Below are 143,082 nucleotides of genomic sequence, written 5' to 3' on the forward strand. Positions count from 1 at the left end.
CTTCTTTTATAGATGTTGAAGTCGACCGTTTTCTTCCGAAATTTTATTGCTCCATGATCTCCTAAATTCATTCTTGTAAGATCGTGTGAGTCATGCCCTAAATTTGTTGCTCAAGTCGCACGAGTACAACAACGGTAAAATCGCAACTCCCACTATCCGTTAATGGAGAGAAATTCTTGTAGATAGTTGCTTGTGTTTAGCCGGTTGTTACTAGGTTAGAGATCTTCAAGGAAGTGGTTTGTCCTTTTGCGCGTCACTTTCGCCAACTAACTTGTCGAGTTCCATTTTACTCCAATGCAAATTTCAACTGTATTTCAACAATAACAACTATATCTAATAACTAAGAATCTTTAATAAAAAGATTCTAGGTTAATAGATCATTAAATATACCTTATAATTCCAAGTGAATAAAAGTAATATCTTGACTTAGATTATAAAATCTTTCTCTTCAAGATATATAAATAAACACGATAATATTTTTGGTGTTTTATTATTTTCTAAAATAACATAATAATTTTACCTAAGTATTTGGCATCATCAAAACATGGAATACAATATTATCTTACTAATTGTTTCCTTACTAGTCAATAAGCAATACGTCAATTATATCATATATGCAAATTATTTTCTTGATTAACAGAAGCTACATAAGCAAGTTATGATATTTTTTTTGCATAATTTGGAACTTGGCTTTGCTCAATAAACAAAGTTCAATCTATATGATGATACATCCTTCCCTGGCTTTGCTCATTATATCATATAGATTGAACTTGGTATATACATCCTCCCAGAGTTGAATTCTCCCATTAAGTAGTAAATTTTGATTTTCGAACATTATAGTATAATTTATTATTGACCAATATGCTATGTCCCAATCATCATATAAATTATAACATAATTTTGGATAATATAAAATCCTTGGTACTAAAAAGGCAAGATCATGTGCACAATAATATAATTAAAATTATTATTTTTGTTAGATTTAGTTTATAATCACATAAGTAGGAAGCTATATGCTTTCCTAATGCCTCATATGGATAAAGGCTGATTTATCATCAATTTTGCTCCTAATTTTAAGATAGGAAAAATTGACAATAGAGGTCTGAACTTTGGGTGATAATTTTTAAAAGGTCTAAACTATTGATTAACCTGTGTAGGTCCCAACTTTAGGGGGTCTTAACTTTTAGAGGGCCTTAGTGACTCAAAACTGACTTAATAGGTCATCACTTGTAAAACTTGGGTCACATCAAAAGGGTTAATTGAGGGAGGGATGTAGGAACTAGGTGAGATTTTTTTAAAAAAATCTCCAGTTTTAAGTCGTCGAGACCCGCTAAAAGTTAAGAACCCCTAAAGTTGGGACCTACACAGGTTAATCAATAGTTCAGACCTTTAAAAAATTATCACCCAAAGTTCAGACCTCTATTGTCAGTTTTTCCTTTAAGATATTATTATACTTTATCTATGAAAAAACGATAAATATCATAGAATATCGTTTAGAATGTACCGATTAAATTATACTCGATTATTTTTACATTCTATCATGACTTCAAAATAATTATTTTGAATTCATATGTATTATAAATAATTTACCCAAATGATCTCCTTATGTCTCTCCTACTTTATCTACAATTTTTGTCAATCTTTATAATTATACGAAACATATAGAATATCTATAGGAAAACTGACATATATGTGGTAAATTGTTCCTTCCTTGCTAGCTATCAAAGGAATCTGAAAATCTTTCACATTATTTTGTCAATATAAGCTTTCTTTTTTCCTAGTATGACGTTGAGATATTTATTTTGACAATAGCTTATTAAGTTTTCCACATAATGCTATAAGAAGAGAAAAGTTTATGGTTAATATGTCGAACCATTTATTAGATTCTCTAACACTATAGTTCAACCTATCTATTGAAAATATATTGGCTTAACCCATTGCTTCATTAAGGTTGCGGTTCAGATAAAATGACAATTTGCACTATTACTTGAACTCATTAATGCAACCATTACTACTCCCGAATTCCGTAGTCTTGTTCAACCCTCTCTTTTGTGATATAGTATCAATTAACCCATATAATGTCTGTGTACACTTCGTTGACTGAACATCGCGCATGTTATCTAAAATAAAAGATATTCGTGACAATTAATTGTTGTTGAACTAGCACTTATAGCTTTTGCAATCCTTGTTGTATTATAAATTTATAAATCTAAATATTATATGTGAACTTATATGAATTTGACTGAATTTATTAATTTTTTTGTTTAATAAGGAATAAAAAAAATAAACAGAATTCTACCAAATCGTATTGTGTACCACTTTGGTTGTTCTTTTATTTAAGTTTGTCGAACCATTTATTAGATTCTCTAACACTCTAATTCAACCTATCTAATGAAAAATATTCGCTTAACCCATTACTTCATTAAGAGGTTCAGATAAAATGACAATTTGCACTATTAGTAGCAGTCGTTAATGCAGCCATTACCGTTCCCGAGTTCCATAGTCTTGCTCAAACACTCTCTTTTGTGATATAGTATTAATTAACCCATCTGATGTTGGTGTACACATCATTGACTGAACATCACGCATGTTATCTAAAATAAAAGATATTTGTGATAATCAATTGTTGTTGAACTAACACTTATTGCTTTTGTAATCCTTGAGACACTTACTTATTACATATTTCAATGATGTTAGTCTCTTTTTACTTGATACATTTCTTTATTAAGTAATCATGACCCACCAAAAATTACTAATACTACCTCTTATTTTTTCATATATCTTCTTACCTATAACTCCCAAATATCTATTACTTTCCCAAATATCTATTATTATTATTATTATTATTCTACTCTCATAAATACTTGTACCCACAACAAACTAGTAGATAATTAAAGATGAGACAAATAGTTTTTAGACCCGTACATAATGCATAATCATTTTTTAAAATATAAAATATGAAATTATATTTTTATAATATACTACTTTGGTAAAATATCTCAAAAATTCTCCTTTATAGATTGACATTTTGGTCCATAATAATATGGTATAGATATTTTATGTTATGTATCCTAATACCATTTTTTTAAAATTTTGAGTCATCTATTATATTAATTATATGAAAGAGATTATTGTTTCACTTATTCAGATCGAAGAAGTATATGTCTTTTTGATATGATATAATATCGTCATGTTAAGAATCTATCTTTTCAACTTTATTTTGCTTAACTAAACTTATTTGTACTGAATTTAACTTATTTTTATTGAGCTTAACTTATTTTTGTTGAGGTTATTCTTTTTATTGGATTTATTTTTGCTGAATTTGACTTATTTTTGCTAAATTAATTTAGACTAAACTTTACTTATTTTTGTTGCACTTATTATTATTGCTGAACTTAACGTATTTTTTGCTGAACTTAACTTATTTTTACTAAAATTATTTTAATACGTTGATGAGAACATAGCCTAATTAGCTAAATATTTGCAATTTAATTTATTTACCTTTTATTCAAAAAGGTTAGTATAGTTTTTTTTTTTTGTTTGACATGTGGAAGTTGACAATAAAAAAATGTATGTTATTAAGATAAACATTAAGAAAAAGACCTTACCCATAAAACTAACCAAAAGAAACAGAGTAAAATTTATTATAACATAATTGCAGTTCTTTTACCCAATACTTCCCTCTATTTCTTTAATCAACCTTACTTCCTAATTTCTAAATCATGAAAAACATCAAAATCTTATTGCAGAAGCAAACCTAATCTATTTTCATTTTATTTTATGAAAAAATTTCTCTGTACTACAACACTCAACACCATTTGTCATTATATCCTTTGCATAATCATGAAGCAAACCCATTTAATTTTTTTTGGGCTAGTCGATCTTCTAAAAGACATCCAATTCTTGATGGTGGAAGGATTCATACACTCCAACAAAGAAAAACCCATAATTCGAAGAAATAAAGAGCATAATTAGGTAAGTTTCTATGCTATATCTTTTACTGCTAAATATGGCTTTGTGAAGAACTTTTTTTCGATCTAATATTTACCCATTATTATATAATAAAGAACAATTAACATTGCAATCGGGTTAAGAAAATACATATTATGAAGTGATCTTTTAAAAAAAAAAAAACTTGACTATCATCATTCTATTATATACTTAAAAAGAACAATAATCCTATTTTTTTTAATTAGTATAACATGATTTAAAACGTGGATGTCATTTTTTTTTCTTGTAGCACATTAGCTGGCTAGAATTCAATTGAAAAGAAAAACAAACAAAAATCAATTTCTTATGTTTGGATAGTTGTAATATGACTATCATATGTATGCTTGAAAACAAAAACAAACAAAAACAAAAATTTATATATATATAATTATATATATATATATATATATATAATATATATATATAATTTATATTATATATATATATATATATATATATATATATATATATGAAATTACCAAATTACAATACTAATAGAACGATTTTATTTTTTTCCCATAAGATAATCATGAACTATATAATTCTTGTAAAAAAATGATGAACTACATCATTAGAAATGCTTGGGTAATTTTCTGTAAATGATAATTGTAGAATGATATACTTCCTCCGTTTTTTTTAGATGTTACACTTTCTAATTTAGGAAGTTTTAAATTAGATGTTACACTTTTATTTGGGTAATAACTTCTCTCTATCTCTCTCCTATCACATGTTCACATACATGAGACCCTTTTGTTTTTCATTCTCTCTATCTCTCTCCTCTACAAAAATTACCTAGGAGTCCGTTATTTGAAAATTGTAACATCTAATAAAAAACGGAGGAAGTATTACATTTACATTGACATAGTATATAGTAGTATAATACAACTACTGCTATCTAGGATAGAATATAGTACAAGCTACCGTTATCTAGGATAGTTACAGATGATAGAGATAATTAAAAAAGATAAAGTAGGAATCTACAATCATATCTAGGTTAGAATATAGTAGAAGACTAAGTAAAGATTTCATGTACAACAACAACATCTCTACACTTGGGATTTCTACTTTGAGACGCAAGCCATACATTTGAGTGCAATGCTTCCTTCTAAATATTAACATTATTATTTGGCAATTGATTTTCAACGACACTCACTTTGCTAAACCATTATAGTAGAAAGACTAAGTAAAGATAGTTGCATAAGAGTAGCAGTAGGCTACATTAAAGGAAGAGTATGCAATTAGTTTGGGTTTGGCCATGATAATTTCTCTATCTAGCCAAGGTAACTTCCAAAGGAAAATCTTCAACATAACGAGGCAGATTGCAAGGTGATGAAACAAATGTATGGAGGAGAAAAATGATGAATTTGGTGGAGGATAACACCATATAAAACGTGTATTTATACTTAATATTCAGCGGTCCTTTTGATTTTGAAATAGATTACTTACTTGAATTACTTCCATAATTTATGCAAATTTGTTTTATATGATATTAGTCACGTGATTATTGTCCTAGATTGATTATGTAATTATAAACAAATATCATTAATTGATAATTTCCATATTAAATCTTGATTGAATCAATCCCTAAAATCATGTAATTCAATTTAGGAATGCTTTTTATTTAGGTGATCAACTTGTACAAGATTTAGGTGAATGTTAAGAATTTCTGATACTATCAATTTAAATTAAGTGATTGATTGGCAATTACCATTACATTGGCAATAATTAAGATTGATTAATAATTTAAATTCATTGCCATTTTTATTTGGGAATTTAAAATTTTGAAACATAACCAATATGGGAATTAAGAATTTTGGCCAAAAGTATATGAATTTGGGATTTTAATTGCGTAATTTTAACCATAATTAACGTCAATCACATATAATATATAAATGAGATATGATTGATTTCTAATCTCATATGACTTCATGATATTAATTGCCTAAATTAAATACCCAATTAACATAAATGACGAATGAGTATTATTTTACAAATAATTTCTTGCCACAAAATATTGACATGCCATGTGGATACCGGAAATGAGAGTCTTTAGTTTGTGAAGCTCTAGAATTGCTTGCTAAACATGAACTTACCACGTAGGATTTAGGATTTTCCTTTAGATAATAGTATAGATGACACGTTTGGAGATAAATTTTAAATTTGATAATTATAGTTTGTAATAACATGTAATTGTAATATAATGATTTATGACATTTTCGTATGACCGAGAATGATGAGGACATTTTATTTAGGAAAATTTGTCAAAAAAAAACCTTCTAAACGTTCAATTTTACGAGAACAAATCTATTAAAGCATTATTTGCGAAAGAAACCACAAACTTAAATTTTCATGCAAGATGAAAACTATTCCCTTTTTCCGGTGTGGTTTTTGAGATACATAGGAGTGGTGCTACAATTAATGAAAATAGAGGGTTAAAGAAAGATAGAAGGGTCAGCTCCGGAATTGAGAAAAAAACACATCGGAAAATAGGAATAGGTTTCTTCTTGCAAGAAAAATTAAGTTTGTGGTTTCTTTTAGCAAAGAATGCTTTTTAAGTTTTTTTTTTGGCAAAGTTGAACCTTTAAAAGGTTTTTTTTGGCAAATATTCCTATGATTTTGAGGACAATGTTATTATGGAAAAGACTTTCATGTATAGACTTTGGACTTATAACTCACGTCTCATTAAGCAACCTTAACTAAACAACTCATGTACGATTAACGATAATTAATTTAATAATAATAATTAGAAAATGTATTTAAAAAGTGGTTCCTGACAAATTCAGGGGTGTTTGTTGGGCCACGAGCAATTCCACATCGAAGAGAATAGAAGAAGTCAATGGTGAGATTATGGCAAAAGGTGGCTTGTGACTAAGGGTGTAAATGATTTGAGTTGAGCTCGAGTTTGGCTAAGCTCGACTCGAACTTGAAGTCAAGCTCAACTCAATTTGAAAACTCGCGAGTTTGAAAAAATCAAACTTGCTTGATTTGAACTCGAAATCCTAAACTCGAGCTCGAACTCAAACTCGAACAACTCGAACTCGAAACTCAAAACTCGAATCAACATCGAACTTGAATCAGAAGCTTGAACGTGAATCAGAAGCTCGAACTTAAATCAAGGCTCAACTCAAACTTGAGTCAATCTATATACCTTGCGTTAAGTACTTGGAGTAGCCTTTTATATAGAAAAAAAAGTTAGTGTATGAACAAACTTTGATAGAAAACAATAGTTTCCACCCAATGAAAAAATGCAACAAATAGTTTTTCTTCCATTTATAAAAGAACGCAAACTTTAAAAAAAAATCCCAACCAATATGAGACAACTTTATTTCAAACAATAAGTATAGTTACAGTAGTAATATTTAAAACAATAAGTATAGTTACAGTAGTAATATTTAAATAGAAAAAGTTATTGTTTACAATACAAACCAAATATTTATTACTTTACATAAAAGTTAATTTTTAAAAATTATTTTCAATTATTTTTTCAATTTGTTTATGAAATTTCGAGCCGAGCCGAACCAAGACTAAGGCTTGCTAAAATCTTGTGCTCAACTAGTTAACCATCATCTAAAGACAACCCATAATTAAAGTTCACCATGAAAAAAATCTCTATATTAGTATAAATTTTATTTCAGATACTAAATTCTTTGAAAAAGTTTAAAAATCATATATTTAAATTACAATTTACAAGTATTATGCATAATTTTTTTTCAAGTTTAGCTTTACTCATTAGTCATCGAGTTCAAAGTCTCTTATATATGTTGAGTGATTGTTTTTAAAATTCTTATTGCATGCTTCTTGTTTTTAAAAATTCTTAATGACATACTCCAAGGACTGATTATAATAAATAAAACGAAGCTACAAAAACTTCTTGCTTCTTTGATAACCGAAAATCAAGGGATAAATCTTCAAGTTATTGAAAGTTTCTAATGGATTTTATACAATTCCTCTAATCAGGGGATAAAAAAGGAAGAATTTTTATACAGTTGATTTGCTGCGCTAATTGATTAGCAAGGAAGAATACAAGAGAGTTATATGTGGCATTCAATTTACACACTTACACGTGGCATGCAGATCCATTATTCTCTCACCATTTTGTCATGTAATATGAGGCTTTAGTTTACTGGTGAATGTCACGTAGATAATTTCGGATACTATTGATTTAGAATAAGTGATTGATTGGCAATTACCATTCACATTGGCAATAATTAAGATTGATTGATAATTTAAATTCATTGTCATTTTTTTTTGGGATTTTAAAATTTCGAAACATAACCAATATGGGAATTACAAATTTCGGCCAAAAGTATTTGGATTTGGGATTTGAATTGCGTAATTTTGACCATAATTAATGTCAATCACATATAATATATAAATGGAATATGCTTGATTTTCGAAAATCTCATATGAGATCATGATATTAATTGCCTAATTTAAATACCCAATTAACATAAATCACGAATGAGTATCATTTTACATATAATTTTCGGCCACAAAAAATTGACATGCCACGTGGACACGGATTTGAGAGTCTTTAGTTTGTGAATCTCTAGAATTGCTTGGTGAACATGAGCTTGCCACGTAGGATTTAGGATTTTGCTTTAGATAATAGTAAAGATTAAACTGGAGCTAGCTCTACAAAATTGCAATTAATTACTATCACTGAACTTTTTTTTTATCATAATTACTGAATTAATAAAGCATTGTTCATATTTGACCTGATTTGCGAAGTATATAGGGTTTACGTAGTTTGTCTTCTTTGACTGCAAGGAAGATGATCAAGGTGTGATTGTTAAACCCTGACAACTTTTTTTGCTACAAATTAGACGATCCCTCTTTCCTATTTCACTTGTTTCTTGCATATATTTCTTACAATGCTTTAGAATGTGACGGAAGATATGTTACTGAAACTTGATCATTGGTGTCATTGATACACAACACAAGTGTAGACTATTTTATTAAGAGATCCATGTTTATTCGTCCACACATGAAATTACCAAATTAGAATACTAATAGAACGACTTGATTTTTTTCCCCATATGATAATCATGAACTATATAATTCTTGTTAAAAAAATGATAAATTATATCATTAATGCTTGGGTAATTTTCAGAAAATGATAATTGAAGAATGATATATTACATTGACATTGACATACTATATAGTAGTATAATACAACATACTGCTATCTAGGATTGAATATAGTAGAAGACTAAGTAAAGATAGTTGCATAAGAGTAGCAGTAGGCTACATCAAAGGAAGAGTATGCAATTAGTTTGGGTTTGGCCATGATAATTTCTCTATCTAGCCAAGGTAACTTGCAAAGGAAAATCTTCAACATAATGAGGCAGATAGCAAGGTGATGAAACAAATGTATGGAGGAGAAAAATGATGAATTTGGTGGAGGATAACACCATATAAAACGTGTTTTTATACTTAATATTCAGCGGTCCTTTTGATTTTGAAATAGAAAACTTACTTGAATTACTTCCCTAATTTATGCAAAGTTTGATATTTATATGATATTAGTCACGTGATTATTGTCCTAGATTGATTATGTAATTATAAACAAATATCATTAATTGATAATTTCCATATTAAAGCTTGATTGAATCAATCCCTAAAATCATGTAATTCAATTTAGGAATGCTTTTTATTTAGGTGATCAACTTGTACATGATTTAGGTGAATGTTAAGAATTTTGGATACTATCAATTTAAATTAAGTGATTGATTGCAATTGGCAATTACCATTACATTGGCAATAATTAAGATTGATTAATAATTTTAAATTCATTGCCATTTTTATTTGGGAATTTAAAATTTAGAAACATAACCAATATGGGAATTATAAATTTTGGCCAAAAGTATATGAATTTGGGATTTTAATTGCGTAATTTTAACCATAATTAACGTCAATCACATATAATATATAAATGAGATATGTTTGATTTCTGAAAAACTCATATGAGATCATGATATTAATTGCCTAAATTAAATACCCAATTAACATAAATGATGTGAGTTTTATTTTACAAATAAATTCTGGCCACAAAATATTGACATGCCATGTGGATACCGGATATGAGAGTCTTTAGTTTGTGAAGCTCTAGAATTGCTTGGTAAACATGAACTTACCACGTAGGATTTAGGATATAGGATTTTCCTTTAGATAATAGTATAGATGACACGTTTGGAGATAAATTTTAAATTTGATAATTATAGTTTGTAATAACATGTAATTGTAATATAATGATTTATGACATTTTCGTATGACCGAGAATGATGAGGACATTTTATTTACACTACTACATTTTTAATCAAAGACAATGGTTAAAATAAGTTAATGCAACGGTTGTTTTTTATACCGTTGCAGTAGGATCATCTATTGCAACAGCCCATTTTAATTTAGGTTTATGGATTAAGCTATTGCAACGACTTTATAGTTACCGTTGTATTAGATATATCTATTGCAACGGCTTGATGATGGTCGTTACATTTGAGGAAATAATATCAATAATGTAAAATATAGGTCGTTGCGTTAGCCCACAAAAAATTTCGCGCAACATATTATTTTAGTAAAATTTTAGTAAAATGTCATAGAAGTGTTAACATTACAAAATTTTCGTGAACATCTAAAATTTTAATTTTCGCTCCAAAAATTTCAAACACCAAATTGTTAAAAAAACCCATTGTACAGTTTCCTCTGCCTTCCCACTTTCACGGAAACACAAGCTATTTTCTCTTAAGTCCTTCCCGGCCCCTATTTGATTTCCCCCATCTGATTTCTCTCTCATCTCTCGTTCTCGACCTCCACATTCTACATCTCCCTTGGGAGTCTGTCAAATTCGCGATGCCTAGTTGAAGATTCTCGAGCGTCGCCGGCGATTCGAATCAAGGTAAAACTCGTTTCTTCCCCGATTTGGGGTTGAAAAGGGTAACCAAATTTCTTAAGAATCATGCAAAGGGTTTTTTTTAGATCTCCTGGGTCGACTTTCTTTAGAAATTCTGTGATTGATGGAAATTCGGGGCTTAGGGTTGATGAGAATTCAAGGTAAACTCATTTCTTCCCCGATTTGAAACCCTTCTATTTTCATTTTTCTTGTAATTAGGTTTTTGTGCACTATCTGATGTTTGGGTTTCTGTTATTTCAATTTGTTCATCTATGTTTTGATGTTTTATTTTCCTTGTGTTTGTTTGATGTCTATTTGGTTTTTTCAATTTTTTTATTTTTGGAATGAATGACTGGAATAAGAAAGTGATAACATTAGGAATTTCGTGATCAAACAGATGTATATGAGAGAAGGAAAGGAAGACGAAGAGAGCGAAAGTTCGACCTCGCACCTCTTTATTTCATTTGATTGAATATGAGAGAAGGTAAGTTTTGTGTGGGTTTATGGTATTTGTCATTCTGTATTTCATTTGATTGAATATGGTCTTTTCCACATTCCAAGTTATTGAATTGTGGTTTAGCATTAGACTTTTAGGGTTCTTTATGTCCATTTTTAGCATTTGATTCGAGTTTTCTTTTTATTATTTTGTTTTCTGTTTAGGATTGCGATTTTGATTTTCTAAAAATTCTAGTTTTTGGAAATGAGATTAGGATGCAGATTGACGAATGTATATGTAGTTTTGGGATGCTTGTGAGTAGTTCATATAATTTCCAATATAATTTCAATGTGTTCTATGTGCAATTCATAATTTTTGTTAATCTACAGTGGGTTTTGATAGGCACACCAAGTGTTTGTGGAAAGAGTCTTCGATGTGGAGTCCAAAAGAGTCTTCGATTTGTTTGTCGGTTTCTGTAGTTGCAGGACAGAAGCGTTGCTTTTGCAGCAACAAATTTCAGTGGAATTCAATCAATGGAACATGTGACAGTGAGTAATCTTTATTAACCTCTGTAGAACAAGAACAAAGATATAAACTTCAATTGTCTTTCATTTCATATATTTCAGTAAAAGAAAATTATACTAGTTGAGTTTAGAAATTATCCTCACAAGATCTAATTGTAGTACCACATTACAAATTTTACAAATTAAGGTGGAAATTCTACAGGAAACAATACCAAATTTAGTGACCCCGGAAACATTTGGAATATTAGAGATACAAAACAACACCTAGCATTGCATTCATCTTGCATCCTTTTAGTAAATATTTTAATCGAAAATGTAACTTGGTGAAAGAGAAGGAAACAACTATGACTAAATGAAATCAGCTATAGTCTAAATTTTGAAAACCTAATCATTAGCAACCTCTGCTGGTTCAAATATGTTAGTACATGTTATCTGAGCAGCTGAAATTGTTGTTTTTGTATACTGGGGTTTATAACAATGATTTATATACAATACATAATTGATTTCTATTAGCGAGTTAGTGAAATATGATCATCTGATAGCAACTCACATTGGTATTGCAGTTAAGAAGTGTAGCGAAAATAAGCACTGTTCTAATTTTCTAAATACAGAAATCATAAGAAGCTATATCAAGGTACTCTTAATTTCTAAAAACCACCCCCCTTGATTATAGGAGAATGTTTTGTTTCTTTTTTTTTTTTCCTGCCAGCAGTTCATAATTGAGAACAAATACTTGTCTTCAGGTTTGACATTCACAACGTCTGGAATCGTAATCATCATAATATTTTTTTTTCTCTGTTGTGCCACCCATTTTCCACCGAGATATAAAATCAAGTAACATATTACTAGATGAAAAAGCTTGATGCTAAAGTTTCTGATTTTAGCCTCTCAAGGCTTGTAGACACTGAGGCTACTCATATTTCCACTTGTGCTCAACTAGGATACCTTGATCCAGATTATCAGAATTACCAATTAACTGACCGAAGTGATGTTTACAGCTATGGTGTGGTTCTTTTAGAGCTTCTTACTTCCAAGAAAGCTATAGATTTTAATAGGGAAGATGACGTAAACCTTGCTGTTTATGTAAGAAAGTTGGCAGATGCAGAGAGATTGTTAGATGCGGTTGACCCAGAACTTACAATGCAGCCAATAGTACGATCATACAATTTGAGAAAGGTTCAACACCAAAATAACTTGGGTAATGAAACAAAAGGATCTTAAACAACAGCTCTATTAAAGAGTTTTATTATATGTATACAGTTTGTCATCTAGTTATGTTATGTATATATTGTCTCTCTCTAATCATGCTAAGTGTAATATCAATGACTCTAGTATAGAGTTAATGTTTGATCCAGTTATATTATGTATATAGTATCTTTCCTCTGATCATGCCAAGTGTAATAGAATGGCTCTAGTATAGAGATATTGTTTGATCTTGTTATTTTTGTTTGGTTTTGGAGTCAATTTTGGGAAAAGTAAAAAAGGGAGGAAGAATGAGATTTTGGACAAGAAGCAAGAGCTTGATGCCGAACAGAATAGTTAAGCGAAAAACAGGAAGCTAATCTTTAATAGATCTCTAATAATACTGTAAGGAATACGAAAATCAGGTTTGTCACACTAGTTCCGTCTCTACCTGTAGTTGGTCGTGATGTTTGGTTCCTAATGCAACTTGCTTATTGATTCCAGGAGAAAGTGACTATCTCTATGTGAAGAGAGGCTAAGTTGAAGGGTGGATTCTTTGTCGAGGCTGAAGCTAAGCTCCTCTTTATCATTCATAATAGAGGGTGAGTGATTTGTACCTATTATTGAACTCTAATTATTTGAACGTTTTCCTTGACATTTTATGTGATATTTGATTGTGTGTTTAGTATCAATGTCATGCACCCCAAGACAAGGTGGTCATGCATCTTCTCCGATTGATACATATCGTGTACAGAAACTAAAGCTCTTTATGCTGTATTTATTTGTCCATTTGAATTGTTTACTAATCTCTTTGTGGTACTGGTTCATTGATCCATGCTTTTATTTTTTTTTCCCTACCATAATGTAGCTGTTATTCATTTGATTCATTTATCTATACTTGTAAATCTACACAGTTGGTTATGTTTATGACATGTATAGTGTAAATCGTTTAGTTATTTATACTATTTTTTACCTTCGATCTTTCTATATTGATTGAAAACATGATATGAGCTTTTAACTCATGTAGCAGTCATGACATCAGCAACAATCACCTCAGAGGGGGGAGATGATGCCGAACTAGAAACCAAAAACATGGGACTCCTGTTTCGCCAACATGAAGGCATAGAAGATGACAGTTGTTACTCACAGAACACGGTGGTGCGACACGTGGTGCTATTAATCAACCAAGTTAACCATGGTTAATTAAGGGGTCAATTGGCAATTCCATGAGCCAAGCTACTGATGATATTAATTGATTATGAAATATTTGATAGCTTTTGATTTTTGTTTGAGTTGTTACTTACACGAACATAGTAGTAATTTATATATAATAAGTTTTCTGAGAAAAACCATGAATTTTGTTTTAGTTTATTGGTTAATAGCCTTGTAATATATTATGCCCATGGGCATGAATAATGTATAATAATTTTTCTTTTTGGCATAATATTTGAAATATATTTATTTAATTTTAAATATATTAATCTAGTACTATTACTAGACTACTATGGTAAAGGAATTGCATTACCTAACAAAGTGTTGCAAGATATGAAAATGAGGCATTATAGTAGTAATAGAGGCGTTGCATTAGCTATACGATATCACTGTAAGATGTATGGAAGCGTTGCAGTAGATGCAAAAATGGGACAAAATATCACAAATAGGGGCGTTGCAATAGTTACTGGATGGCGTTGCAGTAGATCTGGAGGCGTTGCAATAGACCCTATAGCTGATGCAATGGCTACTTACACCTATTGCAATGGCTATGCGATAGCCGTTGCCATAGGTCTAAAACGTCGTTGCATTATACCTATAGCAACGCCTTCAAATGCAACAGTTGGGGGTCGTTGCATTAGACCTATTGCAACGGAAATTGGCCCTAATGCAACGAATTTCAAGGGTTGCATTAGGCTGAAAATGTAGTAGTGTTAGGAAAATTTGTCAAAAAAAAAACCTTCTGAACGTTCAATTTTACGAGAACAAATCTATTAAAGCATTATTTGCGAAAAAAACCACAAACTTAAATTTTCATGCAAGATGAAAACTATTCCCTTTTTCCGGTGTGGTTTTTTAGATACATATGGGTGGTGCTACAATTAATGAAAATAGAGGGTTAAAGAAAGATAGAAGGGTCAGCTCCGGAATTGAGAAAAAAACACATCGGAAAATAGGAATAGGTTTTCTTCGCAAGAAATTAAGTTGTGGTTCTTTTAGCAAAGAATGCTTTTTAAGTTTCTTTTTGGCAAAGTTGAACCTTTAAAAGGTTTTTTTTGGAAATATTCCTATGATTTTGAGGACAATGTATTATGGAAAAAACTTTCATGTATAGACTTTGGACTTATAACTCACGTCTCCTTAAGCAACCTTAACTAAACAACTCATGTACGATTAACGATAATTAATTTAAGGAAAAAGCTGTATGCAGCCCTAAGGGCTGCATATAAGAATTTAAAAATGGAAAAAATAAACATTAATTGATCATTTATTACATAGATTAATGCAAACTTTTGTCATAAATTTACAACTAAATTCCATTTTAAGCAATGTATTTATGTCTTATATGCAGCCCTTAGGGCTGCATATAGCATAATCCTTAATTTAATAATAATAATTAGAAAATGTATTTAAAAGGTGGTTCCTGACAAATTCAGGGGTGTTTGTTGGGCCACGAGCAATTCCACATCGAAGAGAATAGAAGAAGTCAATGGTGAGATTATGGCAAAAGGTGGCTTGTGACTAGGTGTAAATGATTGAGTTGAGCTCGAGTTTGGCTAAGCTCAACTCGAACTTGAAGTCAAGCTCAACTCAATTTGAAAACTCGCGAGTTTGAAAAAATCAAACTATTGCTTGATTTGAACTCGAAATCCTAAACTCGAGTTCGAACTCAAACTCGAACAGCTCGAACTCGAAACTCAAAACTCGAATCAAGCTCGAACTTGAATCAGAAGTTTGAACTTGAATCAGAAGCTCGACCTTAAATCAAGGCTCAACTCAAACTTGAGTCAATCCATATACCTTGCGTTAAGTACTTGGAGTAGCCTTTTATAGAGAAAAAAAAGTCGGTGTATGAACAAACTTTGATAGAAAACAATAGTTTTCACCCAATGAAAAAATGCAACAAATAGTGTTTCTTCCATTTATAAAAGAACGCAAACTTTAAAAAAAATTCCCAACCAATATGAGACAACTTTATTTCAAACAATAAGTATAGTTACAGTAGTAATATTTAGATAGAAAAAAAGTTATTGTTTACAATACAAACCAAATATTTATTACTTCACATAAAAGTTAATTTTTAAAAATTATTTTCAATTATTATTTCAATTTGTTTATGAGATTACGAGCCGAGCTGAACCAAGACTAACGCTTGCTAAAATCTTGTGCTCGACTAGGCAACGACCATCATCTAAAGACAACCCATAATTAAAGTTCACCATGAAAAAAAATTCTATATTAGTATAAATTTTATTTCAGAGACTAAATTCTTTGAAAAAGTTTAAAAATCATATATTTAAATTACAATTACAAGTATTATGCATAATTGTTTTTCAAGTTTAGCTTTACTCATTAGTGACCGAGCTGATCTCGAGTAGCGCGTGAGTTGTCTGGTTTCATTTACACTCCCTACTTCTGAGTTGTGACAGCATAAATTTCGTAAAAGTAAGTATTGTGCCAAATATATTTTTATAGGTGCTTATTTGATAAAATTGATATGTAAAAGGTGATCTATGACAAATTTTTCTATCATATTTTTTGCTTACATACACTACTTATTCATATCAGGTTTTTACTTATCTACACAAAGGCCAAAGCATTTGATGGGGATTATAATTCACGCTCTCTCATGCCGACTTTTAAGCTATGTTCCATTCACCTCATTCCTCAATTTATTACTTGTTCTTGTCAGAATCATACTAGATCAAATCATATTAGAAACTACGCCTTCTTATTCTCATTTAGTTGATATCAAATATTTTACATTTTGTATTAGAAAAAAATCATAAAAATAAAAGAACATGATAAGAAAATTTCAACAAGATTTCATATGCAAATAATTTTTTTTTTGATAGCACTGTTCATTTGAAATAGTTGCCCAAACTAGATTAGAAAGATTTGGACCAAATTAGACCATATCTTAATGATTTAAGACTTGACTGCATTATTTCAAGAGATGAGAACATAGCCTTAATTCTATACTTCAAATATACTTCTCCTGTCTTTTTTTCTTTTAATTGGGACATCTTGTCATTTACGAGTGTTTTCTTAAATTGGGATATTTGATACTTTTTTCTTATATGGTTAGTCAAAGCCACCATCTTTCTCTTACTTTGGTATCCTTCTCTCTATATTCTTTTAATTTTTTTTTTTCCTATACCTTTTGTACTTTAACCTTTGGCCCATGAGCAAAATCAAATTTGTCAATTAGAAAAAAAAACAGAAGTAGTATTACATGAATTTTTGAAATATAAAATTGACAAGGTTGTGAGAAGCTTAAATAGTCATAAAAATGCAACAATTGTGTAAAAAATCTTTTATATTCAAATTCGAGAAGGCTTTTCTTTGTGTAACATGTTTAAGATCATGAGAGCAAATCTTCTCATACTATTATCAAATCGCACTCCCCTCACATCAAAATTAGACTTGACAAAGTTGATCCCAACTTGATTACCCGAATTATTTTACTCGAATTAGAGACTCAATTTAGACCCAAAATGAAGACCAAAACTAAACTTGAAATTAATCAAATCGAACCGAATCGAAACAATCCAAAATCAATTTGACCTGCCACTCGAAGTGAGTCGAACCAAAAGTAACCCGATACTTGAAGTGACCCATATCGAAATAACCGAACTTAATTGACCTAAATTATTTCATAAAAAAATAATTGTCGAAAGTGTTCCAAAAATATTTGCAAAATAGTAATAACTCAAGTAACGAGAGGGAGAAAAAATCAATTGAAGTATACAATATCTAGTTTATACTGCAAAAATTATTAAAAAAGACGGTCTAATTTTAATATAAAAGTAGACCTAGTTACTAAATGAATTAAACTAGTCACCGAAAGAAATTAACCTAGTCACTATTGAATTAATCCTTTTTTTAATATTGGGTTTAATATTGCCTAATTTTAATTGAAAAGTAGGCGGTCTCTTACAAGACAAACTCTTTATACTGATATTGTGATATTAATACTTTTTCATTGTAGTAATGTACTAATGTTAGTACCTAATAGGCTAATATCGCTGTACTAATATAGACTATAGTAGAAACCAAGGATGTCTTGGCCTAGTGGTTAAGATTGAGGTGCTGTGAGCGATAGGTCACAGGTTCGAATCCCCCCTCCCCTTCTTTGTACTTTGTACCGCCTTCGTGGCTCATATGGATCAAAAAAAAAAATATAGACTATAGTAGTAGTAACTAACAATAATACTCATCTCAATGACCCGATGTAAACTCATCTCAATGTAAAGACGGGATCTAATATACATTTGATCCATTTTTTCACAATCTAATTATCACCCAATGTAAAATCGACATCAAGTCCCGACCCGAGCTACTAAATAACAAATCAAAAGCGAAACTCAAATTCATCTAAAGTTTCGAACTCACCCGAGATCATTCTGAAGGTAAAACAGTCCCAAAATGACCCAAAGATCTAATCACATGACGAACACATCGTCCAATTTAGAAATTTTCAAATTATAAGCCGAGCTAAATATCTTCCATCAACCAGCTTTTTAGTTAATTAAAGTGAAAAAGTGACAATCAAATTGTTTGGGCCCATTAAACCCTTCCAAGAATATCAGGCCACGTGGCACCGCCACCTAAGCTCCGTGGGTCCCACTAGAATCATCCTTTGAAAAGGTATCATCAATTCCCAAGTGAGCTGTCATGTCCAGCACACCACTTTCTAGAAATTCTAACCACTATATATACCTCTTGTCCCATCAATGCAAAGGTATTGAATACTCACCTAACTAACTTGGGTTTCTCACTCTAGACTCTCTCTCTCTACCTCAATCATCAACTGACTTGAGCGTCGGAGGGGCGATCCCGGAACAACCCCCGTGGTAGTTTTTCTGTGTTTTGCAGGTTTCCGGTGAATTGGCAACCAGCTGTGATCGGACCTAAGGACTTGCTCAGCACTGATCATTAACCTTAATTTCTAGACAGAAACAGTTTGGCGCCGTCTGTGGGGATAGTACAAAAAGTTACTTCGCCACCACTTCAAAAAGTTCACTTGCTGCTCAGCAGGACTTAACCACAGTGCTAGTCAGCCATGGCACCATCCAAGAACGCCCGTAACAAACAATCTACCCAACCCCATCGAACCGAGAGGGAACCTTCACCTCAGCAAAGGAGGTCAGCTCGGACTAGATCCCCTTCAGTTCATACACTGGACCCCAACCTGGAACGCTCCCATGAACTGCAGCCTTTCCCCTCTCGGGAAATACAGCATGTTGACCCCCAACCTTTGCTCACAGCTGACATAGCACTCATAGCAGCTCAGCTGCAACAAACCTTGCAACAAAGCATTATGCAAATGCTGACTACCCTCCAACAAGGACAAGGACATAATCAACTCAACCTCCAGCCACGTGAGGACAATGTCCCCAGGCAATCTCATAGGGAAGATCGTAACCCTCGCTCAATTCATGGCCCGCCTAGCCGACCGAGGTCAGTCGCTCGGGAGCCCGTTCGGTCACAAAGGCCCCCCTCTTGGCAAGATGAGCGCCCTCCGCAGGGTGAGAGGTTGGCACATCGGGAAACTGCCCTTCGGAGGGAAGAGACTCACGTCTCCAGATCGCCAAGGGGTAACCCTAGTCGCAAGCCCGAGGATGCTCGAAACATCGTCAACGAGAAGCGACGGAATTAGGCATATGATGCCCGTCAGTTCCTAGATCGCAAGGCAGCTCAGCGAGAAGGGCATGGCGACTCGGCTCAGTCCACACCTCTAAAGCTGGGTAACGGCAGCCTGAAATTCATGACTCCATTCAGCCGAGAGATCATTAACACCCAAACCCAAGGGAAAATCAAAACGCCACTGATTGAACCATTCGCGGGCCTAACCGACCCGGAGGATCATATGGCCACATACAAGGCTCGGATGAGCGTGCAGACCAGCTGCGAGGCCACCTGGTGTCGGTTCTTCCCCACCACACTGAAGGGGCTCGCGCTGAATTGGTTCCAATAGTTACCGGCGGGAATCATCACCGATTTCTCGATACTCGAAGACATATTTACTCACCAATTTGTGGTCGGAAAGAGGCAAAAGAAGACAAGCTTGCACCTCATGTGGGTCAAGCAAGAGAAAAATGAAAGTCTAGCTGACTACATAAAAAGATTCAATGAAGAGTCCCTAAAAGTATCCGACCTGCAGGATGTTGTGGCCTTCGCTGCTCTCATGTCCGGATTGCAGCCTGGCCGGCTAAGATGGACATTGGCAGAGAGTGAAGTCAAAACTTTTTCTGAGGCCATGGCTAAGGCCCAGAGATTCATCCAAGCGGCCGACATCTGCCGTCATTCGGAAGAGGGCAATAAGAAGAGAAAGGAAGAAGGTAGCCACAGAGATCAGCCCAAGCAACAAAAAACGGGCGGTAGGTCGGATAGATTTTTGGATCATGGAAACGATCCCCGCTTTAACAAGAACCGAAGAGAAATATACCTGGACATCAAGCACAAGTCCATGCTGCCTAATCCCCAACCCATCCGGACCTCAGCCTATCGAAGAGACAAAAGCCAGTGGTGCGAATACCACCGAGAATGTGGCCATACCACGAAAGATTGTAGAGAGCTGAAGAAGGGGTTGGACAACCTAGCTGAACCGCTACCTCAAGCACACAAGCGAAGAGAAGGGAAAGCAAAAGGTCGGTCAGTCCAACAGTGGGGATACGGAGGGCTACATTGGGGTCATCGCAGGTGGCTTCGCCTCGGGAGGCCTAACCGGCCGAGCCAGGAAAGCTCACCTTCAAAACCTCAAGCACCAGGTACTAGAGGTCAAGCCAAGCCGGTCGGATTGCCCCATAATGACATTCGGGGAATCCAGTCGGCCAGTCAGTGTACCCCACGATGACCCCCTGGTCATCGAGCTCAAAGTAGCCAACTCCCGAGTAAGGCGAGTTTTGGTCGATAGCGGGTCATCCGCTGACATCACAACTCTAGAATGCCTGAAAAAGCTGAAGTACAGCGAGGAGGATGTCATGTCACTCGACCAGCCACTCATAGGCTTCGGGGGTAACTCGGTACAGCCCGTCGGATCGATAAAGCTCCCCACTCGGATGGGTGAGAAAGGCAAGGGCAGAAGCCTACCGATCGACTTTCTAGTGGTCGACATCCCCCTCATACAACATAATAATGGGCGACCCACTCTGAACAAAACAAAAGCTGCTATCTCCACATACCAACTCCTCATGCAGTTCGAAACAGATGAGGGGAAGGTCGGAAAAATTCAGGGAGATCAGCAGGCGGACGAGAATGCTATGTTAATAGCTTAAAAGCAGCGAAATCGACGTCCAAGAGGACTCGAAGAAGAGAAAAAGAGAAAGTCACGCAAAAACTTGGGGTATACATCACGAAAACCCCAAGCAGTAGAACGACCTCAGCCGCTGAGGAAGATGAGAAGTAGAGATCGGAGAAGACCCGGTCGGACTGTGAGGTGGGCAAGGCCCTAAACCCAGAAACAAGAGCACAAAAGTGTGAAGTGCTCAGGGAATACCAAGACGTATTCGCCTATGAGGCCTCAGAGATGCCTGGACTTGACCCCAAAATCATGTGTCATGAGCTGAATATCAAGGAGGGGTACAAGCCAGTCAAGCAGAAGCTGAGACACCAAGGTCCAGAAAGGTGCAAAACTGCCGCAGTGGAGGTCAAGAAACTGCTCGAGGCAGGGTTTAGTGAGGAATGCCAGTACTCGGAATGGTTAGCTAACGTAGTACTGGTGAAAAAGCCGAGCGGGGCTTGGCGCATGTGCGTAGATTTCACAGACCTGAACAAGGCTTGTCCGAAAGACAACCACCCTCTGCCCAAAATCGACAAGTTGTCGATTCGACAGCTGGTCATGCCCTCTTAAGCTTCATGGATGCCAATGCAGGCTATCACCAGATTCCCATGGCGGAACATGATCGGGTTCATACCGCCTTCACCACTCCGCAGGGGGTCTATTGTTACAAAATGATGCCGTTCGGGCTAAAAAATGCCGGAGCCACCTATCAACGGACAGTTAACAAAATTTTCAGTGATCAGTTGGGTCGGAACATAGAAGTGTATGTTGACGACATGATCGTCAAAAGCAAGGCCCACTCTGATCATCCAGCCGACCTAAGGGAGACGCTGAGCACACTGAGGAAGTATCGTATGATGCTCAACCCCAAAAAATGCGTCTTGGGATAAAGGGGGTAAGTGCCTCGGATTTCTGTGACGAAAGGGGTATGAAGCAACCCCGACAAATAAAAGCAGTACTGGAAATGAAATCCCCTCGGAACGTCAGGGAAGTGCAACGCCTAACAGGATGTCTAGCTGCCCTCGGACAGTTCCTGTCACGGTCGGCTGATAAGAGCCTGTTCTTCTTCAAGGCTCTTAAAAGGAAAGAGTTCGCTTGGGACGAAGAGGCCGAGCAAGCCTTCACTTTGCTCAAACTTCATCTATCAACTCTCCCCAAGCTCATGTCCCCCTTACCGGGGGAAACATTGTTTGTGTACTTGGTCGTATCTGTATATGCCCTAAGTGCCGTTCTGGTAGCCGAAAGGGAAGGGACACAACACCCGGTCTATTTCATAAGCCATGCCTTTCGAGGGGCAGAAGCAAAATATAGCGAGGTGGAGAAGATGGTCTTCGCCCTCGTCATGGCAAGCAGAAAGCTGAAACCCTACTTTCAGGCCCATCAAATCAAAGTCCTTACCGGACAACCTCTCCGCAAGGTTATAGAGAACAGGAACCACTCCAGTCGGATGATGGATTAGGCTGACCAGTTGGCTGATTTCGGTTTAGAATATGAGCCCAGAAGGGCCATAAAAGCTCAAGCCTTGGCAGACTTTATAACTGAATGCACAACTCGGCCCCCGGTCGGCCAAAACGAAGAGTGGGAACTGTATGTGGATGGTTCTTCCACCAAGTCGGGATGTGGAGCGGGGCTAGTGCTCAAGCCCCCGGTCGGAGATAAAATGGAGTATGCAATCAAGTTTGAATTCCTGGGGTCGAACAACGAAGCAGAATATGAAGCTCTCATCCTCGGACTTCAGCTGTGCATTCTTGCGGGAGCTACAGCCATCGAGGCCCGATCGGACTCCCAGCTTATAGTGGGTCAGGTCTCGGGGGAGTACGAGGCCAAGGAGGATAATATAAGGATGTATCTGGCCAAAGCACAAGAGTTCATCAAAAAGCTCTCCCACTTCCATATCAGCCACATATCCAGGTCGGAAAACAACAAGTCGATGCCCTAGCTCGCATGGCTAGCTCAGCAGAGGGGTCGGCCCCTCAGACCATCATGTGGGAGGTACTTCACCAGCCCAGCATAAACGCGAAAGAACAGTTGATTCTAGACCGAACGTCCACTTGGATGGATGAGGTGGTCGGATATTAAGGGATGGAGTCCTCCCACAGATGCCAAAGAAGCCGAAAGGATCAAGCACCGAGCAGGTTGGTTCTTATGGCATGACGAGCAGCTCTACAAGAAGTCATACACGCACCACTGCTGAAGTGTGTAACCCCTGAAGAAGGAAATTACATCCTAAGGGAAATACACCAAGGGGCGTGTAGCAGTCATCAAGGGGGAGAACCATAGCGGGAAAAGCTCTAAGGCTGGGTACTACTGGCCACTCCCAAGGCAGATGCACAAGAGTGTGAAGAGATGCCCATCTTGCCAGATCCATTCGGACATCCCCCGAGCCCCAGCCACCCCCCTCAACTCTATTCAAGCAGTTCTGCCATTTGACAAATGGGGTATGGATCTGCTCGGCCCATTCCCACCAGCATCTGGTCAGCGGAAGTTCCTAATAGTTGCCATAGACTACTTCACTAAGTGGACTGAAGCTGAACCCCTTGCCTCCATCACTGACAAGCAAGTTCAAGCCTTCATTTGGAGGAACATAATTACAAGGTTCGGAGTACCCCGAGCCCTGGTCTCGGACAACGGTCGGCAATTCAACAGCGGACCAACTCGGGAGTATTGTGCTCGTTTTGGAATACAGACCAGGTTCTCCGCCGTTTCCCGACCACAAACCAACGGCCAAGCAGAGGCAGCCAACAAGATAGTGCTCAAAGGGATCAAAAAATCCCTCGACGCAGCAAAAGGGGCTTGGGTGGACGACCTGCCTGGAGTTTTGTTGTCCGCTCGGACGACTACAAAGGAAGCGACGGGATACTCCCCGTTCGGGTTAGTCTATGGTAGTGAAGCAGTACTACCAGTAGAGGTCGGCATCCCATCATCTCGGATCACCTTCTATGACTTCGAGCAAAATGAAGAAGAAAAGCCTGTCAACCTCGACCTGCTGCCAGAAACAAGGGGCAACGCCTTGCTAAGGTCGATCCGCTACAAACAGAGGGTAACTCGGCAATTCAACCGCCGAGTTAAGACGAGGCCAATCCAGCTCGGAGATTGGGTGGTCAGAAAGGTTGAAGCAACGGGGCTCTCGCACCTTAAGGGAAAACTGGGAGCTAACTGGGACGACCCTTACAAAGTCACCAAGGTAATCAAGCCTGGTACATTCCAGCTCGAGGACCCTGAGGGCATACCACTTGCTCGGCCATGGAACCTGGACAATCTCAAGAAATTCTATGTTTAATGTCTGCCAATTGCAATTGGGGGCATATAGCTGATGTAATGGCCAAGTATGGCATGTAGTCACTCGGACCAGTCCAGGTCGCAATTGTAAAAGACTTAACCAGTCAACTTTCAAGTTATAAAAAAGACTTAACCAGTCATTTGCAAGTTCCAATCAAACTTAACCAGTTTCATTTGAAAGTTGTTCGCATATTAATCCGACCAGCACTATCATTCAAAACTTAACCAGTTTTATTTGAAAGTTGTTCGCATATTAATCCGACCAACACTATCATTCAAAACTTAACCAGTTTCAATTGCAAGTTGTTCGAATTAAATCCGACCAACGCCATCAGGCTAAACTTAGCCAGTTCGAGAAAATACTTGGGCATTAAGCAAATTGCAATCGACAAACATAAAAAGTGCTCGGATAAAATAAAAGGAAGAATTTCATTGAAGTTAGAAAATATTACATCCTAAAAGCCTGGTACTACCAAGGCCAAGAAAACGAAAAGCAAAATATACATATAATGGGCCTAAGCTGCAGGGGGGTCGGTCTGGTCATTGGTACTCCCATGATGCTCCTCAGACCTGGCCACTCCTTGGTCCTGACCCTCAGCAACCTCCTCCACATCATCATCATCATCTGAAAGGGCGATGTGCAGCTCAGAGAGAATGGCCTGATCCTCCTCCTTTAGAAGGGCTTCATAGCTCCCCATGACCTCGGACCAAGGAAGAAATGGATGTGACCTCTCCAAGGCCGCCTTCATCCGCTTGAGGGCGTCGTCTACCCCCATTTTCTGGGCGGTCGCGCCGACCTCGTTGACACGCAATTCGCAGGCCTTGGTCTCCTTCCAGCCCACGAACCACTCGTCTTCGGACTTAGGAGCCTTCTCCAGCTCGGCAAGCTTGAATTGCAGATCAGTGATTTTGATCTGCGCCTCCACAACTTGGGCGTCAGTAGCCGCCTTGGCGATCACGGCCTCGTCCTTCTCCTTGATCAGCTTTTCCTTGGCGACAGCCCACTGAGCTCGCTCGGCCTTAAAATCATCCTGGTCCCGAGCGATGCAGCGTTTGGCGTTGGTAAGGTCGGCCTCGGCTATTCTCTGGCCCTCTTTGGCAGTACGAAGCGCGTCAAAATGCTTCTTACCTTGAGCCTCCAAGTCAGACACCTTGTCGGCCAGGTAGACCTTGTTCCTGGCCACATTGACCAACCGAGCGGAGAACTGGAACAAGCATATACGGTCAGTGTAAAACTTAGCAAAATCCACAAAGTTAAAACAGAGAAAAAAGCTCACCTCAACCCAGCTGCGGAACAGGTCGTTCGTCTCCTCCGGGCCACTGGTTTGCGCAATGTATTCCCGGTCGGTGGGGCTGTACAAGCACTCGACTGCATTGGTCCAACGAGTGTCGAGCCCGTGGACATCCAGTTCGGCAAAGGGCTTGGACAAGGTGAGGCTAAGCTCCTCGGGGTCGTCATGGGGGGCCACGAGGGGTGGCCGGCGTGTACTGAGGACTCTTCACAGGGCGGAAGTCGTCCGAATGAACAGAAATACGAGTCCCCTCGGACTTATCCGCCCGCTCATCTGGTCGGGGACTATTGACTTCAACAGATTTGGCCTTTTTAGCCTTTTCGTCATGGACCTTGGCCGGCGCCTTCTCGGTCTTGGCCACCTTTTGCGGATCCCGCTCTTTCCTTTTCTTAGAAGCCTTGGGCTTCGATGGATCCTGCAAAGCATCAAGGTCAGCTCCAAACTAGCAGAAAGGGGTATTCGGCCAGAAGCGAAGACATACGTTTGGAGACTTAGGAATGCCAATCTTCTTCGCCTTCAACTCCGCCTTGAGTTGGGCCGCCCTCATCGCCACATAGTTCAATTTCTCAGCCATGTCGGGATCAGATTCAAGGAGGCGCGTTAAAGAGCAAGTTGCAAAAAGACAAAACCAAGTCTGAGAAATTACAAACATAAACAAAAAGAAGCAAGTTGAACAACCCCCTCGGCCGATTACCCCGGGGGAATGTCCGGCTTAGCCCGACCGCAGACAGCAAGTGCTCGCTCTTGAATAGGCGGCAGCTCGGTATCCAGTTGCTAGCTACATAGACTTCTCCCCCTTGAACAATTTGGGCTTCAGTCTGCATGTATATAGCCGCAATGGCTTCTTTCTCGGACATCTCCGGAACCCTGAAGTTAAGCTCGTGGTTGGGCTCGACATCCGGTCGGACTGTGGGAATCCCCCAGTCCCCTCCGAAAAATACGAAGGCGAACTCCCTCCTAAAGCCTTTTTGAGACGTAGGCAAGTCGAGCACCACCTTGTAACCCTGTCGGGCTTGAAAATACCACCAGCCTGGGCCGTTATCTCCGGCCGACATTTTGACCAACTTGAACATATTGCGCCATAAGGTGATGGTTGGTCGGACGCTCAGCATGGCACATAGGGTCTGAACAACAATGATTCCTCCCCAAGAGTTCGGAGAGATTTGACTTATGCACAAATCGTAGGCATTGAGAAGATCCTTCACAAAGGGGGTTAACGGAAATCGGAGCCCCATCTCCATAGATTTATAATACACTGCGGTGCAGCCCGGAGGAGGAGTAAGAACAGTATGATAGGCTTCCGGTCAGACAAGCATGTAGGGGTCTCTAATTTGGAACCTCGCAGCCTGCCCCCTCGGATCGTCAAGGATTGCCTTCATCAGCGCAGGGAGAGGAAACTTAGACCCAGGTCCTCCCTTTGGATCCGGATCTGGAAACTCTGGTCGGCCCGAGGTTGATACTTCTTCGCTATCCGACATCGTCACCCTCACTACACCATCAGCAATGTATTTGTCTAAGTAACTGGCTTTAGAAGAAAAGGCCAGGGACACTTCCCAGGGGAAGGGAACAGCGCCCTCGGCCTCTTCCTCCACTGACGATGAGGGGCTCGGGAGCTGAACCGCGTCGGGAACGACCGAGGGGTCGGAGCAACTTATTACGGTTGACACCAGCGTTATTCCCATACCCCTCACCTCCTCGAACCTATTATAGGGAGGTGAGGTCGGAGGTGTCACCGACTCGGACGATTCTCCCATTATTGTATGGACAAGGGAGTCGGCCGAGGTTATTAAAAAGAAAAAGCGAAAAAAGAATTAAAAAAGCAAGAACGTACCTGGTCGGACGACGGAAACCGGAGAAATTGCTCGGGAAAGTAGAGAGAAGCGAGAGCTTTTAGAGAGAGAAAGTTTGAAAACTTGGAAGAGAGTTTGCACAAATGATTTCTCTCTCCTCTCCGTACAAATATATAGGCATGCCTCGGGATGTGTCCCCTCACAAGCCCATCAAATGCCTCCACATGGCCAATGGAAGATGAAACGTCAAAATTTCCAAAGTGCCCCATCCAGCTCAACTGCCTAGCTGAAGAATGCCATGTGGCTATCACTGACTTTCAGCTCAATGCCACCCGCTCGGTCATGTAGTATCCGTTTCCTCATACAGCGGTCGGGCAAGATGGCAATCTCTGCTTGTTCCCTTCACTTAGCTAAAATTTCATTAAGTGCTAGGGAACACCTGGTCGGCCTCTCCAGGGCTTGTTAGCCCCTGTCCGAGCTGCGCCCGTCAATATAGAACCCGGTCGGTCAATTTGGGACTCCATCACCCTTTAGCCGACCAGGTCTCTGCTTGATCCATTCACTTAGCCAAAATTACTAAGTGCTAGGGAGCATCTGGTCGGTCTCTCCAGGGCATATTAGTCCCTGTCCGAGCAGCACCCGTCCATCTAGAACCCGGTCGGTCACTTTGGGGCTCCCTCACCCTTTGTCCGACCAGGTCTCTGCTTGATCCCTTCAATTAGCCAAATTTCATTAAGCGCTAGGGAACACCTGGTCGGCCTCTCCAGGGCTTGTTAGCCCCTGTCCGAGCTGCGCCCGTCAATACAGAACCCGGTCGGCCAATTTGGGACTCCATTACCCTTTATCCGACCAAGTCTCTGCTTGATCCCTTCACTTAGCCAAAATTACTAAGTGCTAGGAAGCATCTGGTCGGTCTCTCCACGGCATATTGGTCCCTGTCCGAGCAGCACCCGTCCATCTAGAACCCGCTCGGTCAATCATGGGGCTCGGCTCCTCAGCCGACCTGGTCCCTACTTCAAAGACCTGGTCGGCCAATCATGGGGCTCAGCCTTTCAGCCGACCTGGTCCCTGCTCCAAAGACCTGGTCGGTCAGTCAAGGGGCTCTTTAGCCCCTCAGCCGACCTGGTCCCTGCTTCAAAGACCTGGTCGGTCAATCATGGGGCTCAGCCTCCCAGCCGACCTGGTCCCGGCTCCAAAGACCTGGTCGGTCAGTCAAGGAGCTCTAGCCCCTCAGCCGACCTGGTCCTCACTCCAGAAACCCGGTCGGTCAGTCAAGCTCCCTAGTTCTCGGCTAAACCGTTCTGCCTGTCAAAGACCCTGGTCGGTCAAACCGGTCTTGGTCGGCATTAGCCCGACCTGGCCTCCCTCTAATCTCCCTTCTTGGAGGTCGGTCAGATGAGAGGAATTTATGCCACCAAGGGGCTTCACCCGGTCGGACGGCTCTTCTGCCCCTTCCTGGTGTGGGGCTAAATGTTTGGGCCCATTAAACCCTTCCAAGAATATCAGGCCACGTGGCACCGCCACCTAAGCTTCGTGGGTCCCACCAGAATCATCCTTTGAAAAGGTATCATCAATCCCCAAGTGAGCTGTCATGTCCAGCACACCACTCTCTAGAAATCCTAACCACTATATATACCTCTTGTCCCATCAATGCAAAGGTATTGAATACTCACCTAACTAACTTGGGTTTCTCACTCTAGACTCTCTCTCTCTACCTCAATCATCAACTGACTTGAGCGTCGGAGGGGCGACCCGGAACAACCCCCGGGATAGTTTTTCTGTGTTTTGCAGGTTTCTGGTGAATTGGCAACCAGCTGTGATCGGACCTAAGGACTTGCTCAACACTGATCATTAACCTTAATTTCTAGACAGAAACACAAATGATGGTAAAACTCGTCCTTTTTGTCATCCACATTATTTACAAGGCCAACCTAAGTTGACTAGCAATGTTGCAAGCTAACAGGACACCCCTAGGCCCTAATGTCGTGTGCTAGTCAACTTAGGTTGGCCTTGTAAATAATGTGGAAGAATGAATTCCACCAAAAGATAAACTGAGGTCTGAGTTTTCACCAGAACCACAAATAATGCTAATTTATCTCTACTTTTTCTCTCTAGAAAAGAAGTGACGCATAGAAACGAGACACAAGCTGCAAGCATAATAGAGATTAGAGCATAAGAATGAGGTTCATATTCCAATTTCCAATATTCTAAAATTCAATAAGATAAATAATTAGAAGGCCAAAAATATTAATGGCTGAAATAATTGTTTATGTAGTGGAGAGGTTTCGCATTTTGCTAAGTGAAGAAGCAATTTTCTTGGTCGGAGTAAAGGAAGAAGTAATTCGACTGCAGAATGAGCTTAACAGAATGCTGTCGTTCCTGAAGGATGCAGATCAAAGCACTGACGTGAATGAAAGAGTGAAAAATTGGGTGGCTCAAATAAGAAATCTCTCTTACGAGGCTGAAGATGTTGTAGATACTTTCATCTCGAACAAAGTACGTGAACAAAGTGGGTTCTACGGTCGAGTGAAGGACTTGATTTGCATCATAAACAGAGAGGTTGGTACCCATAATGTTGGGAACAGGATTAGAGAGCTCAATAGAAGGATTCTTGATATATCACAAAGTCGGCAAACGTATGGTGTCGGAAATATTGGTGATCAGCAAGAAGCGAGCAGAAGTTTGAACAACAAACTAAGAGAGTTTCGGAGAACATCACCAACTGCAGATTCAGATGAGGTTGTTGGACTTGAGGAGGACAAACACTTGCTTATCAATAAACTCATTAATGATGAGAATTGGCAACGTATTGTGGTAACAATCTCAGGTATGGGAGGTATAGGGAAAACAACACTTGCACAGAAAATATTCAATGCCTCAGAGATTAAGAACAGATTTGCTTGCTATGCTTGGGTTTGTGTTTCGGAGGAGTACCTTTTGTGCGGTCTTCTTAAAAAAATTATCAAGTCGTTCAAAGAGCTCACAATGCAGGAAATGGAGAACATTGAAGGAATGAATGAAGAGGACTTGGAATATCGTCTTCAGAAGCTATTGAAAAAACGTCGTTATTTGCTTGTACTAGATGATGTATGGGATAAGGAAGTTCTATCAAGCTTAAGAAGAGCTTTACCAGAAGATAAGAATGGAAGCAGAGTCATAGTAACTACTCGTAACAATAATGTAACCGCTGATGCGACATGTTTTTTACATGAACTCAAATTTCTGAGTGAGGAAGAAAGTTGGAAGCTGTTTTGCAAGAAAGCATTTCCTGACTCTGACAGCAGGGTTATATCTGAGTGTAATCCAGACTTGGAAAAGTTAGGAAGGGAGATGGTGGCTAGATGTGGGGGTCTGCCTCTTGCAGTTGTTGTATTGGGTGGATTACTATCAAAAAAACAGGCACATGAATGGCATAAAGTGAGGGATCACATATGGCGACATGTTACAAGAGATTCAAGTTATCTACAACCCATAATAGAATTGAGCTTCATCGATTTGCCGAGTGAACTCAAGCCATGCTTTCTGTATTTCAGCCTTTTCCCAGAGGACTACACGATAAATGTAGAGAAGTTAATCAGACTGTGGGTGGCAGAGGGATTCATAGTTCAAGGAGAAGAGGTAATGGAAGATGTGGCTGAGGAATATCTCACAGAGCTCATACACAGGAACATGGTTCAGCAAGTTGGGAAATCTTTGGGTAAGGCTACATCATGCAAACTTCATGATATCCTACGAGACCTAGCACTTCAGAAGGCAAGAGAATACAATTTTCTTGATATATACAGTGGAAATAAGCATTCAGAATCAAGTTTGTTCCCATTACTCAGAAGGCAAGTTGTACATTCAGGTCTCGAAAGGTACATTTCTGATAAACATTCATATTCAAACATACGTTCTGTCATTGTTTTCAATGTAGATCAGTATATATGCAAAACAGAACAGATAACCTTTTTATATACAAGTTTCAAGCTTTTAAAAGTTCTCGACCTCGAAGATATCAAGTTACCACACTCGGGCAAAGTGGAAAAGATTCCTGGTTCAATAGGAGATTTGATCCACTTAAGGTACTTGTCATTGAGAAATGGTAGTAAATCAAGGCTACCGCGTTCTATAGGTAAACTGAGAAGCTTACAGACTTTAATAGCAACGGGGAATTCCGACTGGATATTACCTAGAGAAATATGCAAATTGACTCAGTTGAGACATTTGGTTGCACATTCTCATGGCTGTCTCCAAATCAGCACCTTAACACAACTCCAGACTTTAAAATACATGAAGTTTGAGCAATGGATAAAAATTGATATCACAAAGCTCAGCAAACTTCGTGAACTGGAGATACACAGAATAATTACTCCAGGTCATCCCATAATTGACTCTCTCACTCAACTAAAGAACCTTCAATCACTAGTTCTTCAAGCAGATACTAGCTTACCGCCACTACTGCCATCACTGTCTCAAAATGAGAATCTCTTCAAACTGAAGCTTGAAGGAACAATACAACACTTACATGAAGATCTACATCAGTTTCCACGAGGTATAAGAATTTTGAGGTTAAATAACACAAAACTCAAGCAGGATCCACTTCGAATTTTGGGAAGACTACCAAATTTAACTCTTCTTGAGTTAGCAAATGATGCATATATTGGTAAAGAAATGGAGTGCATTGACAGAAGATTTCCTCAACTAGAAATCTTTCGATTGTCATGGTTGCGAACATTAGAGAAATTAATAGTTGATGACCAATCCATGCCTAGATTAAAGATTTTTAGTAGAGAAGACTGTAGTAACCTAATGGAGGTTCCAATGAGATTAAGGATTCTACCAAATTGCTAAGAAAGGGAGCATCAAGTACTGGAAAAACATTTTACCAACTCTAATCTTCGAAAGGGTTGTCTTGTTGTATCATTATTTTAAAGTTATTATGTCATAGTGCGAATTTTGGTCCAAAGTTGTGGCATGATATGCCGCAACAGAATCTTTTTGATGTGTATTTTTTTTTCTATTGTGTGCTTGGAATAAGACTTTGTTAGTAAATGAAATTAGTTAACCATACATTTTTTGATGTTAATGAACTCTTCTTTAGTTTTGTCAAAAGCCGCAAGTTGGGGTCTGTTCTCCCAAGCTTATTTTCAGTTCAGTTCAGCTCAGTTCAGTTCAGCTCCGTTCAGTTCAGCTCCATTCTTTTATAACCATTTTGTTAAATATTATTATTATGTTGGTATAATTTATTTTACTAATTACTCTTATTATTATTATTATTATTATTATTATTATATATCATTACTATTAAGTATTATTATTATTGTTTCTATATATTATTTTATTTATTATAGCTTTACTCATTATTATTACAATTATTATTAGGAGGAACATGGTTTAGGTCAAAGCACAAATAAACCCACTTTTTTTAGCCCATAAACCAATCAAATCGCTTCAAGACGGTTTATGATGTAATTTTCGCGGTCCAACCCAATCATTATTTTTATTATTAAATATTTTTATATTATTAAATCTAATTATTAAAATAGTAATATTAATTTATTTCTTAGATATTATTGTTATTATATATCATCATCAGGTACTAATATATTAATACAAATAATATAAAATAATTATTATTAATTATCATTATTATCATTAATTATTTTTATTATTATTAATTTATGATTATTTATATTATTTATTTATAACTATCATTTAAAAATATCCAAATTATTGTTATTATTATTATTCATTATTATTACTTATCATTATAATTATTATTTAATATTCATTTTATTATTGTTTAAAATATTATTTATATATTTATTACATTCAATTTAATTCAATTTAATTTAATTCAATTCAATTCAATTCAGTTCAGTTCAGTTCAGTTCAGCTCCAATGAGTTCAGTTCAGTTCAGTTCAGCTCCAATAAGTTCAGTTCAGTTGTTTTATGCCGAAGAGAACATGCCCTTAGACTATGGGCCTGTTCTCTTCGGCATAAAACAGCTGGACTGAACTGAACTTAACTGATCTGAACTGAACTGAACTAAATTGAACTGAACTGAACTGAACTGAACTGATCTGAACTGAACTGATCTGAACTGAACTGATCTGAACTGAACTGAATTGAATTGAACTGAACTGAACTGAAATGAATAGTGATATGTGAGAGTAAAAGTATTGTCAAAAGATGAACGGAACGGAACTGAACTGAACTGAAAATAAGCTGGGGAGAACAGGCCCTATGTTCAGTTCACCTCATTTTTGTTTATTTTAGATCTAATCAGATCAGATCAGATCAGAAAAAATAAGTTCAGATCATGCTTATATTTAAAAAGTTATTATTACTATTAAATATCTTTCATTACATATATTAGTAAAAATTATAATAATTGAATATTAATAAAGTACTCATTGAGTCGAATCAAACAATACCCCACATGACTATATTTTTCCTTATATATTGAGAGAAATCTAAAAGATTCTCTCTAATTGTGAATCGCAATTTAGATCCTGCACCGAGGTGTAGGATGAGCATCCTGCACCTCGTGCAAAACTACGTCGTTTTGATGGTTTCAAGAGAGCCAAAATTTGGCAGACTTTTGGCAGTATTTTTGAAAGTGGGCCAGCTCTTTCTCTCTCATCACTCACTCATTCCCTATCTTTCTCTCTCATTTATTTTTCAAGAACCATTTCAATTCTCTCTCTTATTTATTTTGTTCTTCATTTATTTCTCCCTTATTTTCATTCATTTCTATTATAAATTTTTAAATGTTGATATTTGAATTTATATTCTGTTTTGCATTTTTAAAACTTTTTTTAATGTACAAATGCATATGGTTTGATGTACAATAATATACGAGTGTACATTTAGGGATTTTCAGTGATCAAAGTAATGATCATCAGTGTACATTGTGGTTTATCCATATTTACGTTGGTTGCGGTTCATTTCTCTCTCTCATTTATTTTGTTCTTCATTTATTTCTCCCTTATTTTCATTCATTTCTATTATAAATTTCCAAATGTTGATATTTGATTTTATATTCTGTTTTGCATTTTTAAAACTTTTTTTAATGTACAAATGCATATGGTTTGATGTACAATAATATACGAGTGTACATTTAGGGATTTTCAGTGATCAAAGTAATGACCATCAGTGTACATTGTTGTTTATCTATATTTACGTTGGTTGCAGTTCCTTTTTTTCATTATTAGCTCCACCTATAGTTGCATGTACATGCACCTACAGTTGCATGTACACTTTGTTGACATTCATGTACATCAACTGGGTTACAATCATGTTGTTATGTGTTGACCTTTTGTTCTAGTACCCATATTGAGTTTTTTTTTTTTTTGTTTTGTTTTATTTGTGTCTATAGAATATGTTATGCATGCATGTTAGTGAAGCTAATGTATATTTAGTCATACACAGTGATCATTAACGCAACTTTAATGTACATAGAACAAAGTCAGCTTTATAAAATAACTTGAACATCCAGTCATAACAACATTGTACATTCAGGCTTAGTAGTTGAACAATCTTGCTAGAAAATTTGTACATTGAGTCATATCCAGTGAACATTCAATCAAACAATAATGTATCCTTATTTTCAGTGATCAAAGTAATGACCATCAATGTATATTGTAATTTATCCTTATTTACGTTGGTTGCGGTACCTTTTTTTATTATTAGCTCCACATACAGTTGCATGTACATGCACGTACCTTGCATGTACACTTTGTTGACATTCATGTACATTAACTGGGTTATAATCATATTGTTATATGTTGACCTTTTATTTTAATACCCATATTTTTTGTGGCACCTGGAGCACTATGAGGTATAAAACTGTAATTGTACATATTGAATTTCATTAGTGAACAAACATCAACACACCAGTGCACAAAGATTGCAAATTACTCACTTGACATCAGCTTTAGGAATTGGGTTACTTTTATTCTATTATGTTTCTTTGTACATTCTTGGCTTCGTGGTTGTTCATTAACAAAATCAAAATGTACAATGACATCCCCCCGTAAAATCGTCAATAACACACAATGAACAATGATAGACATCCAAAGTACAATCCTTGTGATATAGTGAACAATGTGATAACACACAATGAACAATAACAGACATTCAAAGTAGAGGTTCAGATATTTCTTCATATTTTTTCCCTTTGTTCTCAAAAGGGTGGCTAATGGTATTTCTTCACTTTGTGTTCTTGCAACCTCAAAAAATATTAGTAACTAGAGGATGAAATTTAGAAAACAAAATCATTAAACATGGAAGGAGGTTGAGTGTGGAAAAGAGAGAAATGGTGAACAGTATATGGGAGGAAATGATGGCAGTTGACATCAAATCAGTTATTAAATGGTGAACAGTAAATGTCAAATCATTTACTTTTTGAATTTTCGATTTTGTACATTGGATGTAAGGGGAATGTACATTGACTGTCAAATCAATTACTTTTTGCATGTTGAATGGTGCGTTTTATTCTTCTTGCCTTGCGTTTTGGACAAGGTGCAGGATGCTCATCCTACACCTTGGTGCACCATCTACGCATTGATTGTGAATAGTCTCAAGATTCTAAGTGACAAAGATAAAAAAAAAATACAAAGGGAGTATTATTATTTACTAGTACATTTGTTCAAAAGGATTATTGTTGTTGTTGTTGTACTTATTAGACTATATATTCCAAAAGATAAATCAACATTAAATTAGTAAGATTTAAAAATTAAATTTCACAGAAAATAGATATTATGATAAACGGGTCGGGCAGCTTGTCCGCAGTATATTTGAGGTGGTCCATATCCGGCCATTAATATTAGCGGGTTGGACTTGTCCCGCCTATTTAGAATTTTTTTTTCAAAGTTTATTGTTCAAGCCCGCAACTTTAGCGGGCTGGGCTGGGAGGGCTTAGCAAGCCATCCCATCCATGAACAGTTCTACAACAAGGTATAAGCACAAGATACATTAGTTAGTACTTCCTCCGCTTTTTTATACATGCTACATAGAGAAAGTGGGGGCGTTTTCAGAAAGGTAGATAGAAAGTAAGGGACCACCACTTCTTGAATAAAAAAACATTTGTTAATAGAAAGTATGTGTATTTCAAAGGAGGAGATGGGGTACCACCAACTTTTTAATAGTAATTTAAGATCTTTATGGTGAAAAGGGATCAATTAATGGTATTTATTATCTATTATGACATTTTCATGAACAAATCTTATGGTGAATGTCGCAGGACTCTCCTAGGTCGATCGTCTTTCCTTTGCTGGGTCTTCATAGGGTCGGACGCCACTCGGATGAGAGGCTAATGAGCCCATGCTGTCTCCGTGGGTGCCCATTGGTACTTAGCTACATTTGGCTAAGTATGGAAGCGACTCGGCAAAGTAGAGAGGGTATCCTGTTCGCCGAGTGGGTTGGACGCCACTCGGGTAAGGGGCTAATGATCCCCTTGCTATCCGAGTGGGTGCCAATTGGTAGTATGGAAGCACCTCGGCAAAGGACAAAGGGTCTCTTGTTGGCCTAATGGGTTGGGCGCGACTCTGATGAGGGGCTAATGACCCCCGTGCTATCCGATTGGGTGCTTATTGGTACTTGGCCATATTTGGGTAAGTATGGAAGCGATTAGTCAAAGGAAAGAGGGTCTCCTATTGGCCGAGTGGATTAAAAGCCACTCGGATGAGAGGCTAATTAGCCCCCTACTGTCCAAGTGGGTGCCTATTGATACTTAGCCATATTTGGTTAAGTATGGTAGCGGCTCGGCAAAGGAAAGTGGGTCCCATGTTGGCCGAGCGGGTCGTACGCTAATCGGATGAGGGGCTAATGAGCCCCATGTTGTACAAGTGGATGTTAGTTGGTGCTTGTGTTTTCGTCAGATGAAAAGACAGTAGTTATTTTGTCCGAGCGGGTGTATCCGACCTCAAATACCACATGGTAGCCTTAGCTTGGATACTTGGGAGCTTGGGGTCGCTCTTGAGGCTGAGCTGACGGGGAATTGTTGGGAGTTTTTTTCTTTACGTTTTGTCTTCTTGGGGCCTTGATTTTTGATGCTTCATCTTCTTCAGGCTACAACCTTTGGGCGTAATTGATCCAATTGGGCCTCTTAAAAAGCCCATTAAGGTGACTCGGGGAGGTTGGCGTTGCACTTTCCCCGAGGTGTGGGAGGGAGGAGAGAGATTTATGGATCATTTGTTCATTTCTCAATCTTTTTCTCTTAAAAATTCTCCAACTCTCTCTTTCTCTCAACTCTCCAGTTCAATCTTCCTAGTTTATTCGTCCGACCAAGTACGCCTTTGATTTTCTTTTAAGTTTCTTTTCTTTTCTTTCAATAAATATCGGTCGACTCCCTTGTTCATAAATATCGGCCGACTCCGAGACAGTGACCCCCAACCTCACCTCCCTATAAATTATCGTAGGAGGTGAGGGGGATGGGAATAATGTTGGTGTCGACTGTAATAAGTTGTCCTGACCCCTCGGTTGTACCCGACACGGTCTCTCTCCCAAACTCTCCATCACAAGTGGAAGAGGAGGCCAAAGGCATCATTCCCTACAATTGGAAGGTATCCCTAGCCTATCCCTCTTCGAGGAGTTTCCTGTACCTATACTTGTCTGATGGTTAAGATAGCTATGTTGGTGGAGGAAGGCGAGGCGTTGACTTCAGGTCAAAAAATTCCTGATTGGGATGCGAAGGGAGGTCCTCACACCTGTTTTCCCCTACCCACATTGATGAAAGCCCTGAAGGAGGATAATCGGAGAAGTGACAGGTTTCAGATCAAGGACCCTTTCCATTTGGTCCGTCCGAAAGCTCATCACACGATCTTGACTCCACCTCCTGTTGTACAACAATATACTACAAAGCCATGGAGATGGGGATTCGGTTTTCCCTGACTCCCTTCGTCAAGGAAATCTTGAATGCTTACAGTCTTTCCTTGTGCCAAATTTCACCGAATTCTTGGGGAGGCATCCTCGTTGTGCAGACCATCTGTAACACCCCAACAATTCTCTCTTTTTCCAAAATAACTTTTCAATATAAAACTTAGAGAATCATCACAACAATCTCGCCTGTGTAATAACTTATCGGCTTATTCAGAATTTTGCAGCGGAAAACATAATAAATAAACTTTATAAATAAAACTTAGTCAACCCAAAAGTCAACTAAAAAAGTCAAACCAACAAAAGCCAAAGTCAACGACAATTGTCAAAACCAATTATAAATATTTAAAGTCAACAACAAAAAGTAAAAGTCAACTATGATAATTAATCTATACAAACTCTCAAAATCCCGAACCCATGATGCATCATCTTCAAACCTGTAGATGGACGATGACTATTGATCCCTAGAGACTGCTCACCAAGATGGGTCATCACCGGCTCAATAAGGCATAGCCATGATCAACACACACACACACACACACACACACACACACACACACACACACACACACACACACACACACACACACACGTACAAAAAAACAAACAAAAGCACGTAATCAGTAAAGCGGAGTACTACACAGTAAATAAATAAACAATCCTAACATAATACTAATAGATAATAAGCAGGAATAAATAATAATATAATAATCTTGCAGATAACTCTTACTGAACTAAACTTCAAAACCAACATTTTATTTACTTTAAATGGAATAGTCAATGGAACGAGTTGTCTAACTAAAACCAGTCTTCCCTTTGGAAAACGAAATACGGGCGCAACTCTGTATTCACATGACCTACGATATTGAAGAGCCTTTAAAATAAAAATAGGACACAGTGATCAATCGGATCCCAGGAAAAGCCATGGGCTACCACCATGTACTCCAACTCTCTACTTGTCCAAAACTTCAGGTGTGCACAAGTCTAAATATATCGCTATCCACATTTCACTTTACATGATTAACCATTTATAACTTGTTATGACTCACAAGTAATACATATAATACAATCATCAAAAAATCATAAACTTTCACTTTTATCTTAGGATTAGATAAGTTATCCAACAATTTAATAACCTAAGATTAATTCAAAATCTAATCCAATCTTCCTTTATTTGTTGAACCTAGCCAACAACCAACCAACCTTTCAAATGTATAAAATATCAACTTACCAAAAAAAGCCATCGGTCCTTATAAAATAGTGAAATAATAAAAAGGAAACAACATGATTCAATCATGATCCATATATATATATATATATATATATATATATATATATATATATAGATTTGGGCTCATGTGAGAATACCATGGGTATGTGAGAAAAACTAGTTATACGAGAATAAATATCAGCCCTTTGATCTTTTTAATCTAAAGGCTATCATTATTGGGTTTTTGGGTTTCATTAATCCCAAAAAACACGTTGAATGCCAACAAACCTTCAAACACCTTCTTCGTTCAAAACAAACCCAATTCTTCACCGACCTAGCTCGACATTTTCGACTGCCATTGAAGCTTGAACAACATTCAAAACTAGCAATTTGTCCTTAATGGAAGCTCGAACAAGATTCAAAATTCTTCATTGAAGCTCTAAGAAGATTTAAAGTGGTAATTTTTCACATTTTTAAAGCTTATTTTGTAGTTATTTGTCGGATTTTAGGGTTTTATTTTTCGTAATATGATGTTAATATGCAATTTTTGTAAATTAATGAAGGATGGATATATAGTTCCTATTGCTAATAAATTTTCGTTTCTTGAATTCATTTTTGAGTAATGAAATGTAGTGGATAAATTTCGATTGTTCTTGGATTTCATGGATGAAAATATGGAAAGAATTTAGATTTCATTTTCGAGTAATAAAATGTAGTGGATAAACTTTGCTTGTTTGTTATTTTTGAGTAATAAAACAATGATGTACTTTAATCCACTCTTGATATACTTTTAAGCTAGTGGTGATGTATTTTTAGCCACCATAGTTGATAATGAGTCATGGATAACTGATGAGTAACTTGATATTATTGATAATATCGTTATGAGTAACTTGATATTATTGATAATATCTTGATGCGTAACTTGAAATATGAGTAACTCAATGTGTTTTTTTATTCTAAGACTAAGCATTTACAAAATTGAATCATCCAAGAAAATGAGTCTATTATGTTGTGAGTAAATTTACGGCACGAGTATTCGTATTTGATCATTGTAGATGAATTTAGCTGTGTGTGAATTAATGTCCTATAAGGACAGGATTGAGCTATTATTTTTTGGGGGGAGGGGGGTTGAAAGCTTGAGTGCAGGGATAGTAAGGGTAAAGTGGATGACGTTGAGATGAGTTAAGGCAGTAGGCTTGTCAAGGAGCACATGCTTCTTCTTAGAGGCAACAACCGAAGTCAGATTACCATCCAAATTGCACAAAAATAGTAGAGCCTAAAATTAAAGTGGTTTAGATGGATGGGCTATAGTGTATGCTCATAGACATGGTACGTACAGATTTTCTCAGTATTCTCGATCTAAACACGTAAACAGTATTTTAAATCTTAGCTTGTGGTTGTTGAATTGCTTTGAGGGATATGAAAGACGGTCTGATTTGCTACCGTGACAGCTGGTAGCTATTAGATTTTATCAGCTAGAGGTTAGCTATGAATATAATCATACTCTATAAATAATGTCATTAGTACTCGATAAAGCTAGATTAATTTTTATTTGGTTCTTATTCTATAGTTCTCCATCCCACAATCTTCTTCTAACTTGTTATCTGTTATATTAAAATATACAAGGAAAATTGTCCAATTATATCTCAATACTTACCATTATTTACAATTCTTCTGAACATATCCTTTGCTTTCATAATTAATCCAACTAACCATCAGAGCTTCTTCGTCGCTAAAAGGTTTTTTTGGGGGTATTGAACCTATGCTTTACTGTTATCCAATATCTAAATGGATCCCATGAAAGTAACTTGCCAGCCATTTAATAACTTCTACTCACCAACATAAGATAACATGACTAGTGGTGCCATTCTCGCTTTGATGTCCTAATATGGCAATAGCAAGATGCATTGACAGCACGATAACATGAACGTATAAAAGCTCTATTCTAGATTGTCATAGCAGATGGATATTCCAAGCAACGATGATGTACCATATGCACGAATACTAATAAATAATTCCTCCACACTTAATTAGTTGCAACACTTCTTTCTTTCTCAAGTTACAAATTAGTTACAAGCTGCAACCTTAATCTATTTGGTAATGGGTATTCATGGGGAAAGGAGTATTGAAGTTGTAGTGGAGGTTGCCACTTCGTCTCTCCTTTCATCACACCAGCTCTCCCCATTCATCTCTAATTGTGAAGGCTAAACACAACCCCTGCACAACCATCATATTCGAGGTTGAGCCATGATGTTTATGGAGGTTGCCACTTCGCATGCAGCAGGTCACACCTGCCCCCGCCACCTCTCATCCACTTCTCCACGGCCTAACACATCTCATGGGCTATTTTCACCACATAGGTACATGTTTTTTCTAGAACAAGGAGCTCATAATAAATTTATTTCGAGCTCCCCACACCCCAACCAGTGGACAATCAATAGCTCCCACTCCTCCGTAAGCTTGATAATGTACTTTTAAGCCATCAGTAATGTACTTTTAAGTCACTAGTGATGTACACTTAAGCTATAACTAGTTAGTGCAAAATTATGTATTACAATTCCTTTATTTTTTACTTGGGAAATTCCCACTAGTAACCCTATACTATGGAACTTTTGCAATGGTAAACCGTTTTTCTTTTGAGTTTCAAAAATAACCCTATACTTAGTAATATTATACAACACTGACATTAATGATGGTTAAACCGTTAATTCAACCGATAGTATTATCGGTTCACCTAACCTAGGTTAACCCCAACCACCACCCGGCCTACTAACATCCCACCCAACCACCATTGTCTTACCCCTACACATGAACCCCACTCCACCTGAACACTACCCACCAACATTGTCCCACCCCCTGATAAGGAGAAGAGAAAGTCATCGGAAGGAAGAGATTGACGGGAGTATAGTGTTTTTCAGTAGAAGAGTGGTGGTGGGTGGGGATTTAGTGGGTTAGGTAGTTGTTTGGGGTTAGCTTGAGTTAGGATAGTAAATAGGTTTAATGGTCCAAGTAACAATGTAACCATCATTAATGTCACGGTTGTATAATATTACTAAGTATAAGGTTATTTTTGAAACTCAAAAGAAAAACCGTTTACCATTGCAAATGTTCTATAGTACAAGGTTACCAGTGGGAATTTCCCTTGAATTAATTTGTTGTTGGTCATGATTTATTTAGTTGATTTGTTGATTCATGTTCTAGGTTAATTTAGTTTATAATTTCTAATTTTTAAGTTGGGAATTATAAATATGACTTGATTTATAATTGACTAGTTTGGTTTGTTAATGTAATTGATTAATGTTTATCAATTTAATTGACTACTTTGGTTTGATAATGTAATTTATCGAAAAAGGTTGGTCACATATCTCCCTCCATACAGACTCATCACTACTTGTGCAATTATTGCAATCCACCAAGGCAAAGGATATCACAGTTCACTGGACAATTTCCCACATCCGCAACCTGGCTACAAGTTTTGTTGTTGTCTATGTAATGAAGGTCAATAGGCATTATGTGGAATCCGGGCATAATCTTGCAAGATGGTGTCGGGTGAATCGAAGGCCATTTCTGTAAGTTGTTTTTATTATTGTAGATTGTATGTTTTCTCGATGTCAAAAAAAATTAGGAAATGTCAAGTGATTAATGTGTTGTGTGCTATGTGTTAAAGAATGATGTTGAAGTTAATATGAGGGCGACACATTTGTTGATGGAGGGTTTAGGGCATTGAATAAACCGGGAAAATTTGAGAAGCATGTTGGTGGAATTAAAAGTGTTCATAATCTTGCTTATGAAAAGTATGTGAATTTAATAGATGGAAAAATGAAATCAATTGTGAATGTTCTTGACAATACAAGTGAGATGACAAAAAGGAATATCATATTCGCTTGAAAGCATCTTTAAGTTGTTTGCGATTTCTTTTGCGCCAAGGATTGACATTTCGTGAGCATGATGAAAGTGTGGAGTCTTATAGTAGGGGTAATTTTTTTGAGCTTTTGAGGTGGTCAGGAGAAAAGGTTGAGGAAGTTAAAATATTAAAACATACATTAACAAATGCTCCTAAAAATTGTTAAATGACTTCTCCTCCGATTCAAAAGGACATTATTACTTGTTGTGCAAAAGAAACCACTAAATGCATAATATAAGAGCTTGGTGACGATTACTTTGCCATATTGGCCGATGAATGAAGTGACATGTCACAAAAAGAAGAACTTTCTCTTGTTTTGCGTTTTGTTCATCAAAATCATGGTAAGATTATGGAGAGATTTTTTGGCATCGTTCATGTTAATGATACTACCGCTTTGTCTCTCAAAGATGCCATTATGTTTTTACTTATGGAGCATTTATTGAGTCCATCTATGATAAGAGGACAATGTTATGATGGTGCTAGCAACATGAGAGGTGAAGTAAATGATTTAAGACTTTGATCATGAATGATACTTCGAGAGCATACTACATACATTGTTTTGCTCATCAACTCTGATTTACACTAGTTATCGTTGCTAAAAAGAATGATACTTGTGTTTGGTTATTTGAGATACCTGCAAACTTATTAAATGTGATTGAGGTTTCTTGTAAAAGAAGAGACATGCTTCGACTAAGCCAAACTCATCAAGTGGCTCAAGAATTATAGCTGAGGGAAATTAAAAGTGGAATGGGTTTGAATCAAGAACTTGGTTTGAAAAGGCGCGGAGATACGCGTTGGGGGTCTCATTTCAAGTGTCTTTTAAATACCATCGACTTGTTTTCTTCTATCATTGAGGTACTTGTGCATATTGGGAAAAATGGTCGTCGAAAGATAAGTATTGTTTTGGATTATTGGAGTCATTTGATTTTATGTTTACGGCTCATTTCATGTTGACTATATTCTAGTACACAAATGATTAAAAGAGCAAGATATTGTGAATGCCATGGGACTTGTTAATTCCATAAAAAATGTATTGGAAAAAATGAGGGAACAAGAATAGGGGACACTTTTACACAAGGTTACTTCATTTTCATCTAAGCATAAAGTTGAAGTTCCTAACACAGATGCTCTTTATGTTCCCTAAACATGATCAAGGCGTTTTGTTGAACAAACAATGGATCACATCATTTTCGGGTTGGAATATTTTGGAAGTGATTGATTTGCATCTTCAATAGATTGATAATCGATTTAATAAGAGGAACATAGAGCTACTTACTTGCATGGCTTACCTAAGTCCCAAAGGTAATTTATCATCTTTTAACAAAGAAAATATACTCAAACTTGCCTCTTTTTATTCTAAAGAATATTCTAGTCCTGATGTGATGGCTTTTGAACTTCAAGTTGATGTATTCATGAATAATATGCTAAATGATGAAAGATTTTATGGTTTACAATATCTTAATTCTATTTCCATGATGCTTGTTGAAACAAAGAGGCATGAGAATTTTCCTCTTGTATATTTGCTAATCAAGTTGATGTTGATTCTTCCCGTTGCTACGACAAGTGTTGAAAGGGAGTTTTCCGCAATGACACGTGTCAAAAGCAGGTTGCAAAATAGCATGGGCAATCAATTTATGAATGGTTGTTTGATAACTTTTATTAAGGATGTGCTCTTAAAAGTTTCCGATGAAAAAATCATTGTTCGCTTTCAAAATATGAAGACCTGAAGCATGAATTTGTAATTTTCATTTTTAGTTTATGATTTTTTTTTTCATTTCACTTGGATTGTAAGACTATAAGCATTTGGAATTTTTGATGTAAAACATTTATTATTAAATAATTTGTGTTGTAGTGTTCTTCTTCCGAATGCCTGGCGTTCGAATTTTGTCCCCCCCCCCCACTTTGAGAATCCTGGCTCCACCATTGTGCTACTGATGCAAACAAAATTTTCTCTTTCCACTAGTTTATTACTCCTTTTTCTATCATCATTATCTATTTAATGATAATACTAAGGCTATGTTCTAGACCAAAATTAATGGAAATTCAATTCAGTTCAAACAAATTCATTTCAGTTAGTTTCCTCTTACAATTTTAGTTCAATTCAGATAAATTAAATTCAGTTCAGTTCAGCCAAAAAGAACAAAACCATTGCACTCTAAAAACCCTCTCTAAAACCCTCTTAAGGCGCACGTTTAGGAGTGTTCACTATCGTGCACCTCTTGGTGCTATGGGGAGGAAGAAGACGGCTACTCCGGTGGGAGGTACGCCGGAGCCGGGATCATCTTCTGAGCCTAATTCTAGTGCAAGAGGAGATAATGGTGAAGGGTCTTTAGCGAAGGCCAATGAAACAGTAACTCAAGCTACTTTGGTTCAATCAGTAGAGAAGAATACTTCGGACCATGTAGAGGAACCTCAAAAGCGATGGCAAGGGTTTACTGGACATAATAGAATGTCTGAGGAAGGTATGTGTTTAAGTTTTGTGGCTCCTACCATTGTAGATCGTTCACTAACCGCAAAACTTGATAAATCTGAAGTAGAGAGAATGAATGCTAAGTGGGAAAATGCTATAGTCATGTATGTAATAGGACAAAGCCCGACCCTTACTGCCATGAACGCTTATGTAATTCACCATCACTATTCAAGCATGATGAAGGTTTTTTTGTGATTCAACTGAGTAATAGAGAAGAAAGGGATTCTATTATCTATTCTGGGCCTCACTTATTTTATTGCAAGCCTATGATAGTGAAGCAGTGGTTCCGATTTGGGTGAAATTACCAAACCTCCCTCTTAACTGCTGGAATGATAATTCATTAAGTAGAATAGGGAGTGTCCTTGGTGTTCCTATTTATGTTCACGAATGTACCACTAAAATGTTGAGGGTTTCTTATGCTAGAATTCTGGTAGAGATTGATGTTACAAAACCTGCTATTAAGGAAATTATGGTGGAAGATCCTAGTGGGAGGAAGTTTGCTCAGAGGGTGATGTATGATTGGTTTCCTGCTTTTTGTAACAAATGTCAGAAGATAGGGCACAACTGTGAGGCTAAAAGGCTTATTCAAAATAAGATTGTGCAAAAATTGGTGCCAAAGGTAGTTCAGACTAATCATGGTGTTTCTACCACTCTGGTAGAGTCAGCACCACAAGGTGATGCTCATGTGGTTAACTTTATATATTTAGATGGTGCACCTACCATTGAAGTAGATCTAAGCTCTGCTGGTGATCCTCCTTTGGTAGTAGAGCCTGTCTCAGATGTTACCCCTGTTAGCACACCTCAGCCAGCTGATGATGTAGAAGAGTCTCGGAAGTTAGTTACTAGAAAATCTAAAGGGAAGCAGGTGAATTTTCAAAGTGCTAGAATGGTCACTTATGGATGTCATGACTTAGGTAAGACTGGGGGTGCTAGGGGACCAAACCCTTTTCTCTCATAATGAACATGATGGGATGGAATGTTAGAGGTCTTAATGACCCTATCAAAATAAATGAGGTTAAAAACTTCTTACATAATCAAAATCTTGTGTGTTGTGCTTTGTTTGAAACAAGGGTGAGAAGGCCAAAGGACTGTGGCATTCAGAAGAAATTTGGTAGTCATTGGCAATGGATGAGCAACTATGACTATTCTCCAAGAGTGAGGATTTGGTTTGGATGGAAGCCAGGGGAGATAACAACAACTTTAATAGGGGATACAGAGCAATGTATGTCTTTTCAAGTCACAATGGTTAATAAAACATTCACTCTTGTGGCTGTCTATGGTTTACATACTATTAGAGATAGGAAGCAGTTATGGGTTAACCTGTTGCAAGTCAGAAATAGCAGGGTAGGGCCTATATTTATCATTGGTGATTTTAATGCCATTCTTAGAGCTTCAGATGGGTGCAATGGAGCTGAGGTTAGTGATGTTGAAACAATGGATTTTTCTCAATTTCTGCTAGATGCTATTCTTATAGAAGCTCCTAGTAGTGGGTTGTATTACTCTTGGAATAACAAAGGTGAGGAGGATAGTAGAATATGTAGTAGAATTGACAAAGCTTTTCTCAATGATGAAATGTTGCTTTTGTACCCTGACTTTATGGTAAACTATCAACCTGAGGGTATATCTGATCACACCCCCTTGGTTGTTAGATGCACTCAGCAGGGGGTCATGAGAGGGAGGCCTTTCAAGTTCCTGATATGGGATAATCTTAAGATTGTAAAGCAAGAGATCAAAGCCTTACACTCAAGGCAGTTCTCTCAAGCTCACATAAAAGTTGCTGAACTTAGATCTCAACTGGATCAAGTGCAACTGAATTCTACTATTTGTACCTCTACAGTAATCCAGAAGATGGAAAGAGACACCATTGAAAAGCTGAGATACAGGTCTCAGATTGAGGAAAGCATTCTGTGACACAAGTCCAGAATCAACTTGATTATTAAAGGAGATAGTAATACCAAGTTTTTCTTTACTGCTGTCAAGATCAGAAAGGCTCAAAATAATGTTAATATGTTGCGGACTGAGCAAGGGATTATTACTAATCCAGAGGAGATTCACAGGAGCTGGTGATGTTCTACAAGAATCTTCTTAGTCCTTGTGCAAATAGTTTAGAAACAATTGATCTCCCTGTTGTGAGAAGAGGTACTATGCTGAGTATAGAGGCTAGAAGGTGTTTAATCTCCCTAATAAGAGCAAGTGAAATTGATAGTGCTCTTGCAAATATTGATGATAACAAGGCCCCAGGTGTGGATGGATTTAATGCCTTGTTTTTCAAAAAAGTTTGGCATTTAATAAAAACTGATGTGTATCAAGGTGTTCAGGAATTTCTTCAGGGGGCAGAGTTATATAGGCCTATGAACATCACCCTTATCACACTTATACCAAAAGTGGATCAGGCTATGCAGGCTAAAGATTTTAGGCCTATAGCATGTTCCTCAATGCTTTACAAGATCATTGATGCCAAAGTTCTCACCAATAGGTTAGGGCAAGTGTATCAGAGGTTATTAATCCCTCTCAAGTATGGTTTATTCCTGGGAGATACATTGTAGATAATATTCTACTAGCAACAGAATTGCTTAGAGGGCATTCTAGATCTCATGTCTCTCCTAGATGTGTGATCAAATTTGATATTGAGAAGGCGTATGATTCTATGGAGTGGCCTTTTTTAGAAGCTATGAAATAACGGCTACTGACATTCTTCTGAGCTGACCTGACATTCCTCTACTTGTGCTGACATTTCTGAATATTCTTTGGTAGTGGCTCTATTCTCCCACTTGGACAGGTTTGCCCCTCCATTTCTTGCGTGCATACGTCAGTCAAGGTTTGGGGATTGAATTCATTACATGTTCCCATCATTTGTCTCCAGCAAATCTCGAATTAATTCATTGTATTCCTATAGGATATTGGCTCTGTTCATCTATTTTTCCATTCTTTGGTTTTAATGTGATTTATGCTGGCAGATTGACATCCGATGCCTGAGAAGTCTTAATGAGATTCCAGAATCAGCTGCAATATCTGTCCTTGATCAGGTGAGGTTTTGGTTGTATCTTCATCTCCTCTTCTCATTTCCTGTATGAAACCAACTATACTCTCCTGTATCCAGTTTCTGTTATCAGGAGCAGATGAGAATGACAAAGGAGCATTTCTTGCTGGATTGATTACCAAGGTATTCACCTCACCTTGGATGCAAATTATAAAATTGTAGTTTCCAAGAGATCCTTTAACATTCCATTGAGGATTCTCGCGTTCAGTACCAGGTTAGAAGTTTTGGGATAAGTCAAGTGCCTGAATATACATCAAGAGCAAATGAATCTATCAGTGTACGATCAGACTTGGTCAGGTTGCGGAGTCGAAGCCAGGTGCCAGCTTTGGACTCCTTTTCTTCTCACATGGCCACCTCAAGGTCAGTTGTATCCAGCCCTCCTCCTGCCGTACACATTTTTGTGTGCACAAACTAAGGGACTAATAGATAACACATTTATTTGCTAAGGAGTAGGACACGAGGGTAGTGTAAAATTGAAATTTTGAGGGGAATGAACTAAATGTTATATTTCTATTAACTTATTTTGTAGCTAGACCTTCACCATTTGTTGCACGTGGCTGAAAAACTTTGTTGATACTTACACTTAAATGAGTTGGATTTATTTCTAAATTGGCCATTTGGCATGCTTTATTGGTCCTATAATTGTGCTTTGTCCATGTATACTGAATAATTGTATAGATGACATATTTGTTGAGTGTTCAACATCCTATTTTCACATCTTTGTCACTCTCCTATTGGGAACACCAACTAATTTTGGGGCATACACAGTAAATATTATGTAATATATACTACGATTTTTTCACCATATATCCCTAGAGGTGTCAATCTGGGTCACTGGCTGGGTTTGGGTTGACCCAAGCTGGGTCGGAATGATTTGGGTCGGAATAATCTGGGTGACGGTGTGTCATGGGTCGGAACTGGGTGGGTCCGGTGAACTTGGGTCGGGTGAAACTGGGTGAGGGGATCTTGGAACTGGGTCGGAACTGGGTCGGGTGAGACTGGGTCGGCCGGTATCTGGGTTGTGTGAATTTGGGTCGGAATGGAATAAGGTGAAGTCGTCCAAATCGGCTTTCGAAACGACTTGGGTCGGAAGAAATCGGATTTTGAAATGACTTGGGTCGGAAGAAGTCGGGTTTCGGAATCACTTGGGTCGGAAGAAATCGGGTTTCGGAATGACTTGGGTCGGAAGAAATCGGCTTTCGGATTACTTGGGTCGGAATAAATCGATATCGGAATAAATCGGCTTCGGAATGACTTGGGTCAGAATAATTCGACATTCAGAATTACTTAGGTCGGAAGAAATCGGCTTTCGGGTTACTTGGGTCGGAAGAAATCGGCTTTCGGAATAACTTGGGTCGGAAGAAATTGATACCAGAATGAATTGGGTCAGAATAAATCGACCTTCAAAATTAATTGAGTATTCAAGAAATCGAGTATCGGAATGACTTGGGTCAGAATAAATCGGATATCGGAATGACTTGTGTCGGAATAAAACGGATCTCGATAGGACTTGGTTCTTGGAACAGCTGAAATATCAAACCGGCGGTGCCGCTGCGTATTGATTTGGGTCGAGATTGTTATAAACTTATAACATGTGATATTGTGATATTGTGGTATAGATTATACTTTATAGTGATATATTATAGTAATTACACTGATATTGTGAATAGTGATTGAGTCATTGTGAATTTTTTAATGATACATTGAATCGTTAATAGTTTGATACTTATATTACTAATTTGAAATGTTACTAAAGTAATACTTATAAGTTATACTTATATTATCAGGCCATTCACCATTGGGCATTGGCTATTGGCCTATTGCTTAAGTATCGCCTATCAGTTATTCACTTATTCTTATTCATGATTGCATAAGTATTCAAGTAACAAGTAACAACTAACAACTAACAACTAACAACCATGAGGATTAAGCATTTAAGTTGTTAAGGGCTTAAGGCATAAGTCCATACTCCATAGTCCATACTGATTATTGATTATAGACTTATAGTGTTAGAGTCAATAGACTATTAAACTTAAACATTTTGTTAGTTAGTGACTTACTCCCTCTCAAGTCTGAATTAGTCACTATATAGCAACAAAAAGAGTTAGACTTTCATCGTTCATGGAACAACTCAATAAGTAGTGAAGTAACAATGATCAACGTTAAATTACTTATCACTCAATCGAATATGTCAATATGTCATATGAAGATGATACATAATCATATTAGTAGAGGATGAACATGATCAAATTTCGTTAAGTTAAGGTTCACAATATTGGCATAAATTAATTAATGAAATGATCTTATATAACTTAATCATACGTATCGTTGTGGATCTTAATCAAAAGTCATACTAGGAATCCGTCTATTTCATTACTTAAATTCTCATACATTCATATGTCTCTAAGTTTAATTCATATTGAAACTCAAAACATCTGCTTAAATAGTATCCTACGTTTAATTCAAGATAATAACAGTACTCTACTTAAGTACTTATATTACTTATTAAGTTAGAAAATCGTAAGTTATAACAATTAACATGTCAAACTTATATTACTAATGCTAAAAGTAACTAAACTAAACTAGTACTTCACTTATATTATTGGGTAATACTTATATATTATTGACTAAGGTTGAACTCAATTAACATGTCAAAACTTGCATTAATACATATATTGATATATATTAAAGATTTAAACTTTAAGGTGATTAATCGTTAATGAATAATGATCAATCACTAATTTATCAAATTCGGATTATAGTTTTGACTTTGGAGGTTGGACATTCGATAATCGAGATAAAATACTTTTGCTCTTCACTTCTTTGTGAGCACAAACCACCTGACAATTAACAATTATAATCTATAAGTCCATACTCCATACTGATTAATTATTAGACTATTTATTAGAGCCATTAAGTGTTAAATTTAGATACGGTAATAAGGTTTAATCATAATCACTAATTAACAACCAGTTTAGATTAATTGAATCAAGTTCAGATAAGGACTAATAAGGTTTAATGAGGTCTAATAATATGTACATTAGTGAAAATAAGGTTTGACACACTCACAAATAATTTACGCTACACTGACAATAAGTGTTAAAATAAGTTCGCATAAGTTCAAATAAAACCTAATGACTTTAGATAAATCTTGACAAATTCAAATAAACAAAAATAAGTTAAAAAAAATGGTCCCTAATACGTATATTAATAAATACTTATATTAATAATTATAATACAAATACTAGTAGTAATAAATGAATTGATAATAATACAAATACCAAAAAAATTACTAGATGCTAAGTTGCTAACAATTTATACTTATTGCTTTTTCATAGTGATCATCATCCGTTGAGCTTTTACTTTGGTTAAGCACCAATATATAACCGTTAGATGGAATTCATCAACGGTGTCAAATGACAAATGAAGTTTTTCACGGATCAACATTGTTAACCGTCAGATTGAATTACATCCTTGATCCACCACTCTAGACTCTAGTTCATTGATAACCAAATAAATAAAAATCCCTCCAAAACCAAAACTCAAAAATTTCGCAGCACCGCGCTATTTCTCCTGCTTATATAAACCCACCTCCTCAAAGTCATTTTCCTACCATAATCAGAAGCAATTAGCAAACAATACTAAAAAAGTTTCAAAGTCAAAGGAGAGAGAAAATGTCATGAAGATGAAAAGGAGGAAAGGGGATTGGAAAGGGAGGAGCAAAGAGGCAGAGGAAGGTTCTCAGGGATAACATTCATTCACTAAGCACGCCATTCATTGACTGGCTCGATGAGGCGGTGTAAAGAGGAAGGGGCATATGTACCCTTTATGTTTCTGGTTTTCAAATTTTACTGTAACTGCAAATTGGAAGGTTGAAATGAGATGAATGTGTTGTTAATTTGTTTGGGCTTTGCTAATCTACAATTCTAGTTGTTTTTAGTCTTCAGATTTTTTAACCTCTTTGTAATATTTCAAATTTGATTTCAGATCTTGATGTTGAGAAATGTTGATAGTAATTATAATTGTTCAATCAGAGAAATGAGTGGGAACTTAAAATCTAGTGAAAGATAATTTTCTACACAATTGCTGCATTTGATAATGATATGTTGGAATTTGTGGCGATAGAACATATTCTACTGTGGACTTGGCTTATTTCTTCTCTCTTTCTTCATTAACAAAACTTCAATGGAGATCACTAATTTCTCGTCTAATGTGATCCTACTACTAAGGGTTTTTAGTTCTTGGACTAACATGCGAAATGGTAGTGATCTGTGAATGGTAGTTAAACTTGGTGCAGTAGTGAAGTATTTAGATGAGACTTTCCCAAAATTAAACATGATTGCATAAGCTATAAAGTATAATGTCATAAATCATATACAAATAATAAAATCATCAAGATAAATTTTATGTAAGAGTATATCATAAAGTAGGGTAAAATGTAAAATCAGTGAAATTGACATAGTTGAAAATTATCAAGAAATTAAGTTATATGTCATAAATTAAAGTACTAATAAAAAATTATCATGGCCAAAAATAGTTACGAAATATTTTATGTCCAAAAATTATATAAATCGACCAAAAAATAGTACACTCATAAACTCATTTACTCATTGCCGGATTGTATTGGGTTGGAATGGTGTTGGGTCGGGTTTACTTGGGTCAATGGTGTTGGTCGGGTTTACTTGGTCGGAATGGTGTTGGGTCGGGTTACTTGGGTCGAATGGTGTTGGGTCGGGTTTACTTGGGTTGGGTGGTAACTGGTTGGGTTGAATTGGGTTGGGTCATAACTGGGTGGGTCAGAACTGGGTTGGTGATAGCTGGGTTGGGTGATATCTGGTGGGTTTAACTGGGTCATTGGCGGGTGAAGTTGGGTGCGGATTATTTTGGGTCGGAAACAGGTTGGGTCTGGGTCGTTGTTCACGGGTGCAACTGGGTACGGGTCAAACTGGGTCGACCCAACAGGTTGGGTTCATCCACGGGTTAAACTGGGCACGGGTGAACGCTGGGTCGGAATGGGTCGGCTTTCCAACCGACCACTCTCGGCTCGGAACAGGTTGGGTCTGGGTCGCATGCGGGTTCACCCGTGGGTCGGCCCAGTTTTTGACACCCCTATATATCCCCGACAAATTTTTGTTGCACCATATACCATTTCAAGTTTCCAAATTCACCATATAGCCTCTACTTTTCAAAAGATACATCCACTTGCCCTTAATGACTAATGACGTTAACGTCCGTTAGTCATTAACCCCCTAACGTTAATTAACTAACGCAAACCCTAATAACCTCTAGCCTAATTAACCCTAAACCCTACCCTAATCCGCCCTCTAACCCTAATGAACGTCCGTTAGGTTTAGGTTAGTTAATTAGAGTTAGGGGGAATTAGGGGGTTAATGACTAATGGACGTCAACGCCGTTAGTCATTATGATATGATTACTAAATTATGAAGTCTAATAATCAAGTTATTTCCTCCAAGATTTCGAACCAACACTCAAAGAACTCAAACCAAGATATGAATTTAATCAAGAACACTCCTGAACCTTGATTAAAGACTCTTAAACACCCTTAAAATCACTCGTGAAATTAAGTTGTTTAACACTAAGAACTAATCACTCCTGAAAAGTTATTAATGGTTTTCAATTGCAAGCACATAAGCAAAACAATTAAAGAAGAAAGAAAATACTCTAAAAATCTGTAAGTTTATTGAAGAATTCGTCCCCTTATATAGGGTACAACCTAGGCTAATTCAACTAGGAAAACAAAACTTATCCTACTCCTACTTTACTTTGGACTCCTAATTAGACTCCTAAAGATAACATGTACAAGTCACATGTTTATCTTTTTAACAACTCTATCTTTTTAACTACTTAAACATAAATCCTAATTCTACTAGGATTCTATGTAGCAAGCTAGGAGTAATCCTAATCAGAGTAGGACTCCTCTTCACTTCCATCCACGCCATCCTCTAGCTTCCATGTTAGCACACAAGCTAAAACTTGGTTCTTGTTCTTGTTTTGAAACCCTAAAGTTTCCATGACCAAGTTAATAGGCTCATGATTAGCAAGTGCCTTTGCATCCATATCGTTCTCCCCCTCCACAAAAGAATTTGCCCTCAAATTCTCATCATCATAATAAGGAGATAGATCACCCACATTGAAAGTAGCACTTACACTTCCATACTCATCTGGTAAATCAATCTTGTAAGCACTATCTCCAATGACTCCAACAACCTCAAATGGTCCATCAACTCGAGGCATAAGCTTGTTTTTCCTTTTGCTAGGAAACCTTTCTTTCCTTAAGTGTATCCAAACAAGATCACCAACCTTGAACTTAGGTTGTTTGCGCCCCTTATTTGCCCTTGTCTTGTATTGGATGTTCATCTTTTCAATCCTTGCTTTCACTTGCTCACAAGTTTTGTTGAATGCTTCTAATCTCTTCTTTGCATCCATGTGTATCTCATGTTTAGGCATTGCAACAAAATCAATAGGAAGTAAAGGATTAATACCATACACTACCTCAAATGGTGAATGAGAAGTAGTAGAAGAATGTGCCCTATTATAAGCAAATTCTGCATGAGCAAGCTTGATATCCCAATCCTTTTAAGTCTTACTCACCAATCCCCTTAAAGGTGAAAGTCCTTGTGGTAACTCCTGCGGAAAAACATCTTTGAACTCATGCATCAAAGTTTCAAGTTGATTATTGTTAGGTACCTTGATACTTGTAGTCACTTGCCTCACCACCAAAGCATAAGCATAACCTTCTTCCTCTACTTCATGCTCGAATTCTTTTGCATTTAGGAAGTAACTTGGTGTCTTAGGTTGTTGTTTAGGCGCCACTTGAGTAGGGTTTAGAGGATGTAATCTAACCCTTTTTGAGCCAACCAATACAGAATAGACATTGGTGTCCCCTTCATGAATAACCTTCCTATCAAATTGCCATGGTCTTCCAAGTAGAAGATGGCATGCACTCATAGGTAAAACATCACACCATAGATCATCCTTTTAACTTCCAATTGAGAATGAAATAAGAGCTTGTTTCTTCACTCTCATTCCAGTGATATCATCTAACCAACTCAACTTGTAGGGTTTAGGGTGTGCCCTTGTGATTAGATTGAGTTTAGACACCACTTGATCTGCAATAACATTAGTGCAAGAACCACTATCTATTATGACATTACAAGTATACTCACCTACTTTGCATCTAGTATGGAAAAGATTCTCCCTTTGAGCCATATTAGGTGTGTGATCCACATGTAAGGTGCGCCTAATGACTCCAAGAAGTCTTGAATCATCTTTAGCAAAAGCATCCTCTTCTTCATCATTTTCCTCCATGCTTTGCTCCTCTTCAGGGATGAATTCATACCTCTCTTCCTCTTTTTGCAAGTCTAAGTATTGCCTCGTTGTGAGAGCTTTCTTTGTAGGACAATTACTTGCTATGTGTCCTCTCCCTTGACACTTAAAACACTTTCTCAATTCTTCAAATTTCTCCTTAGGTACGGCCACTTTAATTTTCTCCATGTTAGTGTCTTCCTTAGGTGAAAAACTAGGCTTAGGGTTTTCGGACCATTTAGTATAGGAAGTAGTAGCTTTACCTTTTGAGTTAGGATCGTACCTAGGTGTGTATGCTCCTTTAGGTCGTTCTTCCTTGTCATGTTCTTCAAACTTCATAGCTAGCTTGGTTACATCCTCAAAAGTATGGTAGGAAGAAACTTCAACTCTCTTAGCTATGCTTCATTCAACCTTTAATGTACCTTGTTGTTTTGTGCTTATCTTTCTCCACTATGTCACATATGAGACCTAGTTTTTCAAACTCCATAGTGTATTCATGTACACTTTGGCTACCTTGGCTCATTGATGTAAGCCTTATGAATTGCCTTTGTTCATAATCATCTGGCAAGAACTTGTCTTTAAGCTTCCCTTTCAACTTCTCCCAACTACATAGCTTAGGTTTGTTTTTCTTGGCTCTTTCTGCGTGCAAGCCTTCAACCCAAATCCCAGCATACTTGGTGAGTCTTATGGCAGCAACCTTGAATTTCTTTCGATCATCAAAGCCCCTATACTCACTTACCTTCTCTAGTTGGCGAATCCACTCTAATAGGTCCTCAGGTTTGCCCTCACCTGTGTAATCCTCAAGCTTCAACCCTTTATCATCTAGATATGAGGTCTTTGGTGGGCGTGATTCAGCTTCATCCCTTTCATCCTCCGAGTGTGCGCCTATGTATGACACACTATTAGGGTTTAGCCTCTTGTTGATGATGTCTGCCATAGCATCCACTTGTGCATCCTTCTTGTTGATGCTCACTGCCATAGATTCTAGGCGTGCATTCATCTCCTTCATAGCCTTAGCTAGGTCATGTAATTCGGACATAGCTAGGTTGTCTCCAAGCACCTCCTACAACTTCTTTGATGTTTTTATGGATCTTGGATCCTTTTCTTTCACCAATCACTAATAATATTGTAGTACTTTGATGAAACTTTATGAAAAATCAAGAATCTTGGAAAAAAGATTGGATCTTTAAGACTTTCTTGAAGATCTAATACTCCCCCTACTAGGAAAAAAAAATTCGAACCCTTCAATGGATGTGTAACCTTTGCTCTTGATACCACTTGATATGATTACTAAATTATGAAGTCTAATAATCAAGTTATTTCCTCCAAGATTTCGAACCAACACTCAAAGAACTCGAACCAAGATATGAATTTAATCAAGAACACTCCTGAACCTTGATTAAAGACTCTTAAACACCCTTAAAATCATTCCTGAAATTAAGTTGTTTAACACTAAGAACTAATCACTCCTGAAAAGTTATTAATGGTTTTCAACTGCAAGCACGTAAGCAAAACAATTAAAGAAGAAAGAAAATACTCTAAAAATCTGTAAGTTTATTGAAGAATTCGTCCCCCTTATATAGGGTACAACCTAGGCTAATTCAACTAGGAAAACATAAACTTATCCTACTCCTACTTTACTTTGGACTCCTAATTAGACTCCTAAAGATAACATGTACAAGTCACATGTTTATCTTTTTAACAACTCTATCTTTTTAACTACTTAAACATAAAACATAAAGATAAACATAACAATCCTAATTCTACTAAGATTCTATGTAGCAAGCTAGGAGTAATCCTAATCAGAGTAGGACTCCTCTTCACTTCCATCCACGCCATCCTCTAGCTTCCATGTTAGCACACAAGCTAAAACTTGGTTCTTGTTCTTGACCAAGTTAATAGGCTCATGATTAGCAAGTGCCTTTGCATCCATATCACATTAAGGGCAAGTGGGTGTATTTTTTGAAAAGTAGAGGGTATATGGTGAGTTTAGAAACTTGAAAAGGTATATGGTGCAAAAAAATAAATTTGTTAGGGTATATGGTGCTAAAACTGTATGTATACTAAATCTTGTGTTATATTGTAAATTCTGAGATTGACTAAGTGGGTGGATGAAATAAGGGAGTGAAACTAATATTCCCCTTGTATTGGTTCAGCCATTCAAACAAGAATGTTAATTATCTTGGAATATTAGCAAATTGCTTGTTCTGTTTTTTTTTTTGTTACTCTCAATTCTTGACTATCATGAATGAATTTTGACATGTTACTTGTGCTAATGATGTGTTTCCTCGAGTTTTGAGGACCTAAACCAATAGAATTTTAGGATGAAGTTAATAGTTCTTTCTATTGGCATCGCATCTTGAGTTGTAGACCCCTGACTTTTTATTTGTATGCTTTAATCATTTCTGTAGGTATGAGAGATATTCTCCTCGTTTGCCATATTTCGACTACTCACTATCACCTCGAGCTGGCATTACAAGAACATCGGAGGAAAGGAACTCTTCCCCAATGCACTTACCGGTTTCCTCATCAAGCTATGGGAAAATGGGAATGAAATCACCTGTTATACAGGGGGCATCTCACCAACCCACACGATCTCAAGTTAGATTTGATCCTTTTACAGGTGAACCTTACAAATTCGATCCCTTCATAGGTGAACCTATTCAACCCGAATCTCTTTCTCGGGGTAATCAAAGCTTTTATTGAAGCTAATGGAAGCTTTGGGGGCACAATTTTTTATCCTGATCATCTGGTAATTAGTGGAAGGGGGAATATCAACCTGAAGAAGTTGTACAATAGTAAGAAATGTAGGTTGTTCTTAGAGTAGTGAAGGTGTTATTTAATGATCAAATGGTTACTTAAAATTACATATAGGTTTTAAGTTGATTCAGAGCGTAATGAAAGAAAGATTTGGGGAAATGTACACAAGCCTTTATATGATTGATTATTCTTCTGGTTCAGCAATTTCTGATTTGCTGCCTGTCTCGCATTACAATTAGAAATATACTAAATGACGCAATGTTCAGTGGTGACTGGTGAGTGAACATTGCCCTGAGAAGTCTGATCTGCCTTTTGGAAGGTTATTTAAAAGACATATATGCCCTTATTTGTTAACTGTGGTTGATGTTTTTGCTAGAATTTTTAGAGGACAAAGACGTGAAAGTAAAAGAGACGTAAAGTAAATGACATCTACTGGGCACAACTTGTGGGAAATGAAATTGTGGGAAATGAAAGAGAGATGGAATGGAGAGATGGGAGAGCCAAAATTTTAGGGTTAACTGAAGAAGTCAGATGTATCTAGTTGGAATTCTGAAATTACTGTTCATTTGGGTCATCCAATTAGTCGTAGGTAGGTATGGGCATGGAACTCATACCTGAACTAGTCCCGGTTGGACTAGAACCATTTATAAGGGTTTGGGTCCAAAATTTTGAGAATCATTGGATCAGGGTGTTAAAATCGGGTTTGGGTTCAGGTTTAGCCCAAAACATGACCGAGCAATGATCCAATGAAGCAAGCTGCTCTTGTCACCCCATTTTCCCCGGAAACCAAGAACAGGAGCTGCCCATTCAGGCTTGGTCAATGAAAATTGAACTATTAGTGTTCATTTGGGTCATCCAATTAGTCGTAGGTAGGTATGGGCATGGAACTCATACCCGAACTAGTCCCGGTTGGACTAGAACCATTTATAAGGGTCTGGGTCTAAAATTTTGAGAATCATTGGATCAAGGTGTTAAAATTCGGGTTTGGGTTCAGGTTTAGCCCAAAACATGACCCCGACTTGTCACATATACCCATTATAATAATGCAATCTTTTAGCCATCCGAAACGAATAAGCTATCTTTTAATTATTCGAGAATAATGCAATTTTTAACAAAAAATTCTTTGAATGGTTAAAAATCGAATGCAACTTATTCAATAGCTAAAAGGAGACACGTGTTAACTATTAATTGGTTCTTGAATTAAAATTCAAAATGACAAAAAAAAAATCCCTCCTCCATGGCAATGGCTGGACTGGCTGCCACGATACTCTCTCCTCTTCCCACCTTCACCTCCTTCACAACCCCCACCATTACCACCTTCTTCTCTTTTTCACGAAACACCATCACCACCTTCTTCTCTTTTTCACGAACCATGACCAAACCTTGATAACCTGAAGCAAACTTTGTTAATGAAGCTACTACATTCATGACCAACCTTGATGTTTCAGATTCTTTTATGGATGATGCTGAAGCAGAAAACAACTTTGTTTAGATAACAATCCATTAATGTGCTTAGTTTATTTTGATTGCTTCAATATTAACTTTCATGTATTCGTTCCTTGATTATTAATAAAATATGTATTTTTCTTATACTGATCATTGTTTTTATTATTATGAAGATATAAATTCATCAGAAGTTGGAACCAAAGAACAATGTCTTCTGGAAAGTGGGACAACAAACACTATATTGAAAAATAAAGAGTATTTTTCAAAACTTACAATATTCCAAGCAAATGTTAGTACAATCTCTAGGACAACCAAGTTAATTGAAGGCTCTAGAAAAGCTTGCATTATATTTCCAAATGGGACAAAATTGATAATCATTGACGTATTATATTCGTGTAAATCTCGAAGCTAAGGTACCTCATAAGTTTCAAAGTTGTACGTCAGAATGGTTATCATTTGGAAACAATGACGGAGAACAAAGAAGAATTCATATGCCTCATGGCAGAGAAATACGGCAAGCAATACATCTATGAAAAATTGCCAGCAATTTCCTCGAGACTATATCGCATAGATATACGTCCGATTGAAATTAATATGATATCTAACCAAAAGTTAGATAACAAAAAATCATTTACTCTATGGCATGACCGATTAGGCCGTCCCGGCACAGGAATGATGCATAGGATCATTGAAAACACAAATGGATATTCTATAAACAATGTCAAAATTCCTCGGTCAAATGAACTAACATGCTCTGCATGCTCACTTGGCAAATTGATAATCAGACCATCTATAAATAAGATTGACACTGAATCTCCAACGTTTTTGGAAAGAATACAAGGAGATATTTGTGGGCCTATTCACCCTGCATGCGGACCATTTTGCTATTTCATGGTATTAATTGATGCCTCTACTCGATGGTCACATGTAAGCCTTTTGTCAAGTAGAAATGTTGCATTTGCAAAAACCTTTGGCTCAAATAATTCGATTAAGAACTCAATTCCCAGATCATACAATAAAGAGAATAAGATTAGACAATGCTGGGTAATTTACATCCCAAACATTTAATGACTATTGCATGTCTATTGGAATTATTGTTGAGCACCCTGTACCTCATGTACATACACAAAATGGTCTTGTTGAATCATTAATCAAGAGACTACAATTAATTGCAGGACCATTAATAATAAGGTCAAAATTGCCCTCCACTACTTGGGGTCATGCTATATTACATGTAGCAGCATTGATAAGATTAAGGCCGACAGCCTATCACAAATTCTCACCGTTACAATTAGTATCATATCGAGAACCGAATATCTCACATTTGAGAATTTTTGGGTGCGTTGTACATGTACCTATTGCTCCGCCCCAACGTACTAAAATGGGTCCACAAAGAAGGATGGGAATATATGTTGGATTTGAATCTCCATCAATTATCAAATATTTAGAGCCAACAACTGGTGATTTATTTACGGATCGATTTGCCACTGTCATTTTAATGAGTCAATATTCTCATCCTTAGGGGGAGAGAAAGTGGACCCACAAAATATAAAATCGGAAATTACATGGAACACATCGCAAATGTCGTTTCTGGAACCGAGAACAAATTCATGTGAACAAGAAGTCAAAAAATTGTTCATCTGCAAAGTATTGCAAACCAATTGCCAGATGCATTCACAGATACTAAGAAAGTGACAAAGTCACATGTACCTGCTGCGAATGCTCTGGAACGGATTGAAATTCCTGATGACAATAAGGCCATTGAAAATGAGTCAATAGCACGTCGAAAACGTGACAGACCACCCAGTTCTAAAGATTCAAAATCGAGAAAAATGAAAAGGCAAGGTGAAACAACGAACGAAATTAATATAAATCCTCCAACGGAGCATGATGAAATCCTTAATGAAAACAAAAATGAAGACAATGCTGGGGAATTTACATCCCAAACGTCTAATGACTATTACATGTCTATTGGGATTATTGTTAAGCACCATGTACCTCATGTACATACACAAAATGGTCTTGATGAATCATTAATCAAAAGACTACAATTAATTGCAAGACCATTAATAATGAGGCCAAATTGCCCTCCACTACTTAGTGTCATGCTATATTACATGCAGCAGCATTGATAAGATTAAGGCCGACAGACTATCACAAATTCTCACCGTTACAATTAGTATCATGTACATACGCATCGCAAATTACAAACGTATTCCAGAAGAACAGGAACATGAAAGCATAGACAACCATGAAACTTCAATTAATTATGTTTCTACAAAGAGACAATGGAATCGAAAAGATGTTGTCTTGAAAGAAATTTTTGCTTACTTGATAACGATTGAAATGATATACGATGAAAATGATATAGAACCAAATACAACTGATGAATGTCGCCGCAGAAAAGATTGACCAAAATGAAAAGAAGCAATTCAAGCAGAATTGAAATCACTTGAAAAACGTGAAGTATTCGGTCAAATAACCCAAATACCAAAAGGTGTAAAACCAGTTGGGTACAAATGAGTATTCGTGAGAAAACGAGATGAGAAAAATGAGGTTAATAGACATAAGGCAAGATTAGAAGCCCAAGGCTTCTCGCAAATGCCAGGGATTGATTATGATGAGACATATTTTCCAGTAGTCGATGCAACTACACTAAGATTTATGGTAAGTTTATCAGTTTCGAAAGGATTGCAAATCAGATTGATGGATGTAGTGATAGCATATTTGAATGGCTCACTTGACACATATATTTATATGAAAGTTCCTAATGGACTAAAAATACCAGAAAATCACATGCCCAAAGAGATGTTTTCAATAAAATTGAAAAAATCGCTTTATGGGTTAAAATAGTCTGGAAGAATGTGGTATAACCGTCTTAGTGAATACCTATTGAAAGAAGGATTCAAAAATAATCAAATCAGTCCATGTGTTTTCATTAAGCGATCTAAATCAGGATTCGCCATCATCGCTGTATATGTTGATGATTTGAACATTATCGAAACTCCTAGAGAACTTGAAGCGACTGCAAAGTACTTGATGAAAGAATTTGAGATGAAAGATCTCGCAAGACAAAAATTTTCCTTGGCTTGCAAATGGAACATCTAAGAAATGGGTTTTTTGTCCACCAATCAAACTACACAGAAAAAATTCTGAAACTTTTTTTCATGGACAAAATCCACCCAATAAGTTCTCCAATGGTAGTGCGTTCCCTGAATGAGAAAGATGATCCATTCAGACCACGAGAAGAAAACGAAGAAATTCTTGCCTTGAAGTACCATATCTAAGTGCAATTGATGCCTTAATGTACTTTGCTAACAATACTCGACCTGACATAGCTTTTTCAGTAAACTTGTTAGCTAGATACAACAATGCACCAACAAAGAGACATTGGAATGAAGTCAGACACTTATTGTAACACCATGGGTTTCCGCTCATAATTTCTTCGACTTATTTTCCCTTAATTATTATTTTCCGTTAAATTTAGAATATTTTACTTCTTAAAAATATTATATCTTATGTTATTTGTTTTCCAACTTTTTAAATGTTGTATTTGTAAAATTTATTGGATTAGAAATTTTTATATATATATATATATATATATATATATATATTCTACTATTTAAAAATGCGTGTTTGATCTAGTATTTTTATTTATTCGGTTCTAGCGCGCTTCGGACCGTTGCACGACCTTTTAACGTGAAGTTTTATGTACCTAAAAGCTGTCCGAAATATAATGTCTTGCATGGGAGATATTTTCCGATTCATTCCAACCTTTGAAATCCCTTTGTAACACCCATTTTATTACTCCATTAATTTCACTTGTAACCTCTTTTTATTTACCCTTGTGCTGCTGGAAATTGATCAGAAAATTCAGTCCATTTTCCCCATTTTATTCGACCATTTGAAGAGACAAAGTTGAGAGAAAAAGTTCATCTCGGTTTTCACTACTATACCTTCACGAAAATGGCTATCACCGGAGATATAACCGTTGGATCTCCCTGAAATCTGGACAGAACGTTTAGGACATCTGGGCCTTCATTATTACCGGAGCGATTGTGAATCTGAGCTATAGATTATCGGAAATCAAGATCAGAGCAGAGCAACACATAGAGGAATTTATGATGTTCAAGAAGGAGAATGCTAGTAATTAGAGGTCTTCAAAGGTAACTAGCAGTTTTCCTAGATCGATTAGTATTTGTATTGGGATTATACTAGTATTAATGGTTAGGTCGGGTTAATAATTTGTTAGGATTTGGGTAGAAACAATTATATGATTGTTCACATGAAATTTCATGAATTATTTGATTATCTGATAACTTGTGAACTTTGTGTTCTAGTTGGAAGTTTTATATGAGCCACCATTTATTAATTATTCTGCTGGAGTTCTTCTTGACCAACATTGTTATGGTCTGCAAATGACTTCTTTCTTGATTTCTTGCTTTGCTTCACATTATGTGTTTTTTTTTTCCTTCATGGTGTGGCATGAGGATCATGTTATTCATTACTTTTTTTATTATGGTTGTCGTCATTCTTGCTTTGCATCAGTTTACATTCTTAAATTTTGCTGTTTTTAATATTGATGTGTTATAGAATACTTCATGATTTATTTAATGTAAATGTTGCATGAATAGCAGTTTTCACGAGTGGTACAAAGTTTTTCCTGGTGAGGTTATTTATGTTATGATATTATCTGTTTTTATTTATTCATATTTGGATTATGATTTTTATTTTAAACATGATTGTTATTCTATTTAGTAATTTGAGGTTATTGTTGGCTTAAATATGTTTATTTATTGGCATCTTGAGAAGATGATTGTCTAGGGTTGTTTATATTATGTTATACCCCAACTTAGATAAAGAATGTGTGGTTATTTGGTTGTATTTATTTAATTTGTGATCTTTGGTAGTAGTTCAATATTTTTCGGAACATTTTTTTTATATTTTAAGTTTCATGTGAGTAAATTATATTTTCTTTTGGAGTTATTATTATTATTTTTTATTAGTATTTTGAAGAATGTTGTCGTTGAATTGAGACTATTGGATTGCGATCCTAGTTTCTGCTGATTTTGGGTGTAATGCCTTAAGGGCATCCTCAATATTTATATTTGATGAATAAGTGGATGAATAAACTATAGTATTTATTTGTAGAACTGTTTTATTGAGATTAAGATATCCGGTGGGATAGACGTAGTCCCCGGTGAAGAACATGCCAACCACCTAGGTTGCGATTTAGGGGTCTTACCTGGGTTAATTGTTGTCGTCCGAGAGGTTGGGAAGTACTGAGCTGGGTACTATCCTGCATCGGGAGTTTGGCCATTCTTAGACATAGGCAATAGGGAACGTAAGCCCATAGGCTGTCTGGAGATTTCGATCTGACAAACCTTAGGAAGTGGGTTGCGATCCACTGGCGTTCTGCTCTTTCTCAAAACCTATTATATTATTTTTGTTTAATTACTTTGGAGGCTTATGTTATGGATCTTGTATGCTTATATTAAATTTATTAATCATGATTTACCTTATTTAAGCACGTTAAATTGCCAGCTGTCTTTTGGTTGTTACTTGGTCCAGTTTGATATTTTATATATGTTGATTAAGACTTATTTATTAATGCTTGATGACTCCTATATGGATCCTAATTGAGCTGGGAGAGCTGTTAGTTACTCCCCACTGATTGTGGATGTTTGTTGTTTATTTTTGCAGGATATGTTGATGAGAATCTTATTTGGTTTTGGGCTCGGGTTGAGATGTGAGCATTAAAATGTTAGATGTTTTAGGCCTAGACTCTTTATTAATTTAAGAGTTAGTTTTCTCTTTTGGTTGTCAATTTAATTTATTTATACTATTTATTTATGTTTGTTTTTTTTCACTTAGATTTTTAAACGCATTTCTTGTAGTAGTGACATTCCCAGAAGACGATGTTTCCGCCATCGTCCTATACTTCTATTATTATTATTTTTTTCTTTTCTGCTTTGAAATTCTGAGGTGTTACACTTATTACATTATCTTTGAGGAACACAAGATCTTGGACTATTCTATCAGTCGAAACCAAATGCGTCACTCATTGAATATTCAGATGCTGGATACCTATCAGATCCACAAAAGGCTAAGTCTCAATCCGGGTATCTATTCACTTATGGAGGTACCGTAATATCTTGGAAATCCACGAAGCAGACTTTGACGGTCACATCATCAAATCATGCAAAATTAGTTGCTCTTTATGAAGCTGGAAGGGAATGTGTATGGCTAAGGTCAATAATCAAGAATATCCAAGAAGAATGTGGGATGGAAACAATAACAACAAATCTAACTATCATCTAAGAAGACAATACTGCATGCATCACCCAAGTAAGCGAAGGGTACATCAAAAGAGACAAAACTAAACATTTATCGCCAGAGCTCTTCTCACCCATGACCTCCAAAAGGAAGGGACGATAAACATCCAACAAATCCAATCATGTGAGAATCTTGCAAATTTATTCACCAAATCCCTTCCGGCGAAGAAATTTTAAAAATTAGTTCAAAAAATTGGAATATGTCATCTTCGTGATGTATGCTAAATTCAAGGGGAGTATTATATGCGATGCTCTCTTTTTCCCTTTGATCAGGTTTTTATCCCACCGGGTTTTTCCTGACAAGATTTTTAATGAGGCAGTTGATTTTAAGCATATAAGGATATACAATAGTTGTACTCTTTCCCTAGTTATGGATTCTTCCCACAGGGTTTTTCCTAACAATGTTCTTAATGAGACGTCTATTATGAGTTATCAGTGGACATTCAAGGGGAAGTGTTGAGAAACAGTGGAATGGTAAATTCTATTGTTCACATGTGAAATCCACATTTCCTGCATGCATTTAATGCATGTCAGGTAAATTTTCTTCCACCGCGCGCGCTGTCAATGAATTTACAATTGTGCACAATAGGAAAATTTTGCTTATAAATATCATCAATGTAAGAAATCAATTTTACATCAATACGAATACAATACACTCTCTGATATATTTTTAGCTTCTCTCTCCATATTTCTCATAACTAGGGCTGGCAATGAGTTGAGACAGCTCGCGAGCTACTCGAACTCAGCTCGGTCAAAGCTCGGTCAAAGCTCGACTCGAGCTCGAACTCGACTCGATAGGTTAACGAGTCGAGTCGAGCAACTCAATACTCGACTCGAAAAACTCGTGAGATACTCGATAATTTATATATATATATATATATATATATATATATATATATATATTTTAATTTTAATTTTTTTAAGAAAATTTAGCTTTTTTTCTATAAAAATACTTGTAATTTTCTTTAAAAAAATGAAAAAAAGTATATAAAATAACTAAAAGCAAAGTAAAAAATTTCATCTAAAAAAATATAGAACTATATCAAAGGATAAAATTTAAAGAAACCCAAAAGATCTAATCTTAACCATTCATTGTAAAGACTAAAGATAGAGTGAGATGGTAAAAACTAAAAACCCTAGAAACTAGCACGGAGGCACGCACAGGCCGTTCATCTCGCGGAGTCGCGGTCTCTCCCTCTCGCCAGTCGTCATCGCCTCTTGCCCTCTTCAATCCTCCTTCTCTCTCCTATCTACAAATCTACATCGTTTCATCTCTAGAACACCAGTACACCACCATCTCCAACTACATCCGAGTCGCGAAGACGACGATAAGTCGACGACGGCGAACACAACACATTCTAAGGTAACTCCAATCTGAAATCCCGATCTTTTGTATTGTTTTGTTTTGGATATTATGAATTATGGAAATTTGAAACTAATTACACAAGAATGTTAGAAGCTAATTACACTAGTTCAGTTCTTAAGTTCAGTTTCTAGGTTCATTTTGCGATTTTAGTTACTAATTCAGTTTTTAAGTTCAGTTTCTATGTTTTTATTGCTAATGCTGGTTTTGAGTGACATTCTTTTTGCTAGCTGCCTATTATTATTTGTAGTTTGTTAAGTTCAGTTTATAAATTTAGTTATTTAGTTTGCAAGTTCGGTGTATTAATTAGTTTGCAAGTTCAGTTTATAAATTTAGTTTGCAAGTTCAGTTTATAAATTAGTTTGCAAGTTCAGTTTGTAAATTTAGTTTGCAAGTTCAGTTTATGAATTAGTTTGCAACAGGGGCGGATTTACTATGGGTTCAGTGGGTTCAGGTGAACCCAGTGATTTTTGGAAAAAAATTGCCCGGTTTTTTTTTTTTTAAATTAAAAAATATTTTAAATATTAGATATATACTATATGCGTGCGAAATGAAACATGAAAGAAGCATGTGTCCCAGTGGTTTTGTGTCTCATGGGACGCGGATGTGATGTTTGAGGTCTGAGGTTCGAATCCTCAAACAACCTTTTTTTTTTACCCTTCTCAATTCTTTTCCCCCACACCCCAACCAACATTTTTCATTTTCCTCCCAACCCAAAACCCTAACTACTAAGTAACTCGTCTCCCTAGCAGGCGTAGCAGCGACCCAAACTCCCAAAGTCACATCTGCGATCTGCCACTGACCAGCCGGCAGCGACGCTGCGACGACGGCCCACGGCCAATCCCCACCGCGACGGCGACCAGCACGGCAGCACCCATCAGGCAGTTCGCACTTCGCAAGGTAAACCGTAAACCCGAACCCAGATTTTCTGATTTTCAATTTTAATTATGAATTTTACTATTTCAGATTTTAGTCTTTTACACATTAGATGATTAAAATTTAAAATATGTAATTGTAGTTATGTAATTTTGTTAATCATTTAAATGTTCATTGTTGTCTTATTGAATAATGATAACTTGAATAGTTGTCAGTTGAATGAATAAATGTCGATTGTAGAACTAGAATGACAGAATGTTGAATGAATTTTCAATGAATGAATGTGGATTGTGTATTTGTGGATTATGGATTGTGGATTATGGATTGTGGATTGTTGATTGTGGATGATAGAATGATTAATGTGATTGAACTTTGTAGTGTCTAGACTCGTGGAGTTGAAATTTCTTTCTTGTGTTATTGTAGTGTCTAGACTCGTAGGATGCTTTTGTAATTTTTTTTATTGATGTAATGTAAGGAATTAACATTCTATTTAGCTATTGTAGTTTGATATTTCAATTAATGTATTGAACTTTGATCGAATGAATGGATTTTTTTTTTACCGACTCCGAACCCATAGGGTTGGAATCCTGGATACGCCACTGGTTTGCAAGTTCAGTTTATAAATCAGTTTGTAAGTTGAGTTTGTGTTACCTTAAATATGTTATAAATAGGCTGCATTTATATTCTAGAGATGTCTACTGGACAAGAGTTGAAGAGTTTTTTGTGAATGTTGAGGATGAGTATAATGGAGGAGGAGATGAAGTTGATGCGGGAGATGAGCATAATTCGAGTTCGAGCTTGAACCGAGTTCGAGCTTTAAACGAGTTCGAGTTCGAGCTTGAACCGAGTTCGAGCTTTAAACGAGTTCGAGTTCGAGCTTGAACCGAGTTCGAGCTTTAAACGAGTTCGAGTTTGAGTTCGAGTTCGAGCTCGAGTTTTGGTTTCGAGTTCGAGCTTGATTTTTTAAAACTCGCGAGTTTTCGAGTCGAGTCGAGTTAGGATATGAGTTTTCGAGTTCGAGTCGAGTTTAGTCAAACTCGAGCTCGACTCGCATCATTGTCAGCCCTACTCATAACAATTTATATTATACTTAAGACACATTCTTTTTTTTTAACACAATTTTTATATTTGTTGGAAAAAAAAGCCAAATCTACCTTAGTATTATTACTTTCGAGTAAATGGGCTAGACTGTAATTAGTGGAATTGGATCGAAAATGGAAATCAGGCCCTCTAGACTCTAAAAAAAGGGTTTAAAATGGGTTTTATTTGTTTCGCTTATTTTGCTCCTCTCTCTCTCCTAGAACAAAAGACAAAAACCCTGTACTTCCATTTTAATTAGTGCTTCTTCTCAGTAATTCATTCATTCAACTATTTGAGAGAAAGGGCAAAATGGGATGGAAAGCAGCTCAAAAACTCATCAGGAATTGGAAGATTGTCAGAGGAGACAATGTAATAAATAATTATTACCCTTCATTTCTTTTATTTAATCTGTAGTTTTTCAATTTTGTTGTTGAACCTCTGTTTGTTTGAAATTTATAAACAGGTGATGATAATTAGGGGTAAAGATAAAGGCGAAACGGGTACAGTTAAGCGTGTCGTTCGATCTCAGAATCGTGTCTTAATTGAAGGAAAAAATCTTGTAAGATTCTTTCTTCAAATTTGAATTCAAATGTTATCATGGAAATCAATTCCTTTGATGTTTTGCTCAGTATTTCAAATTTACAAATACTGTGATTTAGGGCAGGCAACATTTTATTAAGGGTAATTTTCAAGTAATTGAGTGATAAGGTAGTTTTCCTTGGAATTCTTAGTTAAGAGTAATATCTAGGGTTATATGGCAAATTTTAAAGTTGAACTTACTAATTTCTGAAAGCAGGCTTTTGGTTAGGAATAAGGGATTAAAGAGATTTTCTTATCATGAGCAATATTCTAAGAATCATGATCAACTGGAACATGTCTAACTCCAAGACCACATTCTGAATTCCTTGTTATCACTCCATTAATCCAATTGAAGATCATATTCTCTATTGGCTCTTTGATACAAGCCTTCCATTTTGTTCAAACTTGTTTCCAAGTGGCATAGGCCGAAGAGCCATTAACCTCCTTTTCCGTGAAACTAATCTGTCATGTACGTCAATCTTTCCGCAACCTCTAGCACCCAAAAGACTTGAACACATGAAACTTGGATGGTGACCAAATGGAGCTTCCAAGGACAACTTGCTGGCATGCAACTAGACAATCTGTGATCGAATAGAATTTGCTGTGCTTGTTTCGCAAGCATGGCTGCATTAAATGACGTATTTGTACTCTATAGTCTATACTCCAAGAGAATAAATTCCAGGGAACTTGATTTAAATCAATCTGAGATATTTGCTGCAATCTTTTTTTTTGATCTCATATTCTAATTGTAAATATATAAATACAATTTGGATTTATTGTAACGATTTGTGCAAGTATACTACAATGAAGAAGCAACCGTCTCTTGTACAGATCGTGTATAGATTTGCTATGGGCTTATTTTTTTTATTTTATGTTGTAAATGTAAGTAGTGTACTTGTGCTAGTTTTTAAGTCTTGAATGTTGTTCAAGAGTCAAGGTTGATTATATTTGGCCATAAACTACCTTTTAGCATACTTTATATGGCATGAAGTCCGGTCCATTGACCATATTTCAGCGTTGATCCCTCGTGTGCACCAAACGTGACCCCCCCCCCCCCTCTTCTCCCTTATTAACAAAATACTTCATTCTCTCTCTGCCTTCGTATTCCTTCCTTAGTTTGTTCCCTTCACCTCCTCCTTTATTGCCTTTCTTCCTATCTCCACCACTGTTTCGGCTTAATACCATTTTGGTCGTTCTGCTCTCCTCCCTGTTCCCCACCCAAGCCCCCTTCTTTCTCCTTCATCTCTCTGCTGTATGAATTAAACGGAAGGATAGCCATGAGGTAAGTACAAGTACTCTATTGATGCCTTAGCAATCTTCTCTCAGATGCTAGAGCAAAGATAACCACCCTTCTTTCTCCTTCATCTCTTTGCTGTATGAACCAAACGGAAGGATAGCCTTGATTTAGGTTCAAGCACTCTATTGATGCCCGATCAATCTTCTCTCAGATGCTAGAGCAAAGATAAAACATCATACGAGGTTTGTGTAAATAAAAGGTGTCCCTTACAGTTTTCTAGTTTTGTTTTGGACCACAAGACCACCACAAACCACCAATTTTCGACTACCCGTTGATGCCAGAAAATACCATCCGTTAGCCACAAAAATTTAGTGTTTGAAGCCCTGAAACCTGCCTTAATCTTTGTCTGACTTTCTTGCACTGCTTCTCTTTCTGCCCTTATTTTCTCTCTCCCTGCTTGTGGCTCCCGCTGCTGCTTGGTTGATTCGTGGTGGTGAGGGGGAATGGGGATAAGAGAGGGATAAAGAGGTAAAAAGAAGGGAATAATCCTCAGGTGAGGGGCAGCATTTGGTTTTCGGTCAAGACATCTGATATCAGCAATTGGTACGATTTTGCAAGAAATAGTATCTCAAAAGGTAGTTAATGCACAAAATAACTTTTTGCAAGTTAATATTTTATAAGAAGGCACTTATTTAAAGTAGTTCTTGGCAAATTTTCCTTGGAATATATAGTCATTTAAATTGCAGGTCCCATTTTAGTAGAATGTATTCAGTTACACATATATGTACTGGTATGTGGTTTGAGTTCTTACTTAATTCCTTGAATAAATTGCAGGATTGAACATATTAAATGATGATGTCATTATTTAACTTTAAGGATTGTTTGGTTGAGAGGAAAGCATTCTCCTCAAAAAGTGGTTTTCCCATTATATTTTCTTGGAGTTTGTGAAGGGTGGAAAATAGTTCTCCCAAGGGATGGAAACCATTTTCCATACTAAACGGAGGATATCAAATTTCTCTTATTATCCTTTACCTTTTTTTTTTTTTGTTTCTCCTATTTATACTTCCCCTTCTAAAATTTTTTACAATTGGATTTAACTTGATTTCCATGAAAAATCAAATTCCATTAAAAATGTTTCAGTCCAACCAAAAAGAGCCACGAGGAATGTGATCAAAATTCAGATATACATTTGCATGTCGCTGTTTTCTTAAACTTCTTTTGGATGTCTGCATGGTGTAGTATATTCCTTATGCTTCTATTTTCTCTTTTTTCTTGAACTTGCCAGGTCAAAAAACACATAAAACAAGGGCAAGGTCATGAAGGTGGCATTTTTACAGTTGAAGCTCCACTGCACGTTTCAAATGTGCAAATTGTTGATCCAGTTACGGGGTATATATCCAACCGGTCAATTCTCTCCAACGACCTACTATTTACTATGCATATAATAATTCCAACTGTATATTTGAGTATTTGACTGATGTTCTTTTGTGCAGAAAACCTTGCAAGGTAGGGATTAGATATCAAGAGGATGGTACAAAGGTTCGAATCTCAAGGGGTATAGGAGCATCAGGGTCCATAATCCCTCGCCCTGAGATTTTGAAGATAAGGACCACGCCAAGACCTACTGCTCGTATGTATCTGATTTTCACATTCTGCAATCCGCTGTCCTTGTTTGACATTTTATACTTAGCCATCTCAGTTGAACATGGTATAATTGACTTAATGGTCAATTTTAATTAACTTTAACCATTATGTTCCATCAATATATCGTTACTTATTAAACAAGTAGTAAATGTTGCAAAATCAATATTTGAAAGAAGATCAACAATTTTGATACATTAGTATAGAAAGCTAACAAATGTCGACGATAAAAGTGAAATTTGGCAAATTGTTTGTGATGGAGATACTGGAAGGTTTTTCATCTGATGATTGTTTGCTAAGAGCTCTTTGTTGCAATAATGCGATAGTGGCTTTTTTTATCTTGCATTTAGGGCCATAATGTGGAACTTCTTGTCATGTCGGTTGACTAAATTAGGGTGTGTTATTTTCAACGCAGAAAAAGTTAAAGTTTCTTGGGGTTAAGTTTGTTAAGATAGAGACCAGTAAGCTCAACTGAGGCTTAAGAAGTTCAATTCACAATTAAATGTTAGTTGAGCTTAGGGCTCATACCATCATACTTTAGATAAGATGAAATAAAGTCTAAAGAGTTAAAATAAAATCTGGGCTGAGATTTAGGGGTATTCAGGTGGAAGAAGCATAGCCTTATAGAAAGATATTGGTCAGAGTATTCTCAAAGAATTCTAGAGATAATGTTCAGCATGATTTACTCAGTAAAAATTTATACAAAAAATTGGTCATGATGGGGTATAGAGTAGGAAAGTAGAAAGAGATGATAACAGATTGAGAGAGATGAAAACTTGGTGAAATTCCAGAAACATATATATTGAGTCCATCTGTAGGAGCTATGTGAGTGCTTTTTTTTACGTATCTGTCAGAAAGCGAACTGATGAAACAGATTCCTACAAAAATTGCTGTTCATGAGCATATATAGGACCCTGCCAAATTGCCTCGGGAGGCCTTAAAAAGAACTTCCTTTTTTCAAATGTTTCAATTTTGATTCTGCCATTCTTGACCTATCTTTTACTATTCAGCTTTGAAATATCAAAGAAAAGAATCAATGTGAAACAGATTGTTCAATCTTGTCTGATGAGCGAATGAATAGTTTACAAATGAAACCAGCGGGATAAATTGCTTTTACAAAAATCTACAGGAAGTCTCAAATAAGAGTTGCAGTTGCAAATATCGAAATTCTATTTTAAAAAATCTGTCAGGCTCTGAATACACCTGCATAATACAGTATTCTCTTCTTCCAAAAATAATTGTTGTATCTATTTAATAATAGTTCTTTACTGGGAAAAAAAAAACCTCCAGAGTATGCTGCTAGTTCCACTGAAGGAATATCTATTAAGTTAGAAGCATTTGTCAAAAGATTACCATTACTAGAAATGTGATGAAATTAAGAAAAAAATTGAATGATAGGCAACTTTCTAACTTTGGCCTTACATATTAAAATACAAAACTCATCTTCCCAAAGCCATGCTATTTCAATGGGTCTTGATGGAGGATTTCGTTTAGTCTCTTGTACATTGTGATGATAGTTTTAAGAAGCATATAGAAACCACATTTATTTCTTGAGGGAGAGTACCTGATAAAGGGTCTGGTTTTTCTAAGCATGGAGCCTCCACACTACCAAAAGGAAGTATATTGTAAAAGGACAGATACAAAAGCTTGACATTTTCTTTTCCTTTTTCCCTAGATGCATTTTTCATTTTTCCATCGTGTTGTATACTTGATTAAGAGCTTATACAAATAGTGGATTCTACTCTACCCAAGGGCAGTGATTCAGAATTATTACTTTGGTAAAAAGCAACTACTGCAAGCAAGTTACCATTATCTTTGTCCACGTCTGATATCAAGAGCTTGTGAAATATTGCTGATATTCAGATTGTAAAGCTATCTATCTTGTGCTTCTCTTTTTTGCTTATACATTTCTTTCTCATGCAGCTGGTCCTAAAGATACCCCGTTGGACCTTGTCCTGGAGGAGACATATAATCCTAAAACTGGAAAGGGAATGCCAGATCTATAAGTGGTTGAATATGTAGGTGGTTTAGATGGAAAAAGCATTGGCTCAAGGACTTGCTGACTGCGAAGTTGATATTTTCATATGTTGATGCAGTAGTTTTCTCCACCTGATATAATGCGTCATGGTGGTTAGTTCTAATAACGCCTTGTGGTGATTAATTTTGTGTAGCTTGTGTATGCTAAAAAAGATTGTGCAAGTGATCTGTTTCTTTGCAGAGTGAGCAATTGTGTTGTGTTTTTTGTTTGAGCATTTGCCCAAATGCTAAAATATGCAGTAACTGGGATATCTTAGAAACAGAACGGATATATAGTGTTTTTTTCCCCCTTTTTTTTATTATCTTCTGGGAGTAGGGGTTTGCAGGGTGAAGCTTAGTAGTGGAAGATTTTTGTTTATGACAATTAACAACCTACAGTTTCTTGTTTTGCTTTTACATGGTGTTTCGTACATCAGACGAAAATCATGGGGATTAGAAAGTAGAATGAGGATAGAGAATTTGATGGGGACAAGGATATAGTTCCTCCATTTTCTTTCACTTGCAACTTTTGAGAATCTATACTATTCATTTGCTTGCATTTGACCACCTTTAGAGATCTTTATGTAAGGGAAATTATAGTCACATGAAATCTTGTTAGATTGGTCTCAATGTATATTTTTGCAATATTTAATTTTAATAATTTTTACATATCTATAATTAAACATATGAAGGGTTTAAGTTATGCATTGGTAAACTTGAAAGTCAAAATATTGTGAGAAAGAATCACCAAGTATATCTTGTATTTCGGGGTATAAGTAGTAAATTGGAAGTACAAAGCAAATCTATTAGAATAATCTTACTAACTCCCCCCTCCCTTTTCACAAAGAGCAAAAATGTATTTTCTCCTCAATCCTCACCCCTCTCCTTGTACTGCACCCTAGGTGTAGATTTGGTAGGACAATGATGGATTTTTACCTCTATCTATATTGGAAGAGAGTATCATTATCAATACAAAGAAACAAGGAGGTAACAAAATTATGAGTCAATTTGGTACCAAATTCAGACTTGGTACCAAAAACTTCTAATATGCTACCAAAGTACAAGTAAATTTGATACCAAATCTAAAATTGGTACGGAAGTTTAGCATTGTACCAACTTACTTTAAATTACGAGGACACGAGCACACTCCAGGTTCATTTAAGATTTTTACTCCTTTCATGAGCACCTTGAATATTGTTAGTGTATAGCCAACAAAATTTTACAGACCAAACTTTCATGAATTATCAACAAGGACGGGGTGATGCCTTGCCAAGCATCCTATGTAGCACACATTCATGAGCTTTTTTCATTCAATTATATCTCAAAGGTTAGCTTATTCATACTGTCTTGCACAACACATTAATGGGTTGCTCCAAGCCAGCATGTGTTGAAAAGAGCTATGTATAAAGTAGAACTGTTATGAAACTTCTTCAAATTTATATCCCGATAGATACTGGAAAACTTGAAGTATTTACTAATGACGTGCTTATGACAATTCATTAAAATTAAGAAACCGTATACTTCTATGTTACAAAGTACTTCTATTGCCCACCAGGAAATGGGCAGCGGAACCAATTCTAAAGCGTAAAATATCATATGCACACGTCTTGATATGAAGCTTACATAAGCTGAACCAACATGGTCCGTGATAATGTGATTTTAGTATTGACAAGGTCTTCTTCACATCTCTCTCTGTTTTGATCTACAAAGTACAACATGCAAGCACCGATAATTCTGCAGGCTGCGATGGAAATTAAAATAGGATAAGTGCAAGATGATTAAAGAGTACAGAAAACAGAAGTAAGGGAATAGCTACCTAAAAGTCTGGAATTCATGGCATAGATGCAATTTCAGGCACGAGTAATAATTATGACTTGTTACAGTCCAAAGGCCACTCTCTGCACAAAGTCTGGGCGCCTTTTCGTAGGCATTCGAAGTAGTCCAGTAACCTGGAGCTCTAAAACTCCCTTGCAGAAACGTGCTCTTTCAAAAACAAGATTAAGGATATCAAAGCCAAAAAAATTCTGAACTTATGGGACGATTCCCAGTGCAAGAAAGCATGATTAGAATCATGAATAAGCAGCAATTGGCATGAACCCAAAAGGTAAAATATTTGCTCTATGCTTTATCATCTCTTGGGGTTAGTAGTAAAAGACGATTGAAGCTAAACAGAAATATAAATTAAAAAAGCCATACCAGGCTACAAGTAGAGACATGGCCATGAAATCTCTAATAAATAAGCAAATCCATAGTCCTATGATTCTATAAGTGCACATTGACAACATAAGAATGACAAAGAGACAGAAATACTATTAATAATGATAAAGGATACTGAATTGCCGCTGCACTGTAGCTATCCGAATGTTCAATATTTTTCTTTTTCTTAGGTGTTGAAGAATGCTTTGACTTACTCCTAGCTTTGATAGATGGATTTACGAGAATGGCCTTGAAAGATTGGAACCAATCGTGAACATTAATGATATCACCATGCTCTTGAGCCAGAATATACCTGGACAGGAGAAATTGCAAATCCAGTAATAGTACAAAAATATCACATAATATATCTTTTGAATAATTTGAATACCAACTTCACAATTTTAAATTGGTATATCTCTATTCTATATGTGAAGAGGGGTAGGACACCAAAATATTAGAAACCCCATTTTACCCTCATTACATCTCTATTCTAACTACCCACTTTTATTCAAAAAGAAAAAGGAAACTACCTAATTAATTTAAAAAATTAAAAAACGACATTACGAAAAGAAAACCATCAACAATTCAAATATCCCTAATTTATTAGATATAATAAAAAATTAATTTAATTTTCTACATCCCCTAAAAAAAGTTAATTTTCTACATATTTTCGCACGCATCGCGTGCATATAAAAGCTAGTGTTAATAAATATAAGAAGAAAACTGAAGTTCTGTTGGAGTTCTCTCACTGAAGCAGCCACCACCAATCGTAACTTGACCCAATATATAGTATAGTCTTGCAGAAAAAACAACTAAAACTCCTCCCAACGAACATCCTACCACTAGAGGATTTTGAAGTTCCATGTTGTACAGATCAGTCAGTGCCTTAGCTCAGATAAGCAGCAGGTTGTTGTCTTGTTAACCAAAACATCCTTTATTTTTAGAGAAAAATGAAAAGAAAAGTAGTAGCAAACGAAATCCGGTAGAGATGAGGCAATACTTTTACTAAAAGTAGAAGTAGACTAGCTGCAGCCTGCAGCTACAAAGGCTACTTTTAAGAAATTGGAAACCGAAGGAATTAGATGAGAGCAAAATATTACACAAGTACAAAAATGAGACAGATACAACAGCTTAATTTCCACTACTGCACAGGAGATGTTAGCAACTACTTACAAAATTGAAGTGTCATGAAGAGATGGCAGCAATCTGCTTTCTCTGCTACTGCAGCAGCCGCAGCGCAAATATTTACGGACCTCCAGCAGATCAGCTTGAATTCTTTTTCTAGGATCACCCAGTAAGGCCTAACACAGATGAAAATTGTCAAGCTCCGACAACCACAATAAGGAATGTATACAAAGAAGAATCATTTACAGACATTCCATAGCCACTAATCCAGATTTTGTCTACAAAAAGATAAAACTGTTGCCCCAGGAAAAGACAAATCACATCTACTCAACCACACAAAAGCTAATCCTATGATTCAGTGCAAAAGGAGTCCATAAGAGATGCTAAAGACTTCATCCCTGAAGTCATTCGCCTTCAGGTATATGAGCTAGAAACTTTATACTTCCTCCGTTTCTAAATAAGTGCAACATTTGCATAGTGTTTACTATTCACAGTTTAAACTTTAATTAGCTTTGATGATTAACATTTTAGGAAAAACATAGTCATGTGGGATCTTGTTAGATTCGTCTGAATGTGAATTTTTTTAATATCAACTTTTTATAATTTTTACTTATTGATAATTGAAGATATTAATGGATAAAATAATGCATTGGCAAACGTGAAAACAAGAAGTGTTGTACTTATTTAGAAACGGAGGAAGTAAGTCATAGTTCAAGACAAATGAACAATGGTCTCAAGCAAACATAATGTTACGAGCTTTGGTGGGATATAGACTGCAAGATCTCATCAACTAGCAAAAACCCAAACTTCTTTTTTCATCATCGGTATACAGAACCAATCTTCCTCTATGAGAACCTACAACTATAAAAAGCCTCAAGGGCTAAAAGGTCAAGAAAAGACTTTACTGTTTGAAGCTTGTCAACCTTCTTAAAGCACAAGATTTCGTGAAAGGGCAAAGACTCAATGGGCTTCATCTGATCTCTGGGCAGAAAACATTAACCCAATGACTGTCAGTATAGGCATATATCAAAACCTATCAAATATAAACTAGTTCATCATCTGGCATAAAGATGACCCTGATGAAATTTACGAGCAAGTGAGACTGAGGGAAAATTTAATCAACAAAAGATAGAAGCTTATTGACAGCTAAGTTTGCCAAGTTTGACATCACTACAAACTAAGACAGGTGAACACTCATGTATGGATATCAAGAATAAAGGTTATGTATCTGGATAAATTGTCATACCCTGACAAAACAAATCTAACTAGTGATGAAGAATAGTAGTGTTTAGTGGATTCAGCTGAACCCACAAAAAACCTGGGGAAAAAAATATATAAACAAGCAGCATCATATTAAAGCAGAATGAAACGCTTGGCACAGTGGTAGGATAAACTATAGAGTCACCCACCACATAGGTAATGGGATCAACTCCTCACTGGGGGGGGGGGTATCTAGCGAAGTTCAGTGGATTCAGCTGAACCCACAAAAAACCTGGGGGAAAAAAAATATAAACAAGCAGCATCGTATTAAAGCAGAATGAAACGCTTGGTTCAGTGGTAGGATAACCTATAGAGTCACCCACCACATAGGTAATGGGATCAACTCCTCACTGAACTTTTGTTTTCTCCCCATCCCTTTTATTTTTGCCTTTCCCTTTTTTAGGCTCATTTCTTACTTTCTAGTTTAAGGAACGGACAATCTCTCTGCACGATTTCACTCAATCAGATTAGGACTTTTTGGCGATTGCCACAAGTTATTTTTGCGCAATTTCCCACCTTGATTTGTCCAAAATTTATAAACTTACCACCAAATCATGTTTTCCGTCAAATTTGTCCTATGGACCATTATATCCTTTGTTAATTCAACGGCTATTTGCCAAATAACCACGATTTTCCCTCCTTTGCCTATATAAACTCAACAAGCACACATTTGCATCCAAATTTTAGGGTTTACAAATCAGATTGCATTGAATTTGAGGTTTTCAATAGGTAGACTTGGAGCTGCTTGATGGAGTTGCAAGGAAAGAATTAAATTTGAAGGTACGAATTGAGTTGCTTTTCGCAATTTAGGATTTTTTTTCAATGTGAATTAATAAACATTTGCAATTGAGATAGAATCTGGTTGATTGCTGGCACAGATTTGGGAATTTTTCAATTGAAGTCTTTTGAAATCGGGTTCCAATGTTTTTGTTTGTAGGCAATTGGGAAGAAGACTAATCCACTCTTGTCCCTTCAAAAGAGAAAATGTGTGTGTGGGATTCCTATAGCATTTTGCAAAACCTGGACAAATGATAACCCAGGTAGAAGATGAAGATTTGATGCTGGCAAGTTTTGGGATCCAATGTCTGGTTGGAACTGATATGGGGAGAGAATGTCAAAGACAGCAACAAAGGTTGATGATGATGAAAGAGAAAGAAGGAATCTGAGATTGAAGAACAAAGAAAATGGTGGAAAAGTGAAGAGTCATCAATGTTACAAGTGAAGTAGTGAATGAAGGTGGTGAAAGGGGGAAATCGTGCTTATCTGGGGGGTAGACGAAAAAATTAACGGAAAACGTGATTAAGTGGTGATTTAGAAGCTGTAGACAAATCAAGGTGGGAAAATTGCACAAAAATAACTTGTGGTGGTAAGAGCTGCAAGTGGTATAGCCCATCAACCTGATCTTTTGGTATCTCTTACCATTTAAGTATGAGACAAATAGAGAAAGTAATTAACTTTCAATATAGAATTAATTTATCTCTTAATTAGTCATACTGCACATTCCTATAAACCGGTAGTTTAAAAATATCAAAAGCAATACAAATAGAGTGTAAACATGTAACTGAAATTAAGATCCTATTTCTTCAAACGCAACAAATTTACCGAAATGAAACCAAATAATAGAAAAGCATATACGAGGGCCTGAGGCTGCTAAGAACTCAGGTATTTTAAGCAAATTGAATCAAACAAACAATTAGTAGCCAAGATAGAATATTGTCTTGATTAACCAGTGTGATAAATAAATTACATCCCACAATTCATCCGAGAGGATTGTGGTGCTCTCACAATGTGTTTTCTTTTCTTAACTATCTGAATAGTTTTCTCTCACCCCCTCTATATTTATAGCTACACATCATGAATCCTTACTAGCAAAATAATTAACTCCAACTCTGCTTCATAGTTACCCCGATAACATAATATATTCCTTGTCGCCTGTTACATAAAATATACCTCTTCCATCTCTTAATACTTGCAACCGTTTGACTTTTGCATTATTTATCTATTGGACTTTGACTATACCTCTTTTATGATATACTTCCTCCGTTTCTTTTAAAGTGATACACTTCTCCCTTTTAAGTGAGGGCTTTTTGTGAGAAGTGTGTCACTTATAAAGAAACAGAAGTGTGTCACTTAAAAAGAAATGGAGGAAGTATAAAATAAAGATGTTATTAACTAAGATGTTGATTAATCTCAATATGTATTTTTGAATATCAACTTTATATATTTTAACTAATTGATAATTAGAGATTTACGGGTCAAAGATGTGCATTGGCAAGCGTGAAAGTGAAATGATTGCACATATTGTGAAAGTGAAATGGTTGCACATATTGTGAAAGAGAGGAAGTAATTACTAATTGTAAATTTATTCTCGATAAATAATATCCACATCTCAAAAAAAAAGAGACAGAACGACACCATTCTATCACCAAATACACTCCAAACCCACGTGGGTCAACTTCTGGAACCGCCACAATCATGGTTTACAGGATCAGAACGGATAAAGATGACATGTCTATTTTGGTGCAACACTATATCAGGCAAGATCGCCAGAGACAGTAGTATGCTACGGAAGGTTTATGACTGTTTGTGCACGACTAGCCAGTAGCTGTTATATGGAACTGAGGGTAAAATGACGCAGAACCATCCTGGACCAGAAAAAGCTTAGAATCTAGTGAGGAGAGAGTTACGTTAGGGATTCCCTAATAGAGGTAGGCAATTGCTGAAAAATAAAAAATTAACCTCAGGACAAGTATCAATGGTCTAGCAAAGGGATGATGACATTACCGAAGCATCCATTCAATCAATGCAACAGCTTTTTCATTCAATACTTTTGGATCTTTAGGTGCATCTGTCCCTCGGGAAGAAAACCTCCTGAAAAACATTTTGTAATGGAAATTAATCACTCAAAATAATGAAAAGCATAATTGATTCAGCACAGTATTCTACTCTGATATGCTATTGCCTTCAAAAGCATCATCCTGAAATGAAAATGACTAAATGTAGACAGCAACCTAAACAATATAATAAACCATGAGCAACTGCTCAGCAAAAGCCTGATAGTTACAATAAACTACGAAAATTTAGCACCTCGAAGATGCCTACATTCAACACATTGACATGTTCCTCATATTATACCTAGTTTTCACACTATTAAGATGTAGAGGTGTTGTCTTCACCAGCAGGAAAACGAGTTACTATTAATGCTTAGAGAAGAAAATAGGAAGTGATATAAATAACAAAATTAGGTATTGAGGACAAATTACGTATATAACAGAGACTATTTAAGTGTCATACTGGAGTCAACCATCAAGTTGTGGACTATGGACCCGAGTGCACAGTGTGCTATGTGCACATGGGTCATAATGACATCCCTCTCAAAACAAAACGCATGAGAAGCAATGAAGAATTAAATGAAAGGAACCTCCTCTAAACAGAAAAAGAACATGTGCAAATTGCAACTGACTGAAAATGATGAAAAAAACTGAATACAATACCTATCATAATAAATACACACTACACTAAAAAAGAAGAAAAAATTAAAAATACTAACCCAATATCCTCTAGTTAAGGAAAAGATTATTATCAAACTAGGTTACAAAATATTAGTGTTAACCTTTCTGCTCTCTAAATTGCATCAAGCTGCTTTCTCTGATAGTATATTCTTCATTTTATATTTTCTTTTTGTTTATTTTAGGTTGGTCTTTTTTCACTTTATTTTATATCTCCACAAGTCCACATACTCTCAAATTTGAAGAATTTTATTTGCTTTTATCCATTGATCAACTAAAAGTCTAAAACCGTTTGCTTTTCACACCCAAGTGCTGAATTCAACTTTTCTTTTCACACAAAGATATTGAGAAGCAATTGATCTAAATTGTCATAAGAAAAAACATGCAATTTAAATTTTCACATAATAATTGAGAAGTTATGGATGGAGAAAAAGAACTCGAAAAATCGAATGGAAGAACAACCAAAAAAACACATGGTTTAAAATCAAAGAACATGTCTAATCTATATTCATTGAAAAACATAGGTTAAAGTGAAAAAATATACAATTTAAATTTAATGAGCACCCTTTAAAGGTAAAAAGAACATACTTCAAAAAAAGTTCTATTCTATTTTTGAAAGAACATGGGTCATTACAAAGAAGAACCATAGAAGAAGATACAATCAAAATTGCAACTTCTAATTTTTTTACTTATATTTATTTTCAAAACGTTGGTGACTCTCCCTAAAGCAATGTTCTTATTAAAACGAAAAGTTCTTTTTCTTTTTTATTTTGTATTGTTTTTACACATTGGATGTTCTTTTTAATTTCATGCCATGTTTTATAAAATTTCACTCTGTGTTATTTTTTTTCACAATAGTGTTGATTTTGGATTTCAAAAATGTTCAGTTTTGTTTCATGTCATGTTCTTTACGATTAGATGTCACGTTCTTTTTAAGAAATAATGCTCTTTTTCAATTTTTTTTATAGTTCCTTATACATTGGATATTCTTTTAATTTCATGTCATGTTTGTGTTAATTTCATGACATGTTCGTTTTAAATTCATACCATGTTTTTTTAAGGAACATATAGTAGAAGAAGAACATACCTTCTAGGTAAAATGAACACATAATTAAAAACCAAAGAATGTGTTATCACCAATCAAGGTTGTGAAAAAAAAGAAGAGATATAGTTAGATCACATATAGTTATAATCAAAATATCATACTTCTTAGACAAAAGAGCACACATTTCAAAATAAAAATAAAAAAAATGTAAAAAACAAATAAAAAATAACATGTAAAAAGAAAAGCACACAAAATAAAAAAAGAACATACAGAAAATAAAAAGAAACATCATCATCTACCTCATGTGAAACATGAAAAAAGAACAAAAAGGAACATCATTTACATATAAATAATTGAAACAATCATATAATTTTTGTTTAATGAATAGTTGTTTTACTCTCGAAAATGATCACAATTGGTCATTGCATATGTATTTCCGAAATGAAATTTTTATGTCTCTCTAAAATTCTCCAAGAGTATGCATATATATATAGGGGCAAGATCACAGGAGAATGCTCCTTACATGAGAAATGAAAATGAATCTCAACCACACCATTGGATTAGAGTTACTTAATCATTAGAGTTATACCCCCCTCAAAAACATTGAGCCCAAAAAAAAAAAATTTGAATTTTTTTTTCTAATATTCTTTATTTTGGAGTTACATCACTTATTCATAAGAGTTATAGCGCGTAAAATTCATTCTCATTTCTCATGTAAGTATGCATTCTCATACGAACTCACTTCTATATATATATATATTTGAGGGGAAGTATGAACTGGTTTTCCTGGTGAAACTAGGTTGACCATCTAAAAATATCTTTCTAAAAATTTACATAGTCTAGGATTGAAAAAGATCCTTTTCTAATGGAATCTCTAAAAAAACTACTTAGCTAACCGTCATTCCAGTATACTAACTTGCATGAGTTTAGGGAGCCAGGATTCTTCATTCTTTTTTACCGTTAGTTACAGGATCTTGCTGATGATGTTCTGGCGATTTATTTTCGATCTTGCTGATGATGTTCTGGCGATTTATTTTATTAAGTAAAACGACTAACTTACGTATTGTATACTAATGTGCCATCTGATAGAGGGTGCACAAAGAGCTACATGTTCTTCGGTGCATCGTCTTAATTGCATTCAACCATCCCCCCCCCCCAATTCTCTCTCCTCCCTTTTCCCCTCTATTATGTGCTTAGTTGCCTAGTGTAGGAGTCATAACTTTAAAACTATCTACTTTATAAGTAAATGAGGTGTAATCAATATTAAGGTTATGGCATTAATTTAATCCATTCCACATATATAACCATAGTTTTCAATTTTCCCTCCAGGAACTGTTTGTCATTTGTGGGTACTGGAGTCCAATTGTATACTCACACTATTGTAATGAACTGGACTATTGGGAGGGGGTAATATTGGTATTGCATTATTAGGTAGCTTTGGGATAAAGGAAGAGAGTCGGAGGAAAGTGTGATAAGAGGAGAATTGTTATAAATAGAGAGTAGAGAGATTAAATCCTTAAAAAAAGTTTGAATTGTCATCTTAGTTGCTTAGCATAGTTTGGAAATGAGTCAAGCCACTAGAAAGCTTGACAACTAACCTTACTTTCAAATGAAATTGAATATTATTGCTCTTCAACTGATGAAACAAATTAAGGAGAAGTGTCTGTTTTCTCCGTCCTAGTTACAATCCGAATTACTTGTCCACATCTGGGTCAGGTCGGGTCAAGTGATGAGTCCAACCATCACAGTATTGAGTCACTCAGCAAAGGTGCTATGATGTTCATAAAACAGAATGAGCAGACATATCTTTTAACAACAGTATGGTGAAGGACAGAAAATTACAAGGAAACATTCACCAAATCACTTCCTGAGCTCTTGCTATCCACAGAATTCATCAAAACTTGCAACTCCTTGACTTTATCGCAAATCTAACAGAAGAAAAATGATGCATGGAAAAGGGTAAATCAGCTATAATTATACAGAACAATATTTCAGCAAGTGAGCATATATATGCAAATATAGAGCATACATAAAGCATCCATCATAGGAACTTCATACACAAGTCAAAAGGATACAAAAGACATTTAAGAAGCAGAGACTCAAAGCTATCTTAAATAATTATTGGTCACTCCTATATTTAAATTATCCACATACTTAATGATCTTGAGTTACTTTTCGTTCTCTTTATTATTGATTTTTCTTTACTTTGAGAACAGATTTTAGTGGACCTAAATGACACTTTTACCATCAAAGTTCCTATCTCCTGAACTAGAATTCTAAACAGGAGTTCAGAGTTTTGCAACACAGTATCTTAGAGCTTAAAAGGCAATTCAGGAACCCTTACAGCTTGAAAAGCAATTCAAGAACTATTACGAAAAAGAGCAAGAGACCAGTGGTTTTCCAATCTGATGGGTTTAGTCATATCTCTGAGATTTGTGCCAAGAATGCATTTTAGGTCTTCTGTTACCCAAGGAATGATATTTAGCAACAAATTAAGTGGAGGAATTTTAAAAACACCAAGGAAACATAAATATACTTGACACTTTGCTTCTGATGCTCAGATATATAAGTGAGAAGATTAAGAGAGTTTAAAACATGACACTACACAAGTTCTTCTAATCTTATTTTGAAATGATCTCTCTCCTTTATGGTTCTTTTTGGCTGTCAACTTTTTTAATGAGTGTCATCTGAGACACATCAAGGTCAAGGGAAAAATATAACATTACGCAATCTAAGCCAAGCAAAACTTTAGCGTTTCAAACAAATAAACAATATAATTTCCATGAGATTTTCCATCACAGAATTCCAGTCTATAAAATAAAACATTACTTGCAATCTGAGCAAACCAAAACATTTGCATGTCAAAGAATATAATTTCCATAAGAATTTCCATCATAAATTGCCAGTCTACCAGAATAAGACGTTACTTGCAATCTGAGCCAACCAAAAGATTTGTTTGTCAAACAATATAATTTCCATGAGATTTTCCATGATAAATTGCCAGTATACCATAATAAGTCAAAATCATACCTCACATGCATCATCAGCATGTCTCTCCCAGCTATTAAGCAGTTCAGACAGCGCTGCTGGTGGAAGATCCCTGGTCAAACACATACTTAGATACCAATAATAGAAAGATCCATAATCAAGTTGATGAATATCTCTATGGCATAATTAGAACACAGACTATGTACGTTAATACATGTAATTACTCGAATAATTAAATTCAGACCTAGTACAGGCATGGCTGGATGACTCTTGATAAGCAAGCCTTGCATAAGGTGGGGTGTACTGCTGTACGCTAAGACTGGGGTAATTTTTTTTGAGGCAGCTTAAGGGGAAAGGATGGCTCTTATGAGATATGGGTGACTTGCCCGTCTTACAAGTTACAAATACACCCATTTGTATACAAGTTATTGGCAACAACTGAATATCACTAGATTTTGGTTACTAAATGTAGAAAAAATCACTTCTACATATGATGAGGTTCAAATAAACAAGAAATTAAATTTTGAACGGTATACCATGTCTATAAAACAATTATTTATTGCAAGCATATTGGAGTTTTTAAAGCTTTACCTATCCACTCTCCATTGGTTTCATAACTAGTTGCCAATGCCCACCTACCTTCAATGAGCTCGCAAAAGCCCAACTATTTACTCCAACTCCAATACTCAAGTCACTTAATACCCATATATAGTTTCACAGACTAAAAACAATAGAATCCTTGCACATCCACCATTTCAAACTTTGAACAATCTGGTGTTATCTAACAATCTTCTAAGAGTCCCTTAGCTTTTACGATCTGTAGATAGACAGAGATCCACTTACAAACAAGCAGTGTCAAGGTTAGATCAGCTTCTCAGCTTGTTATGATAACAACTGCACTTCTCATCCACTTTGTATCAGGATAAGGGATGACAGACTAGAATGGTAACTTCATTTACACACCCCTTGTTAAGGAGGGATACAAGGATTATCAGTTTATCACAGCTTGCTTTTGCTAAAACATCTATAGAACTCAAGCCTTATAGTACTCAATTTGTCAAGCTCTTGAATCTCTAAGATATAAGAGCTTCATTTGACCTCCAATAGTTCAAGCTCTTTCATTGGCCAATGACACTACCACCAACATTCTATAGATCTCAGTATTTCACCACAGGCAGTTGGGACGACAAGATGTATGCAAGTCAACACTGACATAAAACAACTACTACTGCAAACAGATACTAATGCATTTTTTGGGTTTCTGAACATCGGAATTACAAGGGGGTCTAACTGAAACATAATGTAATATATCCCTTAGCTAATAAAAATTACGACATTTTGACTGCAAAACAATAAAAAAAAAGGGAAATCTCACAAATAGCACCAGCTTGGTCCAGACTCCAGACATTTGCAGTCTCACTCATTTACAATCAAAGATTAGAAGGAACGCTTTCTTCCCAAGAAATAAACCCCACAGAAGAAAAAGATAGCGACAATAGAAACAGAACAAAAAAAAAAAAAAAGCCACACATCAGGTGAAGAGAATGGAGGTAAACGTAATACCTGTACCCTTATACTAAGAAGTAAGAACAATAAGCCCCATACTTCAATCAGTATTGAAAGCCTCAAAAGGAAAAAAAAAAATTTACAGAAAAGCACGTTCACAGGTTCACATATGAAACACCTTTACTATATTTCCTATCTCAATTGTTACTCTTATTTTCCTAGGTACTTTTGAAACCCCCAAACTCCTAGAACTTCAACATCTGCAGGCACTATAGTACAAATATATGTTCAAGGCCCTCCTCCTATCAGGTTCACTTATTCAAGAAGGCAATGGCAAAGAAGGGGGGAGTTTGTAATTTTCTGTAGTTTGTCGTGAGTCTGTTACAGTTACTGTTAGTGATGTCAGGGAATATTCAAGGGTAGAAATTGGGTGTGGGCAGGTACATGATGTAAAGTGTGTACACCTCTGGTCTATAAATAGAAATAAGGCTAGAGAGAGAAAGGTATCCAGAAAATAGTGAGGTAAACACATGTGGAGAGCTCTCACTTCTCAAATGGTGAGAAGGTTGTATAGATCATCCAATTAATCAATCAACTTAACTATCCGGTTACTAAAATTATCTGTTATTCCTTTCATTATTTCCAATTCTCTCTCTAACTGATCAACTGAAAAAGGATCGGTTTCCCTAGAACCCAGAAGCCATTGCTGCTTTTAAGCAGCTACAACCAAAGAAAACTAATCGCGGATGCGGTTGCGATCACGGTAACGCTTGCGTTGTTGCGGAAGCGGCTTGTAATGGATGAATGGAACGAATCGCGGCCGACACAGCGTGAATTTTCTCAAAAAATTCACATTAATATATTCTAACCTTATTTGCATTGTTTTAGCTTATGAAGCATTACTACAACTAATATAATTAAATCTATTAGAATATTTTGGTTCATCAGATATATGATTAATTCATAAAATAATTTTGGCCAATGTAAACGGGGATAAAAACGTTCTGAGCGGCGAGTTCGCATTACGGAACGGACAACACGGTGAGAAATATGTGATTTTTATTATGGCATTTCGTAATAAGATCTCGCGGTTCCATAACGGGGAGTTCAAGACCTATCAGAGGTTGGGAGCTTAATGGGCTTGGGATGAGGAAAGATGTGACTTCTTGTGTCATATGCCAAACGCAAAAAGTGTCCACCTTCCTGCCGGGTTGCTACAACTAGGGGTGTTGATGAGCCAAGCCTGCTCGAGAGGGCTTGAGTCGAGCTCGAGTTCGGCTCGGTATGCTAACGAGCCAAGCCTAAGCTGCCTTGGCTCGGCTTGAAAGCTCGTGAACATGCTCGAAAATTCTTTAAATAAGGATTTTTATGGAAAATATTAAGTGTCCCACATCGATTTATAGTGTAAAAGATAGTTTTTTTCTCCATTAAATGTTACTACCTTAATTATACTTATGGTTTGATCTTGTTCCACATTGGTTGAGAAACAAAAGATTACACCTATGCCCTTTACAAAAGGAACAACATGTGACCTTTGTTTATATAATGTAAAAAGCTAATTCATAAAGTCCCACATTGGTGGGAGAATGAGACATACAATTTTTGTTCTCTATAAAATACTACTCCAAATACCTAACTGTATATGGAGTGGATTGAGCTCGAGTCGAGCCGAGCTTGTATTCGGCAGTCTCGAGCTTAAGTCGAGGCTCGAGCCGGTCCGAGATTTTTGAGCTTGACGAGCTTCAAAGAGCTGGGCTTTTGCCCATTTTCAAGCCGATCCGAGCCTGGCAGGCTTGGTCTCGGTTCGGCTCGTTAACATCCCTAGCTGCAACCCTGCCTTGGTTTGGAAGACTTATCTATGGATTTTATAGAGGGTTTGCCTGAATACCATGGGGTAGACACTGTGCTAGTAGGGGTGGACCGTTTGACTAAATATGCACATTTCCTAGGCTACATGGGTCCTACTTCCATTGTGTCTGATAGGGACAAGGTCTTCCTTAGCTTATTCTGGAGGGAACTTTTCGAGTTGCAGGGAACATCTCTGAAGAGTAGTACAGCATACCACCCTCAAACTGATGGGCAAACAGAGGTGGTGAACAAGAGTTTGGAAACTTATTTAAGGTGTTTTATCACTGCCAGCCAAGATCTTGGGCAACTTGGCTTCCCTGCTGAGTTTCGGTATAACACATCATTTCATGTTTCAAGTGGGTGCACACCATTTAAAGCCTTGTATGGAAGGAAACCCCTCATCTCATCAAATTCCAGAAAGGTTGCACCCCAGTTTCTTCAGTGGAAGAGATGCTTCAAGAAAGTGATGCCATCTTCGATGATTTAAAAGGGAATTTACTTATGGCTCAACAAAGGATGAGAGCTCAGGAGAATTCTCACATAAGAGATGTGGAGTCTCAAGTGGGAGATTGGGTTCACCTCAAGCTTAAACCATACAGACAACATTCCCTAACTAGGAGGCCTCATGAGAAACTAGCTGCACATTCCTATGGACATTTTGAAGTTATACAAGGGATAGGACAGGTTGCTTACAAGCTGGCCCTTGCTCCCTCTTCTAACGTGCACCCTGTGAGTAGGTACTGCTCATGTTTCCCCAACCATTCATATTGCTCTCACTGAAGATTTGGTTATGGACACTATTCCTAAGAAGCTGCTACGGGTTGGGGTGGCACAGTACACTGAAATTCTTATTGGGTGGCAAGGACTGCAGGACTTTGAAGCCACATGGGAAAATATGGCTGCTCTCTCTCAGAGGTCCCTCAATTCCACCTTAAGGACAAGGTGGCAGTTTGGGGGGGGAGGGTAATGCAAGGAATCAAGGCCCTCCTCCTATCAGGTTCACTTATTCAAGAAGTCAACAGTAAAAAAAGGGGGGGCAAGTTGGTAATCATCTCTAGTTTGTTGTAAGTCTGTTACAGTAACTGTTAGTGATGTCAGGGAATATTCAAGGGTAAAAATTGGGTGTGAGCAGGTACATGATGTACACCTCTAGTCTATAAATAGAAATAAGGCTAGAGAGAGAAAGGTATCCAGAAAATAGTGAGGTAAACACATGTGGTGAGATTGAGCTGAGGTCTAACAGATACCAAAACAAAAGCATGACATGTTCATGAGATTGGTTTAACAGTGTAGAAGGTTAGTGTCGTATTTTCAAAATTCAAAATCTGAAATCCATTATAAAACTGGAACCATTGATGAGGCAGCAATACATATCAACTAAAGCCTCAACCTGCCCAGATATGTTTAGCAACTTAGATAAAATGACAAAAAATTAACAAAACTACGAGTGAGCTTTACTCTGCCTGCTGGCTGCTTGATACAACACTCTTGCTAGGTTAAGGAGCTGGACCATTGAAAATCGAGGAGAGATAGTCCGCACAGGCTAGTATAAACTTACCTATGAGTTAAATATATTTGAGGTTCATTTCTTAGGAAGCAATCATCAAGTTGCACAGGCTAATGATACATAAATCTTGTATATCAGAAAGAGTATCAATTGTATGCAGAAGATAAGACACCTACCTTACCTTATGCACTGTTTTGAAAATGGAAGCTCGTATGAAAGAGCCACCATCTTGACTAGAAAAACACCCATTCCTTGAAGAAGTCCCTTGGTCATAAGAAGTACTCGATTTAGGCATATCAGGATCAAGGGCCTCACTATACAAATCTAACAGCTGTACATTTAAGGGCTTTCCAGCTTCATGTAGGCACTGCAATTAGATTCATCTGTTAATTTATATACATGCAAGATCACCAATCAGATCAGTAGTATCAAAATGGAAATGTCTGAATCTTAGATGATAGACATTTTCTTTTAGCTTCATTTTTTATGGCCAATAATGACATAATTGAGTGTTCCCTCTTTTCATTATGTTTTTCCTAGTTGACTTTTCTCAAAGATCAAGAAAGTGGAAAAGATCCGATAAGAACAGCATTAATAGAGCAGTGATTCAAATACAGAGAAAATTTTGATAGTTAGGAGATAGGACAAACAATAAGGCACAATAAATAGGATTAATAATTGCAAAGGAGGGACTAGGAAAGTATATCTTGTTAAAATTAATGACGAATTATAATCCACATTATCAAGTGCACATAAATGTTTGTGTAGAATTTTATGTGCAATAGCCTTTAACGGAAAAAAAATTAATGCACAAATCTAAAATCACTTTGAGCTTGAGCACTAAAAGGAACTAATAGAAGGAAACAGAAAGAAGAAGCTTTTGTCAGCTCACCAGGACAACAGTAGCCCAGCGTCGCTGCAGTCTCTTCAGTTCTCTGATAGCATCGACTAAGTTTTCACTGGTGGGTTCACCATCTTTATCACTTTACAAAGACGAACAAATTCAATTGGTATCAAGAGCGAAATATATCAGCAACAAAGAATAATTTTAACAAAAAGGCATCCTTACATACCTTCCGCAAGAACAAAGTTGAGAAGAATGCTTCAACACCATGTTCTGCATATCGACATGTTTCTCCTTCCAGATTTCCTACAGATGAACTCAACTAAAAGTGTAAGGTTTCACGACTAATATAACAATGAGGAAACTCCACCATCAAACAGTTGTTGATGCTAAATCGTGTCCATTTTGCACATGTAGAGTATAGACATACACAACAAACACTCTACTAATAACATGCAGTTTGTGCTTTTACAAGGTACCGCAGCTGGTGCTGCATCCTAAATATAACGAGTCTTATGCATATGATTTTTTAGGTCAAAGATTACTAACATTGACCATTATTCTTGATCACAAAACAGAGAAATCCCAAACAGAAAAGAAAGTAAAAGAAGATATAAAGAGCAAGGTACCGTCAAGAATTAATTCAATAAGAATCATAGTAGTATATACTACGATAAGTTAATAACCATAGTCAACAATTTTTTACCATATGAACATACAATATATTTTATTGTTCTGAAACAAGAGGAAACAAAGTGGTGAAGGAGAAACTATATACTTCCTCCGTTGTTTATTAATCCTACATTTTCCTTTTAAGGAAGATTACTGTTAACACCGCATACCCATTTTTAGCAACTATTCCCTCTCAAAATATTTACTTTTTCCATTGCTTTAGTATGTGTGCTTAAGGACATGTTCTGAGGAAGTGATTAATAAAAAAAAAAGGGAGGAAATTTAAATAATTACAGCAGTGACAACGCACGACACTATGTTGCTTTGCCAGAAAGATACTCGCCTAAACTTCTTCATTCAATTTGTTGAGGAAATTGGGAAAGGTATGATACTTAGCAGAAATTTGCTAGTATATCAAAACAGTCACAAGAAGGGTTCACAAGATAGTTATCCATATCAAGGTCCATTCTATATTAGAATTAGTCAATCAAAGCCAGAACAGATAATAACGGGTAATATTACTATAATTTAGAGCAGCTAGACGGCAACACTCCATCACAAGAAGATTGGAATAATAATAAAAATTGCAGTAAAATGAAGTAATACTTTATTGGGGTGGGGGAGTAGGAACCCACACCTGAAAATCATTTTCAGCACCCAAGTCTTTCAGCAGGAAGCTTAGAGGCTCTGAAGAAAAATGCTGCATACAAGCAATCTGGGAGAGGAGAGAAAATAAATATCAATAAGAGCACAATCTTCGAAGCTTCCATTTAATAAGCTGCATTGCTATATTGTTGTACCTTTAAAGCTCTTATAAAAGAAGTCAAGGTTCCATCATGTTTCAGAAAATAGTCTCTCATGAAAAGAGCCACCTTGTGGCCAACATTGAACCATGAACAAGGCCTTAGAAGAACAGTTTCAACAATAGCATCCATTCTTTGAAATGGAGATCCCAGTATAAATTTACTAGTGCGGATACACAGCAGAGCATTTGAAGATAGTATATTTCCTGGAGCATCAAGCGTTGTGGCAATTCCCATTACCAAGATGACTGGAATTTTAACCACCCATTTGCTGCCAAAGAAAACAAACAAAAGCAAGGACTCATAGACCCAATGAGGTGCAATATGTGAGGTTATCTGAATACCAGAGAGTGCAAGAGAAGCATCTAGTCATCTTACTCACCAGACAAAGGAAGAAAGCAATAGCTTGTCCACTGTTATTTATAATAAGTAGCAGTGAATTAATATCTGGACTGGACTGATAGTAGCCACTTGTCAACAGCAGCAGTGCAGAAGCAACACATTTGGTGGTCCTTATGAATCCTCATTAAGGTTGATTTGCTATAAAGCTATTTACAGTAAGTCCGTGTAAGCAGCGCCTCAGAAGGCAAATGTTATGCTACAATTGGGTTTTAGCTTAAAAGAAATATTCATCTGACTTTTAAAAATTAAATCAAACTCTTATATATTGGCAGCTTAAATACCTTAACATCAGAATAAAATCAGACAAGACTGAAGCACAACATCTCTCCATATCTTCAATGATTATGACCACTGGCATACACTCACTTCGTCCACAATACCATGATGCTAGAATGGACATGTCAGCATCCTGCTCAATAAACACATGATGACTCTTAATGTAGATTGTTAATAAAATAAAAGCAATTGCAGCAAAGATTTGCTAAAAGTGACTTACATCCAGGGTCATCATCATAAACTTTCTCAATAAACGACTCAAACAACCACCAATCCCGTTCTTAGCTGAGAAGTCCAGTGAAGACATGTTAGCTACATGGCAGCCACAAGACTTCAAGTGATTTCTAAGTTCTTCAAAGGTAATTTGATCATCAACGAACTCCATATTCTCTGCAAACAACATTATATGCTTTATCATGTGAATACAGAACTACATAAATGATCACATTATTCGCTAAATCAGCTTAGAGCTATAAGGTTACAAAGACATTAATATGTTTGATAATCTCACTAAGATCCACAAAGTCATTCAAATTGTCCTCATCTATAGTTTCTTGAGAATATCATATTCCCTCGATCCCATAGATAAAACATACATATAACAAATAGGATGACCCATATTAAAGTATGCAATCTACTTGTAGTAGATTTTACTTCTCTACTTTTTCTCAAATGCCACACCCATCCGTCAATATTTCCAATGAACAATTAACTGATCAAGTATTACAATAACTCATACGGAGATGAATGAGAACGTCAAATGGATGCCAAAAGTATAAGAAAGCTGATTTTCTATATGGATTATGATGTAAGCACGAATAGAGACTTGTAAATGAAGTATTACTAGTATAGACAAGCCCAGTGAAGATCTGCTTCGAGGAGGCATCGAGGGCTATAGGATATGGCTGAGTGGCTTCAGCAAAGCCTGGTTCCCCACATGATCTGACTGCTTTAAATGAATTCTGAACCCAAGAATTTATATCTTTGAATATGCTTATATTAATATCTCTGAGGAACCCTGCATTGAAAATATTAGTTTTCCATGCATAATGGATCTTATATAGTTTGACATGATCACTTTAAGAAAGGTAATATAGAATATTACACAAAGTGTGTAAAAAAGTTATAGTCAAGGAATTCCATATTTCAAGCAGCTTAGAGTGAATAAACAATGAAGAACATAATAGTTAAAATGTATACAGCAAACTAAGACGGGGATCCATGAACCTAGGCATGAATGCATGATGTAAGAGGTAAAGGCAAGCCGCAAGTGCCAAGGCAAACCAAGACACACATTTCCACAATTGATATATGATTATTCATTAAAAGGATACTTTTCCAAGAGCCATAAATTATATAAAAAAATCGACTTATGACTCCTCTGTTACAGAAAACACAAAAGCTAGAGCCTAGATATATTTGATTATGCGCCGGAAGGCTCATTTCTCATGCCTCAACAGCACTTAAGTAGAATAACCTCAGCAGAGCCTAGAAGACAATCACAATATAGACCATAAGCCTCAAGCATGCTTCTACATAAACTAGAAGACCATTGTATTTCAGAATATCTCCATGTCGAAGAAAATATATACGAAAGTTGTGTGTATCTACGATATAATTATTTCGATTTAGTTCTCAATGATTATTAATTCATTCTCTCTTCAGATTAGGGTTTGGCTCATAAAATGCGGTTTTATCAACTTTCTCTACTCCATATTAGTAAATAGCTAACCGGTTACAAAAATGATTAATAAAGCAAATAAATAATTGATTGGCCCCAATTATCTTATGCAAAACTTACAATTGCACATTACCTGAAACCCTTCCATACCTCGGTTCGAATTACCATAGTTGTTAGTGGTAACACGCTCCTTGTTCACAATATGTAAATTGTAAATTTGAATTCTAACCAATTCCAATTAGTTTCAACTTTCTAGCAAGGTATTGAAGCAAAAACATTGAAAAGGAAAATGAATATATACCTTAATGGTGCTTTCAATGTTGGACCACACAGAATGGAAAGCACTAATTCTTAAATTGTTGAGATAATGATCATCAAATTCATTTACAGCTTCTTCATTTAATTTCCTCCTTGATTTCGGGCGGGCCGACGAGGCGGAGGAGGAAGAACACCCTCTATGAAGAACAAAGAAAGGCTACCCAATTTGGAATTTTGCTTCAATTAGTCCGATTTCGCTTTGAAAAAACTAAATAAAAGAGAAAAAAGAGAGATTACCTGAAGATTATTTTCTGGGTTATCATAAATTGAAGAAGATTTTTCTGAAATCGAGTGCGCCATTTCAATTTGAAAATCTCTTTCCTTTATAAACAAATACAAAACATGAACATTGGCATAAACAAATTCAACAATAACTAGAAATGAAGAAATGAAAGTATAATCAACTTATTAAAAAAAAAAATAGAGCAAAATTGGAACTGCATAAATTAAACCTGGGTTTGATTGAGAGTTTGAGTGAGAAAGTAAGCGAGGGTAGAGAATGGAAGAAAAGGGTTAATGGAGTATTAAAAAAAAGGCGGGAAACTTTTATGAGGGGGCGTGATTTTTTGGGATAATATTCAGAAGTCAGAAGAGCGGAAGGGAGAGAAACTGCTACTGTGCTACTGTGCTACACCGGGTGGTTTTGGTCTATCATCTTATATCATGGCAGTTTTGTTTCCGACGTGTTTTGTGTCTTTGGGACTGGGGGTATAGAATTACTAGTTTTTATATGTATGTGATGCGTGTAAAAATAAGTAGAAAATTAATTTTTTTTTTTTAGGGGATGTAGAAAATTAAATTAATTGTTAATTATATTTTATAAATTAGGAATATTTGAATTGTTGATGGTTTTCTTTTTGTAATTTTTTATTTTATTTTTTTAAATTAATTAGGTAGTTTCCTTTTTTATTTTAGAATAGAGATGTAATGAGGGTAAAATGAGGTTTTTAATATTTTAGTGTCATACCCCTCTTCCCATATAGAATAAAGATAGATACAAGATTGATAGTCTTTACTCTTTACTCTTTAGGGCATGTTTGGTTGGAGGTTTTTTTTTGACGTGGAAACGAATTGAGGTAATGGACTCCCTTTTAATATGTTTAGTTGGGTTTCTAACTTATTTCACTCCCTTACTAGCCCAATTTTGATTCCACTCATTTCAAACCCTCCTCTCACCAAAGGAAACAACATATGTTACCTTCCTCAAACACTTCACCTCACTATCTCTCCTCCGTTCACACCTATCTCTCCTCCGTTCGTCTCCTCTGTTCGCACCTCTCTCTCTCCTCCATGTCTTCAAAACAAATCCAAAAAAATAGGATTTTCCAATTTGCAAAAATTCATCGAATTTCTCTGTTAAAATTTCAACACTTTCACTCAAATAAAAAATGGCAGATGTCCAAATCGGTGGTATAATCGAAGGTATTGGCGAAAATTCAAGTTTGTCGTTACATGCATGCTTGAAAAAGAAAGTAAAAATCAAGCTTCGAAACAAGGAATAACAAGGATAAGCAAAGATCTCTTACCATAATTTCAGGAAAGGAAGTATAATTCAAATTCGAAAATAACTATTGTATAAATCGAACCTGAAGAATTGCTTGGTTATTGTCTTGATTTTGGTTTTCATTTTGTGATTTTGGAGAAATAGATTCGTGAATCTTGGTGTTGATTTGTAGTACTTGGACGATTGATTGATTTTGGTTGATTCTTTTTATTAATATTTTGTAAGTCTTGATTATATAATTCTTTATTTTCATATCTTAATTTTTGTATGGTTTGTTTTGCTCTTTTCTGAATTGTGATTTGTGGATGTAAATGGTATAATTGATTTTGGATATATCGATTTTGTTTGACTCGTGAAATGGGATTGAATTATTTTGAAGTGGGTAGATGATATCTCTATTATATAAGGGAAGGGGGGGCAATGGAGCCCTCTTTTGAAATGCCTATTTTGCCCCCCTTCCCTTTCTAAATTACAAAAGGAATGTCAAAATCAAAATCAGCACTCAAAGAAAACTACCGAAAATTAATTTACAACACTCACTCACAAATCACTTAAAAGAAGAAACTTTACAAATCACTCATACAATTGAGAAATTACGTTATAAAAATCACGCAAATCACTCAAATAATCGGGAAACTTTATTAAAACTTAAAATTGACATACAAACTAAAACTAATAACCTAGAACGTCAATACATACAAAAACATTTACAAAAATTTACTTACAAATCACTATTCTCAAGAACCATTCACAATTAATGGTGGGTCATGATAAAAATAGAGGTTTGTAGTGAAATCATAATTTAGAAGTTAGACAAGGAAAAAAATTATTTACTTTTTTATAGTGTTTAGAATTTAGAAGTTAGTACTATACTTAATTCAAAAATCAACTAAAAAATTATAATATTAGAAATTATAAATAAATTCAATAAAATTTCTATTTTGTTCATAGAATTTAACTTTGAAAAGTAAAAGAAAAAAAGACAAAAATAATGGTGAGAGAATTAAGTGATAGAAACTAAACCAATCAAATTTTGCAACTAAAAACAATTATACTTCATATGTCTAATGTTCAAATTTTGACTCTTATGCCGAAAAAATCGAGTTTCTGTTTCGAAAAAATTCAAGCACGCATCGTGTGCAAAAAATTCTAGTGATTACTAAACCAGGAAGTCTAATAATCAAGTATGAATATGAATCTTGAAGAAAAGACTTCAAGAACTTCGAACAACAAGTATAAAGTCGACACTAAGGGATATTTCTTCACTCAAGATCACTCCTGAAACTTGAATAAAAGAATCTAAACACTCTTAAAATCATTCCTGAATTTAAGATGTTTAACACTAAGAATTCAACACTCCTGAAGAATAACTAATGGTTTGATTTGTTAAGCTCTCAAGCAAACAATCAAGAAGATGTATATATCGCAAAATTAAAACTAGATATTATTGAAAATCCGGCCCCTATATATAGGGTACAACCCATACTAACCCAACTAGAAAAAGATAAAAGGTCTATGCTAAACCAACTAGGAAAACATAAAAGATCTATGCTAATTCTACTAGGAAAACATAAACTTATCCTAATCTAATTAGTAAAAAACACACGCCTAAAGATAACATGTACAAGCACATGTTTATCTTATAAAAACATAAAATCTATCTACTAGATATATAATAACAAAGCAATCCTAACAGAACTAGGATTCTATGTAGCAAGCAAGAAGTAATCCTAACAGAACTAGGACTCCTTTTCACTCCATCCCGCGCCTCCTTCCATGCTCCATGTCACCATACAAGCCAAGACTTGATTCTTACTCTTGATTTTAAACCCTAGAGTTTCCATGATCAAGTCAATAGTTTCATGGATAACAAGTGCCTTTGCATCCATATCAGTAGAAAATTATTGTGTTCTGGAAAGTTATAATTTTTGGGGTATTATGATAATATTAAAAAATATGAACCAAACTTATGAGAAAGGGAGTCGTTAGAAAAATGATTTCATTCCTAAGTTCAAACAAACAAATGTTAAAAATAACAGATTTTATTGTCATTCCACCCCTTATCTCCATTCCACTTCGTCTCCATTTCATGGTTCGAACCAAACGACCCCTTAATCTTTTATAGAATGAAAGTTAATTAATGCTGCAACAAATGTCAATTTTTTATCACAATCAGTTGAATTAAATTTGGTTTTACTTTAAAAGACACTAGTTTTGAAACTCGTGCGATGCACGGGTTGTTGTTTATTTTACTTTTTGCAAATCTTTTTGTAACATTGTTGATTTTTTTGTTGCTGTGTAATGAGATTTATCAAAATAATTGTTATATAATTTCCTCATTCTTTTTCTATTACAACAATTACTACTTTGAGTAGTTTCATCTATTCGAATCATTTCATTTTTGGTAAAAAAAAAACAATTATAGTTGACATCGTCTTTACTTTAAGTTAATAAACTATCATTAATTACTCAAATTGTATCATAAAGTTGTGTTTACTTTATTAAGGATTTACTTATCCTCTACTCTAGTTTAACTCTCTATGTTACACTACCCTTTTTATTTTCTTACAAACCATGCTCAAACTCATTGTTACAGTAGAAAAAGACAAAAAAAGTATTTGTTCGTTATACCTTAATTTCAAGATTCGTTATTGTGATATATAAATTTCATATTTTTAAAGTTCAGTTGAATATTGCAGCTAAGTCTATTAGCAAATAATATCCCAATAATTGGTATGACTAACAATAGCTAACACAGTTTTAACATAAAAAATACCCGAATGATACTTTAAGAAAGTAGAGGGTAAAAATTTAATAGATGTAGGACATAAATAAAGAAAAATTATGAGTGTCAGCCACAACTTCAACTTTTAATTATTAGCACATAAACACTAACACATACTCCCTCCGTTTCCTAAAAATCTTCCCACTTACTGTTCCTACAGATACCAAGGAAAATCAAGTTGTGTGGGGCATGGTGTGAGTAAAGTAGGAGAGAGAAAGGGGTTAAGATAAAAAAAACAAATAAAAAGGAGTTAAAGTAGGAGAGAGAAAGGGAGAAAAATTGAATTAATAATGTAATGGTAGACCATATGATAGTGACATGAGAGGGTAAATAGGGAAATTTGTTTTGCCAAATAAGGAATAAAGCAAAAGAGGGAAGATCTTTTGGAAATACCCTTAAACGGAAAGAGGGAAGATCTTTAGGAAACGGAGGGAGTATAAAATAGGAGATGGGAAAGCAAAAAAGACCATAATGATGGTATCATGAATAAAATAAATTAAATATAAAACTAACCTCTATTAATAATCGAAAATACTATTTAAAAGAAAAAATATCTTCATCAATCATGACCATATCAAGACTTATCAAATTTCCCTTTTTCTTATGATCTGCAACCTCCAATATTCTAGAAACTCGAACCTTGATTTCCCAATTAATTTTAGTATAATTAAGTTCATTGAGAAAAAGAATAAGATCTAACATATATATATATATATGAAAAAAAACATAAATAATTATTTATACAACAAATATTCTAGGAAAAAAATAATTAGTCAATTGCATAATACTTGTAACCCCCCATATTTTAAAGTTATTTAATTAAATAGTTTTAATCATTTTTAAATTATTTAATTAAAGGGTATTTTGGTCATTTTACCAAAAGAGTATTTGACTATTTTCACGAAGAAGTATTTTGTTCTTTTTAAGAAAGTATTTTAGTAATATTAGTGTATTTTGGCAATTTCATTATCAAATGTATTTTGGTAATTTTATGAGTAAGGGTATTATAGTCTTTTAACCAAAAAGACTATCACTATAAAAGGGAAAATCCTAGTTTCTCCATCATTCTAGTGGCCACCATTTCTCAAAAAGGAGTAAGTTGCGCTTTTCTCTCTCAAACCCTAATTTTCTCTCCCAAATTGCGTTTTATTCCATACTTTAGATTTTTCCTTCATAATCTTGCATTTTTTCACAAGACAGTACATGAACGAGCCTGAAAAACGGGTGCACCATGTTTTCTTAACTAGAGTATCATAGTCTTTACGAGAACACCACATTTTTTCAAAGCGGAAAGGAGGAGCTATACTGAATTTACTGGATAAATATTCTAACGAAATAATACAGTGGTCTGATGAAGTGAAGGGATGATGTTTAATTAGCGCTTGTGGAAACTGAGAGATCCATGAAATACTTGACACCACCCTATCTAACCTTTCAAAAATATTGTTCATGCCTGCCTTTTTTTTCCGCCACGTAAATCTTGACCCAGCAAAGGGGAGATCTACACAACTTATTTGGGAAAATAACTGCAATAGATAGTGTAACCTGGAATGACTAAAAGCTGCCCCTCCCTCCTTATCTAATGGAGATCCTATTTCATTGAAATCTCCCATAATTATGAAAGGTTGGGAGAGAGAATTAACATAACCAATAAGTTCTACCCAAAATTCCAGTATAAATTCACTTCGAGCAGGAGCATAAACAAAAATAGCTACATATTTAAAGTTAGAGTCTAAAAGAGAAATTTCGACAGACATAAACCAACCTGCTTTTACTAACACATTTAAGCTAAACGGATTAACATTACAAGCTTTCCACAAAAGCCAAATCCCACCAGAATAACCATTTGTGGGGATGTAATCAAAAAACTGAAAACCAGCTTGACGAACAATACTGAGGGAGGGGGGGGGGGGGGGTGGGATTTTACTTCACATAACATCATTATTTTTATATTACAATACTTGCAAAAGTCCTTCACCTCAGCTATAGCATTTTTCCTACCAACACCACGAATGTTCCAAGCAGCTACCGACATTTCAAAAATGTTTTAAACATGAACACATGGGCAAAAAAGAGGGGGTTGTCCAGTTAGTTTCTCTTCCTCTTCAGAGCAGAGGATGCATCATCGCTCTCCATGTCATCAGCCCTCCTCCTTACAGAACCAGATTGGGAGGAAAGAATGACTGGGAGGGAAGGGTCCATTCCCAAGTGCTCAATGTGCTTTACCAAAGAGCTATCAGAATGCAGAGAATGAAAAGAATTCCCAGCAAGAGAATTGAGCTCACCAAAACTTTCAGAGTTATCAGGATCAACCAAAAAGGTAGCATCATCATTCTTACCAGAACTAGCATCATCAAACCCAGAGTCTGAAAAGAAATGGTGAGCTTGCAAACGGGACTCACTTACCAGATGAGATGGGCAGAAGACTCTGATAGGAGGAGGAGAGCACTTGGGGGACAAGCTCTCACCAGCACATTCCAACCCAATCCCAACAGGCTTAGGAAGGTGAAGAGGGACAAGAGGCTCCAATATAGTTGCTTCATCATCAGAGGATTCGTCAGATAACACTGGATTAGCCACTATCAATTTACCTTTACCCTTCCCATGCACAGGAGGAGGAGGGAGGTTCTTACCAACACGAGTCTTGGAAACATGAACAGCATCCTTTATAACAATACCAGAAGCTCTAGGGGTGGGGAGAATACCACATATTCTTAGTAGAAATAGGATCAACAGAAGGGGGAACTGTGATAGCAGCATTTCTTTTAAAATGTTTGGATTGCACATGGACCACTTGTGCTTGCTCAGCAGTGGTCTCATGTAATGCTTGGCCAGAAGCTTTAGCCATGGACAAAAAAGGTCTTTCTGTTTAGGGTTTTTAAGGAGTTGCACTATAAGTTCTTTTTTTGGAGCAGTTAATAAAGGACAAAGATCAATCTCATGAGAACATTCACCACAAAATGAACAACCAGAAGAAAAGTCCTCATACCAGATGACATAGCCATGAACCAAGTCACCAACCCTACATACCTCAGCAAATTCCAGTAAAGGGCCTTGAATGTTTACCCTCACACATGCACGAGCAAATCTGATCTTGTTCCTCAACAGAGAGCTTTGATCTAGCTTGATCAAGGCCCCAATATCATTAGCTGCTAACAGATTAGCAATTGAGTCAAAATTAAGGAGCTCAGTGGGCAGACGTGGAATCCTCACCCACAAGTCTACCCACTTAATCTCCTCCATGTAAGGATCAAAAAAGGCTTCCATGGCTGTAGAATGAGAAGATCACCCTGAACATGCCAGGGCCTCTCACTCCACACCAGAGACACATCAGCAGGATTTGAGAATTTCAGAAGTAACCAATTGTTACCCATCTCCAGATACTCAACTTCCCCCTTAATGAACTTCCAATCAGTCTTTGTTCGAGCTCTAATAGTTCGAACATCTAAAGGGGCTGACAACATTTTAGCAAATAAACAAGATTTAGAAAGCTCTTCAATGTCCATTTTGACCTGAGGAAGGTCATCTAAAACAAGGGTTGTGGGGAAAAAAGGGGGGGAGGGGGTCCTGGCTAAGATTTTCAAGAGAAGCAGACCTATGAGAAGTGTTAACTTCAGGGTTTTCAACATTTAAACTAGCAGAAGAAACAACATTAGGGTTACCAAGAACAACCTCTTTAAAAGAGGGAGGGGTTGCCATAATAAATGAAAACGAACTCAAAGAGAAGTAAATACTTGACAGAAAAAGAATATGAGACCAGTGCTGCAAGAAGAAGAGAATGAAGAACATACCTACCAAAACTCGCCTTTTATAAGCCTTTAGTTACCTGCCAATGAAAAAGGAGCAAGAAAATGCTACCAGCTTGCCAGATGATTAATTCCATCACATTTAATGCAATGGAACTCTTCAAAAAACTTTTAGAATTCCTCTGCAGAACTAGGACAGGAGAGAGAAGGCTTCTAAACTCCAAAAAGTAGCCAATAAAACAGGAAGGAATGCCACTGCAGCACACCTTATCAGAACCGAGAAGAGACCTCACACAAGCATTAAATGCTCTGAACCATAGAACCCTAGAAACCCATAAAATTTTATACTTAAATTTGGGGATAAAAAACCCCCTAATCCAATTAAAAGTCTTCTGGGGGATGACTTGAATGAGATTAATAAGCTTAGCACTCCACCCAAAGTCATAATTGTACTGCGAAACTCGAGATAATGATTTACACCGCCGAAAGCTACTAAATTGATTTGGGGGAAATTGATTATAGCCAAACCTAGGGTAGATTTGGGCTACAATTAAACGCAACCAACCCATAAGACGCTTAATCTTCCTCTGAAACAAGGCACCACAGCTAATGATTGAAGATATGAGGAAACGAAGAGGCTCAAGAAGAAGGATAAAGGAGAAATTGAATTGGGGCTTTTTTCTAGGGTTCTCAGGTTGAGGAGCATTTTCTCTCTCTAACATCTTTTTTTTGATACCATTTTATAAAGAAGAGTTTCATACAATTAACACAATTTTTATATTTGTTGGGAAAGCAGCTCAAAAACTCATCCGGAATTGGTGGGCTAGACTCTAATTAGTGGGATGGGGTCGAAAATCGAAATCAGGCCCTCTAAACGGTAAAAAAAGGGTTTAAAAGGGGTTTTATTTGTTTCCATTATTTTGCTCCTCTCTCCTAGAACAAAAGACAAAATGTAATACTCCGTAATTTTGGAATTAATTCGTAATAATTAAGAAATATCAAGAAAATAATAAAAAGGTATCTTAATATTATTTATAGAATAATAAGAATATAATAATATTAATACGAGTCGGTTGTGTTAATTTCGGATTTATAAAGGTTAAAGCGAGTTCACCCGATCTAGAGTTACCACTTTTAGAAGGCTATAAAAAGGAAAAGAAGAGGAGAAAATTTTTAAAAACCCTAAATTTTCCTTTCTCCTCTCTCGCTGCTCTCCTCTTCCCCCTCACTGTTCTTCCTCTTCTCTCGCTCTCGTTGTTCGTCCGTGTCTTCGTCCCCCTCGCGGATCCTCGTCAAGGTGTGCGAGTGACGAGGCTGGACGAGGTTGGTTGAGCGCGACGAACCAGCGAGGTAGTTCGAAGTCCTGCGCGAGAGGAGGTGCGACGAGCAGGACGCGGGTTTTGTGCGAAGTGGGGCTGTGCGACGAGGTGCTGCGAGTGACGAGGCTCGCGAGCGGTTTTGTGAGGTTGTGCGAGAAGCTCGAAGGCTTCGCGAGTCTTCGACGGAGTTCGAGTGGGGCTGACGCGAAGCTTGTGGTGAGCGAGCGAGGGAGTCCGTGAGTGCGAGGGACGCTGCGAGGGACCCTGCACTTCCTTCCATTTTAATTAGTGCTTCTTCTCAGAAATTCATACATTCAACTATTTGAGAGAAAGGGCAAAATGGGATGGAAAGCAGCTCAAAAACTCATCCGGAATTGGAAGATTGTGAGAGGAGACAATGTAATAAATAATTATTACCCTTCATTTATTTTCTTTAATCTGTAGTTTTTTGATTTTGTTGTTGAACCTCTGTTTGTTTGGAATTTATAAACAGGTGATGATAATTAGGGGTAAAGATAAAGGCGAAACGGGTACCGTTAAGCGTGTCGTTCGATCTCAGAATCGTGTCTTAGTTGAAGGAAAAAATCTTGTAAGATTCTTTCTTCAAATTTGAATTCAAATGTTATCATGGAAATCAATTCCTTTGATGTTTTGCTCAGTATTTCAAATTTACAAATACTGTGATTTAGGGCAGGCAACATTTTATTAAGGGTAATTTTCAAGTAATTGAGTGATAAGGTAGTTTTCCTTGGAGTTCTTAGTTAAGAGTAATATTTAGGGTTATATGGCAAATTTTAAAGTTGAACTTACTCATTTCTGAAAGCAGGCTTTTTGTTAGGAATAAGGGATTAAAGAGATTTTCTTATCATGAGCAATATTCTAAGAATCATGATGAACTGGAACATGTCTAACTCCAAGACCACATTCTGATCACCTTGTTGTCACTCCATTAATCCAATTGAAGATAATATTCTGTATTAGCTCTTTGATATAAGGCTTCCATTTTGTTCAAACTTGTTTCCAAGTGGCATAGACCGAAGAGCCATTAACCTCCTTTTTCGTGAAACTAATCTGTCATGTACTTCAATCTTTCCGCAACCTCTAGCACCCAAAAGACTTGAACACATGAAACTTGGATGGTGACCAAAAGTAGCTTCCAAGGACAACTTGTTGGCATGCAACTTGATAATCTCTGATCTTGTTTCGCAAGCATGGCTGCATTAAATGACGTATTTGTACTCTATAGTCTATACTCCCAGAGAATAAATTCCAGGGAACTTGATTTAAATCCATTTGAGATATTTGCTGCAATCTTATTTTTTTATGATCTCATATTCTAATTGTAAATCATATAAATACAATTTGGATTTATTATAACGATTTGTGCAAGTATACTACAATGAAGAAGGAACTGTCTCTGGTACGGATCGTGTATAGATTTGCTATGGGCTTATCATTTTTATTTTATGAGTAGTGTACTTGTGCTGGTTTTTAAGTCTTGAAAGTTGTTCAAGATTAAGGTTGATTATATCTGGCCATAAACTACCTTTTAGCATACTTTATATGGCATGAAGTCTGGTACATTGACCATATTTCAGCGTTGATCCCTCATGTGCACCAAACGTGATCCCCCCCCTCTCCCTTATTAACGAAATACCTCATTCTCTCTCTGCCTTCGTATTCCTTCCTTAGTTGTTTCCCTTCACCTCCTCCTTTATTGCCGTTCATCCTATCTCCACCACTGTCCCAGCTCAATACCATTTTGATCGTTCTGCTCTCCTCCCTGTTCCCCACCCAAGCCCCCTTCTTTCTCCTTCATCTCTCTGCTGTATGAACAAAAACGGAAGGATAGCCATGAGGTAAGCTCAAGTACTCTATTGATGCCCAAGCAATCTTCTCTCAGATGCTAGAGCAACGATAACCACCCTTCTTTCTCCTTCATCTCTTTGCTCTATGAACTAAACAGAAGGATAGCCATGAGATAGGTTCAAGCACTCTATTGATACCCGAACAATCTTCTCTCAGATGCTAGAGCAAAGATAAAACATCATATGAGGTTTTTTCGTATGTAAATAAAAGTTGTCCCTTACATTTTTCTAGTTCTATTTGGACCACAAGACCACCACAAACCACCAATTTTTCGGCTACCCGTTGATGCCAGAAAATACCATCTGCTAGCCACAAAAGTTTAGTGTTTGAAGCCCTTAAACCTGCCCTTAATCTTTGTCTGACTTTCTTGCACTGCTTCTCTTTCTGCCCTTATTTTCTCTCTCCCTCCTTGTGGCTCCCGCTGCTGCTTGGTTGATTCGTGGTGATGAGGGGGCAATGGGGATAAGAGAAGGATAAAGAGTTAAAAAGAAGGGAATAATCCTCAGGTGAGGGGCAGCATTTGATATTTTGTTGACATCTGATGTCAGCAATTGGTACGATTTTGCAAAAAATAGTATCTCAAAAGGTAGTTAATGCGCAAAATAACTTTTTGCAATTTATTTTTTATTATAAGAAGGCACTTATTTAAAGTAGTTCTTGGCAAATTTTCCTTGGAATATACTCCCTCCGTCCTCTATTAGTTTACCCGTATTTCTTTTAAGGGTGTCCCTTATTAGTTTACCCTTTTTTTTTTTTGCTATTTTTGGAATGGGACCACAAACTTTTCATCACACATATATTCAACTTTAAGTTTAAATAATCTTTTTTCTCTCTTTGTATGCCCCACAATACTATTCCTCCTAAAACTCTGTGCAAAAGAAAGGGGTAAACTAATAGAGGACGGAGGGAGTAGTCATATATATTGCAGGTCCCATTTTCGTAGAATGTATTGAGTTACACATATATGTACTGGTATGTGGTTTGAGTTCTTGCTTAATTCCTTGAATAAATTGCAGGGTTGAACATATTAAATGATGATGTCATTATTTAACTTTAAGGAGTGTTTGGTTGAGAGGAAAGCATATTCCTCAAAAATTGGTTTTCCCATTATATTTTGTTGGAGTTTGTGAAGGGTGGAAAATAGTTCTCCCAAGGGATGGAAACCATTTTCCATACTAAACGGAGGAAATCAAATTTCTCATATTATCCTTTACCTTCTTTTTTTTTTGTTTCTCCTATTTATGCTTCCCCTTCTTAATTCTTTTACAATTGGATTTAACTTGAAAAATGATTTCCATGAAAAATCAAATTCCATTAAAAAGGTTTCAGTCCAACCAAAAAGAGCCATGAGGAATGTGATCAAAATTCAGATATACATTTGCATGTCGCTGTTTTCTTAAACTTCTTTTGGATGTTTGCATGGTGTAGTATATTCCTTATGCTTCTATTTTCTCTTTTTTTATTGAACTTGCCAGGTCAAAAAACACATAAAACAAGGGCAAGGTCATGAAGGTGGCATTTTTACAGTTGAAGCTCCACTGCACGTTTCAAATGTGCAAATTGTTGATCCAGTTACGGGGTATATATCCTACTGGTCAATTCTCTCCAACGACCTACTAGTTACTATGCATATAATAACTCCAACTGTATATTTGACTCATGTTCTTTTGTGCAGAAAACCTTGCAAGGTAGGGATTAGATATCAAGAGGATGGTACAAAGGTTCGAATCTCAAGGGGTATAGGAGCATCAGGGTCTATAATCCCTCGTCCTGAGATTTTGAAGATAAGAACCACGCCAAGACCTACTGCTCGTATGTATCTGATTTTCACATTCTGCAATCCGCTGTCCTTGTTTGACATTTTATACTTACGCCCTCTCAGTTGAACATGATATAATTGACTTAATGGTCAATTTTAATTAGTTTTAACCATTATGTTCCATCAATATATCGTGACTCATTAAACAAGTGGTAAATGTTGCAAAATTAATATTTGAAAGAAGTTCAACAATTTTGATACATTAGTATAGGAAACTAACGAATTTCGTCGATAAAAGTGAAATTTGGCAAATTGTTTGTGATGGAGATACTGGAAGGTTTTTCATCTGATGATTGTTTGCTGAGAGCTCTTTGTTGCAATAATGCGATAGTGGCTTTTTCTTTATCTTGCAATTAGGGCCATAATGTGGAACTTCTTGTCATGCATGTTGACTAAATTAGGGTTTGTTATTTTCAATGCAGAAAAAGTTAAAGTTTCTTGGGGTTAAGTTTGTTCAGATAAAGACCAGTAAGCTCAACTGAGGCTTAAGAAGTTCAATTCACGATTAAATGTTAGTTGAGCTTAGGCTCATACCATCATACGTTTAGATAAGATGAAATAAAGTCTAAAGAGTTGAAATAAAATCTGGGCTGAGATTTAGGGGTATTCAGGTGGAAGAAGCATAGCCTTATAGAAAGATAATGGTCATAGTATTCTCAAAGAATTCTAGAGATAATGTTCAGCATGATTTACTCAGTAAAAAATTTTACAAAAAATTGGTCATGATGGGGTATAGAGTAGGAAAGTAGGAAGAGATGATAACAGATTGAGAGAGATGAAAACTTGGTGAAATTCCAGAAACATATATATTGAGTCCATCTGTAGCTATGTGAGTGCTTTTTTTTACGTATCTGTCAGAAAGCGAACTGATGAAGCAGATTCCTTCAAAAATTGCTGTTCATGAGCATATATAGGACCCTGCCAAATTGCCTCGGGAGGCCTTAAAAGTCGAACTTCCTTTTTCCAAATGTTTCAATTTTGATTCTGCCATTCTTGACCTATCTTTTACTATTCAGCTTTGAAATATCAAAGAAAAGAAATCAATGTGAAACAGATTGTTCAATCTTTTCTGATGAGCGAATGAATAGTTTACAAATGAAACCTGCTCGATAAATTGCTTTTACAAAAATCTACAGGAAGTCTCAAATAAGAGTTGCAGTTGCAAATATCGAAATTCTATTTTAAAAAATGTGTCAGGTAGTGAATACGCCTGCATAATACACTACTCTCTTCTTCCAAAAATAATTGTTGTATCTATTTAATAATAACTGTTTACTGGGAAAAACCTCCTGCTTTTTCCACTGAGAATATCTATTAAGTTAGAAGCATTTGTCAAAAGATTACCATTATTAGAAATGTGATGAAATTAAGAAAGAAATGAATGATAGGTAACTTTCTAACTTTGGCCTTACATATTAAAATACAAAACTCACCTTCCCAAAGCCATGCTATTTCAATCGGTCTTGATGGAGGATTTTGTTTACTCTCTTGCACATTGTGATCATAGTTTTAAGAAGCATGTGGAAACCACATTTATTTCTTGAGGGAGAGTACCTGATAAAGGGTCTGGCTTTTCTAAGCATGGAGCCTCCACACTACCAAAAGGAAGTATATTGTAAAAGGATGGATACAAAAGCTTGACATTTTCTTTTCCTTTTTCCCTAGTTGCATTTTTCATTTTTCCATTGTGTTGTATACTTGATTAAGAGCTTATACAATTGGATTCTACTCTACCCAAGGGCAGTGATTCAGAATAATTACTATGGTAAAAAGCAACTACTGCAAGCAAGTTACCATTATCTTTGTCCACGTCTGATAACAAAAGCTTGTGAAATATTGTTGATATTCAGATTGTAGGGCTATCTATCTTGTGCTTCTCTCGTTTGCTTATACATTTCTTTCTCATGCAGCTGGTCCTAAGGATACCCCGTTGGACCTTGTCCTGGAGGAGACATATAATCCTAAAACTGGAAAGGGAATGCCAGATCTATAAGGGGCTGATCTGTAGGTGGTTTAGATGGAAAAAGCATTGGCTCAAGGACTTACTGACAGCGAAGTTGATATTTTCATATGTTGATGCAGTAGTTTTTTTCGCCTGATATAATGTGTCATGGTGGTTAGTTCTAATAACGCCTTGTGGTGATTAATTTTGCTGTAGCTTGTGTATGCTAAAAAAGATTGTGCAAGTGATCTGTTTCTTTGCAGAGTGAGCAATTGTGTTGTGTTTTTTGTTTGAGCACTGCCCAAATGCTAAAATATGCAATAACTGGGATATCTTAGAAACAGAAGGGGATATATAGTGTTTTTTCCCCCTTTTTTATTATCTTCTGGAAGTAGGGGTTTGCAGGGTGAAGCTTAGTAGTGGAAGATTGTTGTTTATGACAATTAACAACCTACAATTTCTTGTTTTGCTTTTGCATGGTGTTTTGTACATCAGACGAAAATCATGGGGATTAGATAGTGGAATGAGGATAGAGAATTTGATGGGGACAAGGATAAAATGATATTTCCTTTATTTTCTTTCACTTGCAACTGTTGAGAATCTATACTATTCATTTGTTTGCATTTGTCCACCTTTAGAGATTTATATGTAAGGGAAACTATTGTCACATAAAATTTTGTTGGATTCATCTTAATGTATATTTTCACAATATTTAATTTTAATGATTTTTACATATCTATAATTGAATATATGAAGGGTTTAAGTTATGCATTGGTAAACTTAAAAGTCAAAATATTGTGAGTAAAAGAATAACGAAGCATATCTTGTATTCGGTGGTATAAATAGTACTCCCTCTGTTTTTTTTTATCTTTCTCACTTTTTTGTGCACATCTTTCAATGCACATTTTTAAACTTAAATATCTTTCATTATATATTAGTAAAAATTATAACGATTGAATATTAATAATGTACTAATTGAGACGAATCAAACAAGACCTCACATGATTATATTTTTTCTTATAAATTGAAAAAAATTGAGAAGATTTTCTCTAACTATGAATAGTGTCAAGATTCTAAGTGAGAATGATAAAAAAACAGAGGAAGTAAGTTGGAAGTACATAGCAAATTTATTAGAATAATCTTACTAACTACCCCCTCCCTTATCACAAAGAGCAAAAATGTATTTTCTCCTCAGTCCTCACCCCCTTCCCTTGTACTGGCATCCTAGGTGTAGATTTGGTAGGACAATTATGGATTTGTATCCCTATTCAAGGAGGTAACAAAATTATGAGTCAATTTGGTACCAAATTCAGACTCGATACCAAAAACTTCTAATATGCTACCAAAGTACAAGTAAATTTGATACCAAATCTAAAATTGGTACGGAAGTTTAGCATTGTACCAACTTCACTTTAAATTACGAGGACACGAGCACACTCCAGGTTCATTTAAGATTTTTACTCCTTTCATGAGCACCTTGAATATTGTTAGTGTATAGCCAACAAAATTTTACAGATCAAACTTTCATGAATTATCAGCAAGGACGGGGTGAGGCTTTGCCAAGCATCCTATGTAGCACACATTCATGAGCTTTTTTCATTCAATTATATCTCAAAGGTTAGCTTATTCATACTGTCTTGCACAACACATTAATGGGTTGCTCCAAGCCAACAAGCGTTGAACAGAGCTATATATAAAGTAGAACTGTTATGAAACTTCTTCAAATTTATATCCCGATAGATACTGGAAAACTTGAAGTATTTACTAATGACGTGCTTATGACAATTCATTAAAATTAAGAAACCGTATACTTCTACGTTACAAAGTACTTCTATTGCCCACCAGGAAATGAGCAGCGGAACCAATTCTAAAGCGTAAAATATCATATGCACACGTCTTGATATGAAGCTTACATAAGCTGAACCAACATGGTCCGTGATAATGTGATTTTAGTAGTGACAAGGTCTTCTTCACATCTCTCTCTGTTTTGATCTATAAAGTACAACATGCAAGCACCGATAATTCTGCAGGCTGCGATGGAAATTAAAATAGGATAAGTGCAGGATGATTAAAGAGTACAGAAAACAGAAGTAGGGGAATAGCTACCTAAAAGTCTGGAATTCATGGCATAGTTGCAATTTCAGGCACGAGTAATAATTATGATTTGTTACAGTCCAAAGGCCACTCTCTGCACAAAGTCTGGGCGCCTTTTCGTAGGCATTCGAAGTAGTCCAGTAACCTGGAGCTCTGAAACTCCCTTGCAGAAACGTGCTCTTTCAAAAACAAGATTAAGGATATCAAAGCCAAAAAAATTCTGAACTTATGGGACGATTCCCAGTGCAAGAAAGCATGATTAGAATCATGAATAAGCAGCAATTGGCATGAACCCGAAAGGTAAAATATTTGCCCTATGCTTTATCATCTCTTGGGGTTAGTAGTAAAAGACGATTGAAGCTAAACAAAAAATATAATTAAAAAAGCCATACCAAGCTACAAGTAGAGACATGGCCATGAAATCTCTAATAAATAAGCAAATCCATAGTCCTATGATTCTATAAGTGCACATTGACAACATAAGAATGACAAAGAGACAGAATACTATTAATATTGATAAAGGATACTGAATTGCCGCTGCACTGTAGCTATCCGAATGTTCAGTATTTTTCTTTTTCTTAGGTGTTGAAGAATGCTTTGACTTACTCCTAGCTTTGATAGATGGATTTACGAGAATGGCTTTAAAAGATTGGAACCAATCGTGAACATTAATGATATCACCATGCTCTTGAGCCAGAATATACCTGGACAGGAGAAATTGCAAATCAAGTAATAGTACAAAAATATCACATAATATATCTTCTGAATAATTTGAATACCAACTTCACAATTTTAAATTGGTATATGTTAATAAATATAAGAAGAAAACTGAAGTTCTGTTGGAGTTCTCTCACTGAAGCAGCCACCACCAATCGTAACTTGACCCAATATATAGTATAGTCTTGCAGAAAAAACACTAAAACTCCTCCAACGAACATCCTACCACTAGAGGATTTTGAAGTTCCATGTTGTACAGATCAGCCAATGCCTTAGCTCAGATAAGCAGCAGGTTGTTGTCTTGTTGACCAAAACATCCTTTATTTTTAAAGAAAAATGAAAAGAAAAGTAGTAGCAAAGGAAATCCGGTAGAGATGAGGCAATACTTTTACTAAAAGTAGAAGTAGACTAGCTGCAGCCTGCAGCTACAAAGGCTACTTTTAAGAAATTGGAAACCGAAGGAATTAGATGAGAGCAAAATATTACACAAGTACAAAAATGAGACAGATACAACAACTTAATTTCCACTACTGCACAGGAGATGTTAGCAACTACTTACAAAATTGAAGTGTCATGAAGAGATGGCAGCAATCTGCTTTCTCTGCTACTGCAGCAGCCGCAGCGCAAATATTTACGGACCTCCAGCAGATCAGCTTGAATTCTTTTTCTAGGATCACCCAGTAAGGCCTAACACAGATGAAAATTGTCAAGCTCCGACAACCACAATAAGGAATGTATACAAAGAAGAATCATTTACAGACATTCCATAGCCACTAATCCAGATTTTGTCTACAAAAAGATAAAACTGTTGCCCCAGGAAAAGACAAATCACATCTACTCAACCACACAAAAGCTAATCCTACGATTCAGTGCAAAAGGAGTCCATAAGAGATGCTAAAGACTTCATCCCTGAAGTCATTCGCCTTCAAGTATATGAGCTAGAAACTTTATAAGTCATAGTTCAAGACAAATGAACAATGGTCTCAAGCAAACATAATGTTACGAGCTTTGGTGGGATATAGACTGCAAGATCTCATCAACTAGCAAAAACCCAAACTTCTTTTTTCATCATCGGTATACAGAACCAATCTTCCTCTATGAGAACCTACAACTATAAAAAGCCTCCAGGGCTAAAAGGTCAAGAAAAGACTTACTGTTTGAAGCTTGTCAACCTTCTTAAAGCACAAGATTTCGTGAAAGGGTAAAGACTCAATAGGCTTCATCTGATCTCTGGGCAGAAAACATTAACCCAATGACTGTCAGTATAGGCATATATCAAAACCTATCAAATATAAACTAGTTCATCATCTGGCATACAGATGACCCTGATGAAATTTACGAGCAAGTGAGACTGAGGGAAAATTTAATCAACAAAAGATAGAAGCTTATTGACAGCTAAGTTTGCCAAGTTTGACATCACTACAAACCAAGACAGGTGAACACTCATGTATGGATATCAAGAATAAAGGTTATGTATCTGGATAAATTGTCATACCCTGACAAAACAAATCTAACTAGTGATGAACAATAGTAGTGTTTAGTGGATTCAGCTGAACCCACAAAAAACCTGGGGAAAAAAAATATAAATAAGCAGCATCATATTAAAGCAGAATGAAACACTTGGCTCAGTGGTAGGATAACCTATAGAGTCACCCACCACATAGGTAATGGGATCAACTCCTCACTGGGGGGGGGGGTATCTAGCGAAGTTCAGTGGATTCAGCTGAACCCATAAAAAACCTGGGGGAAAAAAAATATAAACAAGCAGCATCGTATTAAAGCAGAATGAAACGCTTGGTTCAGTGGTAGGATAACCTATAGAGTCACCCACCACATAGGTAATGGGATCAACTCCTCACTGAACTTTTGTTTTCTCCCCATCCCTTTTCTTTTTGCCTTTCCCTTTTTTAGGCTCATTTCTTACTTTCTAGTTTAAGGAACGGACAATCTCTCTGCACGATTTCACTCAATCAGATTAGGACTTTTTTGGCGATTGCCACAAGTTATTTTTGCGCAATTTTCCCACCTTGATTTGTCCAAAATTTATAAACTTACCACCAAATAATGTTTTCCGTCAAATTTTTCCTATGGACCATTATACCCTTTGTTAATTCAACGGCTATTTGCCAAATAACCACGATTTTCCCTCCTTTGCTTATATAAACTCAACAAACACATTTGCATCCAAATTTTAGGGTTTACAAATCAGATTGCATTGAATTTGAGGTTTTCAATAGGTAGACTTGGAGCTGCTTGATGGAGTTGCAAGGAAAGAATTAAATTTGAAGGTACGAATTGAGTTGCTTTTCGCAATTTAGGATTTTTTTTCAATGTGGATTAATAAACATTTGCAATTGAGATAGAATCTGGTTGATTGCTGGCACAGATTTAGGAATTTTTCAATTGAAGTCTTTTGAAATCGGGTTCCAATGTTTTTGTTTGTAGGCAATTGGGAAGAAGACTAATCCACTCTTGTCCCCTTCAAAAGAGAAAATGTGTGTGTGGGATTCCTATAGCATTTTGCAAAACCTGGACAGATGATAACCCAGGTAGAAGATGAAGATTTGATGCTGGCAAGTTTTGGGATCCAATGTCTGGTTGGAACTGATATGGAGAGAGAATGTCAAAGACAGCAACAAAGGTTGATGATGATGAAAGAGAAAGAAGGAATCTGAGATTGAAGAACAAAGAAAATGGTGGAAAAGTGAAGATTGAAGAGTCATCAATGTTACAAGTGAAGTAGTGAATGAAGGTGGTGAAAGGGGGAAATCGTGCTTATCTAGGGGGTAGACGAAAAAATTAACGGAAAACGTGATTAAGTGGTGATTTAGAAGCTGTAGACAAATCAAGGTGGGAAAATTGCACAAAAAAACTTGTGGTGGTAAGAGCTGCAAGTGGTATAACCCATCAACCTGATCTTTTGGTATCTCTTACCATTTAAGTATGAGACAAATAGAGAAAGTAATTAACTTTCAATATAGAATTAATTTATCTCTTAATTAATCATACTGCACATTCCTATAAACCGGTAGTTTAAAAATATCAAAAGCAATACAAATAGAGTGTAAACATGTAACTGAAATTAAGATCCTATTTCTTCAAACGCAACAAATTTACCGAAATGAAACCAAATAATAGAAAAGCATATACGAGGGCCTGAGGCTGCTAAGAACTCAGGTATTTTAAGCAAGTTGAATCAAACAAACAATTAGTAGCCAAGATAGAATATTGTCTTGATTAACCAGTGTGATAAATAAATTACATCCCACAATTCATCCGTGGACAAGATTACTCTAAGGGCTCAAGCTTGGATGGCTCATATGTTGAGTTATGCTGGGAGATTGCAACTTATTAGAAGCATTCTTAGTAGTATGCAGAACTACTGGGCTCACATCTTTCCCCTGCCCAAGAAGCTCATCAAACAGTTGAAATGGTGTGTAGAAGATTCTTATGGACAAGGAAAACCCTTGATTCTAAGAAAGCTCCAGTTGCTTGGCATAATTTCTTTTATCCTAAGGTTGCTGGTGGTCGGAACATGGTTAAAAGGACAAGTTGGAATCAAGTTGCCTTGCTCAAGCACCTATGGGATATAGAGTTCAAAGCTGATAAGCTTTGGGTAAAATGGGTAGATGCTTATTATCTGAAGCATACTACAACACTAAATGTTTTTATAACTAACAACCTTTCTTGGAGTTTAAGGAAGATTATCAAACCTAGAGAGATATTAGAAGAAATTGGTGGCTGGGAGCAAGTTATCCATAATGGTCAGTTCAACATCAAGAAGGCCTATAAGATTATTCAGGGAGAATTTGAGGTTGTCAGTTGGAGGAAGATCATCTGTAAGAATAATGTAGTCCCAAAAGCAAATTTATCCTTTGGCTTTCACTCTAAAACAGACTGACGACTTGTGATAGAATCAGCAAGTGGATGCCTAGTTGTAATATTATTTGATGTCTGTGTAATACAGAGACTGAATCAGTCCAGCATCTGTTCTTTCAGTGCAAATTCTCAGCTAGTATTTGGACTCATTTGATACACCAGATTAAAAGAGTTCTTCTGGTGGCAGAGTTTGCAGAAGTTACTAAAAATGATGCAGGAGAAAGCTCGAAGTAAGAAGGATGAAAATAGAGTGCTTGTGATACTCTTCACTGAGACTGTTTACACTCTATGGAGGTATAGAAATAGAAAGATTTTTGAGCAGCAAAGTACTACTGAATTAGCTTTGATCAGGGAGATTCTCTTTAACACAGCTTGTAATTGCAATGAGAAGCAAAGACAACTTCTCATCTCAGTAGCTCCTTTATAGTTTTCCTATGTATCTTTGTGTTGTTTACTGTTTGTTATAGTTTAGTCCTCTTGTGGACTGTGTTGTTGATAGGTTAGATTGTATACTCTCCAAAGAGTTTTTTTTTGGTTTTCAATAACAATTTTGAATTGCCAAAAAAAAAAAGAACAAAACCTTAAAATTTATTACTTTTACAACGACTTCACATGATTTACTCAATATCAAAATTCAAGATCCAATATATGCAAAGTGTGGTCGCGTTTGAGTGTAGAGGACCAATTTCACCATATTGATGAGGTTATTGCTGTCACGTAAGAGTTTGGAAATTTTCATTTGTCTCAAGGTTGAACAGAACAAAATGCATTAGGAAGTACTTGTTCAGTTATTAGAGTGATAACTAGTTTTTAGGCTCGGGCTGCACACTGGGTAATTATATCTTTTATTTATTAATATGTTACTTTGAAATAATAACATCAAGTATCACTTGGTTTAGTGGTTAAGACATTAATATATATGCTTGTAATCTCGAGATCAAATTTTACATAATGCATCTTCTATTTTTTCAAGTGTATGTTGATTACGACATAGCATAAAATAATCCAAGCGAAGGTGCCACGTGGCATCGTTCCTTGCTTAGGAACGCCTTTTAATATATTAGTATAGACAAATATATATCATGTATTAAGTATTCTTTGTTTTTGTTATTTTTATCATGTTTTAAGTATTATTGGTTTTTATTATTTGTTTGAATATTAGGAAGTCACCTTCTAAGCTCTTTATCATGATGTTGTGAACCATTGTTGCAACCAAAAAATGCTAGACTTCGAAAAAAGAACTTCTCGATAGAACATGGAAACAATAAAATAAACGAATTTTTTACCATATACAACCGACAAATTTTTTTATTCATCATATACCCTCGATGTTTTCAAAATTCATCGTATACCCCTCAATTTCTTAATAATTCACCATGTACCCTTAATGATTAACGATTATCAACTTTTTTATCATTAACCCCTAATTCTGTTACTAAATCCTAATTAAGCCCTATCTGAGTCGGTAGTCGTAATTGAACACCATCAAAACACCACAAATGACCCCTTTTAGCTATTTTCCTCTATAACTCTCTTGCTTTTTATTTGGCCTTATGTGTTGTTTCAATGCTAATTTGTTAGGATAAATGAGTGAAATAAGGGTGAAATAAGGTTTAGTAATGGAATCAAGGCTTAATGATTAAAAAAATTGATAATCGTTGATCATTAAGGGTACATGGTGAATTATCAAGAAATTGAGGGGTAGACGGTGAATTTTGAAAACATCGAGGGTACATAGTGAATAAAAAAATTTGTCAAGGGTATATGGTGAAATATATTATGGTAAAATCATCATTTCAACTTACCAAATAGCAACATGTAAGGAGAAAATTATATGTTCCACTGTAGTTAAATTCTCTTCATCGACCCCACTAAGAATTTTTATGATTTGATTAGGTGACATATGAGCCTACCAAATTGAGCTCATCTCTACTTACCTAGCCAATAAGAGCAATTTCAACGTTGATATCCGATCCGAAAGATTATGATTATGCTTGCCATGAATGACACACATGTAAATTTCTCCACATCTACACGTTCTGGAAACTTATATAGTTTATATCCCTCGTTTCTCTCACAACTGACGATAGCTTTTAATTCTAGAAACAAGGACCCTTCACCCTGATGTGAATGGGAGATAATTATGATTATATTATGTATCCTACGTACCCATTTCAATATCCCAATCACGCAATGCTCTCCAAGTTGGAATATAGTTGTTGGTAAGCATAATCAGTGAAAAATTCACTGTAATAAGGTGTATTCTTAATGATTCCCTCAACATAAATATCATCTTAACAATTGTAACGAAATATCTTGGAAACCCTAAACATAATCTAAGCTAACTTCATTAATGAATTAGACAAAAACATTTCACATAAAAACCAAATGGTTTTTCAGGGTTTCATGCACTCAGCTTGATGAGACATTGATCTTGATCTATATCGTGCATATCACATGATCAGTTATTGGCCTGGACATTAAATCACACAAATCACATAAAATTATTGAAAAAAATTTCACATAAATTACGCGAAATTTTGGTACACTATTTCTAGCAATATGTGGTCTCCACCAAGAAGAATCTATATCAATCGATTATCAAACCATTCCCATGACTTTGTGGGTGTTGTTTCAACTGCGGGACTCAATTCTTCAGTAATAAGGAGTCAAATGTTAGGAAATTCATTTCTAATAGAGAATATTATTTAAAAAATGCAATACCATAGTTCTAGTTGGATCCTTGGCTAAAGTGAAAATTTGTAAAATATTAGGATATCTTACTAAAAAGTTGGCCAGCTCCGCGATTTATCCGAATCGAATATTATTGATCGATTTGGACAATAAACGCACAAATTAGTATCAACTATTTAGTGCATTTGTATATAAACATATTGTTTCATATATACAAATTGTATGAAACATATTACCCCGTTTCTTTCAATTTACAGAAAATGGTATGTGATGTTTCTTGATTGATATTGCACAAATTTGTATATTTCTGGAAAAAAAAAACAAGTATCTTACAACTGATTTGAGTTCATACGGCTCAATTCGTCTCTTGAAGATCAAATTCAAGTTTTATTCGTCTCTTGTAATTTGTCTTTCTCTAAGTATGGGAGGAGGAGGAGAGAAGATTTTTATAGAAAGAAGTCTTTCATGTGAAAATAAGGAAAAGTGGGGCTGCGTTCAATAACCCTTAAAGAAAAAAAAAAATAGATAAGAAAAAGGAAAAGAAAAATTTCATTTAAAGTCACGTGAGTTTCACGTGACCCTTGGTTTACCTGCTACAGTTGATCTCTAGGTCAAGTGATCCGTTTTTGTCAAATTGACTTAAAAGTTGGGCCAAAATAATCAAAAGTTGTTTGACAAAGATAGTCCATAGTTGGGACAATTATTATCAATTTTTATTTTCTTAATGTGGTGTTTGGGGTGCTGGATGCACAATTGCATATGCGATAGCTGAAATCTTCTCATAATAATAAACAACTCTCAAAGGCACATTAGATAGCACAATTAACCCAATACTAGTATTGTATACCTCGTTTGCATATTTTATCTACATATATCTCCGACTAGAATTACACCCCACAACTTCATATATTTAATCCATAATAAATTTAAAAAAAAACGAAAAAAAACTAATATTGCGGACTTCACTAACATATTTGACGATAAAACATGATATAGTAAATGTTAATTCTCACATATTTCTTTCATTTTTTAAGATGACTCATTTTGACTTTAGCACCAGTCACATACATGAATTTGACTATCTATTGTGATCTGTACTCAAGGAAAAATATAGTTATGTAGAATCTTGTTAGATTCACCTATATATATTTTCAAAATATCAACTTGTTGCAAGTTTTGCTTATTGATTATTGCACACATTAAGTTTTTAATTAGTGGATCAGTAAGTGTGCCTAAAGAAATGGGTCAACTAAAAAAATAGAGGAAGTATCAAGCACAGTGGTCTTGAAGATTTTTGTAGATTCAGTTTAGTACATTGTTTCTATTTTTGTTTTGTGTTTAGGCCTGTTCTATTTAGGTTCATTTGAAGGGTAGTATATAAACCTTCTAATTTGTGATTTTTACTCTCTCCCCTAAAAGATAATAAAATGTTTCTCCTTTACATGTGGATGTAGCTATACGTTGTTAGTGCACCACTTTGATTCTTGTATCGATCATTTTTTAATTCTTTGTTGCTTCATTGCCTTCAATGTCACCCTAAAAGCAACATAGAACGCACCTCTTCATTGCGGAATACGCCACAATCCGTTGGTACTTTACCTTATTACTCTGTTATATATGAATGTTGTTTCTATTGGATCTGAATTAGGCACTATTTCATAGATAATACGTTAAAGCTAAATGGGAAAAAATATTTACGCGTTTTTTACTTGACTCATAAGTCTATTTGGAGGATATGCATATAAATAAGTTTTATACTCATGCAAAATATGTAAATTTTTAAGTTATTTTTAGACCTGAAAAAGTTAATGTGAAGCTGGAGACTTGAACCAAATGACCCGAGACCCAAAACGGGAACTTGAAACTCAATCTGAAAAAACCTGAATGACTAAATCAGACTTGAAATTAACTTGACCTAATAGACATTAATTGGCTTCAAACTAATTTGACCCATACCGAATCAACCCGAGCTAACTCGAATTCCACTAGGGCCAAAAAAACCCAACTTTGACCTGAAAGACCCGAGATGCATATCGTACAAATTTTAAGTTTGTTTGTTTTGGGTAGATAAGACCAACAATATTTGTTTAGGATTTAACTAGTAAATCTTGTTAAGTTTCTTATCTTGGAGAAACTAATATGAACTATTAAACATATTAAGCAAATATATACTTTCTCCATTCCTTTTTAATTGCAATACATTTTTTCATGGACTCTATAGTGCAAACTTTAACCGTTAATACAATTAATTATGTATAATTGAATATTATCAAAATTTGATAGTTAGAATATACACATTGAGAAAAATCTAACAATATCACTTGGTAATTAATCTTCGATATGTTTGAATATATAGAGATGACCATAATAGATATATGTTGTATTAAAAAAGAACGAAGAAAGTGGATGTTATCTAATTAAGTTGGTAAAGTCTTGTGGTGGTGATATATGAGACTTGAGATCGAATCCCATCTAAATCAATGCGCTTAGTCGCTCATTTACACCCAAAAAGAAAAAACGAAGGAAGTAATAATTATAACACTTTATATATTTGCTTAATTGTTTAAAACAAATATTTCCTTTGTTTCCAAATAAGTGTAACATTTTGACTTTCGCATTTGCCAACACATAACTTTAACAATTAATTTATCTAATAATGTATAAATTATACAATGTTAATATTATATTAATATTAGTTGAGACAACACCGATAATATTTTACAGGATAATTTTTGTTCTTATATTTATTTAAAAAAATACAGTCAAAGTGGGGGAATGTGAATTGATAGTGCAAATGTCAAAGTGTTACACTTAATTAGGAAGAAACAGGGGAAGTATATATAAGACATAATTGTCTTTGGACTACCAAAGAAGTGAACCAAATCGAAAATTAAATAGACTCTAACCGATTTTCAACGATTGAAAAATGATTTGAATCTATACAAATATATTAAAAGGCGTGCGTGACAATGTATACACGCCACGTGGCACCTCCAGGCAATGTATACACGCCATGTGACACCTCCAGGCAATTTATACACTCCATGTGGCACCTCGGTTACTCCACTAGATTATATATGACGCAATTACCATCTCAACCAATTTTTAGTCATGTTTTTTTCTTTGGCAATTGAAAATATTTATTGATAACCACAAAAAAAAAGCAATTACATACACCACAACCAAGGCAACAGGCTACCTGATACCAACAGCCCACACCTAGAACCTGAACTTACAAACTGATCACATAATCAACTTAGCCCTTTCTTGATTACTATACACCTGCATGACACTCTAAAAATGATATCCTTAGCAACATTATTAGGATTCATTATTAAATGCTTGAAAACCATACTATTCCTCTACATCCAGACTGAATACAGACTCTCAATGTATAACATCACAAACAACTTATCCTTGCTTTTTTTTACTTATGGCTTTCTTCAAAGCTATTCCCAACTTTTCCCTTGCATCAGCCGGAGGTTGACAGTTAATATACCCCATAACCTTCTTCCATACTTCTTTGCTATAACCACAGCTGAAAAATAGGTGATAAGTGGTTTCAAGCTCCTGACCACACACCCTACAAAGAGGGCTAACATTCATATCCCATTGATACAACCTAGTTGCAGTAGTAAGCCTGTTTAGCAAACTGAGCCACCATCCTTTGGAGTAGCTTTGTTATTGCACACCAGCCTTCTCCATTCAACCCTCTAATTGTCACCCTGAAGTTTTTCGTATGTCTTCTTAATGCTGAAGGAAATAGAGGAGCTAATTGCACTCTAACCTCCTACTCTTGTCAATAGATCTCTAGAAGCAACAATCTTTCTCAACACCCAAGTAATGTTACTTGTAATAGCAACATCCTAACTGTTACTTCTCTTGATATAATAAGTATTAACCCATCTCACCCAAAATTTATCTTGTTTGAAAGCAATAGCCCATAATTTTAACCGAGCTGCTTTGTTTTAGTTAACCATATTCATAACATTCAAACCCCCTGTTGTTTTAGGCAGTTGAATGAAAGACCAAGCCACTGGAGCCTTCTTTGAAAACTCTACTGCTCCAGTCCACAAGAATCTTCTACATATAGTCTCCACAGCCTTAATTAGTTTTTTAGGCAGTGGGAAGATTTGAGCCCAATAATTCTACATACTCTCAAGGATGGTTTTGACAAGCTGTAATCTGCCAGCATAAGAGAGGAAGTGGGACATCCACCCTTGAGCTATAGTTGTGATTTTATCCACAAGAGGCTTACACTGAGAGTAGGTAAGTTTTTTTGTAGCAAGAGGAACCCCAAGATACCTGAAAGTTAATGAACCAATAGGCATTTGGATACTATTAGCTATTTGAGTAGCTTCCTCATCATTAATGCTAGAAAATTATATGCACATCTTGTCATTATTAGCCTCTAACCATGAAGCCTTAGAGAATTTCTTAAAGGCTTTCATCATTATTCTCCCCACTGAAGTGTGATCAGCTCTCACAAACATAAGCAAGTCATCTGCAAACATAAGGTGAATCAACTTGATTCTCTTACATTTAGGGTGATAGTTGAAACCAGGTTGACTGCTCATACTCCCAAGACATCTACTGAGGTATTCCATACTGATTGCAAAGAGGAAAAGGGACAAGGGATCACCCTGTCTCAGGCCTTTCTGAGCTGGGAAAGGCAATGTAGGAACTCCATTTAACCGAATATAGTAGGAAACTGAATGAACACAAGCCATAACCCATTTAATGTATTGAGCAGGGAACCCCAACTCCTTCATCAAATGCTCCAAGAAGCACAATCCATAGAATCATAAGCTTTCCTGATGTCCACTTTGATAACACATCAGGGTGACATATGACTTATGTTATACCCTTTAATCAATTAAGTGGCTAATAGGATATTATCCACAATCTACCTACTAGGAATAAAACCAGCTTGAGAGCAATTCACCACTTCTGTAATGACTTGTTGAAGTCTACTAGTTAGGATCTTAGATATCACCTTATAGATTACAGAGCAACATGCAATACGCCTGAATAAGTCTTTTGCATATGTGGCATTATCAATCTTGGGAACTAAGTAATGGCTATACAATTAACTGGTTTGTAACAGACTGCAGTGTCGAAAAATTCCATAATACCATCATACATATCTGCTTTGATTATATGCCAAGTTTTTTTATGTAAAAAAAAAACTGCATTGAAACCATCAAGCCCGGGAGCTTTATTATCATCAATATTAGCTAATGCATCATTAATTTCTGCATATGTTACCCGCTGAATTAATTTCTCACAAGATTGCTGAGTCAACCTTGGACCAATTCTAGCAGCTCTCAGATCAATACCCTCCAGGGATTCAGCATGGGTATCCAGAAGCTTCTTGTAGAAAAGCTTAACTTCATCTTGAATTTCTTGAGGTTCAGTCAACACCTCTCCTAAAGAGTTGTATGGAAGAGAGATTTTGTTTCTAATATTTCTCACTTTTGTTGCAGTGTAGAAAAACTTAGAGTTTGAGTCACCTATAGTAAGCCAAGTAATTCTGGATTTTTGCTTTAATATGCTCTCATCAATATTAGACCATTTCTTTAGATGCTCTAGAGTTTCCTTTTCTTCATTTTGCACATTACAATCCTACTGTAGAGCAGGTAGGCTTTGTATTTCAGCAAGTTTTTTTCCTAAAGACTTCCATTTTGATGTGAGCTTTAGAAAATTTTGTGTCATGAAACCCTTTAATAGCCTTCTTGTAATCACCCACAATTTTAAAGAATTTTTATAAATATATTTAAGTATATATTTATATAGTTGTATTTAAATCCAAATGAGTTTCGAAAGTGATTTGACTATTTAAAAAGGGTTGACTATTTAAAAGCCAAATGAAATTATTTTTCATTGCTTAATAAAATTAGAAATATTTTATTTAAGCATGTTTTGATAAAGGTTTCAAATATTAAAAGTATATTGAAAAAGAAGTTTAATGGAATCGAAAATCCAAAAAGGATAAAAAGGGAAAGAGTCATTTGATGACTAAAGTCTTAAATTGTCCATCTTATTAGTCATCAAGTTTCATTAAACATAATCTCTTTTCCTAAGCCCATAAAGGGAAGCCTTTATGTAAATATCCTAAAAACCAAAAATTTTCACCGTACACATTATTTTTCTCTCAACTTCACGTCATTCTCTCTCTCCTCACTCCTTTGACTTTTTCTCTCTCCTCTTTGTGCGCCATTCTTGATTTCTCTCTCAAAGTTCGTTTCTTCTTCTTCAAGTAACGTTTCTTGTTCAACAAGAAACGTCACAAATCCTTCTCAAAAACCGAGAGTCGTTGCTGCTATGTGCTGCTGCGTGTGGTGACCGACCGGCGCTGCTCTTCCTCCATTGTTGTCGGTTGTTTTCTTTCTTCCTTCCTAAGATTCCATTAAAAGATTAGGTTTTTAATGTTATTTTATTATTATTTATCATGTTTACGAATTAAATTACTGTTTTATTTATGTAAATAATTTCGGCTATTATAGTTTATAATATAATAAATTTCAGATTTATTATATTGAGTTTATTTTTAGTTTTAATCATAGAAATAAGAGTTTTTAGGGTTTTTATTTGCTAGAAACTAAAGAAATATATTATGAACTATGAGATCTATTTAGTACGTAATTTTAAATACGTTGTACATATTTTCAGAAGAGTTATTATATTTTAAAAGTGCTGTAATTTCAGAAAAGAAGTATTTATGGAGTTTTTAAGGATTTTTATTTGCTAGAATAGTAGTACTACACTAGGAATTAAAAATAACTTAAGTTTGGAACTTAAAAACGACTTTTAAAACGTGTTTTAAGGGGTTTTGATCGTTTTAAAGCTGCTGTAATTTTTGGTTCAAGTTATTAATTTTAGTTACTTTATTTTCTAAGCGGAGAATACGTTGTAGGAGACTTTTAACGATTTAAAAGTGGCCTACAGGCTAGTATATACAAGGTACGTACATTATTTACGTGCTATGTGGCTTAGTACCGTGTTTAAGGGAAGGTTTAAATTTTTAGTATCATGTATAGGAACCTGATTGTTCATTTATGTGATTTATGGAGTTATTTTACATGTTATATGCCTGTGTGCAATATGTGATCTAGTATTGATTATGATTATCAAGTTATAATGTTTGTATGGAATTATTGATGCAAGCATGTTAAGTTAGTTTATTTATTATTTCATATATGAATTAGTATATATTAAGTGAATCATGTAATGCATGTATTCATGAGAAGTATCATTTTATTATCTTATGAGGGCCGTGGACCTTATTTGGTAAGTTACAAGTTATACCTATATAAAGGTAAAGTTTATTGTTGGCTAGGTTCAACAAGTAAGTAAGTGAAGAATAAAAAGGAATTAAGTAGTCTTGGATTGTAAGTTGTGATCACTTGTTAATCCAAAGATAAAAGAAGTTCTGTTATGACTGTTTGATTTTAATTATGTGTTACTTGTCTGTAAGTGTCAACACAAGTAATAACATGTAAATAACATAAAGTGTAACGAGAATAAGTTATAGGCTTTAGACTGGTGCACGTCTAGAGTTGGACACTAAGGGTTGGAGTACATGGTGGTAGCCCATGGTTTTTCTAGGAATGGATTGATCACCATCCCTCTTTTATTTAAAAGGTTCCTCGATATCGCAGGTCACTCTGAAATGCGGAGTCGCACCCCCATTTCATATTAGTAGAAAAGACAACTCGTCCAATAACTATTCCATTTAAGTATTAAAAAGATTGTTTTAAGTTTAGTTCAGTAAAAGTTGCCTGCAGTTTATTATAATGATTATTTATTATTTATTCCTGTACATTATTGTTTGGTATCATATTTAGGAATATTTATATTTGATATGTAGTACTCAGCTTTGTTGATTACGTGTTGTTTGTGTGTGTGATCATGGCTTTGCTTATTGATCCTGTGATGATCCTTCTAGTGAGCAAAGTCGATATTGCATTGACATTACAGGTTCGCAGATGTGCATCACATTGGGTATCTGGAATGGAGAGACTATTTATATATCTAGCGTAGTTAAGTTCTGTTTTCGTAGGAACATATTTATTTAAGGTTGTGGTTTTTAAGTTGATGTGTTTAAGTTTCAAACACTTGTCATTTGCTTAGTAAGTTTTAATAAAGTTGGTTTTTAGTAAATTTTTTTCCGCTGCAAAATTCTGAATAAGCCGATACGTTATCACACGGGCGATAATGCCTGGGTAATTCTCTAAGTTTTATATTATAAAGGTATTTCTAAAGAGAGAGAATTATCGGAGTGTTACACTTCTCACTAGGGGAAAAAAAGGAAGGGCTGCGCCGGAAGGGCTGCGCTTTTGATAAAAGCGCAGCCCTATTAGTGAAGGGTTGTGCTTTTCTAAAAAGGCGCAGCCCTTCAATTAGTAGGGTTGCGCTTTTATCAAAAGCGCAGCCCTTCACTTTGAGAAGGGTTGCGCTTTTTAAAAAAGCGCAGCCCTAGTAAGTGAAGGGCTGCGCTTTTTCAAAAAGCACAACCCTTTTTGAAGTGAAGGCGCAGCCCTTCGTTCAACTTTTATTTTTGTAAATTATTGAAGCGCGCATGTACAGTATACCTATACTCCAACTCTATTTTTCCCACTTTCCTCCCTTAGAGAATTACGAGCGAAAAATCGAGTGCACCACCACCACCTTGCGAGACCTAATTCGAGTGCACCACCACCTGCGCGCCACCCACATTGCTTCCCCACTTTGCGCGACCACCACTGCTGCCACGCCACTGCCCACTTGCACGACCTAACTCTCTGCTCCACCACCTTGCGCACAAGTGACCGCCACCACCTTGCGCACCACCCCCACTCCCTTTTCCTCTTCTCTTCTCTTCTCTTCTCCACCATTTGAGTGGTTAATTAGGTATGAATTAATTTTGTTTTTAAGTTACTTTTGTTTTTCTTAATTGAATTAATAATGTGCAATGTGGGTTTTGTCAATTGTAGGAAGAAGAGGCTAAGGAAGTTTTCTTCTTCATTGCTCGTCGTTGGTGTTAAGAGGTAACTACTTTAACATGTAGACAAAGTTGATAATTTATTGAATGTATATATGTATTTTTATAATGTATATTATTTGTTGATATGAGATTGTATGAAAACGCAATGTGATTTAGCTATATATGAAATCTACAAGTTGTTTGAATCATCATCATATATGCCTAGATACCCGTTCAAGACTTACTCATTAGGAGTAAGTCTTGAATAGTCCCCGGTTTGGGACTGTTCTTGGACGTTTGATCTCACTTAGGTGGTGAATGTGTGTCTTCTTTTCAATTCTGAGGAAAATCTTGGCTTATCGTTTCTCTACATTGTTCTCTGGGTACATATGTAGATAAGCAATTATCTACATTGTGTACTTGGAGAACTGTAGGGAAATGCTGCCGGATTTTCCTTAGAATTGAAAAGTTGGCATATATTCACTAGTGAGATTAGACGTCCAAGGATGGGTTAGGTTGGAGTGATAAGGACCTTCGACTGCATGCATACAATTGAACATGTCACTATCTTAGCTTGTTGTATACGTGTGTGATTTGAATATGTGAGTGATGTCTTTAATAATGATTGATGCATTATAATGAATGTTGTGTTTAATTATTAGAGGTGGTCTTCTTGAATGAGATGGATCGTACTTGGATGTATGGTAGTCGTGAATCGATTGAGTTTGTGAATGGGGTCTCGGAATTCTGTAGAAGTGCATTAGAATATCAAACATCCTCTGGAGCAGTCGACTTTTATTGTCCTTGTTTGGATTGTAGAAATGTGAGCAAGGTTAGTAGTATACATGTGGTTAGGGAGCATGTCTTTCGCCGTGGGTTTAGGCCTCAATACCACGTATGGTTTGGCATGGTGAGCAGGGGAGGTATATGGAAGCTCTGGAGTAAAGAATGATGTATGTGAAGAAAAAAAGAAGGATGATGATGAGTTAGGGGATGAGAATTTGGATGATGAATTTGGAGATGAGATAGGGATCGGGTAGACGAGATGATACACGAGGTTGAAGATCAGTCGTGTAGACGACCTCGTATTTTTGAGTCTATGTCTCAGGCTGCTGAAAAGCCGTTGTATCCAGGTTGTACAAAGTACACCAAACTTTCCGCGGTGGTAACACTGTTCAACATTAAGTCGAACGCTGGTTGGACGGACTCTAGTTTCACATCGTTGTTGGAAGTTTTAGCTGAGATGCTCCCTGATGGAAATGAACTGCCAAAGTCGTACTATTATGCGAAGAAGCTGATGTGTCCTTTGGGTTTAGAGTACGAGCGGATACATGCTTGTCCTAACGATTGTGTGCTTTATCGTAATGAGTATGAGCATTTACATGAGTGTCCACGTTGTGGATTGTCGAGGTACAAGCGTGAAGGAGCTGGAGGTAGTGAAGGACCACCAGCCAAGGTGTTGTGGTATCTACCCATAATACCTAGATTTAAGCGCATGTTCTCAATTAAAGGAGATGCGAAGAATTTGAGGTGGCATGCAGATCGTAGGAAGAAAGACGGTCTGCTCAAGCATCCGGCTGATTCGCCTGAGTGGAAAACTATCAACAGGGTGCATAAGTCATTTGGTAATGAGGATAGGAATCTGAGGCTTGGATTATGTACGGATGGCATGAACCCTTTTGGCAATCTCAGCTCGCAGCATAGTACATGGCCAGTAGTTTTAGTGGTTTACAACTTGCCTCCTTGGTTGTGCATGAAACGCAAGTACATGATGTTGTCGCTTCTTATATCGGGGCCCAAACAACCTGGAAATGACATAGATGTATACCTTCAGCCGCTTGTTGAAGATTTACAGAAGATGTGGAACGAAGGAGTGTTAGTATTTGATGCGTATGCTAATGAGATGTTCACTCTGCGTGCCATGCTTTTTTGTACTATGAACGATTATCCAGCTTATGGGAACTTATCTGGGTATAAGACTAAAGGAAAACAACCTTGCCCGATTTGTTTAGATGACATGAAATCTACACACCTTAAGGGCTGCAAACATGTGTATATGCGCACACGAAGGCTCCTCAGCCGCGACCATCCCTATCGGTTTAAGAAGAAGGCATTCGATGGGACGGTTGAAGAAGGGCATTGAAACAGTCTTTGGTAAACCTGCTAGTGAGGTTGATCGACCTACAGGATTATGGAAATCACAGCCCATTTTTTGGAAACTCCCATATTGGAAAGATCTAAAGGTCAGACATTGTTTGGATGTCATGCACATAGAGAAGAATGTTTGTGAAGCTATTCTCGCGACACTTATGAATATTCAGAGCAAGACAAAAGATGTTAAGGCGTCACGACTTTACTTGGAGAAAGAGGGGCTTCGACCAGAGTTGTGGGCTCAGAAAAGGGACGGAAGGAAGAAGAAAAGAGGGGAGGAAAGGGTTGATGATGAAATCAAAAAGTAAAAAGGTGGAGGATTCAGAGAAGAATTATTTGCCACCAGCTTGCTACACGATGTCGCGTGCAGAGAAACGGATTTTTTGCGAGTCATTGTATGGCATTAAGGTCCTACTGGCTACTCATTGGATATGAAGCGCTTTGTTACCTTAAATGGTGAGTTGAAGTTATCGAGTATGAAATCGCACGATTGTCATGTCATGATGCAAGTATCTTTACCGATTGCAATTCGTGGATACTTCCAAAGCATGTGAGGACACCATTACAGAACTGTGTTCATTTTTTCATCAATCTGCAGCAAAGTCCTAGACCCGTCGACCCTCGATTCCTTGCAGCCAGAGTAGTTGAAACTCTATGCAAATTTGAGATGTATTTCCCCCCGCATTCTTTGACATTATGGTCCATCTCATTGTCCATCTAGTTCGAGAAATTAAGCTGTGTGGTCCAGTGTTTTTGAGGTGGTGCTATCCTTTTGAGAGATATATGGGAACTTTGAAGGATAAAGTTCGGAATCCTGCACAACCAGAAGGTAGTATAATTCAAGGGATTGTGGGTGAAGAGATCAGTAATTTTGTGGCTGAGTATTTTGCTAGTGTTGATCCTGTTGGACTTCCGACATCCCGACACGAGGGCAGACTTGAGGGCAAGGGTACAATTGGTTCAAAATTGATCACACCTTCCGTAGAAAAGCGTAAACAAGCTCACTTATTTGTATTGCATCACGTACCAGATGTCCATCCTTATTTAAGTGAACATATGGAGGAATTACGTGTTAGCAATCCTGGAAAAGGAGTGAGGGCATTGAGCAAATGCATAACAAGACTTTCATTGATGGTTTCATAAACGAGTACTAATGATTTGGATGAAAGTGTTTCTGAAACAGTCAAGTGGTTAGCATTTGGTCCTCGTGAACTGTACGCTTTATGAGGGTTATGATATTAATGGTATACGTTTTTGGACTGAACGTCAAGATCTAAGTCAAGATCGCAACAAAATAGTGGTGTTTCACTTGTGGCGTCGTCTACACAATATGCAAGCTCGAAAGATAAGTCGCCTGTACATGCTGAAAGCAACTATTATGGGCGAATACAAGAAATATGGGAGCTGGACTACTGTACTTTTAATATTTGCCTCTTGTGTTGCAAGTGGGTTGACAATAATCGACGTTGTGTAAGAAACGATGATCCTTGCGGTTCACTCTTTTGACCTTAGTCGTCTACGTGAAACTGAGGAGCCATTTGTAATTGCATCACAAGTCAAGCAAGTATTTTTTGTAACTGATCCTGCTGATCATAAGTGGTCAATTGTTGTACCTGGTAAAAGGAGTATCCTCGGTATTGGTGATGTTGATAATGAGGAAGAATATGATGCATTTGAGGACCTCCCCCCTTTACCTATCCTAAATTTGTGGAAGATGATGTAATATGTCGGAGAACTATATGCGTGTAGACACACGGAAGGGATACATGTACTTGAGGATCCTAAAAACGGCGAAAGCTCAATAAATCATGAGACATAAACTCAGGTCTGTGTAATTTCTCCAATTTGTTGTTGGTTGCATTTCGGAAACGAAAAGGCCATTTCCGACCTATTTTGGCCTTTTCGCTCCCAAAATGTACTTATGAAGTGATTTAACCCAAATTTCTTTGAACATGATTATATGAGCATAATATTAACTAGTATGTAGATTTTAGAGCTTTAATTTGTTTGGTTGCATTTCGGGAACGAAAAGGCCATTTCCGGCCTATTTTGGCCTTTTCGCTCCTATTGCACCTCCTCCCCACCCTCCCACTGCCCCTCCCCTGCTGCCTCCTCCCCCCTGCACACCCCCTCCCCTACTGCCCCTCCCCCTGCTGCACACCCCCTGCTGCCCCCAATCCCTCTGCACCCTTTGCACACCCCCCTCCCCCCTAGGGCTGGCAAAAACTGACCCAACCTGATAACCCGACCTGAAACTGACCTGAAAATTTCGGGTTTGGGTTGAGATTTTCGACCTAAAAAAAAATGGGTCGACCCAACCCGACCTGAATATATAATGGGTTAGGTTCAGGTTGACCTTTTGAACCTGAAAATAACCCGAAATGACCTGATTTAAAAATAACTTATATTATATTAGGTTAGCCCTTAGCCGATTAGGTTATAATATTGGGCCAAGCCTAACTCACTTCAACCTAAAATTCCGGCTTTGAATGTTGAAACTTAAACATGTTACATGTACAATACCTTTCTAAATTAAGTTGGCGTTTTTTTGATCATTGGATGTTTAGATTTTTATTTCAGGTCATTTTGGTTGGTTTTGGGTCAACCCGAAAAATATAAGGTCGGGTTCGGGTTAAGGTTTTCGACCTGAAATATAAATCAGGTCAGGTTTGGGTCAAGGGTAAGTGACCTGAAATATAAATCAGGTCAACCTGAAATTGACCCAACCCGACCTGATTGCCAGCTTTACTCCCCCCTGCTGCACACCCCCCTCCCCCTGCACACCCCGCATCCCTGCTGCCCCCCTCCCCCTACACACCCCCTATCCCTGCTGCACCCCCTCCCCCTGTTGCACCCCCTCCCTCCCACTACTCTCCTCCCTCGCACTGCCCCCTCCCTCCCGCTGCACCCCTCCCCCCTGCTGCACCCCTCCCCCTGCTGCACACCCCCCTCCCGCTCCACACCCCCTCCCCTGCTGCCCCCTCCCCGCTGTGCACACCCCTCCCCCAGCACACCCCCTCCCCTGCTGCCCCCTCCCCTGCTGCACACCCCCCTCCCCCTGCACACCCCCTCCCTTGCTGCCCCCCTCCCCTGCACCCTCTGCACACCCCTCCCCTGCTGCCCACCCCTCTCCCCTGCTGCCCCCCTCCCCACTGCCCCCTCCCCACTGCACAGCCCCCTCCCGCCCTAAATGTGAATTTTTTTTATATATTAATGCGTATGTTTGTACAATTTCAGGGATATGGTGGAGGTGCATACGGATACGAGTGCGGAACACACTACGGAGGATGAGTGTTTCGATTACGAAAAGGAGTGGCGTAAATTGGTTAAGGCTCGCCGTGAAGAAAAAGGTGCACAAAAGCCAAGTAAGAACTTGGAGACGAAAAAGAGAAAAGGAAGGGGACCTACAAAGTCACTAGGGAAACCACCCTAATGACTTTGGAGTACGATCATTTGGGGCAACCTTGTGGAAAATGGCGTCAAAAGTATGCCATGCAAGTTGGGATTTGCATGCATAAGCTCTCCATTCTCCACTCAGGAAAGAGGTCCCGAGCTTTGAAGATGATTTGGGAAGATACTATGGTAAGTTCGCGTACATAACATTTAAATCATACACTTTATTAAATATACTATGTAATTTACTAATTTGTGAAATGCGTTTTTGTAGAATCAATTCAATATTAAATGATGAAGCGAAGAAGTGTTTCTATCCCGGTTGCCCAGAGTTCGAGACTTCAAGGCCAAGCTAGTGTCGGGGTGGATCACGAAGCGGAGAAAAGTCGGGAACAAAGAAGAAGAAAATCTACGGGGAGAACACACACTTCTTCTGAGGCTTCACCGGACACATCATTTAGGCGCCTCCAAGTTCCATATCAGATATGGAGGCATATCACACTGAGCATGGCATGCATTTGTTGCACAAAAAACAACCCGAACTGTTGTAAGAATATTTACTAGCTAAGATTTAATACTTTTAGATCCAATATTATTGTATAACACCATATCTAACCTTTGTTTATATTTGTGTGTTTCAGGCATCTCGTGAGAAAAATAGCGCGAATGCAAAAGCTAGGAAGTACTATCACCATCTGGGTGCTCAGTCGTATGGTCAGGCGAGAGAATCGTGGATGTATAGCCATTACCCCACGATTGCGTCAACCACGCATCGGGCACTAGCTCTACGACGACAGTTGCACAGCGGCAACCAGATAGAGTGCTCGATTGGTGGTGTTCCATGCATGGGGTTGATGCAAAGGGACAGAGAGTCTACCTGATCCCGGAAAAAACAGATAGCTAATGCCATTGTAAGTACATATTATAAGTTTTTGTAAGGTATACATAATATAACTTGTCGCTCACGAGTATTTCTCTCTTATCCTTATGCAGATTGGCTTGAAGGAAAAGGAGGCAGTGGTGAGTTCACTCCTAGGGACAATTGATGCCTTACAGAGACTCTAGGACGGGACCAATATGGACGTGTGAGGGCGTAGGAGGTGTCCCCTCGGGGTGAGAAAGGTGTATGGTGATCAATACACCTCTACGTCAATAATAGTGCCTCAGTGTCAATTCAGCAGCTTCCATAGATGGAGGCTATGAAAGCCCAATTCGGGAGGAGCTTAGAGCGGAGATGACTCAGAATTTCAACGCTATTTTGGCGCAGATGGGCTTACCGACTTTTGGTGCTTTCCCGCAGGGCGGTGTTGCTACGCAGCCTGCTCCACATCCGAAGTTCACGTTAATCATTTAATATCACAACATATCTAATCATGATTCTTACTATATATATGTTGTTTCATAGACTAACTATGAATAGAGTTTTTTTTAAAGGAAGAGACACCATGTGAGCTATTAATCAAGGAGATGGTCATGGAGTTTCATTATGTTGCTTATGGTCTGCGACACCCCTAGGGACCGGGTATGATTGCACAACCAGCCAGTCGCTGATATTCACTATGTGGTCAGCGTTTCAGACATTGTGCCCGGTTTCGAAGCTTTCCTCTTCCGCTGCCGAATGCAGAGTTGGTGTACAGTTATTGACTGATGCCCTTCAGTTATTTCTATGGCCGCGTGCATTGGTGCGGTTATCAGATCAGGTACAATGATTAACATAAGTTATATACATAGTTTTCTTTTATAGTTCCTATATATGATTGTCAGTAATATCTTTTAATTTAACTAATTACTAGGGTTCGGGGAAGGCCGACAGGAAGGGAAAGAAGGTAGCTTCACCTCAGGAGGCCGACGTGCCCAAGTGGGAAAGTAAATGTTTCTACGGCAAAGTCTCCACTCATTACGGATATGGAGGTGGTGCAAGGCCTTACTCAACCGTGCTTTGGCTACATGATGTGCTAGCGATGTAGACGATGAAGCAATGATTGAGATTAAGTTGTCGCACCACCAATTCCACTACTTTGAGGAAACATCGACCTTCATTTCTAAGGTTGATATTAAAGAATTCTTACTTGGGAAGAGTTGAATTTTCCATGATACAAACATTCATGAGGTAATACTTTAGTATATAAATTAATAAATATACATATATGCCTTAATTAAGTAGTATTCAATCCAACTAACTTCCATAATAAGTAAGTTTTATTTTATCAATATGAATTCTCAGGCTATTATACAATGATTTGAGGCATCTAGTCAGCCAATGTTTGGTTGGTTATGTCCAAGCTTTGTACGAGATGACAGTTGCGAAAAAACAAAAGGAGTGAAAGCATATCTCAAGGATTCTTTGAAGCATGTTCTCGTTGGATATAAGATCATTCTTCTTCCTTACATTGAATCGTATGCTTTTTAAACTCAATTTTTACTTTAATTAAATTGACCTATTAGTTATTCTACGATAATAATAACATTTTCTTATTGTAGGAAACATTGGACACTGATTGCAATATGTTTGTCACGTAACGAAGTCTACCACTTTGATTCTTTGCGTAAAAAAACTACGGTCCTTACTAGTCAAATCATTGTTAAATAGGTAGCCTAATCAAACTCATATATGCACACTTATTAAATATTAAATGTACATCTAATCTTATAATAATGTATTGATGTAGTGTGATGAAGGGATATGCATCTGGACTTCGACAACAAAACCTCCTGTTTGGATTTAGTCGAGGTAACATGAGTAATTTTTTGCATCCTTTTATAGAAACACATAATACACATCTAACATGTCATTTATTGCATCTTTGGTGAATTTTAGTGTCCGGTACAAAAGGTGGACGTGCTGTGGGTATTACGTCATGAGGTTCATGCTCGATATCGTCAACTATTGCAAACATGAGAAGGTATGTAACTTATTATTAATTAGTTATTGTTGTTTATGCCTATTTTGCCTTTTCCTCCAAATGTATTATTGATTATTTAACCCAAATTCTTTTGAACATGATTATATGAGGCATAATTTAACTATTGTGTAGATTTTTAGGTTTCCAATTGTTGTTTGTTGCATTTCGGGAACGAAAAGGCCATTTCCGGCCTATTTTGGCCTATTTTGGCCTTTTCGCTCCCAAAATGTACTTATGAAGTGATTTAACCCCAAATTCTCTTTGAACATGATTATATGAGGCATAATATAACTAGTATGTAGATTCTTAGGCTTGCATATGTTGTTGGTTGCATTTCGGGAACGAAAAGGCCATTTCCGCCTATTTTGGCCTATTTTGGCCTTTTCGCTCCCAAAATGTACTTATGAAGTGATTTAACCCCAAATTCTCTTTGAACATGATTATATGAGGCATAATATAACTAGTATGTAGATTCTTAGGCTTGCATTTGTTGTTGGTTGCATTTCGGGAACGAAAAGGCCATTTCCGACCTATTTTGGCCTTTTCGCTCCCAAAATGTACTTATGAAGTGATTTAACCCCAAATTCTCTTTGAACATGATTATATGAGGCATAATATAACTAGTATGTAGATTCTTAGGCTTGCATTTGTTGTTGGTTGCATTTCGGGAACGAAAAGGCCATTTTGGCCTATTTTGGCCTTTTCGCTCCCAAATTGTACTTATCAAGTCATTTAACCCCAAATTTTCTTTGAACATGATTATATGAGATATATTATAACTAGTGTGTAGACTTTTAGGCTTGCATTTGTTTTGATTGAATTTCAGGAAGGTATATGTCATTTTTAGAACTATTAACTACGGTAAAATGATTGAATTTTATATATGTGTTTATTCCTTGGTTGTTTTGCAAGGTTTATGAGAATTCCACACATTGTTCAAGGAACTTCACCGAAGAAGAAATAGATGAAGTTCGGGATAAGTTGGCGTCCCACATTACCAATGATTGCATAGATGACATTTGCTCGAATGTACTAGTTTCTATCAATCTCTATGTACACTTTTTACTATTAAATATATTTAAGTTAATTATTACCTTTCTCCACTTGTCATATATTATCGTATTGCAATTTGCATTTTTTTTTGTCCAAGGGAGTTTGGTGGGGTGGGGGTGGGGTGGTGGGGCTGCTGGGTGGGCTGGGGATGGGGGTGCAGGGCTGGTGGCAGGGGTGTGGCATGGGTGTGGCTGGGGTGTGGCAGAGTGGGTGGGCTGGAGATGGGGGTGCAGGGGTGTGGCTGAGGGTGGGCAGGGGGTGTGGCAGAGGGGTGGGCTGGGGGCTGTGGGGTGGGTGCAGTGGGGTGGGTATGGGGGTGGGTGTTGGAGGGGGGCAGTGGGGGGTGGGGGTGGGAGGGTGGGCAGTGGGGTGGGCAGGGGGTGTGGCAGAGGGGTGGGCTGGGGGCTGTGGGGCTGGGTGCAGTGGGGTGGGCAGTGGGGGTGGGTGCAGTGGGGGGTGGGGGCTGGGAGGGTGGGCAGTGGGGGTGGCAAGGGGGTGTGGCAGAGGGTGGGCTGGGGGCTGTGGGGGTGGCTGCAGTGGGGTGGGCAGTAAGGGGTGGGTGCAGTGGGGGTGGGTGCAGCGGGGGTGGGCAGTGGGGGTGTGGCAGAGGGGTGGGCTGGGGCTGGGGGTGGGTGCTGGGAGGGGGTGGGCAGTGGGGGTGGGCAGGGGGCTGTGGGGGTGGGCAGTGTAATCCCCCACAATTTTAAAGAATTTTTATAAATATATTTAAGTATTTATGTAGTTATATTTGAATCCAAATGAGTTTGGAAAATGGTTTGATTTTTAAAGAGGTTTGACTATTTTAAAAGTCAAGTGAAATTATTTTTCATAGCTTAATAAAATTAGAAATATTTTAATTAAGCATGTTTTAATAAAGTTTTAAATATTCAAAAAATATTGAAAAGGAAGTTTAATGGAATCGAAAGCCCAAAAAGTGATAAAAAGGGAAAGAGTCATTTGATGACTAAAGTCTTAAACAGCCCATCTTATTAGTCATCAAGTTTCATTAATTAAAATATATTTTCCTAAGCCCACAAGTAAAAGCTAGCCTTTATATAAATATCCTAAAAACCCAAAATATTTTCACCCTACACATTATTTTCTTCAATCTTTACGTCATCCTCTCTCCTTCTACTCGACTTTTTCTCTCTCCTCTTGGTTGTGCGTCGTTCTTCACTTTTTCTCCCAAAAGTTCGTTTCTTCTTCTTCAAGTAACGTTTCTTGTTGAACAAGAAACGTCACAAATCTTTTCAAGAGCCGAAATCTTGCTGCCGCCAGTTACTCCTTGCTGCCGCTGCTGTTCGGCGCCCCTTCTTTCCATTGTTGTCGGTTGTTTTCATTTTTCCTTCCTAAGATTCCATTAAAATACTGGTTTTTATGTTATTATATTATTATTTAGCATGTTTGTGAATGAAATTACTGTTTTATTTATATAAACAATTTCGGTCATCATGTTTATTAATATTATGAATTTCAGATTTATTATGTTAAGTTTATTTTTAGTTTTAATCATGAAAATAATAGTTTCTAGGGTTTTTAATTGCTAGAAACTAAATATATATATTATAAATCATGAAACTTATGTAGTACTTAATTTTAAATACGTTTTATATGTTTTAAGGATGGTTATTAACTTTTATAAGTGCTGTAATTTCATAAAAGAATGATTTTATGGTGTTTTAAGGATTTTTAATTGCTAGAATAGTTATACAATACTAGGAATTAAAAATAACATAAGTATGGTGCTTAAAAACGATTTTTAAAACGTGTTTCATGGGGTTTTAATCGTTTTAAAGTTGTTGGAATTTTTAGTTCAAGTTATTAATTTTTATTACGTTATTTTCTAGGCGGAGACTACGTTGTAAGGGACTTTTAACGACTTAAAAGTGGCCTACAGGCTAGTGTATTCAAGGTACGTACATTATTTACGTGCTATGTGATTTAGAAGCATACTCTAAGAGTATTTTAATATTAGTATCATGTATAGGAACTTGTTTGTTCATATATGTGGATGCTGGAATTTATTTTACATGCTATGTACCTATGTGCAGCATGTGATTTAGTAGTGATTATATTATCAGATGTTAAATGTTTGTATGGAATGATTGATGCAAGCATGTTGAGTAGTTTATTTATTAATTCGTGAGTGAATTAATATAAGTTAAAGTGAAGCATGTGTTACATGTATTCTTTGAGTATTATTTACTATCTTATAAGGACCGTGGACCTTATTGGTAAGT

The 143,082-nt window shown here is 36.4% G+C and overlaps 6 protein-coding genes and 2 long non-coding RNA genes across 19 annotated transcripts; 6 read left to right on the plus strand and 2 right to left on the minus strand.

Annotated features, from left to right (window-relative positions):
* The first annotated feature begins 10,610 nt into the window (after positions 1-10,610).
* LOC104896341 (uncharacterized) lies at positions 10,611-14,429 on the plus strand. 8 transcript variants are annotated; one of them, XR_008968974.1, is made up of 6 exons: positions 10,611-11,043; positions 11,280-11,366; positions 11,708-11,866; positions 12,406-12,476; positions 13,303-13,626; positions 14,052-14,429. It is a non-coding gene; the product is annotated as an uncharacterized LOC104896341 (long non-coding RNA). The 8 variants fall into 8 exon arrangements; XR_008968970.1 differs by having other exon boundaries at positions 10,615-11,043; positions 12,406-13,449; positions 13,529-13,626; XR_002040212.3 differs by having other exon boundaries at positions 10,615-11,043; positions 12,586-13,626.
* Positions 14,430-29,935: 15,506 nt separating this feature from the next.
* LOC104891327 (disease resistance protein RPP13) lies at positions 29,936-32,936 on the plus strand. Its single transcript, XM_010677007.4, has one exon. It carries the CDS (start codon positions 30,133-30,135, stop codon positions 32,713-32,715), a length of 2,583 nt encoding a protein of 860 aa, XP_010675309.2. The 5' UTR covers positions 29,936-30,132; the 3' UTR covers positions 32,716-32,936.
* A 15,460-nt stretch (positions 32,937-48,396) lies between these two features.
* LOC104891326 (uncharacterized) lies at positions 48,397-59,656 on the plus strand. Its single transcript, XM_048641999.2, has 6 exons — positions 48,397-48,827; positions 49,085-49,148; positions 49,288-49,356; positions 49,431-49,493; positions 49,579-49,730; positions 59,108-59,656. The coding sequence occupies exons 1-6, from the start codon at positions 48,397-48,399 to the stop codon at positions 59,400-59,402; spliced, it is 1,074 nt and encodes a 357-aa protein (XP_048497956.1). The 3' UTR covers positions 59,403-59,656.
* A 5,106-nt stretch (positions 59,657-64,762) lies between these two features.
* On the plus strand, positions 64,763-66,880 carry LOC125496358 (uncharacterized). The gene is made up of 2 exons (XR_007273024.2): positions 64,763-65,068; positions 66,606-66,880. It is a non-coding gene; the product is annotated as an uncharacterized LOC125496358 (long non-coding RNA).
* Positions 66,881-69,266: 2,386 nt separating this feature from the next.
* On the plus strand, positions 69,267-76,446 carry LOC104891325 (uncharacterized). 2 transcript variants are annotated; one of them, XM_010677005.4, is made up of 6 exons: positions 69,267-69,500; positions 70,829-70,925; positions 71,020-71,115; positions 73,658-73,761; positions 73,866-74,002; positions 75,937-76,446. In XM_010677005.4, exons 2-6 carry the CDS (start codon positions 70,866-70,868, stop codon positions 76,017-76,019), a joined length of 480 nt encoding a protein of 159 aa, XP_010675307.1. In that variant the 5' UTR covers positions 69,267-69,500; positions 70,829-70,865; the 3' UTR covers positions 76,020-76,446. The 2 variants fall into 2 exon arrangements, with proteins under 2 accessions (XP_010675307.1, XP_048498818.1); XM_048642861.2 differs by lacking the exon at positions 70,829-70,925.
* Positions 76,447-77,444: 998 nt separating this feature from the next.
* LOC104885209 (origin of replication complex subunit 3) lies at positions 77,445-98,843 on the minus strand. Of its 3 annotated transcripts, none has more exons than XM_057394216.1 (19): positions 98,462-98,843; positions 98,247-98,330; positions 97,993-98,146; positions 96,855-96,972; positions 96,231-96,400; positions 96,016-96,143; positions 95,330-95,603; positions 95,167-95,244; positions 94,087-94,163; positions 93,906-93,996; positions 93,190-93,380; positions 88,195-88,264; positions 87,007-87,092; positions 83,395-83,481; positions 80,256-80,331; positions 79,399-79,526; positions 78,362-78,538; positions 77,846-78,012; positions 77,445-77,770 (listed from the first exon to the last, which is right to left on the minus strand). In XM_057394216.1, the coding sequence occupies exons 2-18, from the start codon at positions 98,270-98,272 to the stop codon at positions 77,907-77,909; spliced, it is 2,037 nt and encodes a 678-aa protein (XP_057250199.1). In that variant the 5' UTR covers positions 98,273-98,330; positions 98,462-98,843; the 3' UTR covers positions 77,445-77,770; positions 77,846-77,906. The 3 variants fall into 3 exon arrangements, with proteins under 3 accessions (XP_057250199.1, XP_057250198.1, XP_057250200.1); XM_057394215.1 differs by having other exon boundaries at positions 97,993-98,166; XM_057394217.1 differs by lacking the exons at positions 98,247-98,330; positions 98,462-98,843 and having other exon boundaries at positions 96,855-97,018; positions 97,993-98,112.
* An 8,369-nt stretch (positions 98,844-107,212) lies between these two features.
* Positions 107,213-113,261, plus strand: LOC104891324 (uncharacterized). Its single transcript, XM_010677003.3, has 5 exons — positions 107,213-107,762; positions 107,857-107,952; positions 110,708-110,811; positions 110,908-111,044; positions 112,962-113,261. The coding sequence occupies exons 1-5, from the start codon at positions 107,703-107,705 to the stop codon at positions 113,042-113,044; spliced, it is 480 nt and encodes a 159-aa protein (XP_010675305.2). The 5' UTR covers positions 107,213-107,702; the 3' UTR covers positions 113,045-113,261.
* Positions 113,262-114,685: 1,424 nt separating this feature from the next.
* Positions 114,686-117,361, minus strand: LOC125496893 (origin of replication complex subunit 3-like). 2 transcript variants are annotated; one of them, XM_057394219.1, is made up of 5 exons: positions 116,959-117,361; positions 116,364-116,491; positions 115,615-115,791; positions 115,100-115,266; positions 114,686-114,985 (listed from the first exon to the last, which is right to left on the minus strand). In XM_057394219.1, exons 1-4 carry the CDS (start codon positions 117,025-117,027, stop codon positions 115,161-115,163), a joined length of 480 nt encoding a protein of 159 aa, XP_057250202.1. In that variant the 5' UTR covers positions 117,028-117,361; the 3' UTR covers positions 114,686-114,985; positions 115,100-115,160. The 2 variants fall into 2 exon arrangements, with proteins under 2 accessions (XP_057250202.1, XP_057250201.1); XM_057394218.1 differs by having other exon boundaries at positions 114,686-115,024; positions 116,959-117,358.
* Between the last annotated feature and the right edge of the window lie 25,721 nt (positions 117,362-143,082).

Source organism: Beta vulgaris, chromosome 4, assembly GCF_026745355.1.
Source record: "Beta vulgaris subsp. vulgaris cultivar EL10 chromosome 4, EL10.2, whole genome shotgun sequence".
In the NCBI taxonomy this organism is placed as follows: Eukaryota; Viridiplantae; Streptophyta; class Magnoliopsida; order Caryophyllales; family Amaranthaceae; genus Beta; species Beta vulgaris.

Bases quoted from the DNA above. Each gene is read 5' to 3' on its own strand.
- LOC104885209 (XM_057394215.1), bottom strand. From the start codon at position 98,309: ATGGCGCACTCGATTTCAGAAAAATCTTCTTCAATTTATGATAACCCA. The intron at 98,167-98,246 runs GTAATCTCTCTT...CAAATTGGGTAG, and splicing joins ACCCAGAAAATAATCTTCAG to CCTTTCTTTGTTCTTCATAG. The intron at 88,265-93,189 runs GTAGGTGTCTTA...GTGTTTGACCAG, and splicing joins AAAACAGTGCATAAGGTAAG to GGATCTTCCACCAGCAGCGC.
- LOC104891327 (XM_010677007.4), top strand. From the start codon at position 30,133: ATGGCTGAAATAATTGTTTATGTAGTGGAGAGGTTTCGCATTTTGCTA.
- LOC104891325 (XM_010677005.4), top strand. From the start codon at position 70,866: ATGGGATGGAAAGCAGCTCAAAAACTCATCAGGAATTGGAAGATTGTC. The intron at 70,926-71,019 runs GTAATAAATAAT...ATTTATAAACAG, and splicing joins AGATTGTCAGAGGAGACAAT to GTGATGATAATTAGGGGTAA. The intron at 71,116-73,657 runs GTAAGATTCTTT...TGAACTTGCCAG, and splicing joins TAATTGAAGGAAAAAATCTT to GTCAAAAAACACATAAAACA.
- LOC125496893 (XM_057394219.1), bottom strand. From the start codon at position 117,027: ATGAAGCCTATTGAGTCTTTACCCTTTCACGAAATCTTGTGCTTTAAG. The intron at 115,792-116,363 runs GTAAGTAGTTGC...TCTCCTGTCCAG, and splicing joins CTTCATGACACTTCAATTTT to GTATATTCTGGCTCAAGAGC. The intron at 115,267-115,614 runs GTATCCTTTATC...TGTTTTTGAAAG, and splicing joins TACAGTGCAGCGGCAATTCA to AGCACGTTTCTGCAAGGGAG.
- LOC104891326 (XM_048641999.2), top strand. From the start codon at position 48,397: ATGTTCTACAAGAATCTTCTTAGTCCTTGTGCAAATAGTTTAGAAACA. The intron at 49,357-49,430 runs GTGAGGTTTTGG...TCCTGTATCCAG, and splicing joins CAATATCTGTCCTTGATCAG to TTTCTGTTATCAGGAGCAGA. The intron at 49,731-59,107 runs GTCAGTTGTATC...TCATTTCTGTAG, and splicing joins TCTCACATGGCCACCTCAAG to GTATGAGAGATATTCTCCTC.
- LOC104891324 (XM_010677003.3), top strand. From the start codon at position 107,703: ATGGGATGGAAAGCAGCTCAAAAACTCATCCGGAATTGGAAGATTGTG. The intron at 107,763-107,856 runs GTAATAAATAAT...ATTTATAAACAG, and splicing joins AGATTGTGAGAGGAGACAAT to GTGATGATAATTAGGGGTAA. The intron at 111,045-112,961 runs GTATGTATCTGA...TTTCTCATGCAG, and splicing joins CACGCCAAGACCTACTGCTC to CTGGTCCTAAGGATACCCCG.